Source organism: Suncus etruscus, chromosome 5, assembly GCF_024139225.1.
Source record: "Suncus etruscus isolate mSunEtr1 chromosome 5, mSunEtr1.pri.cur, whole genome shotgun sequence".
Taxonomy (NCBI): domain Eukaryota; kingdom Metazoa; phylum Chordata; class Mammalia; order Eulipotyphla; family Soricidae; genus Suncus; species Suncus etruscus.
This window is the reverse complement of record NC_064852.1, coordinates 94,084,875-94,229,053: the sequence shown is the minus strand read 5'-3', so window position 1 is coordinate 94,229,053 and position 144,179 is coordinate 94,084,875. Positions and strand designations below refer to the sequence as shown.

At 42.2% G+C, this 144,179-nt stretch overlaps 1 protein-coding gene across 1 annotated transcript; it reads left to right on the top strand.

Annotated features, from left to right (window-relative positions):
- The first annotated feature begins 40,163 nt into the window (after window positions 1-40,163).
- On the top strand, window positions 40,164-132,861 carry ITGA6 (integrin subunit alpha 6). Its single transcript, XM_049773532.1, has 25 exons — window positions 40,164-40,345; window positions 87,509-87,633; window positions 89,664-89,743; window positions 91,714-91,969; window positions 94,404-94,535; window positions 97,886-98,096; window positions 100,014-100,207; window positions 100,343-100,431; window positions 101,259-101,377; window positions 105,052-105,150; window positions 105,561-105,622; window positions 113,434-113,594; window positions 114,175-114,318; window positions 116,307-116,419; window positions 116,546-116,735; window positions 116,823-116,906; window positions 117,005-117,084; window positions 117,236-117,313; window positions 117,401-117,503; window positions 119,224-119,397; window positions 121,927-122,028; window positions 122,301-122,411; window positions 122,508-122,612; window positions 124,066-124,191; window positions 131,854-132,861. Exons 1-25 carry the CDS (start codon window positions 40,164-40,166, stop codon window positions 132,013-132,015), a joined length of 3,282 nt encoding a protein of 1,093 aa, XP_049629489.1. The 3' UTR covers window positions 132,016-132,861.
- The last annotated feature ends 11,318 nt before the right edge of the window (window positions 132,862-144,179 follow it).

Here is a 144,179-nt window from a genome sequence, read left to right as displayed (position 1 = left end):
TATATGATCTTTCAGGGCAGGGATGGTGTCTGAGGCCTCTTCTATTCTTTCCAAAGTAACAGCCACATTTCTAAATGGGCATTTGGGCTGTCCAAAAAATGTTCTAACAGCTTGGCGTTATCCTTTAAGCCCATGTCTTTCCACCTTCCTCAGATATTGTGAACAATATCCAAGGCTATTCACATGTCCTCAGCATGCGCCTTTGGAGGCAGTGAGCCTCCAAATCCAAGAATCTTAAATGCACTGAGACTGAGCTGAAGACTAAGAACAAACAATAAGTACTTATTTTATAACCCAGATGCACGTCTCTGTCCAGAATGGCCATCATGTACCAGAAGTTGGGAATCAAAGGGCTTGTGATCTCCTCTGCTACTGCAGCTTCAATAACTTGTTCTCTTAAAATATAAATATTTCCAGTACGGTTATTTCTGTGCCCCCAAACCCCAAGGTTAGGCCCTTTTCTCAGGAATGCAGTTTGTGGAAAACTGCCACTCCCTAACAAGTCCTGAGCAGCTGTAGCCCAACAGCAAGTCATTATTCTGCAGGCTTCTTACTGAATTCCAGGGACTGTCTCTGCCAGGGTTGGCAGCACATGCACACTAGCATTGGCATGGTCCTCTCCATCTCTCAGCAGGTCATGCCTGGCAGCTTCAGGGTGGACTTTGCTATAGCTGGTGTAAGGAGTTCAGGGAGGTCTTTGGTCCAGTATGCCAGTGTAAGAATCTTAAATTCACTAAAGTACTGAACTGAAGGCTAACTAAGAAGAGACACTGGATTTGCTAAGAAGGAAAAAGGACATAAAAACTTAGAGAGACAGCAGAGTGAGTAGGGTGTTTGCCTTCCATTGAGGCTGACCAGGGTTAAATCCCAGGCATCCCATAAGGTCTCCCGAGCCTGCTAGGAGCAATTTCTGAGGGCAGAGCCAGGAATAACCTCTGAGCGCAATTGGATATGGCCCCCAAACAAACAAAAGCTTCTTAGAATGGAGAAGGTCACTCACAAATGCAAACATAATCATTCTTTTTTGGATCATACCCAGCAGTGCTCAGGCCTTACTCATGACTGTGTCTTTAGGAATCACTCCTGACAGAACTCAGGAGACAACAAGGGGTTCCAGGGACCAAAGGCAGGTGGGCCAAGGCAAGTCAAGTACCTGACCCACTATACTATCCTTCTGGTCCTCTTTGATATTTGTCCTTGAGTGAAAGAATAACATACACAAATTTCCTTTATATATATATTTATATGTATATATAATACACATTTATATATTTGCATATATACATATGCAACATTAGTTCATAGTGGTTGTGACTAGGCTTCAGATGCACTTCATTACTTACTAGTGAGTATCTGATTTTACTTTCCTAGGGCACCACTGAGAAGAAAGCCCTCAGTTAGGAATCTGGAGTCATGTGGTCTTCTAGACTTTGTTCTGCCATTGACTTCCTGTGTGACAGTTCAGTTCATTTGTTTGAACCTTAACTTAGATAACTACCTTGGATTGGCTATGTACCTCTCTCTGTGGTAATGCACTTTTATAAACTGGCAAATTGTTTATCTAAGGATAGATAAACTCAGTGGTCAATGGCCTTTTTATAACATCTGTGGGAAACAAATGGCAATTATTAGTAAGGCTATGATTTGAGTCCACCCATGTATCAACTTCTCAATTTTCTGAAGACATGACCAAATTAAATGACAAATCCAAAGAAACCAAATTAAATGACAAATCCAGAAGGAATCATAGTTACCTAGTTGGAGTCTTGGAATATTTAGAATATTTGATGGATCTGCTTTGTCTTTTTTTTTTTTTTTTTTGGATCTGTCTTGTCTTAAGGAGAGAGAGAGTTTGTGTTTCTAAAAGGTATATAAAATCTTCTAGTATATTTTCTTTCTCTTTCCCTTCTCCATTCCCCAGATTCAATGACTCAGGGGTGTTTGCTACAAAACACCTGGAGAAGACATGGGCATGGGGGAGCCCCAGTTCCATCAGCTGTTTCTCATAGTACATACCAAAAAGGCTTGAAGCAACCAATCAGGGATGCCAATCCAGAATCCAGAGAACTGCCCCTCCCAGACCATTCCTTAGAGCGGAATCCAGCCTATTCTTTCCAGCTGGTCCAGAAACGAAATATCTGATGCCTCCATGATTGATTTTACCATCTGATTCCAGAAGACTTGCATGTTGGGATAATCTGTCTCTGTCTCTCTCTCTGTGTCTCTCTGTCTCTCTGTATCTCTCTCTTTCTCTCTCTGTCTCTCTCTCTCTCTCTCCTTTCTATCTATCTATGTACTTATCTACCTATCTAAATATGTACAATTCCTGAGAAGGATTCCAAAAAACACCATGTTTCACAGCCTTTTTCTCACTTTGTTATAGATCTTCCTCCTGATCATTTGAAAACACTGCTGGGTATTTCAATGAAGAGGCTTTGGGGGCCTTTGTTTTTCCACTGCCAAGACTCTCATGTGCCCACAGTTTGTAGTGCCTTTCTCTTTGTTGTCACTTCCCATGATGCATTGGGATTCTTAGAGTACTTTTTCTTCACTTAACAACCAATTCCAGAGAGAGTAACACGTCTTGATTATTCAGCAACTCATGGCACATAGTTCTCCACAGAATCAGTGTTAAATTAAATAGTATTTGGAGGATGACTTTATATGAATGATTTCAGGATATTTTGGTCATTTTTCCAGTAAAAAATAAGATCACTGAGATTCAAACTACAAAAGGCTTCATGGCTTTAAGGTACTAGGAGGGGTTCGTGTATGACTGTGAGTTCAGAGAGTAAGGTAACTTGATGTTAGTATTGGTTAGATTGACTTCCTGCCCTGTAAATAAGTCCCCTTAGCTAACATAAAATGATCCTGTGAAACCTCTAATATGAAAAAGGTTTATCTATTTATTTATTCCCTTTATCAAATTAATAGATAAATGAGAAATGTTAATTAGTAGAAACTATTTAATTCTCTTTCATTTTAGTTGACTTCATTATTTGAAAACACCTACCAGACTGGGGACATATCTTGAAGGACTGAAACACCTGCTTCACATGTGGGATCCCTGTGATCACAATATGGATTATGACCAAATATTGCTAGGTATGGCCAAATTAATAATCAATTGCCTAAAATCAATAAAAACTGTACCTTTAAATAACTTTACAAGTGTATATTATATAATATTTGTATGTGACATAGTATGAGATGCATAAATGTCAGCTTTTTTATTTTTATGATGTAGATAATAAGGTAGCATACTTCCTCTTTAAGAAAAATTATAGTTAGTGACACTCTTGGGAAGCATCCTTGCCAAAAGCATCCTTAGCAGTTGCACCCACAACCCACAATCACCACCGTAGAAATGGCTCAACTTCACTGCTATACTACTGATCTCTGCAGATTCCTAACTGATCAAAACTCCAGGTATGCTCAGCTGGACTGAGAGCTCCAAGACTTTGCTGCAGTGAGTGTGGACAAAGTGAAGTTGGATTCTTTGTTTGTTTGTTTGGTTTTTGGTTTTTGGGCCACACCCGGCGGTGCTCAGGGGTTACTCCTGGCTGTCTGCTCAGAAATAGCTCCTGGCAGGCACGGGGGACCATATGGGACACCAGGATTTGAACCAACCACCTTTCTTGGTCCTGGATCGGCTGCTTGCAAGGCAAACACCGCTGTGCTATCTCTTCGGGCCCTCTTTGTTTTTGCTTGTTTGGGGGGCACATGTGGAGATGCTCAGGGGTTACTCCTGACTCTGCACTCAGAAATCAGTCCAAGCAGTGCTTGGGGACCATATGGGATGCTGGGGTACAACCCAAGGTCAGTCACATGCAAGGCAAATGCCCTACCCATTCCACTGGATTATCACTCAGGCCCCTGAGAATCATGCATTCTTTTGGAAAGAATTTTCCTTTCCCTTCATTGTGATGACCAGGGCTTACCATACACATCAGTGGGGTGCAGTGTCTCCACCATGCCTTGTTGCTGGCATAGTCATTATATCCTGGGTCATTCTCCTTTAGTTGCAGTGCTCCCAGGATCTTGTAGCACTCACCAGGTTTTGCCTTTCCTGGTGGGGTGCCAGAAGTTTATGTGGGGGTAAAACATCTTTTTTTCAGTTGAGATGCAACTAGAAACAACAATAGCTTGATGTCTGGGGACCATAGGGCCTCCAGGCATAAATAGTAAGTTGAGTTACCAGGACCACTCTTACACCTGAAGCATCAGCAGGGGTCGAACCTATAGTGGCCTGATGATGGCAGGGCAGGTGTTCTAAGTTACCGAGCTCTTCCCAGGGTACCTCTAGTGAGTTTTGTTTGTTTGTTTGTTTGTTTGTTTGTTTTTGGAGGGGCCATCACACATAGTGTTGTTCAGGGACCACTCCTGACTCTGTATTCAGAGGAGCATATGTAGTGTTGGGAATCTTTTTTTTTTCTTTTTCTTTTCTTTTATTTTTTGGTATACCCGGCAGCACTCAGGGGTTACTCCTGGCTCTATGCTCAGAAATTACCCCTGGCAGGCACAAGGGACCATATGGGATGCTGAGATTTGAACCACCATCCTTCTGCATGAAAGGCAAATGCCTTACCTCCATGCTATTTCTCCGGCCCCAGAAATCTTTTTTCTTTATATGACTGAGTATCTGTAGTTTACAACTTTGTTAATAATTTGTTATTGGGTCAGAGAGATAGCACAGTGGCAGAGTGTTTGCCTTGCACGCAGCCAATCCAGGACGAATAATGGTTCAAATCTCGGCATCCCATATCGTCCCCCAAACCTGCCAGAAGCGATTTCTTAGCACAGTGCCAGGAGTAACCCCTGAGTACTGCCTGGTATGAACACCCAAAAAATATTTAAAAAATAATGGCTTCTTATGCATACAATGAAACACCATAACCATCATTAGTATTCCCATATCTCTGTTCTAAGCCCCCAACAGATCTTTCATATTGCTTTCCATAAAGACAAAACCAGACAACATTCCCACAAATAGTAGATGAGGGCTCCTTTCTCATCACAACCCTGCCAACACTGGCTGTTTCCAGACTTTTTGATATATGCCATTCTCACTGGCATGACATCTCATTGTTTTGACTCAGAATAATAGCTACCATAGCCTCATTCAAGGCATATGCCTTTGCTTCTGTAATATCTTTGGACTCCTCTATTGCTCTTTAATAATACGAAGTGGATGGCTTTCTTGATCTGGAGGCTAGCTCTAGCTGGCATGGGGTTTGGGGGGATCCCATGTCGTAGGCCTTCTTCCTAGCTTGGGGGTGCTGGGAGCCTTGATAGACCCCCAGCCGTCCCCTCTTCTGACCCAACCTCCAGTCCTTCCCTGGGTGCCAGCCCAGGCGACCAACAATGGTTGGTCCTAACTTGGGGTGTGCTGAGATTTGTTCAGTTGTCCTAAGGTAGTCACTGGCAATTTCTTACTAGTCTACATGTTCACTGTATATATTAATAGTATTCCCTATCCTCTAAGCTATGTTTTGTGTATGCAGAATGTCCATTTTGTATTCTGCCCTTTTGTACATCTCTATAAAGCTCATTTTTACTCCTTAACTCTCTCATCCCCAACCATCAGTACCCCACATTTACTCTTTTTAACTTCAGTACTGCACAGTCCTAATCACAGACCAAAGTGGTACATTGGATTTAACAACCCCTAACTATTTCAAAAGACATAAAATGGTCACATTTGTCTTTCTGAATATTTTCTGTGTATTTTCTTTCACAGCTATAACTCTTACTAAATATTCTCTTATACAGTGACGATTTTACTTACTTTTTATCTTTTCTTCTCTTTGTGAGCTGTCCAATAAGAAATTTTGGTGAAAGAGTCTCTCGGTTTAATGCTTATGATTGAATCATGTCGTGGGGATTGTTGGACTTGTTCTTGCGGCCCCCATATGTACCGATAACGCCATGTGGCATTGTTCCTTGTTTGTATAGGCACATTAAAAAGGAAAAAATACTATAATACAAATAAGTTCTTATCTAATAGAGATTGGAACACACAAATCTTGTAGTGCAATGCAACCTTACACCCTGAACATTGACATAATGACCTGGCACAGGCCTAGAAGAATGGGCATTCTCCATTCACCCCTGAACCAGGGAAGCTATCTACGAAACATCCAAGGTTGTTTATAGCATCACCTGGAAGCAATCCTCTACCAGGGAAGACCCTACCACTGCTCTGACATTGACCTACTCAAAAGAGACTTCCCTTAACATTAAGAAGACTTGACAACAACAATGACCCGCTTACAGGACAGGGCTCTCTGCATTGCCCTTTAATTATGAGGTGAAATGAGAGGACACTCCCCATCCTGACTTCAATGTAGAATATGCAGATTCCAGGATGTTTAATACAGAAACATGATACCAACAACAGAGACCGTGTGAAAATAAAAGTGTATTGGCACTACAGACAATGACTTGGATTGGGCAAACTAGTTTGCCTGGAGCCTACAGTTGGTCTTATGACAGGAAACTTCAGGGGTAGGGTCTCTTTGTATTTAGGCCAAGGTTTTTCCTTTCCATGTCCCTCATATTTTGGTGGGCCTATGCAAACAATTATTGCCACTTTAACACCATTTTTACTGTGCTCCTTTGACTCTAATCCTTAAAAAAAAAGCCCACTTAAACTTTTGAGGTTAACTTAAACTAATATGTATATACATGAAAAGGTAGAAAAATACTATGCCTTCAATATTTAAGGAGTTACATAAATTTTATGGCTTTAGATTGCTTTCTCTGCTGCTAAGAAATATTATAATGTATTACAATCTGGGGACTTGAGGGACAAAGTTATTGTACATAGATTCTGTTTTATTTATCTTAATGTTCTTTGGCTGAAAGTTCAAAGTTAAGATATCAGCAAGGGGATTTCTGAGAATTATGTTACGGGTGATTGTCCTTCCACTGTAACTTTACTTTGTCCTCTTTCTTTGCATCTTTGTTCTCATAATTAAAAATAAAAAATTAAAATAATAATAATAATAATAATATGAGGTGGATGGGAGCACAGTAGGGAAGGTGTTTGCCTTGCATGCAGCTGACCCGGGCTTGATCTTCGGCATCCCATACGATCCCCTGAGCATGGCCAGGAGAATTCCTGAGCAAAGAGTCAAGAGTAATCCCTGAGCACTGCCGGGTGTGGCCCCAAAACAAAACAAAAATGGAGAAAAAGTTGTATAGAACTTATTGTGCTTTACCTCTTCCCAACCCTTGCCCTGTCTGCTAGCTCTCCACTTTCACTGGGAAGAATGTGTCCCCCTTTTTTCCTCTCCACAGGAACATACTGTGTTTAGGGGACAATTTCTGATTTTACATTACTTTGCTGTCCCTGAATATGGACATCTGAGACAAACACACACTTGGAGGATTGTCAGTTGTTTGGACAGGAAGCTGAATAAGAGATGACGAACCTCCTGAGGTGCATAGTACCTCTGTCTTGGGAGCAAACAGGAATGAGAGTGAGGCAGCCAAGAGTGAGTCATCACAGGCAGGGTCTGACTCCCTCTTTAATAAAAATGCTGATATTTTGCTTTTTTCAAATAGGGCGTGGCATTATTTATCATCCTGATTATTCACTGCTTTGATGTCTACTTACAAGCTGGCTAATACCAATAGCACTTGAGTTATACCATCTATGAGGTGAACAGTTGACAGCAAACTGCTTGCCTGGTGGTTTCCGAGGCTTTGGAAGCCATGGGACACCATAATGTCCTGGGTACTCACTCTTCTACACTAACATAAAATGACTCTGACTGGCATAGGACAGGACCTCAGGCCAGCAGAGGGTTCCTTGTTTCCACTTGCATATGGAAACTTCTAGGAGTGGGAGGGAGTCCCCACTGTGAATAGAGGTGCTCAGGGGATCAAATGGGATGCTGGAGATCAAACCCAGGTCAGCTGAATGCAAGGCAAATACTTTTCCTGTTGTGCTATCACTCTACCTCATTTTTTAAATTATTATTATTATTACTTTTAGTTTTGGGGTCACACCCGGTGGTGATCAGGGATTACTACTGGTTCTGTGCTCAGAAATCGCTCCTGGCAGGCACGAGGGACCATGTACAATGCTGGGATCCGAACCACCATTAGTCCTGGGTCTCCTGCTTGCAAGGCAAATGCCCTACTGCTGCGCTATTTCTCCGGGCCCCTCTACCTCATATTATTAATATTACCTCATATTATTAACCTCTGAGGTCAGTATAAGGAGTGAGCGAGCTTGTTTGCTACCTGCAACCAAGCACTTTTTGCCTCATCTGGCTATGCTCAGGGTTATTCCTGGAAGGATTAAGGGGACCCTGTGAGGTTCCAGGGATCAAACACAGGTAAGCCACATGGAAGGCAATTGCCTTACTCACTGTACTGTATCTGTCTATCCTGGAAAGATGGCTTTCATTTTGAAGTCAGAAAAACTGAAGGCCATTTCTCCTGACACACTCTTCTATGCTTGCGTTTGCACATCTGTATCCCCAGGACTGTGGGTCCCTGTAGGCAGGACAGTAGTTACATTCTGCTTCACCTTTGTACCAAGCACAGTGCCTGGCACCTGACCTGCTCCAAAAGAATTTCTAGAGCAAAGGAACAAACAAAGCAATTTCTGACCTATATGAAATATTTGAGGAAAACCCCTCATAAAAGTACTTTTTAACCAGTTGGACAAGGAATTCTTTTGTTTGTTTCTTTTTTTTTGAAATCACACCTGGCAGTGCTCAGGGGTTATTCCTGACTCTGTGCTCAAATGCAGTGTCAGAGATCAAACAGGGATTGTTACATGCAAGGCAAGTTAGTGCCTTAATTCCTGTACTATCTCTCTGGCCCCTTGTACCAGAAACTCCTTAATAAATACACATCAAGTGCTTCCAGAAACATCACCAGCTTCACCTCCAAGAGTTCCTTTTGTGAGATTCTGTGTAAGAAGGGAAGACGTTGGTTGCCGGTCAGAGGCCTGTCACTGGAAACCATTGTTTTAGTTTCTGGACATTTTCTTACAGTTATCCTGACTTTTGAAGGTTGCAAGTGACAGACTCCAACTCACAATCGTTCCAATGAATATGGCAATTAGCTCGGGGCTAGAGAGATAGCATGGAGGTAGTGCATTTGCCTTGCATGCAAAAGGTCAGTGGTTCAAATCCCGGCATCCCATATGGTCCCCCGAGCCTGCCAGGAACGATTTCTGAGTGTAGAGCAAGGAGGAACCCCTGAGCACTGCCCGGTTTGACTGAAAAACCAAAAACCAAAACAAAGCAAACAAAAACAAACACAAACAAAAAAAGAAAATGGCAATTAGCTCAAGTTACAAGAGCAAGCCCTGGGTTGGAAATGAGCCCAAAGAACTGAAGCGAAGTCATGATCATCCCATCTCTCACCCCTGGTGGAATCAGCCTCCAGTACTCCAAGATCTACCTGCCAGCCACTTCCACTTCCACTGAAAGCAGTTCTTCATGTGAACCTTATTGGGGAGTCTGGTAGAGACAGCCAGGGAAGCCTATGCCACAGGAATTCCTGTGAATCCTTCCTTGGAGATGAATGGATCGGGGTATTCAGAGCCTATAGTAGAGAGTGGACTAGTCAGGTCCACCTTAAAAGCATGGTCTGGGGCCCTCAGAGAGAGGAGGGCATTCCAGGGCCCTGTGAATGGTTGAGGTAGAGCACATGCTTTGCATGTGTGAAGCCCTGGGCTCAATCATTGGCACCTCATGATGTTTCCTCCCACTTCACCCCCTCCCCCAAAACAACTGGGTGTGACCCCTGAGCTCACCATGACAGCAATAACAACAAATTTTAAAAGAAGTGCAAGAGAGCTTCATTATGGAAGAAAAGGGAAAGGGTATGAAGCAATAGTACAGTGGCCTTGTTCATGTTTTCCTTGTACATGGCCAACTGGGGTTTGCTCCCAATAACCCCATGTGGTCACCCAAGCACTTCCAGGTGTGATACTTGAGTGCAGAGTCAGGAGTAATCCCCAAGTACTTCTGGGTGTAGGCATCCCTCCTAAAACAAGAATGGGGTTGGGGTAGGCAGCAGAAACTACAGATGCCTGAGTCACAGACTAGATCAGGCTTGCTCTTTTCCATTCACCTCACTGTTTGCTCCTCTCAAGCCCATCTTTCCTGGAATCACTAGATTAGTTTCCAAGTGAGATTATTAGTAGAACAGGGCTATGGTTTAATTTTTATTATTTTTTCCCCTCTTTGGGAAATCTCCTGGGGTAGATTGCCTTGTTTTCCAGCCTCTACCTTTGGTTTGCTTTTTCATTTATTTGTTGACTTATCGGGCTCTTGACTTTCTTTTCCTTTTTCCTTCTTTTTTGGATTTCTGGTTATACCCAACGATGCTTTGGGCTTACTTCTAATTCAGTGCTCAAGTAGCTTACCTGGCAATGTTCACAGGACCATATGCAGTGCCAAGGGTCGAACCCAGGTTGCCTCATGCTCATGCTAAGCAAGTGCCTTTACTCCTGCCCTATCTCTCCAGACCTCTCTTGCTTTTCATCCCTCATTGGATATCATCCCACATATCTTGGGGCTTCTGGTTAGTAATAGTGGTATGTATTTGTGTGTGTATATGTGTGTGTTGTTTCCATTCTTTGCTGACTTTTGCATCACTTACGATATCTTCTAGATGGTTTCAACAAACAGCCTGCCTCACTTCACAAGGCCTCCTCTGATAAATCATACCAGGTATACATGTCTGGGAGTGTTATGTGAAGGCAAGCCAAGCCAGTTCTTCTGGGTATGCATTCCATTAGGCATTGGATGGTCCTGTTATCTCTATTTGAATTGTCCCTGCCTGGCCAAATTCTACTTGTCCATCAAGTGTCTAATCTGGCTCCACTTCCTGCAGATGCTCCCTGTCATTCCGGACTTAGCTAGGAACAGGGCTCTCTCCTAATCAGTCAGTATTGCTATTTATGGAGCCAATTGTTTACTGCTGGAGACAGTTCTGATTGGCCAGCTATACATTCTGTGCATCATCTGAGGTTAGAGTTCACTGCCTCCCATGCACCTTCCTATAGATCCTGGATCTCATTGTTTGGTCTTTACCTATTTGCTTATACTAGTCATTAAAAATAGGCACTGTCCTAAAACTCTGTTCCTTCTACATGGAACCCAGCAGAGCTTTGATTAATGTTTGGAGCATGATACATCATTCTACAAACCTCTCTTAATCTCTGTTTAATGTTCCTATGTCCCAGGAGTGCACACGTTTCTGAGAATGCTATTTTCCCGGTCTGGGTCTGGTTCCCATTCCACTCTATAATTGCCTATGGTGTGGTGTCTTTTTTATGGGGGGGGCGGGTTCACACCTGGTGGTGCTCAGAAGTCACTCCTGACTCAGGGAACCATATTGAATGCCAGGAATCGAATGGGAGTCCATCCGGATTGGCTGTTTGCAAGGCAAATGCCCTACAGCTGTGCTGTCGTTCTGGCCCCACTGCTGTGTCTTTATACAGACATGAATCTGTATCTTGGCACCTTGTCCAATGCCTACTATGTAGAGTTAACTAGTTAAGTACAGAAAAATATATAAAACTTACATCTTTTTTTTCATTGTTGTTTTTGGTTTCAAGGCCCTAGCTTGAATGATTGGAGCTTCCTCCTAGCTTTATGCTCAGGGATAACTCAACTCCTGGCAGGGCCCAGGGAATTATATATGGTGACAGGAATGAAACCAGGATGATCCATAGGCAAAACAAGCACCTTACCCACTTTGCTTACTCAACCCTGAAAAAATGTGCATCTTTCTTTATATAAATTACTCTATAACTGCTTATAATACATTTGTCCCAAGACCAGTATCACCACCAATGTAAAATTCCTTCCATCATTGTCCTCAGATTTTCACCCACTCCCAAGCCTTGGCCAGCACAAGATATTATACTTTATATTGCTTGTTTGCAGCTAAGCTAGGTGCTAATGAAATAAATTAAAAAATAAAGAAATAAGAAAATGTTTTAAAAATTAATGTATCTAGCAATGATGCCATTTTATTACTTTCAGAAGGTTTGTCAGGTGATTTGTTGCTAGTTTTCTTTCTGAGCATTAGGTTGCTTCTAATCCATGTTGAGGTGTAAATTGGTGTGTTCCTACTGGGATGACAATGTTGAAAAAAATTTGGAGATGACTTGCAGTCATATAAGCAGCCATACATTCCAGGAATTCCAAACCCTGGCTGATATTGTGGCTTTTGTGGGGAGTAAGTTTGGTTGCCAGGGCTTCTAGAAGTATGAGAATGGGGAAGGAGGAAGGTGTCTGCACTCACTACAAAAAAGTCCTGGATATCTCAGCCCAAGAACCAACTTACCAGGAGTTTTGGTCGAGTTGGCATTGCTAGAGAGCTCTGTGGTTGAGTGGTGAATCTGGGCTATTGGCAAAGAGACAGTTGTGGGTGCAGCTGGCGTGGCTTCAACTGGGTGTGGACTTGGCTTGCTTTTTCCTCCTAAGATTGCTGTTTTCAGTTGCATGGCTGGTGTACCCATGATTTTTTCACAGCATGATATACATCTGTTTCAAGAATAGAGTGAGTGAGTTTATGAAGCTGGCCAAATGCAAATATGGTGACTCTGAAATCTGTTAAATTAAATTACATCTTTTATTTTATTATTTATTTTTGGCTTTTGGGGTCACACCCGGTGATGCTCAGGGGTTATTCCTGGCTATGCATTCAGAAATCACTCTTGGCTTGGGGAACATATGGGATGCTGAAGGATCAAACCACGGTCCGTCATAGGTCAGCCGTGTGCAAGGCAAATGCCCTACAGCTGTGCCACCACTTCGGCCCCAAATTACATCTTTTAAATAAGAAAAAAATTCAAATCCACTGGACTGTTACGTAGACTTTTGCTTATATATACTGAAGTTCCTGGATAGTCTAATATAAGATAAAGCACCTGCCATTTGTCAATACTTAGTTTATATGTTCTTTACATAGCCTTAGGTCCCAGGCCATTGAGTAGTAGGACTCAGTTGTTTTTGAGAATAAGATGGGAACAAACTCTGAATGCCTATGAGATGGACATTATGCCTGTCCCCTTCCTGATTATCTCTATCCTGGGATGCACTGGTATTAGACACCATGCAGCCTTTGTCAAGGCTGAGGTCATTGCAATGTGGCAGACTGCTAAGGAAAGGGAATGCGGTGATAGTATGTGGTTGCATGGTGAGTGCTGATTGTCATCTGTCCTGGAGGTGGAGACTATAAATGGAAAAATAAGTAGAGATTTTAGCAGAGAGTAAAAGGTGGAGAGAGCCCTGAAGAGGGAACTGGTGGGAATTCTGAATGCAGTACACTGAGCAAGACAGAGGTTAAAGTCTGTGCTCTCACTAGTGAGCTGGTGGGTTACCACACATGCCTCAAGCAGGCATTAGAGAACTTAGTGAGGAAACTCCAATAGAACATAGTTTCCTATGTTCTGCTTTTTGGGAGAGATCAGGTGGGTTCCTAAGTAAGGCCCTGGCATTTGACTGATGATTTTCAGCAACTCTGCATAATAGGGCTTGAGCGGGCTGCTCTAGCCCTATAGTGTTGGGTGTTATTCAGATCACCCTGTAGTTCTGAGTACCTCCAGAATCACAGCTAGAGATGCATGGGGAACTACCTACTATCAGAAATTGAACCTCAGTGATGCAGGCATGCACCCTAACTGTTGTCCTATCTCTGGCCTCTGTCGCGCTTTTTGGTCTTTCAAACAGTCCAGATTCTGATAGCAAATGTTCCTTCTGCAACCAAAGCAAGGAGGAATTCATTGAAATAAATAGGATTGATCATGTGTCAGAAGCAAAGCTGATAATGGAGCACAGAGCTTGCCTGATAGCAGGCTCATGCCCAACACTTGGTAAGTGAGGGAACGTAGGAGAGAGAAAATGGGAAATCTGGCTTCTGCTTTTGTCTAGCTCTAGTCTCATATGCTCAAATATGAAGAAAACAGACTCTCCACTTTGTTCTTGGAAGGAGGCACTTTCTTTCCTAGCCAGTTTACGTCAGAGTAAAAGATGAGGGTTTGATAAAATAAAAAACAATGTATTTCCTATGTATATTGCTTTGTTCCAAAAAACTCACTAATGTGTTTTCATGTTGGGTTCAAAGAAGAATTTGTCCTGGAAAATCCCAACTCCTTTGGAAGAGCAAGTGAAACCTGAAAGACCTACTACTAAATCTTCATCCTGCTAAATTGAAAACTTTGTTTCCTGAGCCAAAGGGAGCATTCTGGATCAAGTGGTTTTTAATTAAAGCAATTTATATTCAGAGTGTGTGCTCATATGTGTAGGCTCACATAAAAATCAATGAAGTCAGGAGGAAATAGAAGAGGGAATAAAAAAAATAACCTAACCAAGAAACACTGAGTGCAAAAACACCAAAATGAAATGTTCTATTCAATCTGTTTAAATTATTTGTAGGCACAGTCACATTTCAGCCAAGCTATGAAATATGGTACATACTGTGTACCATTTCCCCTCCCCACAGCTCTCTCGCCATAAACTAAAGCCCCGTTGAATCCTAGAATAGGCTCTGCTCCTTGTTTCCCCCATATTTAAACAAGCACACAGTTTGAGTGACTAACAGAATATGTGAAATAAGTCAGTTTGCTCCTACCAATGCAGTGGACAAAGGATCTTAGAGAGAGAGCCTCTTAAATAAGCTGTACCATCTTATCATCTCCATGAAGTTTGCCCCCATATAAATATAACCCGCATTCTTTTATGAAACTCATTAAGTGCAATAAAATAGTTGCTTTGGTTCTTTTCTGGAGGCAGAGGGAGAAAAATGTCAAACTCTCATTGTGCAGTGTTTCTGACTCTTTGTAACAGATCCCCTTTGTATACCCGCAATGGCTTTCTAGCAGCAAGTTCCAAACTGCAGATAATAGCTTAAAAGGCTATCTGAACCCATTCTGTTATGTAGATGAAAGGAACTCTTTAAAATTAATCTATGGCATCTCTGAATAAAAAAGGAGGGCACTCGTCCAACTAATTTCCGCAGGCCAAAGCAGTGAGCAAACAGCAAAAAAATGCCCAAATTCCTCTGTTCAGAAAAAAAGAGTTTGATATAGCACAAGCACAGCTGATGGACACCAGTTTTTTTTGCTTCTGGCTTGTCACTCTTTGGAACTATGAAACAGTGTGTTGTTATTATTCAATGTTATCTCTATAGCAAACGTTCACGTAAGACATCTAATGAAATAATAAGTACCCTAAGATATTAAGAACATGCAACATTCCTCCTCTACAACAATTATTTTTACTGGGAATACATATTAAATGAAGATGAAATAATCTCTATGTAAACTGAGAAGACTGTCAAAATCTAGACAAGCAACTATAAAACTATTTAACAAACGGACTGAACATATAGGGAAAAGTGAATGGAACATCATCCTAGCATCCCATTTTATTAGTAAAAAGTGAAGTGCTAGGGTTGAAGACAAAAATAATACAGTGTAGGGGCTGGCATGACTGTACAGTTGGTAGAGCATTTACCTTTCACATGGACAACCCGGGTTTGACCCTGACATTCCATATGGTCCCCCATGAACTGTTAGAAATAATTTCTGGTGCCCGGAGAAATAGCACAATGGTGTTTGCCTTGCAAGCAGCCGATCCAGGACCTAAGGTGGTTGGTTCGAATCCCGGTGTCCCACATGGTCCCCCATGCCTGCCAGGAGCTATTTCTGAGCAGACAGCCAGGAGTAACCCCTGAGCACCGCCGGGTGTGGCCCCCCCCCAAAATAAAGAAGTAATTTCTGAATACATAGCCAGGACTATCACTCTAAGTACCACTGGATGTGTCTACCCATCAAATAATAATAATTAAAAGATAATAAAGTGTAGAGTAAAGGAAGAGAGACAGTACAGTGGGTAATGCTCTGGCTTGCATTTGGCCAATGCCGGTTTGATCCCCAGCATTTCACTGTGTGCACCACGAAGAGTGATTCCTGAGCACAGTCAGTAGTAACTCCTTACCATGCCATTTGAGAACCAAAAAAGCAAAACTATAGGAAAAATTATTAGGATCATAGAGATAGTAAAGGGTCAAGGTGATCGCCTTGTTTGCAGATGACACAGAGTCTAGTCCTGGTACCACATATGATCCCTGAGCACCACCAGGAGCATAGCCCAAAGATTAAACCATCAGTTCCTGTTTTATTCTAGAATAACAGGAGAAATTGGACACGGTATCTATCTTTCCAACACCCATGTTGGGTGTGAACCTCCTCTGGAGATAGGTACAGACAACTCCATTCTTCAGATGAAGAAATTGATGAAAAGAGCAACACTTCAGGCATTCTGAGAAAGTGATGGTGAAATGTAGATAAGAGATCAAAGTTGTGCCTACCTAGAAGAGGTGGGAGGTAATCATTCGACTTGGGCTGCCCAGTCTTGCTCTGACACTTATTTAGACTTCACTTTTCTTCTTCTGGCAAAACAAGACTCAGGTATTTCAGACCAGAGAATAAAGAGCTTGGAGGCCTTTATTTGTGCTAAATCCCACCCCTTGCATTTGTCCTACTCAGTTTCCAGGGACTAAATGGAGTCTGGTGGCTTGTCTAAGGCTGGTGAGCCAGCAGTCTGCTTGCAGGGTATTATCAGCTCCTAATTAGAGACCTGCAGTGGCTGAACTGACCAGAAGGAGCCATTGTTCTTTCCCAAGTAGGGGTGTCCCTTTTTCTGGAGTGGCTGCCAGGTGCTGGACTGCATAGGAGCCTTCAGATAAACAGCACCTGAGGTTACGTTGCTGAGGCTGGCTTCGGCATGTGTGGGCACAACCCTCAGGTATTTAGGTGTGTACTTGCCTTAGTCAGAGTGAGACCGGAGAGAATCTCTGGTCAAATCAGACGAAGTTACAAACACCTCTCCAGATATCAGGGGCTTTGCCACTGTCACTGACAGAGCAAAATAAATCAGCCAAGAGCACATAGAACAGCACAGCAACTGAGCCAAGAAGATTCCTAATTCATATTCAGTAAGATTACATTTAGTATGACATGAGCTTCACTGTGCCTGAGACCTTCCTCCAACTCAGCAGAAGAGCAGTGAACTATAATTGCAGTTTCATGATTCTTATTATTAACTCTTGTAAGATCTAGAGTTTTTTTATTTTATTGTTTGTTTGTTTTTGACTTTTGGGTCACACCCAAAAATTATACCCAGTAATGCTCAGGGATTACTCCTGGCTCTACACTCAGGACACTCTAAGGGGTACAAGGGATCAGACTTAAGGCAGCTATCTGAAAGCAAGTGCCCTAGCACTGTATTATCACTGTGACCCTTGGGCTTTTATTTTTTTAAATGACCATATTAAACTCATTTGCATGTCTTGGGATAACCTACCTAGATTAACCACAGCAAGCTGATTGCCATCATTTGTATTTAACTAATCTATTTTGTTTGCATGTCTTTTAGGTTCTCCAAAGTAGGACTTAAAACAGTAAGAGGAAATTTGACCAATGGGCTTTAATAAAGAGCTTCTTAACCTTAGACAAGGTTCAAGAGCCAAATATTTATAAACATGTTCTTACATGTATAAAAGGAAGGATGTGAGTCCAACAGTTAACAATGATTATCTCCAGGGAGTGGTATCAAACCAGAGTGGAAAATATCACTTTCTGTTTTATGCACTCCTATTGTCTAAGTTTCATTGTTTAATAAAGAACATATGATTCATGTTTTAACTTTTAAGGATATTGTTTTTATATACACTATTTCCCTTTAGTTGAGAGCAATTTAACTGAATTCACACTCAGGTCAGAGCAATTATGTTTCAAGGCATATTCAGATTCTTGGATCTGAAATGACGTTAGAAGGAACTGATGTTCAGAGACCTGTGCAATTCATAGCTGAATCTCTCTGTCAAACAAGAGCTATACTTTCTCTTTCTCTTGTTGTTTTCTTTAACACACACACACAAACACACACACACACACACAATGAAAAAGCGTGTCTTGACATGGAATGTGGGTAATAGTGACTGGTGATAGTCTTGGTGGAAGCCTGCAGCTAAAACTATGGTTCTAAATACACTTCAGCCCCTGCCAAGTGTTTTGTCTACAACTCTGAATTTTGAGCAAATGTACATTCCATGGTGGTGTTCTACTTTAGGGCTCTGTGGAATTCTAGTGGGTAGTTTTGTTGCTGAGAAAAGTAACATGCCCACTCTGTTCTCATGTGATTTTTCTGAGAAGATTGGGAAGATTAGAGAAATTAGAAACCCCATCTAGATCCTGCCCCAGTCTTTGATGGGCCAGCAAAGCCTTCCAGGTGCTTCCTCAACTGTTTCTTAAACAGCTTTAGAACAAGGCAGTCTTTGGCCTTCTTCCCTGGCCTGTCTTTAGACTACATATTTGACAGAAAAGCTTTTCCTTTACTTTTTTCTTTTGAGTTTTGGCACACACCTGATAATGCTCAGGCTTAAGGATCTCTCCTGACAAGGCTTAGAGGATCATATGTGGTGCCAGGGATCAAACCTAGGTCAATTGTGACTGAAGCAATAGTACAGTGGAAAGGCATTTGCCTTACACACAGATGTTCCAAATGGTCCCCTGAGACCATCTGTAGTAATTCCTGAGTGCAAAGACAGAAGTAACTCTGAGCAACACCGGGCATGGCCCAAAAACTAAGCCAAACTGAAACCAACCAAACAAACAAACAAACATAAAAGAAAAACCCTCAGGCCAATCATCTACAGTGCAAGTGTCCTATTAGCTGTACTATATCTTTCCAACCTGACAGAAAAGCTTTGTCTGAAGCTCTTTCCTGCCACTGAAAATATTGATGACTTTCCATGTGCATAAAAATAAATTTTGGGAGGTTTTGGGCTAGACTCAGCAGCACTCAGGACTTACTCCTGGCTCTGTGCTTAATAATCACTCTTGGTAGGCTCAGGGGACAAATATAAAATGTCAGGGATCAAACCTGTGCATTACCCATTGATCTATTGCTCTGGCCCCATAAAAATAATTTAAAAAACATAATGGGTTTCTTTTTTGAATGGCCCTCAATTCCTTCTAACTTACTTGCAATCCATAATTTAATTTTTTATCTTATTTTATTATTCAATATTAAGGCCATACCTTGCTGTGCAGAGGCCTTATTCCTGGCTCTGCACTTAAGGACTACTTCTGGAAAGTTCAGGGGACCATATGTGGTGAGGGGAATTGAATCCATGCCTGCCCTGTGCAAGGCAAGCGCCCTATCACTCCAGTACATATGTCAATATTTTTTCATTATTCTTGGACTACTTGGAGGAAGCTCTGTATCTTATTTTTAAAAGAGTAACAAAAATGGCATGTATGTTAACTATTTGGATTAAAGTAGAGCAGAAAAATATATAAAGCCCAACTGTTTAAAAAAAATCACAATTTATAGAACTTAGTCTTATACTAAGTTCCTCCCTAGCTGGGGAGTTTCTTTCTATTCTACTTTCCAATAAACTTTTCTATTTTATAAAAAAAAATTACAATTTATATAATGCATTCCTTTCCTTATAGGTCAGTGTTTCTCAAAGAAAGCAATTTCACCCTAGGGAGTTCTGTAGTCATCCAGGTTTGGGGAAAATAGTAGCCTGTAGTGCAATTGGGGAGGGGGGAGTCTCAGTTTATTTGATTAAAGAAGGTAGCTGCTGAATTTATTTGTTTGTTTATTTGTTATATTTATTTGTTTATTTATTTGGGTTTTTTTCTGAAAAGGAAACAACAAGCCAGAATAAGTTTGGGAACCTCTGAATAGGCCAACACTGCACTGACTTTATATATGTAATTTTTATTGAGACCAATGTGAATTACAAGTCTTTGACAGTTACATTTAAGGTACATAGTGACAGTAAATTAAGGCCATTCCCACCACCAGTGTTGACCTCCATCTGCCACTGTTCCCAGCATGCATCCCATACCTCCACCCTTAGTCCCCTGGACGGCTATGCGCTGACTTTTTTTGTTAACAGAAAGATTTTACATAGGTAAATAATTCTTGATTTGTTATTCTTTTTGCACATTATTTCCCTAACTTACTTTGGAGCATAGACACTTGATCTAAAATTTTTTTCCTCTAATATTTTCATTCATCTGATTTTCATTTAGTCTTTTCTGTCTGAAAGAAGCAAAGACCCTCCGAAGCTGTCTAATCAGCTAGGTAGTGAGGCATGGTATAGGAGTCCGTATTCAAGGGTCCTTGTTCACTGTGAGCCACAGAGGAACCTGAGAATCCCCAGACATAGCATCAGATCATAGCCAACCTGATATCTTTTGTTGATTGGTTCATGGATATTTCCTTTTACTGTCTCTTTCACTCTTTTTTCTGCCTCCTTCCTCTTCTCTAAATTTACATTACCAACTCAAAGTTTTCCTCATAGCTTTGGTTGCAGATGCACAGATGCCTTGCCTTGCCTTCCCTCCCCCCATTCCTTTCCCTCTACTCCTCTCCTACTCTCCTGACTCCTTGTCTTCCATCTCCCTTCCTTACCCCTCTCTAAACCCCTCCCCTCCCCTTCCATTCCTTTCCCTTCCCCCCTTGCCTTCCATACCTTCCCTTCTCTTCTTCCTCCCCCTTCCCTTCCTTCCCTTTGTTTCAGGCTTTAAATGTTCAAACACCAATCCACCACCACTATGACCTACCTTCACCAGTGTCCCCAATCTGCCACCAATTTAGGTTGCTTCCTTGCAGGCACAAACAAATCTACTCCACATTGCTTGTTACAACACAAAAGCAAATAAAATGATCAAAACTTAGATCCGGGGCTGGAGTGATAGCACAGCAGTAGGGTGTTTGCCTTGTACAGGGCCAATCTGGGAGGAAAGCAGGTTTGATCCAGGCATCCCATATGATCCCCCAAGCCTGCCAGAAGTGATTTCTGACCACAGAGTCAGGAGTAACCCCTGAACACTGCTGGGTATGGCTCAAAACCAACCAAACAACAACAACAACAAAAACCCAACTTAGATCAACACAGATCAATTAAAATGAGTGTTATATTCTTCCATGGTGTTACTAAAGTCAGAGTCCAAGGATTTACTGGGCTGTGGTTACTAATAGTTGAGCCTTCTGCATTACTACTGTTCAGACTCACTAAGATTGTTAGATTACTGTCAGAAACCTTTTCATGAGATGTCTTGTGTTACTACTGGGCTGAAACTACTATAAAATATTGAAGTGTTGTGCGGCCACATGCAATCCAGTATTTATAAATCTGAAACAAAGTTGGTGGCTTGGAAGTTTGATAAGGTTAAATCTCAGAGCTGGGCCGTTTCTGATGAAGGGTGGCATTTGGCTGCTACAGTTCATGCAGAAAGAGAAATCTGTCCCACACCCTTGTCTGAGAATGCCACAGAGTTAATAGTCAGAATGGGATTACCTGGGAGTATCTGTGGTCGTTATTTTCTTTTAGAGCTTGATGGAGAAGTGACGTAATTTTTATTATTATTGTTATTCATTTCTCATAAAAACCTATGTCAGAACATCAGTTTCTTCTCACAGAAACCTGGAGTCTGACAGTGAAAGGGACTCTGCTTCATTTCTTGAGAGTTTGAATTTTCACTGTATTCTGGAATAGTAATAATTTTACCAAAGTAATTATCATTTTATAATTGAGGGCATAAATTCTAACTATTTTAATCTACATATTGAGTTATGCTGTTGAATGAGAGACTGTAAGAATACCCATCAGGGCCAGAGCGGTGGCACAAGCAGTAAGGCATCTGCCTTGTGTGTGCTAGCGTAGGACGGACTGCAGTTTGATCCCCCGCCGTCTCCCAAATTAGGAGCAATTTCTGAGCACATAGCCAGGAGTAACCCCTGAACATCACCAGGTATGGCAAAAAAAAAACAACAACTAACTAACTAAATAAATAAATAAAATGAACCCATTGGACTTTTTCAGAACATCATGATGGACTCTGTCCCATTAAACACTATTTTTGTCTATTTTTGGTGTTTCATCCTGCCATGCTCAGAGGTCATTTCTGGTTCTACACTCAGGAAAAACTCCAGTGATTTTCTTGGTTGGAAAAGAGGGGTATATAGGATACTGGGAAGTGAACATGGGTTCACAAGCGTCACACCTTCTGTACTAGAGTTCTACTCCCAAACATGATTGCTTTTAAGTTCTATTGGTAAGCCATGATTCCAACTCATACAAAAGAAAATAAAATGATAGTTTTTCTTTTTTTTTTTTAAATAATATCTTTGGGGCCGGAGAGATAGCATGGAGGTAGGGCATTTATTTGCCTTGCATGCAGAAGGACAGTGATTCAAATCCTGGCATCCCATATGGTCCCCCAAGCTTGCCAGGAGCAATTTCTGAGTGCAGAGCCAGGAGTAACCCCTGAGCGCTGCCAGGTGTAACCCAAAAACCAAAATAAAAAAAAATAATATCTCTATTTAAGCGCCATGATTACAAGCATGATTGTAGTTGGGTTTTAGTCATAACCAGAACACCCCTCTTCACTAGTGTAACATTCTCACCACTAATGACCCCATCTTCCTCCACCCACTCATGCTTGTATTTGAGACAGGCATTCTACTTCTCTCACTCATTAACATTGTCTTGATAGTTGTCAGTGTAGTTATTTCTCTAACTGCACTCACCACTCTTTGTGGTGAGTATCCACCTGTTTTGGGTTTAATCCTGCTTTCTATACTCTGATATTCATATATTGAAGGCCTCATGTGAGCCTATAGCTCTTTACTGGTGTCTAAAGTAGGACCACAAAGAATGTTTTTGATACAGGTTATTGTGTGTAGGACATGAATTAATCAATGTGAATGAAATATTTGCCTACTATGGAATAAACATCCCATAAATATTTGTTTAATCATCATAATTAATTTTATAATCACTGTTGAATACCAAGTAGCTTAAGCTCAATTCAGAAGAATTCTGTAAATTTTATAACTATAGTTTTCTTCAGAATATTGAAGTAGATTTCCTGTCACTCTGTAATAGTCTCCAAGGCAATAATTTTTTATAGAAAGAAATTTAGACTGGTACAGCTTGCCAATTTCTTTTACCAAATCACACAGTATTTTCTGTCATTCGTATATATATCATTTTATAAATTCCTGTCATGAATAGCTTCAACCACCAGAGATAAATTTGAGAGCAATTGCATGATTTTTGTTGTATCCTAGAATATTTGAAATGTATTTAATGTATTAAATTGTCTTTAATTTAATTACTTTTTTAGGAAGCTCATCATTTTTATCTTACAGTGATTGTTCTTTATGCTTATTTTATATTAAATATTCTTTTTTTTGGTCACACCCAGCAGCGCTCAGGGGTTACTCCTAGCTCTATGCTCATAATTGCTCCTGGCAGGCTCGGGGGACCATACGAGATGCCAGAATTCGAACCACTGACCTTCTGCCTGCAAGGCAAACACCTTACCTCCATACTATCTCTCCGGCCCCTATATTATATATTCTTTATATTACCAACATACATAGGGACTTAAAGCTGTGTGTGTATTGATATAAAAATGTGCACAGAAATAGACATAAGAAACATTCTTGAATTTAAGTTCATGGACTGCCAGGAGCCTAACCCACAAAGAAACATGGTGTTGTTAGCATCATCTTAAACTAAGGTATAAAAGTTCTACTCCAGGGTTCCATCATATTAATACACTTGTCTTATTAAATATCCATATCAGGTTCACTGCCTCTACACAGGCAGCCACTTGTAGCACAGTGGTAAACATTTTGATTAGTGAGAAGTGTTTTTGCATCTGCTTTTTTCTTCGAACATAAGTGCTTTCCTCCTTCTCACAGAAAAATTGGGATAAGCCAAATATTATCATCCCCATTCATTGCCATTTGCGATCTCAGCTACTATGTAATGCAAGGCTCAGAGGACCAGAAAATACCTTCACTGAAGAGCATTATAATGGCATTGCCCAATGCTCAAGGCTGATGGGAAATTGGCATTCCCAAGTGGAACTGTGGTGAATATTCGTTTTTCCATCTGGAAACTAAGCATATACGATTTAGGAGACTGAAAACTAATGTGACTTCAACACTAACTACATAAACTTTACAGTCCTTAGAGTGTAATTCACATTTAAAAATGAATATGTTGTTGTAAAAATAAGAAATGGAACTGAATTAGCTGCTGAAACTGATGAAGTCCATTTTCCAGAACTAGCCTGAGGCACAACTAACGTGGAAAAAAATTCATTGGTGGAGATTCAGGATTATAGTTTGATCACTAATATAAAGGGCAGTAAGAACTGGGAGAGACTCTGTTCATTTCTCCACAGGATTCCAATTTCAACAAGAATTTCCAGGATCTCCTTGGAAATGCAGAATATTTAGGAAATGAAAGGAAATTGAGTACCTCAAAGACACAACTTATTCCATAAATAAAACTGTAGTGAGAGCTTGGATTGAAAACCTCCTGGGGACAGACAGTTCATTTCTCTGTCAGAATTGCTCTCTGGAAATTAATGGGCTTGGCTTTGTCCCTCTAACTGTTCTGCACAAATGAACCAAACTAGGAATCAGTTGGAGTCACTGAAGCTTAACACAACTCCAGCTATTATTTACACAACTCCCATGAAACCCTGGTGCCAAACTGATTAGATTTACAGTTCATTCGATAAGCTTGTCTGCTCATGACACATAAGGCAATGGACCTTTTCACCAAATGAAACCAGAGCTGGAGAGAGAGAGAAAACTCACAAAGCTTTTAGTGAGGAGGGAGGCTGAGAGACATTGGTGGGGAGTCTTAAGTTTGAGAAAGTCTCCCTTATACCAAGATTCTTAAGCTCAGTATTGGACTGACACTTAGGGATCTGCCTCCTGCATACCAGAAACGATGGTGCTGTTTTTAAATTCCTTGTGATAATGGAGCTATTTGATGCTAATGGCAACTAGGGACTATAAAAGGCTCTTGAAAGTAAAGAGGCACTGGGTCAGAGAGCATCATGGGGATCAGTGGCAACTATGACCAAACACAAAATGCCACACAGAGTTGGTTTTTGTTCCTTCCCTAACCCTAGGCTAGAGGTGAGGAGAAATGGTACAAAGCCTACTCCATATTTACACACTTTGGAGCCTATTATTGAGTTATGGGGTTTAGTCATGGAGCCATGAATTATCACCTCCCCCAACTCTTCCCCATCACCTTTAGGCAAGTATAACTGATCTCTTTTCTCAAAAAGAAAACACATGACTCAATAACTGCCCAACCATGGCTGTGTTCCCACTGAGAAAGATGGCAGAAGACGAGCCAAGTTAACAGAAGCTGCAGTGCACCATCAGTGGGCTCACAGCACATCTGTTTTTATAATCGATTGCTTCATCACACACTGCCCTAAAGCTTAATGGCTTGAACTAACAATTAATATTTCATAATTTTGTGGGTCTGGAATCAGAAAACACTTGGCTGGGTGGTTCTTTTGCTGCAGAGAGTATCAACTAGTGGTTAGGTGGATGTGTAGGGTTGGTTCAAGATAGCATCATTCCATACCCAGCACTGTGGCACTGTGACTTGAAAGCTAGACTTGGCTAGATATCCTCCCTCTCCCACATCTCCCTCTCCTTCTTCTCTCCCCCTTCCTCTCCATTTCACACCCTATCACCTTCTCCTTCTTTTTCAGACAGTCAGACTTCTCACAAAAGTAGTCCTTCTTAGATGGCAACTTAGGGCCCAAGAATGATTGAGTCTCTACAATCCCTTAATTAAGCTATAAGGTATTTAATAATTTAGATTAGAAAGTCCTGGAATATCAGGTCTGCTCTCTCTCACTGGTCAAGAAAATAAAAAAGAACCATTCAGATTCAATGAGATGAAAGTCAGAACGAACTCTGGTCATCCTGAATCTGCCTAAAATGCTTCATGCTACTCTAGAGAAATTATCTAGTATTATAGGGCATTTTTCAAATCTCTTACGGAATAATAGAAAGAAAGTATAAAACAAATAACTAACAAATGCTGAGTGTTTAATAATATCTGATAACATTTGGTAGATTTGTTAAAAATATATGATTATGATTGTGGGGCTGAAGCTGTGGCGCTACAGGTAAGGCTTCTGCCTTGCAAGCGCTAGCCTAGGATGGACTGCAGTACGAACTCCTGGCATCCCATAAGGTCCCCCAAGCCAGGAGCGATTTCTGAGTGCATAGCCAGGAGTAACCTCTGAGTGTCACCGGATGTGGCCCAAAAAAACAAACAAACAAACTATAGATAGATAGATAGATAGATAGATAGATAGATAGATAGATAGATAGATAGATAGATAGATGGAGAATAACTACTGGCTTCAATGGGTAGCCTTTGCCAACAATTTTACTATCAGCTTTGAATAAATTAGAGAGAGAACTGATGTTTATGTAAAACAATGTAGCCTAGGGGATGGAGAGATAAGGTGCTTGCCTTGTACATAGTTGACTCAGGCTCAATCTCCAACACCTCACATGGTCCAAAAGATCCATTAGGAGTTATCCCTAAGCACAAGCTGGAAGTTAGTCCTGAGCACAGCTGGGTTGATCCAATAACCCAACATAAGCTAGAGAGTGTTAGCCTATAAATACTAAACTCTGAGACTCACACATTGGGTGTCTTTTCCCATTATTGGCCTTAAGAGCTTTTTGTCCTCTTTAAGCAGGAAGAACAAGTAGCTCATGTTTATGTACAAACCACCCTGTTCAATGAATAAAATGTTGCTGCTGGTTCTTTCCTGCCAGAGGATGCCTTTGCTCAAGATCACATGTAGAGAACAGCCTTAATTCCTTATTTGGAGACAGGAAACCAGCTCTCTAGAGACTATCTGCAAAGGCTTAAGAAGGATATGTCCATAGCACAGTTAGTACAGAGGTTCAGGTATTGCCTTGCACACAACAGATGCTGGTTTGATCTCTGGTACCACATATGGTCCCCTGAGTTCTGCCAGGAGAAAACCATGAGCACCACTGGATATAGCTTCAAGATAAAACAAAAAATAAAAGAGAGTGAAGAAATCACTGGACATTCTTTTTTATTTTTGACCACACCCGGAGGTGCTCGGGAGTTACTCCAGGCTCTGTACTCAGAAACCGCTCCTGGCAGGCACGAGGGACCTTATGGGATGCCAGGATTCAAACCAAATTCGTCCTGGGTCAGCTGTATGTAAGGCAAATGCCCTACCGCTGTGCCACCACTCCAGCCCGACGTCACTGGGCTTTCTGACTTTTCATTTGTTCACTTTAACCGCATGCTAGGAAAGTACCTTAACCTTTGTACTATCTCTTTTGGCCCAGAATTTTCATTTCACCTGGGATGTTAACATTCTTTCCGAAGAAAGGTGCATGCAGAGTCAGGGTGGTAGCTCAAGTGGCAGAACACAAGCTTAGCATCTACAAGGCCCCGAGTTCATCACCAGCTTCTCATGTTCCCCCTGTTCTCTCCAGCACTGAAAATGTGGTAAAAGTATCAATGATCCTTTTTATTTTTAAATTTTCATTACTGCAGGAATACCCAGTATATACATTGTACAGTCCAGAAGCATTTGGCCTTTCTCTTTGGGTCATGTGATCAGGGACAGCAAAGCCATTATTAAAGGAGCATTCTTAGCTTTTAGGTGGTCCACATTTCTGCATGCTTCTTCTTTCTTTGTTGTTTGTTTTAGTTAGTATATGTTCACAGAGCAGATTTTGTTATACTGCCTTCAAATGTCTTGTAAGCTCCTCAATAGAGTGACTTGGTAGGTGTAGCAAATACTTCATTATTTGTATGCTGATAGTTTGCTTTCAGATTCAAAAATTTGAAGTTCAAGGTCTGATTTCCTTATCAGTAGCATATTTTCCTCATTTCCCTGCTTGCATATTTTAAGTCCTGTGAGCTGCTTTAATATTAGCATCAAGAGGTGTTCAATAAAGATAAAACTTTAAACAAAATAACATTGAGGTTTTAGTTGGAATATCTTCATTCTAACTCTCCACTGACTGAACAAATGGTGTGAAGAGGAAGATAAGAATGTGTCTGGAGATACCTCTTAGCTTTGTCTGACCAGGCAGGCTTCATCAGCGAGCTCTCTGAACAGGTTTTCTGTTCTGAACTTCAGATATCTAGTTTCGGTTCATTTTTGCTTTCCCAAGTAGTTTGATGCAATGCTTCAATTTGCTCTCACGTATGACAGGCATTTTTTTTTGCCCAGGCAGAGTAACAAGAAGGAATGGTTTACTTGACCCTTTGCTTGAGAAAGAGGTGACCTCATTTCCATACTCCTTCCACCCCCTATATTTAACTTCCAGTACCTGAAGTCTTTTTTTGGTTTATTTTTTAGGTCTTATATTTTTGTTTTATATTTTGTTTGTTTGCTTGTTTGTTTTTGGGTCACACCCGGCAGCGCTCAGGGGTTAATCCTGACTCTGCACTCAGAAATTGCTCCTGGCAGGCTCGACCATATGGGATACCGGGATTCGAACCACCGGTCGGTTGCTTGCAAGGCAAACGCCCTACCACTGTGCTATCTCTTCCACCCCAATTTTTTAGCTTTTTGTGTGGGTTGTTTTTCTTTGTTTGTTTTGGGCCACACCTGGTGATGCTCAGGGGTTACTCTTGGCTATGTGCTCAGAAATCGCTCCAGGCTTGGAGGACCATATGGGACGCCAGGGGATTGAACCGAGGTCCGTCCTAGGCTAGCACGCACAAGGCAGGTGCCTTACTGCTAGCTCCACCGTTCCACCCTAATTTTTTTTAGTATTTTTTAATGTTATTTTCACAGCTACTATCTTATTTCACATGTTTAATAATAGACATTGTGGTCAACACCTCATTAGCTAATCTTATCTAATCCTAACCCACAACCTGCTGAGATAAGAATTCAGGAGGTCATTTATTTAGAAGGTCCTCCCGCTCCTCTTCTGACCAATTCTGGGCTTCTTTTCTCCTTGTTCATCTCTTCGGAAAGTCTCCCAACAGTATTTGAGTATTCAAGGAGATAAAATTTAACCAGAGTCTTCAGAAAAATAGTGCAGAAGCATTTAGGGACACCACTCCAGAAACAAACTCACAACAAGTTACCTCATTGTCTGAGGTGTAAAGAATCTGGAGAAAAGGATGTATTTGCTGGGACTGCCTGTATGAGGGCATTTCTCTGTAAGTTAAAAGGTCACTTAACTAATAGCGCTTAGACTTGAAAGTCCTCCAGCTAGTCAGTGCCTCGTCAGTGATTAACAGCTGATCATCCCTTTGGAATGATGCATGAACTAAGGCCCTACGAGGCAGCTTCTAAATTTGGGGATCATAACATTAGACCAAGACCAAACAGTCATATGAACATTGAGTAGAAATAAAAAATGATCAGAATTGAAAACCAAATCCAAAGCCAACTACAACAGAATCGATACCCAATCTACAACAGGCAAGACACAGAAGGGACTACATATACTAGCAGCCTGAGGGGCAAAGGAGGGGCAATATGGGATGCATGCTGGAAACAGGGGTGGAGGAAGGACAACATTGGTGGTGGGAATGCCTGTGATTCAATGTCACTATGTACCTGGAATACTACTGTGAATGATTTGTAATCCACTTTGGTCAAAATAAAAATTATTAATATAAAATAAATAAATTTCCTATGACTATTTTAGAAGATGTTTTATCTTCATACCTATTGTATATACCTATATACCTGGGTTCATGTGAAAATTCTCTGGTGGTGAGAAAAGCAAGTGGAAAATTCTAAGAAGCCCTGTTATGAGAGAATAAATTTGGGTTCTTTTATCTGACCCTAGACTCATATTTCTGTTTCTCAGTGAAATAGAATCTCCTAGAAATCATGATGGAACACAAGGCTCTCAGTCCTTGCTCTGATCCTTTATAGATGCCCACAGGTTATATATGAAAAAATATTTGCTTAAAAACAGTTGAAAGCTAAAAGATAGCAGAGGGGTAAGGTACTTTTCAATGGTTTGATTCCAAGCATTGAATATGGTTCCGGGCCCTACATATGGTTCCTGGAGCACAGCCAGTTGTGGTTCCCACAACCCACCTCCATAAAAATAGTAAGAATAAATAAGCTTATCTTTTAAAAATAAAAAGCAAGGGCTAGAGAGATATAGTACAGCAAATCAGACGCTACTTTCACATGGCATCCATGTGGTTTCTCAAGCCAGTCAGGAGAAATTCCTGAGTGTAGAGCTAGGAGTAACCCTTGAGCACCACTGGGTGTGGCTCAAAAACAAACAATAAACAAACTGAAACAACTCAGGCCACATTACAGATTTGTGTCTTAGAGTAGTGGAGAAATTTGCTCCAGTCCCTTGGCTGAGAAGGGAGCTAGCACATTCCCTGTGGGCTTGCCTGGACTTGAACTAAAACTCTCCTGAAATCACTGGCTTAAGTCTTTGCTCAGTTTGTCTTTTAGTGTTTCTCACTAATTATATATGTATATATGTATACATGTATATATTTTTTGGTTTTGGGGTCACACTCGGCAGCGCTCAGGAGTTACTCCTGGCTCTATGCTCAGAAATCGCTCCTGGCAGGCTGGGGGACCATATGGGATGCTGGGATTCTGTGTCTAAGGAAACATCCTAGCCCTACTGCTGTGCTATCTCTCCGGCCCCACTAATTATATTTTTTTATGAAAATCAAGAAAAATATTCCTTAAATAAAATACACTTTTAAGTTTGTTTGTTTGTTTTTGTTTTTTGGGTCACACCCGGTGGCGCTCAGGAGTTACTCCTGGCTCTGAGCTCAGAAGCCACTCCTGGCAAGCTCGGGGGACCATATGGGATGCCGGGATTCGAACCAGGGTTCATCCTGTGTTGGCCACATGCAAGGCAAATGCCTTACTGCTGTGCTCTTGCTCCAGCCTCAAATAAAATAATTTTTAAGAAGTTCAGGTTTGGTCTTTCTGGACTACACTGCTCAAGGCATGAGAGACACAGAGCTTCATGTTCTTCTGGAAGTGGTTGGGGTTGGAATGGGGGCAGAGGAGAGAGCTATGTGGGAAACCAAATATTCCCAGTGCAGGTTTTTACCTTGGCCTTTGGAGCTCAGTTTTCAATTTAACTTGATTCATTTAAGATTTGAATTTATCTTTGGCTGGCTAAGAAAATGTGATTTTTCTGGCATAATTTTTTCTTAAAACAGGGGACTGGAGAAATTGTGCAGAGGATAAGATACTAGGTTTGCACATGCTGACTGGGCTTTGCTCCCAGCAGCCCCATATAATCCCTTGAGCCCGACCAGAAATGATTTGGCTCTTAAGTATAGAGTCAGGAATAAGCCTTGAGCACTGTCAGTAGTGGTCACATATCCCCAATTAATTTTTTTTCCTTAAAACAAACTTAGAAAAAAAGAATCTAACCTAACATGGCAACTGAATGTACACTACTATCTTTTCACAAGTTCATTATAACTGACTTAGAAACATTTAAATTAAATTTACTGGATAAAATAAAATATAAAAAAGAGATTTGGGTGCATGATCTAAGTATCCTAAGCATTAATGAATAATTAATTAATAAAAATGATATACACAAGGCATATTATTCACTTATTAAGAAAGAAGATATCTTGAGACAGAGATAGTACAGTGGGTAGTCACTTACCTTGCATGGATCTGATCCTAATTTTATTCCTGGCAACACAGATGGTCCCCCAAGCATCACCAGAAATGATCTGTGAGTAAGGAGCCCAGACTAAGTGCTGAGCATCACTAAATGTAACCCAACCACTTAAAATTGCCAAATAAAAAAAGGCACTTCTATTTTTGACAACATAATTGGAAATAAGGGTATTTCTAATAAAAGTCATAAGTGATAAAAGTCATACAGATAGAGACATTAGTGTGACCGCATTTAAATTGGAATCTATACCAAAACTGAAGTCATAGAAACAAATTGTGAGGGGCAGGCAAGATAGTACAGAGGGCAGTATGCTTTCCTTGCCCCAGTCGTACCTGAATTAGATCCCTGGTACTCCCTGTGGTCCCCCCATCCCTGCCAGGAGTGATCCCTAGCACAACCCTGAGTGTGCCAGGTATAACCCCAAAAACAAAAAAGAATAAGAGAAGTAATAAATTGGTGATTTCAGGAATGAAGCATGGAGAGTTTAGGAAATGGTGCAGGTGGTCAAAATTACAGTTACAAGAAAAATAAATTCTAAGAATTTAATATACAGCATTGTGACTATATAGTTTAAAATATTGTAAGTTTGGAAGTTGCTAATTTAGTAGTTGTAAAAAGTTTGTATCAAAAAATGTAGCTAGAGGGCCCGGAGAGATAGCACAGCGGTGTTTGTCTTGCAAGCAGCCGATCCAGGACCTAAGGTGGTTGCTTTGAATCCTGGTGTCCCATATGGTCCCCTGTGCCTGCCAGGAGCTATTTCTGAGCAGACAGCCAGGAGTAACCCCTGAGCACCGCTGGGTGTGGCCCAAAAGCAAACAAAAAAATAATGTAGCTAGATAAGGTAATGGATTTTTATTTATTAACAATTTACATGGTAGCCTTTCACAATATATACACATATAAGATTATTGTATTGAATACCTTAAGCTTATCCCATGTTAAATGTCAATTATGTCTCAATAAAAATAAAAATAAAAAAGTAGACAGACTATTTCCATTTCTGAAACAAAAACTACATCAGTCATTGGCTACTAAAATCTCTATAATAGTTTAATATATCTTTAGAGAGTTAATACTTAGATTATAAAAGCCTAATTCTGCTTTTTCATACTTCTCAAAGTCCTGGCAGCTAGAACCTAGCCCACAAACACAGTCACTATGTCTGCATTTGGCCAGCTACATAGATTCACTCTTCTTAAAATGTATTCCAAGCCATAAAGAGTCATAGATATACCTTTGATATTGTTGAAAACAGCAGTAATCAGGAAGACAGAGTAGGGAAATTCCCCACCCTGCTTAAGTCATGCCTGCTGCACCCACCATCCACAACTGCAGCTTTCACAATGGCCCAGCTTCACCACTCATTTATGGCTCTCTGCAGAGACCAATGTGACCAAAACTCCAGGTATTTGGAATCACATCACCAGTTTTGAACAGTGGGTTGTGCGTTACAAAATCCCCAGAGAGGGGAAGGGATTCCCATACCCTCTGTCTGGGTAAGAGAAGAGACGCAGGCTCTCCGGGCAGCAACTCCGATGCAAGACATAATCTACACACAGCTGGGAAGGTATAGCACGCCAGAAAACTAACTGCAAGCTGTTCACCCACAAGCCAGTCACTCCACTATGTGGAACTAAGAGCCAAAATGTCAACCACACCTTATGGCCGCCTGAGTAGCTTTTACTGGGAAAAAAAGAAAGCCCACACCCAAGGGGAGGTGGAAAAGCCAGATGAGGAGGCAATGGGGGGAAATATCCTTTTAACAGGAAGACCAAAGGAACCAATTGAGAGACATCTAATTAGAAGGCAATATGAAGACCGATCCAAAGTCCTCTACCAACAACCAGGATTTTGTTGGAGTGTGGATACCTTCCCCATCCACCTTCTCATACTTTAGGAAGAGCTGCTAACCAAAAACATGCCCCACAAAACCTGTAGTATCAGCAATAATGCTTGAAATCATTAGACTAACCAGCCGAGAATGTGTCAATGCTACAACTTCAGTTTTTGTTTGTTTTTGGTTTTGGTTTTGGGTCACACCCGGCAGCGCTCAGGGGTTTCTCCTGGCTTTACGATCAGAAATCACTCCTGGAAGGCTCAGGGGACCATATGCGATGCTGGGATTCGAACCACTGTCCTGCATGCTAGGCAAATGACTTACCTCCATGCTATCTCTCCGACCCCAACTTCAATTTTCTTGATACTGTCATCCCTATAGGAAAACACCAATTAAGATGCTAATGTGTATTTGAAACTACCTAATGTTTAGAAACAAAAGAAGCAACAGAATGATCAACCTGCAACAAGAGCATACTAAACCTTCTGACAATGACTAAATGAGCTCATTGTGAAATACAATATTCTCACACATTGTCTTGCTACTGTTCTCTTTCTTCTTTAATTTTTTCTTTTTTAGAAAACAAAAGACAAAAAATTTTTTTCTTTTTTAATATTTTCCTCCCACTTACCTGGAAACAAATGTATTATGATCAACTATGTCAACCATGTAATACATTGTCTTTAAATAAAGGAATTCATATTAAATAATTAAAATTATTTTAATATTTTAATAAAATTAATTTTTAATATAGTCTAATTCTGGAGAGTGAGTACAGCAGGTAAGGCACTTGCCTTAGATATGGTTGACTTGGATTTGATCCTTTTTACTCCATATGATCCCCCAGGCTACCTGTGTGCATACGCCTGAAATAAGCCTGGATTCTTGTGTGCAAAGCCAGGAGTAAGCCCTGAGTACCTCCTAGTGTGGTCCAAAAAACAAAAATGAAAAAGTTCAAATTCTGGGACCGGTGAGGTGGCGCTAGAGGTAAGGTGTCTGCCTTGCAAGCGCTAGCCAAGGATGTACCACAGTTCGATCCCCCGGTGTTCCATATGGTCCCCCCAAGCCAGGGGCAATTTCTGAGCACTTAGCCAGGAGTAACCCCTGAGCATCAAATGGGTGTGGCCCCAAAAACAAAAAAACAAAACAAAACAAACAAAAAAGAAAAAGGCCAAAATTCTGAAATCCACCTATATACAGGTAGCTATTCTGAATTTAACACAATGTATGAGCTTGATCACATTAATTTTTTTCACATTTTAGCCCAGGCTTTTACTTTTTACTTAGACACTCATGATTCCCTCTTTATAACTGGGACACAGAGGTCTACAGAGAGTAAAGGATTCAAGGATATTTGGCTAGTAAGTATTGAAAAGAGGATTTGAAGCACAAACTTGGCTTCCACAGACTGTGAACATTCTTGATGTATGACTTTGCATAAAAGAGCTCCAGGAATACTTTAATCTTTTAATATCTTCCAACCATGGCGACTAAAAAGTTTTCAGTAGCTAGTGTTTATGTTACCTAAAAGGACCATATAGGCATTCTTTATTGTTAGTGATGATGAGGTCATATAATAGTGAACCTGAGAGCAAAATGATTAAAGTGGTTTGAGGCGGGGTAGACAATAGCTCAGGCATGCCATAAGTACCTCAGACTTCTCCTAGGTGACCAATATTTTTAAATGATTTAAAAGTTTCCCTACTAACGAAAGGTGGGATGTAAAATTTAATTTCCCTTGAAAACAGTCTTTAAACAACTTAAGTTGGCTTTGTCAGGTGATTCCTATGTCATAGCAGAGTCCTTCAGCTATATTAAGCTTGTTTTTACACACATGTGCACATCCTTGAGATGTATATATGTATGTGTGTGCGACTGTGTGTACAGTCGCACTGTGTACAGTCACACAGATAAACACACCTTTTTTCCCTATATGGTCATTCTTGGGTTCTAGAACAATATCCTTTTGTCCCAAAATTTTCCCATTAAAATGATACCTCTCTCCTTTCAGTCTTTCTTAAATTAATTGTTAAAAATATTTTTTTGTCAAGACACAGTGATTTACAAAGTTGTTCATAATAACGTTTCAGTAATGCAAACTAATCCTACCACGGGTGTGCCCTTACCTCTCCATCAGTTTCCTCATCCTTTTGGCCCTGAAGACAGACATTGTCTTTAGCAGATCCTGAAGGACCTTTAAATCTTCCTTTTCTGAGACAGTTTTCTCTTACGTTGGCCCAATTCTATTTACCACGGAAATAAAAACTGATTCATAAAACTTGCTATAATTAATCAGTCAGGAAGAGCTGACAATCTTCAAAGAGATCATTGATAAGAGTCTTTGTTTGGGGGTCAGGGATATGACTCCAGAGTAAAGTTTATGCCTTGCATGCATGAGGCTTTGAGTTTGATCCTCAAATAAATAAAGTCTCTGTGTTTGACTTTTCTTCAAGTATCTTCGGTAGGAGAGAGGTGGAAGGGAGGAATGTAAGTGCTAATTTTTTCATCTCTGATGGGCACTAGCTACAACCTTGAATGTCTCCAATCTTTTTTCTTCCTTATCCCATGTAAGTACTCTTTAAGTCAATTAGACTGTAGACTAGTTGCCATATTTAAAAGTAGCATGATTTTAAGTTTTTATGCTCATGCCACAATATATCATTTTTGGGATTGAGGAGATACCTCTGGCCATTCAATCATCACTAAATCTATCTTGTGAAGGGAGAAATGAACATGTCCAAAATTTTCTGGGAAGAGGGGGTGATTATCAGAATAATTAATAGCTTGCGGAAGCACAGACATACCCCACCAGAAGAAAGCTCTGCAGTTTTTCTTAGTTTAAGGACTTACTTTTAGTTGCTAAATTTCAAGGAAGTTGGTAGGACCTAAGAAAGTGACTGGGTTGTGTGTGTTTATGTGTGAAGATGAACTTGGGGAGATCCAGCAGACCTATTTATCAACCAGATCAGAAGTAATTCTGCAGTCATTCCAGGCACATCTGTGGTGCTCACTGAGCATCAGTTCATTGAGGCTCACAGCTCTAACTCTAATAGTTTAGAGATGGATCTTTCTAGAATAGTGTTTAACCTGAAAAGAATATAACTTACAAGAAAAAAAATCCTTTGGCAGAGATTTCCTGGGTTACTTACTATGTTACTGGATTATAAACTTCAAAAGTTTCTCAACCTTACCAAGATTACCATGCATTTATTAAAGAATGTGAGCTTAGGTCTAACTAGGGCCCACATAATTAGCAAGTGAAAGGCAGAGATGAATGCCTGATCCCATATGTATCCTGTACCCCAGCACTACCACCACCACCACCACCACCACCACCATCACCAACACCACCAGGTATTGCCATGGCAACTCCTGAGTTCCTCTGGGTGTAGTCCTCAAGGATCCTGGCTGGCTGATGGTGCTTAGGGTTTATTAGGTCTTGCTTCTCATGATCCTTACTTAATTTAAAAAAAGCGAGGGTCTGTGAAAATAGGCCAAGAGTAAGGCACTTGCTTTGAAATCAGCTGACCCTGTTTTAATCCCCAGCACTGCACTTGATCCTCAGGAGCTCAAGAGCGACTCTTGAGCATAAAACCAGGAGTAGCCCTTGAGTCATTGTGTGATCCAAACGACTACAAAAGAGTGAGACACAATAGGTTCGTTTTCAGAGTTGCTTTAGAAATTATACTTTTGTGTGCTTGTGTGTGCCTAGTGGTTCTCAGGGCTTCCTCCTGGCTCTGTGCTCAGGGTTTATTCCTGGCTTTGTGCTTAGGGATCATTCATGGTGAAAACTGGGGGACCATATGTGCTGGGGATTGAACCAACTTCATTCTTCTTAACCCCTGTACTATATTTCCAGTCTTGTGCCCTACTTAACTATATTTAACTGTAGTTGCTGACTGGCAGAGGAGAAATACTGTAAAACTCTCAGACTAGTTTAACCTCTATGGATCCCTCGTGTTCAAAGGGCTCCTCTGTGTGGAAGGAGCTGCTTCCTTGCTATAAAGACTAAAAACTATTGGGGGGGTGGGGCTGTAGCCAGGGCTTACTCCTGGCTCTGAGCTCAGGGATCACGAGGCAGGCTCCCTACCTCACCTTGTACTCTCTGGCCCTTGAAAACTTCCTGAAGTGAAGAGGCAAAACTATTCTGTGCCTGCCTAAAGCTACTGCTTTTCCTTCTATTTCCAAGGCAGATGACTCAAGGTAAACTCCCCAGGGCATTCTAGGAACCTCAGGCTAGCATTTTTTTTTCTTTAAAAAAATGTATTGGATATCACAACAATCTTTTTTTTTTTTTTTTGGTTTTTGGTTTTTGGGCCACACCCGGCATTGCTCAGGGGTTACTCCTGGCTGTCTGCTCAGAAATAGCTCCTGGCAGGCATGGGGGACCATATGGGACACCGGGATTTGAACCAACCACCTTTGGTCCTGGATCGGCTGCTTGCAAGGTGAACACCACTGTACTATCTCTCTGGGCCCTATCACAACAATCTTAATGAGGGAGAGAAGTAGAATGCCTGTCTCAAATATAGGCAAGGATTGGAAAGGGGGGGGGAGCATTGGTGGTGGGAATGTTGCACTGGTGAGTGGGGGTGTTCTGTTTATGACTGAAACACAACTACAGTGATGCTTGTAATCATGGTGCTTAAATAAAGATTTTATATATTTAAAAAAATGTATTGGAGGGACCGGAATGATAGCACAACGGTAGGGCTTTGCCTTGCACATGGCCGACCTAGGTATTTATTTATCCCCGGTATCTCATATGGTCATCCCATTTGGTCCCCAGAGCCTGCCAGGAGCAATTACTGAGCGCACAGCTAGGAATAACCCCTGAGTGCTGCCAGGTATGACCCCAAAACTAAACCAAATCAAACCAAACCAAAACCAAAACCAAAACGAAAGTATTGGAAGCATCTTTTGCAGGCTCTAGGTAAAATCTAGATCGATGGGCCTCATTCCAGTTTTTGGGGAGAAGGTTGTTTTTGTTTTGGGGTCACACCCACTTGTGCTCAGGGTTTACACCTGCTCTGCAGTTAGGAATTACTCCTAGCAGAGCTCTGGAAGCCATTTGGAGTGCTGGGGATTGAACTGGGATCAGTCTCTTGCAAGGCAAATGCCTTTACCCTTTATACTATTGCTTCAATCCCAAGAACAAAATATAATTCCAGAATAGGGATTATATAGAGATTCAGCTAATACATAGTTAATTGTTTTGTGTAAGACCATCTATACATTTACTTTTAACAGACACATGGCATAGAAAGAGGCTCTGTTTAATAATTACTGTCAGATAAGTTACTTGCAACAACTGAGATATGGCGTAAACCCTGTGAGTTCCACTGGAGAGAGGTCTACAGACATTATCCTGTTGTCACTGTGGTGTGTTCACTGGGCATAAAGGAAGGAAATGCTAACTGTCATTTAAAGGTTAGTGATAATTTTAAAAAGTAAAACACCTTTGGTCATCCAAATCCTCAGTTAACCCTGAACTCTCTCAACCCAGGTTAAGGACCCAGCAGAATAAAGTTGTAAAGTTGCTCCAGGGACTTACACCCCACTGCAAACTCCACCCACACCCTGGAGGCAGGAACCATCCTCCTTTGGCACTAAATTCAGAACTGCCGAGAGAGCACGTTCTCTGCCCCGTTAATCTAGCAGTCTTAGGGAAGAGGGGGGGGATAAAGCTCCCGAGAACGTGGGTATTACTTTAAACTGCTTTTGCATCTGAAAAAGCAGGTCCTCTCTCCAAACTCCTGGAAAGCAATGACGTCTTCGGGAGGAAACTCTCCTTTCCCCCAGGCACAGATCCCCAGTGCCAATTTGGGACAAGATTGGAGTTAACTTATTTTCTTTTTCTCAACGGCAAAACAGAACAAAATAAACAAGCACACAAAAACACTTAAGAGGAGTGTCAGGAGGCTCATTCATATGAGATCATGGCTGCGAGCTGTAAATTATACAGTGCAATTAGAGTTTATGTATACTGGGCGGGGGGAGAGGGAGGAAGATTCGGCCCCTTTTGAGGACAGAGATCGACTAAAACCGTTCCGTCTCCACCACGGGTCTAGCGCTCCGTACACAACAACTTGTGGAATGAATGAATGCGTGCCTGCATGCATGGAATCTGCATTTGCACATGGGCCCCCCGCAGCGCGCGAGCAAGCCGCTTCGGGCCACGAGGGCACCCCCGCAGCACGTTCCTGCCCCAACAGGTTATCACTTAGCGCCTCCGGGGCTCGGGGCCCATCTAGTAGCCGCGGTCATTCCAGCGCTTCTTTCCGGGGAAGACGCCCCTACACCCACCCCCTCTCCAACTCCGCCTCGGGCTGGGACCTCACGGCCCAGGGGAGGTCTCCTCGGGGCGCTGCTGCAAAGCGGACCAGGTAGGCAGGCGGCGGCCGGGGAAGGCGAAGGGGCCGGCGGGCGCTCGAGGAGGGGCCAGCGGGGTGGGGAGAGGCGGAGCCGGCGCCCTCGTCACTTGATAAAACGCCTGCGAGTCTCCGGAGAGAACAACGGGCTCATTCAGCGATCCGGAGCTGCCTGCGAGGGGGAGCGGCCCGGCGGAGAGCGGAGAGCGGAGAGCGACTCGGCCCGGGGGTGGGACCGCGCGCACTGGCGAGTTGGAGGCGGAGGTGGCCGCGGCGGCTGCAACAGCCACTGCAACTGGCCGGGCGGCAGCAGCTGCAACAGCAGCAGAAGCAACAACAGCACCAGCAGCAGCGTCCGCCCCGCTCCCCCTGGCGATGCTCCGGCCCATGGCGGCCTTGGGGCAGCTGTGGCTGCTCTACCTGTCCGCGGGACTCTGGCCCGGACTCGGCACCGCTTTTAATCTGGACACGCGCGAGGACAATGTGATCCGGAAAAGAGGGGACCCTGGGAGCCTCTTCGGCTTCTCGCTCGCCATGCATAGGCAGTTGCAGCCCCAGGACAAGCGGCTGTGAGTGTCCCCCGACCCCCCCACCCCCACCGGGGCGCAGGGCGCGCGCCAAGCGGGGCGAGGGCGCGCCACGTTCCCGCCCGCCGGCCCTACCCACTGCGGCCGCCTCCCGCGGGAGGAGAAGCCAAAGGGGCCCCGCCGGCGGCCACCCCCATCCCTCGATCCCTCCCCGAAGTTTTTTATTTTTTTGAGGGGGGGAGGCTGAGCCCTGCGGAACGCGGCGCCGGTGCCAGGCGGTGCTAGCCCTCAGCCCCCCGGAGAGTTTTACTTTTTTGTATTTTTTCTTCCTCCTCTCTTGCAAACAAAGTGATTTCCCGCGGCCTCTCCCGCTGGGCGTGTTTGCTGGGAACCCGGCAGGTGGCACGCTGGGTCGGAGTTTGGGGATTCGGGAGGGGGCAACTCAGGGTGTTTGGTGGCTGTGCCACCCCCAACCCCCCACCCCCGGTTGGGAAGGCTCCTGCCTGCCCCCAACACTTGGGAACGCCCGCGCGCCCCACTGAAGTTGAAAACTTACTTTGCTGCGGGTAGTGCGCGCTGTTCCCTGCAGGGCGCGCGCGGTCGCGAGGAGGGGGAGAGACTTTCACACGCTTTTTAGGAGTTTTCCTTTGGAAATGATGGGACTGACTGAGCACCTGTTGGAGGACTAAGTCAGCTGAGATACCAAATCCTTGGGAACGGGGTGCATTCCTCTGCCCCGGGCAGGCCCCAAAACTGGTGGCACCCCCTACAACCCTCTGTGCCCGTTGTTTGAACTGGTCCACACTGAGGGTTAGAGCTAGACAATCCATCTGACTGACTAGCATTGAGAATGACAACCCGGCACCCGGACCAGAGACTCCATCTGGAGCTTTTGAATACACACTTCCCCACGACAGCAACCAGCTTTTTAGGAGGAGCTGGTATGGCATGGTGGGCGCTTGTAATCATAATACTGTGGAACTGTTTTTGATCTGTGTGAGCCCAAATAAACTTATCTGGGGCCTTTGATCGAACCCTTGTGTGGTGGTAGGGGGGATTCCATGGCCAATAGACCAGAGAAAGCAAAGTGCTGCGGCAGTAAAAGACTTAGAGTGAACAGATGGAGGAAACTTTGGAAACTCTGCACCAGACCTCTCTGGGGGTCTTGGATGTTAGATGATTCTGATAATACCTGCTTCTGCAGGAGAGAGATTAGTTGGAGATAAGGAGATTGTATTCAGATAACCTGCAGGCCTTACTGACTGCCTGATTCTGCTTTGCCTTGGGAGAAATAATGTTTAAGCTGCAAATCCGAAAGGCAGGGTGGGACCTGGAAACTGTTAATAGAAGACAGTCTGGTGTTTTAGTAGTGTGTCCACCCAGAGGGAGAAATGGAACTGGGAAGTGTAGTGTGTCCAGCAGAGGGATACATTGTCCTGGGCATTGTGCCTGCACCTTGCTGGGGTTTGGGGGCTTCCTTCATAGACTCTGTCAAGGTGAAGGAAATGGTCTTTAGATGGATGGTTTTAGTTGTGGCTGCTGTCAACTGCTGTTAGGAGGTCAACTGCATGCTTGCTAGAACTCCTTCCAGCTTCACTTGTCTAGTTTTACAGCTGCTGCAAACCCTTCTGAATGGGCGAGCCAGCCTGTATATGACTGATGCTTCCTAGAAATGCTCCTTTTTAGACACTGACAAGACAGGATGGATGAAGAGGCTCTTAAGTGGGAAGAGGCCCCCTTTAAGGAAGCCGTATCTGTCCCTGGAATCTAGAGTGACAGGAAGTCCACTCAAGGTGCAATGTTAAGTCCATTGTTTCTTTGGGTAAAGCAATCCAGCTTAGGTGCAGCTCTATTTCCCAGGAGAACTAGTATGCAGCAGATTTAGCAGGACCTTTGCTGACCTTTGTCAGCAAAGAATGGGGGTATAAATGGCAGTGAAATCAAGACACCCTCCTCCCCCAGCTTCTGATCCAGTTTCCTCAATACTACACTCAATGGAAAAACTTCAATACTCAATGGTATGTTGAAGGAACTGATGTGAGAGACCTATACTTCTTGAATTCCTTTTTCTTGTTTTTGGGCCACACCCAGTAGTGCTCAGGGGTTACTCCTGGCTCTGCGTAAAGGGTGGAGGGGAATCCTGTGGGATGCCAGCAATCTGAGTTGGGTTGGCCATATGCAAGACAAATGCCCTATCTGCTGTGCTATCACTCCAGTCCTACTCCTTGAATTTTTTCTTGGCCACTTAGTATGTACTAATTTACTCTGGGTTTTTGTTTCCTTATCTATAAAATGGATTATTGCTTAATAGTGTTGTTGTAAGAATTAAAAGAGAACTTGTGAAGTGGCGGGGTGCTTGCTGACTAAACTAGTAGCTTTTAAGGGTGTTTAGTTTAAAAGCGGTATTTTTTGTTGTGTGCCAATTACAAGCAGGTCTTTAAAATCCTTGATTCTAAAACCATGAAAGGCTGGAGAGATAGTACAGTTGGTAGGGAACTTGCTTTGCAAGAGGCCAAAACTTAGGTTCCATCACAGGCATCCCATGTGGTTCCCCAAGCACTGCCAAGAGTAATTTCTGATCTCAGAGCCAGGAGTAACCCCTGAGCATTTCAGAGTATGACCCCCCCCAATAAAGCCAATAGTATTGTTGTTTGGGTAGTTGCCATTTTAAACTCTTAGTCACATTTATGAAACCAGTGTTCAATGCAATTTAATATCAATCAATCTCCATTAGACTTCTGGTAAATTTGCTGAGTATGGACTTCACTGAGGCAGAGATAAATATCCCAACATGGGGCTATCAGATGATAAAAAACTGTCATATATTTTTTGTGGGTTAATGTCCTACAGTGCTATTGAAATATTTAATAATATCCAAACTCTAGTTAAGATTTTATAATAGAATAAAACTGGGACTGAGAGTCTTAAAACATGCTGGGTGTTCCTAAAACTTGGAAGACTATAAAACTGAACTAAAGACTGTAAAATGTCGCTTTGGTTTTAGGCTAAGTATTTAAGAAAAGAAAAATAAAGCTTCAGACAAGGAATGATTATGAGCTGGCTAGCTGCAGTTCCTGAGGTCAGGGTGTGAGTTCTCAGAGATGTTCTCTGAGGCAGTTAGGGATGCGTCACCACCACTCACAGGTAGAAAGAACTGGAGGCCTCAGGAACTGTTTATCCTGTGAGTAACAATTCAGCTCTCTTGGGAGATTGGCCAATCTACCTGTTTATCCTGTGAGTAACAATTCAGCTCTCTTGGGAGATTGGCCAGTCTACCTGATCACAGTGAAGACCCTGGGAGGAAGAGATCTGTGGTGAATAATTTTGTAATGTTCTCAAGGGGTTTCTCTCAGTTCCCATATTTTCTTTTTGGCAGCATAATGATCCCTCTTGGCTTCTAGACTCTCCCCAGGCTCACTATCACTCCTGTTGTGCGTCTGTCTACTTCACCACGTGTAAAATCCTGTTGTTGATACTCTAGCCCACCTGGCTTCCTTCGATGATGAAGAAACTGAAGCTGAAAGTTGGGAAATGCCTCAAGTTTCCTAAGGGCTTTAGAAGAATAATAACAGCAGCTGGATCTGTAACTTGTTTCTGCCTCATGCTCAGGCCATCTTGGAATGGGAAAATTGAAAATGTACTTCAGTCAGGAGTAGTTGGTCTGTTCTGGAGTTTGGGAAACATACTCTATCAAGTCCATGTATTAAATTGCTCCCTAGTATGGGCCAGGGCTCTCTATTTAAATTTCTGTGCCTAGACTCTTTTCCTATTGACCCTTATTCCAACTGGCCTTGGATCAACTTCTGGGTTTTTCCTTCTTTGCCTGACTCACCATAACGACACTCAGCTTCTAAAAAAGTGCAGCGAAGGGTGACTGGAGCCAGCCAGGATCAGAGCAGTGTCCAGGATGTGTATCTAAACGCATGCTTCCTTGCATTCATTCTGAGTGCCAGGTGGCACAGGGCCATCATCCAAGGACTGTGCTTCGTCACCTTGAGTCCCAAGAGTGGAAAAAATCACCAAACTGGACAGAGAGAGCTTGGACTGTGCAAGAAAGCACAAAGGAACAAGTTTAATGTTAAACTGGTTCGAGAGTAATAAACTGGGTTTGAAAACAAAAGGGTAAGAGTATTTAGAGTGAATAATCTACTATGAAAAATAATCTCCACAATCTCCAATGTTACAGTTTTTCTGTGTGCCTAGTTGTATACTACTCTGTTTTAGCCAGCCAATGTTCCCATTTCATCTATGCTTTGGGGAGAAACACTACCAGAACTGTGGTAGCCTCGTTTCTAGTTCCCCTCGAACTTTGGCTTGGAGGGTGCAGAAACTATTAGTGTATGCTTAGATGTCAGGTTTAGTTTTACTCAGAACCTGGATTAGTTAGATTGGGTTGGACTGCTGGTGAGTCAGCCCCCAATAACGAACCCAAGAGCTCCAGAGACAGATTCAATTTATCTTGAAAGTCTTCTGACTACTGCCACCACTACAGCAATCTCTTATTTCCAGTGTCTGTACCATTTAGTGTCAGGGGCCTTGACAGTTGGAATGGTTTTGTATATAACTGTTACTCCCCTGAAGGATGATCTAATTTCTCCCAACTGGATTATCAGTTATGCGAGGGCTGAGGTCTGGTGCTTGTTTCTTTGCTTGATAGCACCTGGCTTGGGTCTTTCAAGTATAATGGACTCATCTCATACACTCAATTTAACTTGTAAAATCCACTATACCAGTTCAGGGTTGAGAGAGACAGAAATTCCTTTACTTAACCCCTTTGCCCTTCTCTGGTCTAAGTGGGTCCCCAAGGGAAGAAGGAGGCTTTAACCTTACTGCAGACACACACAAGATGTTAATACTTGGTTTTCAAGTTTTCAAGAGCCTAACCCCCGACAAGGATTTTCATGAGTGATTTTTAATTATACTTGACTTTTGCCTTAAAAGACAAACCTTGAACTTAACCCCAGAAATGTAGGCCTCCCTGTAGTGGGTACTCAGACTTTGGTGGTGGTTATAATAATACATGCAGAGCGAGAAGGATGACTGTACAATGCAGACACTGAAAGAACTTAAGAAGGGTGGCAGTCAAACCAGAGTAAGTGTGTAAGGACACTTTTGAATTACTCTTTGAACCTTTGGCTCTTTAAGGACAGTAAAAGGATCTTAAAGAAATGAAGTTTTCAGGAGTCTTGGGGACACCATTGACCAGCTCCTAAAGGTCAGTAGAATGCTGGAGAGCTGGTGAATGGTCTTCTGGTTGGACCCTGTGTGCACCTGAATTCTGAGGGCCTTGTGGGAAACCATAAAGATTGAGTACTGAGTAATGGGTACTGCTAGTCTTTGCTTTCTAGGGATGGGTAAAGATTTGTCTGGATGAACCTCAGGACTTCCTAAACCTGACTGGCCATCACAGTAATTTAGGGAATGCCTACTTATGAATATAATCCCTGGGGCTGGAGTGATATTGCAGCGGTAGGGCAGACCTGGGTTGGATCCCCCCGTGTCCCATATGGTTCCCCAAGCTAGAAGTGGTTTTTAAGCACATAGCCAGGAGTAACCCCTGAGTATCACCGGGTATGGCCCCAAAACCAAAAAGAATAAAAATAAATTAAAATAAATTTTAAAAAAAGGAATATAATCCAAGGGGGTTGGGGTGATAATGATAGTGTAAGCAAGTAGGACCTTTCTTTGCCTTGTATGTAGTTGACCCAATTTTGATCCCTGGATCAATTTCTATGGAGAGCCAGAAGTAACCCTTGATCTTTGCAAGGTTAGGCCTAGTTCCCCCCCCCCCCCCAAGAATATAATCCCATTCTCGTTTCAACTCTCCAGCACCCGTTTTGTTGATACAATTCAATCATCTGTTCTTAGAATTAACTGGTCTTGAGCTAGATAAGCTTTCCTTTTCTTGCATAGGTACACGGAAGGGAAAACAGTTTGTATAGTGGACCAGAGCAGACTCTAGAGTTTTCTGGGAAAGATTTTGCTCTGCGGTACAGTGTGTGGGGTTTAGACAACTAAACCCAAATTGCACCTAATTCCAATATGTGTAGTGTTGGAGGAGGTTTGTGGATGTAGGAAACTACCCACCGTTAAACATTTCCTACGGTTTAACACAATTCTAACTCTGCTACCCAGAGATATTCATTGAGCTCACCAGACTACTTGCCTCCATTTAAGATACCAGCCACTCCAGATTGTTACTGGTAAACAGCCTGCCTAATCCACTGCTACAGATGGAAGGTTTTATGATTCCCTCTTTGGGTTGATTAGTTTCCTAGAGCAACTCAGGGAAGTCAGTCACAGTTTATGTAGTAGATTGCAGGTTATTCTGAATGGCTATGACTCAGGGTCAGCCAGGTGGAAAAGATGCAGAAGGCAGAGTGTACAAAAGAGTTCAGAGCTCCCATGCCTTTGCCCCAAGTCTACTTGCTCACCAACTGGAAGTGCTTCAGATCCTTGTTGTATTTTAATTACACAGGCATGATGGTTGAACTCATTGATTCTTATTGATTGCATTCAACGTCTAGCCCCTCTCACCACCCTGAGGTTGGGGAGTGAGAGCTGGGATCTGAGAGGTCTAGTCCTTTCAATAAGTGGTAGGGTTTCTACCTGGCAGCAGCTAGCTGTGTCATTTAATGGGGTCCAAAACTCACCCATTAACATAACATGATGCTTTACCATTCTTAACTTTTTATATTCCCAAGATTTTAGTAGATCTACTAGGAATAGTGAGTGAGGACCAAATAAATATATACATGTTCTTAAAAATCACAATGACTGACCTCCTTAGCCTTATCTTCAGCTAAAGAGCATGGAGAGCCCTACTTTAGACTTGGTTGGACCAGACTGAACATGTTGCATTTGTTAAATGTGCCAACTGAGGCTGGAAGAGTTGAGGGCTGGCCTGTGGAGCAAATTGGCTCTAGCTCTTCATTGCCTGTCTCCAGCCCTGAGCAATGCGCCAACCACTCAAGCTTGCTGATTCCTTTCTTCCCCTTTTTTGTCCACTTTTTTTTTTTTTATCTGACTTAGTATATGTCTCTGCCATGGGAACCTAAGCAGGGATTTTATACTACTTGCTGTTGTATCTCTAGCATTAGACCTGGTCCAGTTGTGAATGTTTAGTAGATGTCTTTTCTTTCTTTCTTTTTTTTTTTTAATATTTGTTTTTATTATCTAAACAGTATAGTTCTGGCATTAAACTTACATATAGGTCCATGGTACACAATAGAAATCCCAGATATATTGTCATGCAACTAATTTATGATAATTTAGTTAATTAATATACTATTAAAATTAATATACAATGGGAAAAGAATAGTATCTTCAATAAATACTATTAAGAAACTGGATTTCCATATGCAAAAGAATAAAATTGCTCCTCCTAATAACAAAGAAAAATTCACTCAATATTAATTAAACACTTAAAACTAAGATCTATAAGCATAAACAAAATAACAAAACAACAGCATAGAAGATTAGCCTCTTGACATCAGTTGTGGCAATGTTCTCAAGCTGCCACCAAAAATAAAGGCAACAAAGCAAACAACAAATAAGTGGCTATACATCAAACTAAAGGACTATAAGGGAAACCACAAAGAAAATGAAAAGGCAATATATGGAATTGGAGAAAAAAAATTTTTTTATTTTTTTTAATATTTTATTTAAACACCTTGATTACATACATGATTGTGTTTGGGTTTCAGTCATGTAAAGAACACCACCCATCACCAGTGCAACGTTCCCATCACCAATCTCCCAAATCTCCCTCCTCCCCACCCGACCCCCGCCTGTATTCTAGACAGGTTTTCCATTTCCCTCATACATTCTCATTATTAGGACAGTTCAAAATGTAGTTATTTCTCTAACTAAACTCATCACTCTTTGTGGTGAGCTTCCTGAGGTGAGCTGTAACTTCCAGCTCTTTTCTCTTTTGTGTCTGAAAATTATTATTGCAAGAATGTCTTTCATTTTTCTTAAAACCCATAGATGAGTGAGACCATTCTGCGTTCTTCTCTCTCTCTCTGACTTATTTCACTCAGCATAATAGATTCCGTGTACATCCATGTATAGGAAAATTTCATGACTTCATCTCTCCTGACAGCTACATAATTTCCATTGTGTATATGTACCACAGTTTCTTTAGCCATTCGTCTGTTGAAGGGCATCTTGGTTGTTTCCAGAGTCTTGCTACGGTAAATAGTGCTGCAATGAATATAGGTGTAAGGAAGGGGTTTTTGTATTGTATTTTTGTGTTCCTAGGGTATATTCCTAGGATTGGTATAGCTGGATCGTATGGGAGCTCGATTTCCAGTTTTTGGGGGAATCTCCATATCGCTTTCCATAAAGGTTGAACTAGATGGCATTCCCACCAGCAGTGGATAAGAGTTCCTTTCTCCCCACATCCCCGCCAGCACTGTTTATTCTCATTCTTTGTGATGTGTGCCAGTCTCTGTGGTGTGAGGTGGTACCTCATAGTTGTTTTGATTTGCATATCCCTGATGATTAGTGATATGGAGCATTTTTTCATGTGTCTTTTGGCCATTTGTATTTCTTCTTTGTCAAAGTGTCTGTCCATTTCTTCTCCCCATTTTTTGATGGAATTAGATGTTTTTTCCTTGTAAATTTCTGTCAGTGCCTTGTATATTTTGGAGATTAGCCCCTTATCTGATGGGTATTGGGTGAATAGTTTCTCCCACTCAGTGGGTGGCTCTTGTATCCTGAGCGCTATTTCCTTTGAGGTGCAGAAGCTTCTCAGCTTAATATATTCCCATTTGTTAATCTCTGCTTTCACTTGCTTGGAGAGTGCAGTAGGAATTCCTCCTTGAATATTCCTGTAGTCTCAATGTCCTGGAGTGTTTTGCCTATGTGTTGTTCTATATATCTTATGGTTTCGGTTCTGATATCGAGGTCTTTAATCCATTTGGATTTTACCTTCGTACATGATGTTAGCTGGGGGTCTAAATTCAATTGTTTTGCAAGTGGCTAGCCAGTTGTGCCAACACCACTTGTTGAAGAGGCTTTCTTTGCTCCATTTAGGATTTCTTGCTCCTTTATAAAAAATTAGGTGATTGTATGTCTGGGGAACATTCTCTGAGTATTCAAGCCTATTCCACTGATCTGAGGGCCTGTCCTTATTCCAATACCATGCTGTTTTGATAACTGTCGCTTTGTAGTACAGTTTAAAGTTGGGGAAAGTAATTCCTCCCATATTCTTTTTCCCAATGACTGCTACAGATGTCCACTCAGATAGGTTTCATCCTGAACTAGCAGATGTCTTTTCTAACAGATACAAATTCTACAGGACTCTGCGCAAAAGGCAAGGACCACAATCCATTGTTTCCCATGGTAAAGTAAGTCTAGCAAGTCTCTCTGCTTTGGGTCTGTTGTTGGTGGTGAATGAAGTTTCAGAGTATGTCTCTTTTTCTGCACTCCTCTTCTATGTCTACCTGTCTGGAAAGCATGTTTCAGAAGAGCTGTGCTCAGTGGCCTTTTGGTTGCCACTTAGAGTAGGTGAATTCCCATGAAGTTTCAGTGTGCAGAGGTAAAGCATGGGTTGACAGGTTCAGGAACATCTTGGTCCTGTGCAGAGAGAGAGTGTAGGCCATCCACAGATTGATTGTAAAGTCCAGATGTGTGGTTTCTAGACTTTTCCCGGACCTCTAACTTCTGAGTATCCCTTGATTTCTGCTGGATAATCTCAGTGTAGTTAATGTTTTACTTTTCTTTCTTTTTCTTTTCTTTATGGTTTTTGGGCCACACACAGTGTGCTTAGAAATCGCTCCTGGCAGGCTCAGGGGACCATATGGGATATTGGGGATCGAACCCAGGTCCATCATGGCTCAGCCACATGCAAGGCAAATGCCCTGCCACTGTGTTACTGCTCCAGCCCCTTTATATTTCTTTATGTTTGGGCTTTTTATATATGACAGGAAAATCATATGCAAAGCTGCATTTATGGTGAAAGGGGTGTGTGGCAGCAGAATTTAGACTCTTCATTTTGACCCATCAATGCCGATCTCTTGCAACTATGTTAGCAAGCTAAAAATTAATTCACCTGGAATTGGTGTTGGTAGACTAGCTCCTCACCAGTGCCTATCCCTGTTAGCCTCGTAACAGGGCAGTAGGCATCTGATCTGCTCTTGGACTATTCTGTCTAGAAGAAACCCAGCAACTGCAGATCTGCAAATCATATCACCTCTTCTATGGTTGTCCATTTTCTGGGGATTACTGGATATCAAATAGACTTTCCCCATGTCTCTTACACACAGAGAGATACACACAGACACACAAACACACACTGGTGGTCACCAAATGTCAAACTTTCCCCATGTCTCTTACACGCGCGCGTGCACACACACACACACACACACACACACACACACAACTACTGCTTTCAGTGTCAGATACTGCTATCCCTTTATCTAATCTCAAATTGGCAAAAATACTTGAGAAAGCTTTACTGTCTCAAAAACCAATTAAGTGGGAAAAGGAGACTGTTCTGAGTTAGGAGGTTGGGGTGGGGCAGGGTGGAGAGTGCCACTAAGGAAGCAAAAATAAGGAACATGCCGGATAGGATATGTGTGCACATGTTTATTTGCCCACAGTTAGATATATTTGGCACATCATACAATCGAGGATTATTTTTTTTTGAAAAGTCATTTTGATTTAGTATAAGAAAACATTTTAGAAACTCCCAGGTTTCTATGCCTGGGAGTATAGAAATAAAAACAAACATGGGATAATTTGAAACGGGCCTGTTGGTTAGTGACATGAAGAATAAACTAAGTACATGGTAATGTTCTTTACCTGAGCTCTGATTTGCTCGAATGGTGATAAAATGTCAAGGGAATTTCTTCATTTGAAAGCGACATTTATTTGTATTTTGGTTTTTGTTAGGGGGTGGGGTTGATTTGATCACTCCCAGTGATTATCAAGGCGTACTCTTGGCTGTGTGCAGGGATCATTCCTGGTGGGCCCAGTAGACTTTAGGGGTGTTGGGGATTGAAACCAAGTCTACTGTTGGAACACAAGTAACCTACCCATTGTACTATTTCTCCAGCCCTGTATTTAGGTTTTTATTGGTGTGTGTGCTTTTTGGAAGGGGGTGAGAGGAGTAGGGCTACACCTAGTTGTGCTCAGGGCCTACTGTTAACAGTAATTTGGAGACCATATTTGGTACTATGGATCAAACCAGGGGCAGTTGCATACAATGCAAGTGTTTTGCCTTTTATCCCACCATCTTCTGTATCCTATTCCTTTCTTTTTATTGTTGCTCTAATGATCAGGGGCCACACACTTGGTAATGATGCTTGCTGGGAGTCCCATGTCCAGTTGCAGGGCAGTATGTTTGGCCACAGTTCTCAAAAGGTTGCATATATTAAGGTCATTGCTAATGCCTATCTAGATATAATGCTCACTGTGAATCTCTTGGACATGCAGTGCTCATATATACTCTGGGTGTAGTGCACTAGGGGGAGCACTAGGGACCCCACACAGCAGTGCCACTAGTGAAGTGGCACTACCAACAATGAACCATCCCTGAGCCTCACAAGAGAGGACTTTAATTATAAACCACATAAACATTAAACATTTCAGACCCAGGTTAGTCAACTTTGAGTTTCCTGGGCCATGTGACCTCTTTGTCCCTGTAGGATGGACATAGTCCTCTTTGGGCTATTTGGCTGTGTGTGGATAGAGCATCTGCACTGGTTCTGATGTGAAGGTCATACACAAAGCCAGCAGTACTGGTGATCAGATCTGCTGTCATCCACCCTCATTGGCCAGCAGAGGAAAGAACCCTCTCCCTTCCATTCCTGCTGGTGTATTTGTCCAATCACGGCTTGACCTTCTTCTACCAGTAGTGGAGTTTTTCTGTTTCTTGTGAGCACAAGTATGTTCAGGTAGTGATAGGGAAACATTTAGAATTCTACAAGGCTTAGAGATAGAAAAAATCAGACAGAAAAGGTACTTAAGGCATCTTTTAATACTTAAGGCATTAAAAGTGTATTGATTGGGCATTAAAAATGTACTGATTGTATGTAAGGCATTAAAGAACATATTGATTTAGGGAGCTAGGGCAATAACTCATGTTGAGATCCTGAATATGATCCCAAATACATCATGACCACCCTCCAGCCTCAGCTGGTTTGATCCTGGTGGTCCCTGAATACCAGTATTAAGAGCATTGAGCTCTCCAGTCTGTTTGCCCAGGTGTCACTAATTGAGTCAATTGCCCCACCCCCCCACAGCACTTAGAACCTTCTTCCCCTGAAATTTATAAAAGGGGGGGCTGATGTGACAGTAGTTAGGAATTTGCCTTGCATGCAGCCAACTAGATTCAATCCCCAGCATCCCATATGGTCTCCAGGGCCTGCCAGGAGTAATTTTTGAACACAGAGCCAGGAGTAAACCCTGAGTGCCACCAAGTCTTCCCCCCAGAATGAAAAGAAAATTAACCAACTTACTGGGCAGGCTTAAAAAAATTCAGCTTTGGAGGTTGGATGTTAGTACAGAGGGTGGGGGTTTTGCCTTGCATGAGGCTGAACTGGGTTCAATCCCTGGCATTCCATATTGTTCTCTAAAACCTGCCAGGAATAATTTCTAAGGGTAGGGTCAGGAGCAAACCCTGTGCATTGCTGGAAATGGCCCAGTAAAACAAACATAAAGAATCCAACTTTGCTGTGATATAAACTTAGGAGTTTTCAAATAAGGAAAAGCTTTAAGAGGCTCATATGTGTTCTGGTGAAGCTATTCCAGGACAATGGTATTTGCTACTGAGACCTTCTGGTTCCTGTGTCACTAGGCCCACAACCAAGTAAGCAATTTGGGGTAGGGGTGAGGAATTGGGAGATTGGTTTGGGCTACATCCTGCAAAGCTTAAGAGTCTGGCTCAGAGATCAACTCCCAGAAGGGCTCAGAGGAATATATGTGGTGCTAGGAATCAAACAGGGTTAGCTGCATGCAGGGCAGATACCTTTCTCTCTGGATTCAAGAACAGATTAGGAAATTCTCAGTAAAAGCTCAGCTGACTTAGGATCTTGGTGATGAAGAGGCTCCTGTGAATGCACTAGGGCATGAAGAGATGAGCCTTGGTTCTTCTAGAACTTAAGGGTTGAGGACTTGAGAAAAGCTGATGGCAAGATCTGCTGAAGGACATGATCCAATCCACAACTGAAGGAAGGACTTTGGGGCAGCTGCAAGAGTGTTTGAAAGCCCAAAATGTGGTAAAACTACCAGATCAACCCATTTAGAAAGAAAGGCGCTTTTCAAGTTTTTTTTTTTTTTTTTTTTTTTTTAGACAGGCCTGAAGACCACTAAAGAATGGGGGAATTGTGGGATATACCTAGGGAACCTTCTTGGAATGATCCCAACAGCTAAATCCCCATGCTGAGCAGCACCACCAATCAGAAGCCATCTGAATAGGTTTGCATGATCACAAGGTTTCTTTTCTACGCATGCTCATTTCTCTGTGAAAGCTTTTTTCCCATATGCAGCCCAAGAGGAATGCAGATTTCAATCCTTCCTTGACCATAAGCAACAAGGAAGACTTAGAGGGAAATATGCTTGGATTCTCTAAGAAAACTAGTGTGTGTGTGTGTGTGTGTGTGTGTGTGTGTGTGTGTGTGTGTGTGTGTTCTCTAAGAAAACTAGTGTGTGTGTGTGTTCTCTAAGAAAACGTGTGTGTGTGTGTGTGTGTGTGTGTGTGTGTGTGTGTGTGTGTGTGTGTTAGGTGTCCTACAGATACTCACCAAGTACTTAAGGAGCATTTACTATCTAAGCCACATTTTTATTTTTGTTTTTTGGGCCACATGGTTGTATTCAGGGATTATTCTTGTCTCTGTGCTCAGAAATCGCTCCTGGCAAGCTCGGGGAACCATATGGGATGCTGGGAATTCAACCCAGGTCTGTCCTGGGTCAGCAAATGTCCTACCCCTGTGCAATATCTTTGGCTCCTCTAAGAAACATTGAGCTGTCTGATGCTGGATATATATCTGCAAGCCAGAGAGGTAAAACCCCAACTTAAGTTCTGATGGAGGAGACAGTAAATTAATGTATATGGTAGGTGGTATTAAGTGGTATAGAAAAAATACCAGTGGAGAAAGGGAGTTGGGTCTAGGGTGAGTAAGAGGCAATAGTGGGTTATAGGTCAGCCTGGGACTTCTCTGAAGGGGAGGACAAGCCCAATCTCTGTTGGGGCTGGGACTGAAAAGAGCATGCTGGCCCAAGAACAGTGAGTGCAAATGCCCCAAGGCAAAAGCATGCCTGGCATATTCAGGAGGAGGAGGGAAACCGGTAGACTTTTTGAAGCACATTGTCACTTAAAGACTTTATGTGTTTTTCTAAAAGGAACTGAGGAGCCATTTAGAGTTTCGAGAAGAATATGAGCTGTTCTATTTTGAATTCTATTAATTTAGTTTAATTTATTTATTTTGGCTACAAAAACATACCTTCCACTGCTCAGAAACGACCTACTCCCAGTTTGGTGTTCCAAGATTGCTCCTGGGGGTGATCAGGGGAGCCTTCAGTGCCAGATATCAAGCCCTTAGAGCCTTTTCCCTGGATCCTGACATGGATTCCAGATGAGAATGGGGAAAGAAGGAGGGTATAGTAATTAGGAAGCTTATATCAGAATAGATAAGAGGTGGCAGTAGTTTGGATCAGAGCGTGAGTAAAGTTCTTGAGAAGAGGCTAGATCTTGGGTATATTTTGAAATCAGAGTCGACAGATTTTCTATGGACTAGGTATGAGATGTGAGACAGAGCAGGAAAGAATGTTTCCTGGGTTTGGGCCTAAACCGCTGAAAGGATTGTTGTTGTGTAATGGTTGAGAAAGACTCAAAGAAGAATAGATATGGGAGCAAGAACAGGATTTGACTTTAGATTGGTTGGAGATGCCGACAGCCATGTGGGTTCACTGAGCAGGTATTTGACAGAAGTTGAGTTTGGTTTGGAGATGCAAAGGGTAGAGAGTCATGGGCAGCAAGGTGGAATTTAGTGGGTGGACTGTAATGCTCCACCAAGAGGATGAGGACGAGACTATGGCTGCCCCCACTTAGGGGTTCAGGAGTAAGAAACCCCAACACTGGACACCCAGAAGATGGGGATGTTCTGGAAGCACATAATGAAAGGTTTTAGAGAGGGAGCAAAGGGTTGGCTATATGGAATGAAAACTGACTCTAGAGAAGCCATGTGTGTGCCATCATCTGTGTATCAGAGTGTGGTGGGAGAGAGAATGTCTGCCAGAGCAGGTTGGTGGTGATATAGAAAAGGAACAGGAATCATATAGTAGGAACTCATGAGTTTTGATGAGGAGAGCCAAGAGTGAAAGGGCGAGAGCTGAAGGGGAAACCAAAATTGAGGAAAATATTGTTTTAGAGATGCAATAAAATGAGAGTGCGCTGATAGCTGGTAGCTGATAGCTGATAGACGTTTTAATAGGAAAGGAAAGGAAAGGTGGCCAAGGGGAGGTCTGGTGGGGTGTCTATAAGAGACCTGGTGGGAAAGAGTTAGCCTTGTTCTTGGAGCTTGGATGGTTCTTCACAGGACAAAGGGGCTCTGATGGAGGAAAGTAGTAGATTTGGGGGGAAAAGGGAGAGGATATTGGAAGTTTTTTCCCCTGGTTACTTCTAATTTTCCAACAAGTAAAAGTAGATCATGAGCCCCAAGTCACTCATCAAGAGGTTTGTCGTGGCTGGATTCCATTCTTGTTCCAGAGTTGGAGGAATGTGAGCTTGGAATCCCAGTTTCTTAACATTCTATTGATCTGACCTTATGGAATTCACTGATAAAAGTGGCCGTAAGGTTAAGAAGGTGAGATGTGGATCATAGAAGACAATATGCTTGGTACCAGATTTCACAGATTTATCAGCCTTTAGGTGAGTACTCTAAAATTTCAATTACTTTATGGGATGGTCTTTGAAGCTACCTTTTATTTTTTGGAGTCTGGGGGATTATAGATAGTACAATTTGAGGGACAGCTCTAAGATGAAAGTGCCCACTGGCAGGGGCTCAGCCAGCTGGAAGGGGGATTAGAGGCAGTTGGAAACTCTCACATGATGTCTAAGAAATAGGCTTGCAAGAGGAAGAGAAAATGTCAGCATCTCAGAATTATTTAACAACCTCTGGTTTCTTGTGCTGTGTTTGGGCTGCAGAACCGTGGTCTTTTATTCGATTAGATTTTGACAAGGATCCTTTTTTGGTGCTGAGGGAACATCTTCCTGTATAAAGGTATCTTCTGGATGGCACAGAACCTTTGTGGCCCCTAGACTGGGCTGACACTAGTAGTGGATAGGTGGGATGTGCTCCCAAGAAGTAAGGCAGGTGTATGATAGGAGTCCCCAGGCCTTGCTTCCTACTTTTAACTTGGCTCATGGACTTTCTTTTCTTCATCAGCTTGTTGAGCACAGATTGAATAAAAACAGGACATGGTCTGATGAATTGTCAGGAATGTAGAAAATGAGCATTTTGTGTTCTAAGACATTTTCAGTTTTGGAGCATAGGGAGCCCACAAAGTGGTGCAGGTACTTATGGGTTACTCTCAGCTCAGTGCCTTGGAAGTACTTCTGGTAGAGCTTTGGGGACCTAAGGTGACAGGGATGGGACAAACCTAAAGCATGTGCTTCACCTGTTGAGCCATCTCCATGGCCCACCGGCTCAATTTTTAGCCTCTTTTTTGAAGTTGCAAATGTGGTAGGCTAAAGAGGTGCTTAAAGTAAGTCTGAACAGGAAATAAAATAGCCTATCTTTGAAATGATACAAGAGTATCAGCCTCAGCATCCATAGTTCTAAAATGTTCTGCAAACTACAATACTATAATGCATCTTTCTTGAGGTAGCACAATAGTGAGGGTTTTGGAGAAACCACTCATTTGTCTAACTTGACTAACTGCCTGTTAGTCAAGAATCACCAGTGGTTCTCTGTTGGTAGAGGCCTTTGTATTGGTCCTCATATTGCCTTTTAATTAGATACCTCTCAATCGGTTCTGTTGGTTTTCTTTTTAAAAAGATGTTTCCTCATTGCCTCCTCATCTGGCTTTTCCCCCTCTCCTTGGGAATGGATTTTTGTTTATTCCCAATAAAGGCTACACAGGAGGCCTGGAGGAAGAGCTGCCATCTAGGTTCATGGTTCCACTTGGTGGAGCGACTGGCTTGTGGGTGAACAGCTTGCGGTATGAGTTTCTGGCCTGCTCTACCTTCCCAACTGTGTGTATTATTTCCTGCATCGGAATTGCTGCCAGACCTGCGTCTCTTGTCCTACCAGGACAGAGGACATGGGAATCCCTCTCCCTCTCTGGGGATTGTGGAACATACAACTCACCATTTCACAGTTCTCTCTTGAGAGCTGTGCCTCCTCCAATAAACTGAAAACATATGAAGTTGTACATTGTGTACAGGTTGAAAGCGAAGATTAATACAACAACGGTGTATTTACAGGTCAAAGTACAAAGTGTGTATCCATTTAGAAAATACCAGATTACACTTAACAGCTGTCCCTGGTCATCTGGCCAGCTTTAGCCTTCCTGCCACATACTTATTCCCACCACCTCTTAACCCAGCTCCCTGACTATCCTGTCTTCCTGTGATATGTGGGCAGATCTGTTTTATTCTTCTGTTCCTTGCCCCCTTTGACTTTTTAATGACTGATTTCTCTGTTGCCCAGACCCTGTGGCATCTAGTTTTAGTTTTTCTTTATTTCTACTGATAGCTTTATACAAAATTTCTAATGAGTTATTGGGAAGTTTCCAGATCATAAAATTAGTCTGATGTTTCTGAACTGTGGGCTTTTTTTTTTTTTTTTTTTTGGTTTTTGGTTTTTGGATCACACCCGGCAGTGCTCAGGGGTTACTCCTGGCTCTATGCTCAGAAATTGCTCCTGTCAGGCTTGGGGGATCATATGGGACACTGGGATTTGAACCACCGGCCTTCTGCATGTGAGGCAAACACACTACCTCCATGCTCTCTCTTCGGCCCCTGTGGGCTTTTTGAAGGCAGGGCTGGGACAGGTTTATCTGTATTTGCCCAGAGCAGTACATTGTTCCTCTAACAGAAATGAAGCAGAAGAGGGACCAGAGCAATAGTACAGTGTGTGGGGCACTTGCCTTACTAGCTACTGACTCAAGTTTGATCTCTGCTATCCTGACCCTGCCAGAAGTAACTCCTGAGTGGAGAATCAGGAGTAGGCCCAGAACATAAAAAGAAAGGGGAGGAGGGAGGAGGGAGGAGGGAGGGAGGGAGGGAGGGAGGGAGGGAGGGAGGGAGGGAGGGAGGGAGGGAGGGAGGGAGGGAGGGAGAGAGAGAGAGAGAGAGAGAGAGAGAGAGAGAGAGAGAGAGAAGAAAAATAGAAAAGAGAAGAGAGAAAAAGAGAGAGATCTGTCTATTATAGAATAGAGGCAGGCAGGGGGAGGGTGGAAAGCAAACTGCCAAAGGCAAGGTCCCACATTCACTCCCAGCACTCCAGGTTTGGCCCCTATTTAAAAACAAACCAAGCAAAAACTTAAAGCCTGCGTTCAAGTCTGAGGTGCTTTTACCTGTACAAAGGTAAGAGGCATGATCTAGGAGTTTATTATCCAATAGTACTTTTGTGGATTTCTTTACCATTGAAACCATTTACCGCCTGCAGGAGTGAGACTGGAACCTAGGACGTGCTCTAGAAAGGTAGACCATCAGCCTCCTTATTTTATAGGAATGAAGTCCTGGGTCCAGTAGCCTGCCACTGACAGTTTGTGCCCCACTTCTTCTCACTGAGATCCAAAGCTCTTTTCACTTTCTTTCCCACTTACAGCCCTGCTGTTGACCTTCGACTTCCTCCCCAGTAGAGATGCAGTCAACCAATGCAACTGTGCTTAGGAACAACCAACAGGAGCCTGGGCAGAGCAGCCCTAAATGCCACAGCATGGCCTGGAAATTTTTTCTCATCAAGGAGTGCTACTACCCCAAGTTCTGAACATCCATTTCTCTGTTAGGAAACTGGGCCAGGCTTTCCCAGGCAGAGACTTGCCCCTCTGCTATGTTTTTAACAAGGAGACCCACTTGGCTTCGTAATTCCTGTAACAGTCCTTGCTTTGTTAGGTACCCAAACTGCTTTGGTCCATTCCTTCCTTTACAGATCACTCAACATCACTCCAGCCCTTTGAAATATTCCAATCTTGACAACAATTGCACCTCCAGTTGCCCCAAAGCCACTCCTGCTTCTCACTAGGAGATCACAGTGCCCTCTTAGGGATGGTGGTATACAGCCCCCTCTGGGAACAGGCTTGATAAAGGGCCAAGCCTGAGCTGTGACTCACTCTGCTCCTCCCTGAGTAAGCTGTTGGCTGGGGCCATGCCCGCCACATCCAGGACTGAAGACATAGAACCCTGCAAACTTGAGTCAGTAGCTAGTAAGGCAAGTGCCCTACACAGCTGCACATTGGAATGCCCTTGACCTAGATAGACCAAGTCATTGCCCTGAAAAGGAGGGAAGACTTTCTGTTGCTGTCTTTCTATCTTTTAGACATTCCTCTGAAAACTGTTAGTGCCATGAACATTGTCTTGTGTGTGTATGTGGTGGAGTGAGGCGAGTGCTGGACAACACCCGGCGATACTCAGGACTTCTCACTCTGTGTTCAGGAATCACTCTTGGTGATACTCAGGGACCATATGTGATGCTGGGAATCAGACTAGAGTCGGCCACATACATGCAAGGAAAGTTCCTGAACCCTGTACTGTCTGTCTCTCAGGTCCAGTGCCATCGGCTTTTGCAGTTAGGCAGCACTCTTGTCTTGAACCTCCCCACTTTTTATTCTGCTCCCCATTTTACCATTGCAATCAATGTGGAAGCTTCTCTTCCCTCTCAACTCTTTGGATTCCTTCTTAGTCTCCACTTCTACATAGTATTCAGTGCACAGTAGGGATTATTTATACATTTTTTTTCCATGGAGCTATCCCACCTCTAAAATATATGTAAAGCCATTTCTTTGCCTCTTGCATGATGACTGTGCCCACAACAAAGAGCCAAAAAATATGCATGAACTTGTCTGCTCAGTCCTGTGACTTGGGCTGTGTTCCTGGTTCCTGGTGTAGGAACCCCACCCCTGGCGCTCTCGGTCGTGTTCTCTGTGAGGCTTCCTATGCCCCAGTGTCTACTGATAGACACTGTGGAAATTCAGTTCACAGAGGAAATTCATTTTTGAATGGGAAACACAGTCATAGAGTACAAAGATTAAAAACTAAGCAGTTGCAAGTCTTCCCTTTCCTATCCAGCCTTGAGGATTTGTTTCTTCCTGGAGGCAATCATTACTCTGTGTTTTTTGAATGCTTTCAAGGTCTGCTATTTGCTTTTTGTACATATGTGGTCACATGTCATATGAATTCTCTGTTTTGTCCCCTCACCTTTGGTGTTGTAATAAAGTGCTTCCTTAAGATTTCTAACTATATTGACATTATATTGCATTATATTGACACCAAAAGGTATATCTTGATTTATATGACCAGTTTGGCAATTCAGGTCATTTCTAACTCTCTGCTCTTGAAAGTAGGAAAGATTTCTTTTATTCCTCTCTTTCAATTTTCCCTTCCTATTGTGGTGGATTGGTTGGGTTATTATTTTATTTCTTGATAGACCTTAAACTATATTTTTATTTCTTGAATTTGCTCCATTAGTGAACAGAGGGGGAGAATATCTGTGCGACAAGAGAGTTATTTTATTTTTCCTTTTGAGTCTCCAATGTGGTGCCTAGGAGGCCTGGTAATTCTCAGCAGGCTGGGTTGGTTAGTCAATGCAAGAGTGTAAGTATGAGATGCCACTTGGGTCCCAAAATACCTGTCCCATTCTGATGGTATTGAGGGCCTCCTGGGCTCCATCTTATTATACTTGGAGTTGGGAGGGGGGCAATGTGGACTTAGGGACCAAACCCAGATGTGGTGTATGCTACACATGTAACCTAATCACACCATGCTATCTCTTGGCCCCAGATTTTTCTTATTTTTAATTTTATTTAATTGGGGTGTTATTATTTTGCAAAAGTGTAAATGCTTTGTGTTTTAGAGGTACAAGTATCCCATCCCACACTGAAGTGTCAGCAGCCCACAAGCACAGCCCACTGGAAACCTTGTAGCCATAGCACCTTCTTCTCAATCTTACTGCCTTCCTGCAGATATCTTCACAGGATACTCTCCCACTGGGGTTGCTCAAATCTAACATTGAGTTGTTAGATTCAGGGAATTCTATACTTGTTCAGTTTTCTTAGAATTAGAATAGAGTGTTGGAATGTGTCCCCCCGAATACTGATAAGAGTATATGTAGTGCTTCATTGCTGCCTAAATGTTTACAAATGTGAGTTGTGTTGTTGTTACTTGTAACACAGAATGAGAAATCTGAAATAGAATCATAGTATAGATAAACTATCTCAGATGATATTCACCACCAGAAAACCTACCAGGTCTTCTTATGACTCCCTTATTGACTTGCAGGTAAAAAGGTGTGAATTCTGGGTTCTCAAAAAGTAGTACTGCAGGAAGAGTACTTACTTTGCATGCAGCTGACCCGGGTTCTATCCCCAGCATCCTTTATAGTTAAATCTGCCAGGAGTGATCCCTGAATACAGAGTAAGCTCTGAGCACCACTGGGTGTGACTCAAAAAAAGATATTACTCTCTAGAGGTGGTAGTAGCTGCTATAATCAGATACCAAAATATCCCAGCTACAACAGGCCCAAGCAGGACTACTGAGCAGTGAGTGTATCCTGGTGAGGTAGTCATTAGACTAGAAATGCTGTTCTGACTGGTAAATCCTAATCCCCCTGGGGTGTCCCTTAACAATTCCTTGGACATTCTTCTGTAGGACAATCCCCTGCCCCACCTCACCACACCCTCCTTAATCTAACAGATGTGAAGGAAAAACCCTAAGAGAACAGGGCATGTGGAACATCTGCTATGTGATAGCCACTGTCTTTAGGATCCTTGATTCCTAAACCATCTTGGTTGCCTTATCTTATTTTCTCTAAATGCAGAACGTAGTGTAGTGAATATTGCAAGTATTTAGCAATACAACTTTTGTAAATATTGACATGTATATTTATACATCCACTTAAAAATTATATATTTGCTATGTTAGTGTTAATTTTTACTACCTCTAAATCTATTTCCACAAAGTGGAAACACCTTTTGGCTTTCTTTGATTTTCACATTTTTGTGTTTAAATGTTCTGAGTCTGGGTAGACTGGTGTGAGGTGTTGGACCAAGAGTTTATTTTCCTTGTTCCACTGTGTGGAGCTTTAGTCACAGAGAATCCCAGGTGGCAGCATTGACTCTCTCGGAGGAAGAAAGAGACAAAGGGTTAGAAAGATAGCTAAGGAGTAAGATGCTTGCCTTGCATGTGGCCCACCCTGATTTGATGCCTGGCATTCCATATGTTTCCCCAAGAACTTCAGGAGTGATTCCTGAGTATAGAGCCAGGAGAAACCCCTTAAGCTCTCCAGGTATACCCCAGAAATTAAAGGGAAAAAAGGGACAAAGTGCAGAGAGTATAAAGGACCTATAAATCCTCTTTTCAGACTCTTGTGCATTCCACCGTGACACGTGTTGCTCAGTCAGCTAAACCAAGTTACATAGCATGTCCCATAGAAAAGGCTGAGAGGTAAAGTCTTTATTTTGGGTAATCTTACACCCAGTTAAAAATTCTTTTACTTTGGAAATAGAGGACAACCAACTACTGGGCAATATCAAACCATGCCTGGCAGTTACTGAACTGTTGTTTCAGTTGACATTTAGAAAACAAAGTAGAAGATCAGATTAATTTCTGTTTCCAAACAGTGGAATATTTTAAACTTCCTATGCTATTGTAGTGGTAAAAGAGATGTGGTATGTTAGCCAGGTGTGAATTCATTCAGTAGAAATTTCTCCTTGTCTTTTGTCAAAAATATGTTACTGAAAATGACTTGAGAAGTCAGGGCTTTTGTTTGGTTGGAGTTTAGGTATTTTGCAAGCGACCTATTTTAAGAAATGCTGGCACAATGGGCTGAGCACATGTTTTGCAAGTTGTGCTGCGAGGAACCCCCAAGCACAGAACTGGGTGTGGCCTAAAAACCAAAAAGAAAGAAAAATTTTAGCACAGATACTAGTGATATTTAATACATTCAGCATATAAAACTGGCTTATTGGGCTGAAGTAATAGCACTATGGGTAGGGCGCTTGCCTTGCATGCTGCCAACCCAGGTCCGTTCCCCAGCATCTCATATTGTCCCCTGAATACAACCACGAGTAATTCCTGAGTGCAGAACCAGAAGTAACCTTGAACACTGCTGGGTATAATACTAAACAAAGCAGAACAAAACATAACAAAAATAAAGACTAAACAAGACTGCTTGGTGACTGCATACTCAAATTTCAAAATATTAAATGTGAGGATAAACGTAGATACTAAACATCACTTAACCAAGATTGGCCCAGTCCTCTGCTCTGGGCCAGGTCCTGTGTGAAGGTCAAGGATGTGTGCCTGAATTTTTTTGAGTTGGTTCCATGAAAGAACAGTTGATTAGAAAGACAAACAGGGGCCCGGAGAGATAGCACAGCGGCGTTTGTCTTGCAAGCAGCCAATCCAGGACCTAAGGTGGTTGGTTCGAATCCCGGTGTTCCATATGGTCCCCTGTGACTGCCAGGAGCTGTTTCTGAGCAGACAGCCAGGAGTAACCCCTGAGCAATGCCGGGTGTGGCCCAAAAACCAAAAAAAAAAGGCAGGACAACTGGACGCTGAGGTATTGGGTTGGTCAAGCCCAGGATGTCATCAGGAGTCACATTAAACAAAGTCTGGCAACTGCTTTGTAAAACAAAGAACAGGGTTTCTTGGAAACTTATTTCTTTTTCGTTTTCTCACTGGAGTAAATAACAGCACTTTTTATTATAACTGAGTAATGAGTTGTATATACTGATATGAGTGTTATGTATTGCATACTGATAAGAGTATTATAAATACAAGAGTTGTTTGATCAGTTGAAATGTCCTTTATAAAAGTCTGATAAATTTATTTGAAAACGAACTGGTTAGATATTCACTAACTATATCAAAGTTTTTTGAATTAGAGTAGAATTCTTGGCCATTTTATTTTATTTTGGTGAGGAGGTCATATGCGGCATTGCTCTGGAGTTACTCTTGGCTCTGCTGCACTCAGGAATCACTCTTGGCGCAGTGCTCAGGAGACCATATGGGATACCAGGGATCGAACTCTGAGCATGCAAGGCAGTGCTCGAGTTGCTGTACTGTATCACTCTGGCCCCCCGGCCATTTTAAATGTAGGTCAGCATCTAGCTGATTTTCCCTTGCAGTTATTTAAATCTTTATTCCTAGAAGCATAGTAACAGGCAGCTAAAGAAATATTGCTCCAAACAGTTGACACCCCAAAGTCCTCCCTTACTCTCTTCATTTCACTGATTTGACCAGTCTTGTCAGCATTACTTATGCAGTTGAAATGGATACCATGGTGTTACAGCTTTATTTCTGGTAGACAGTGGCATTTTCTGAGCTGAAGCAGGAATTGGATGTTGTGATGCTTTGGGTGTATCCCTTATTGCGTGAACTGTGTTCTTGGTTTGAGACACACCTACAGTAAAAAGTACCAAGTCAGGTAAGAACTCGAAGGCTCAATGTCCACATCACTGGAGCCTCAGAATCCCTGGAGGCTGGATTTTGTCCTGGCATGTTTCTTGAAGGAGACATGGGGAAAGTCTCTTGTGAAATCCTGAGCGGGCCAGGATGAATAATTGCTTTTCTCATCTACATAAAGGCAACAGATATTCTTTGGGCCTCTGTGACTTGGATCTCACAGCCTTTCTGGATCTAATTAAAACTGACCACGCTTTCTTTTTCAAAATAGTAGATAGTTTAGTAGGTGATTTAAGTGCTTTGGTGATGAGACTTTCATCCCATCCTGTATAGAGGAACTTACGGGTGTTGTGAGCAGGACCAGGCAGAGCTCTGATTCCATCACTTAGCAGCTCTATCATCTCTGTCCATGCACAATTACTAAACCATCTCTTTTTTAATAGGGACCACCCTCTAGCAGTGCTTTGTGGGGCCTGGGCCAATTCTGATTATGCTCATCCAGCCAAGTGGGTCTGACAGCACTCGAGCCTAGTGCTGGTGTGGGACCACATGATGGGGCCTTGTACTTGCTTCATGGCCCAAGCCGTGAAGCCTCTGTGGCTCATCTACTATTTCTAAGTGTTTATGTTTATGTTTCTTTATGTTGCCCATTTGGAGGGCTTATAAGTGAGAGAATACAGGAGAGACACCTTATTCCTCTCTATAGGGTCACCATTGGGAGCTGTTCCTGTCAGTTACAGTTGCCTGTCCTCTGTCCCTTCCCCCTTTGAACCCCTACCTGAACTGTAACCAGACTGGGCAATCTTGGTCCTTTCCAAACTCTTCGTTCCTTTCCAAACTCTCTGTAAATGTTCATTCTGAAGCATGCCTGTTCCCTGCCTTCTCATTTGCCACTTATCCTGAGCATCTTTGCCATCAGAGCACTGGCCCTTTCCTGCCTCCACAGTGGTTGTCTTGTGCTAAAACTGAGCACTCCTGGCTTTTTGGTCATACCTGTTGCCCATAGACATGGATATCCCGGAGAACCCCAAGAATTCCAGGGAAATTATCTGAGTCCCTAAGCTGAGTAAAACAAAGAATGGTGGTTCAAGGAAGACTCCTCCAGGTTAGTAAAAAGCCCGCTTTAAAGACCTTAGCTATGAAGACAAACTGTCTGAAAAAGGGATAGAAAGTGGAGTGAATATGAACCAGGAAACCATCCACATTCTCCTCCTTCTGAACAAATTCAAAGAACCACACATTTCATGACATCATTTGCGAGGAATTCCCAGAATGTCAAATTTCTCTATCATTTCATCAGTGAGATTAAATACCATGGTACCTCTTTACTCTTGATGTTTTTAAGATAATTCTAGTTTCATGTGGACAGCCCTTGCTAAATAACGTTTTCCTATTTAGCAAATTGTTACCTGTAAATTCAAGGTTAGGAACTTCACTGGTCTCATTCCTACCTTGCTGCTTAAGAGGAGCTTTCTATGGTGGGCTCACATGCCTTGCTTAGAGTGAGCCCTGGAACTTGACTCCCAAGCCTTGATCCAGTTTTTTTGTTTTGTTTTGTTTTGTGTTTTTTGTTTTAGGTTTGGGGTCACACCCATTGTGCTCAGGAGTTATTCCTGGCCCTGCACTCAGGACTCACTCTTAGTAGTTTGGGGGACCTTATAGGATGTCAGGGGTCAAACCCAGGTCATCTGCTTGCAAAGCAAATGCCCTACCTTTGATGCTGTCTCTCTGGCCCTGTTTTGCTCTATTGACTCTGATCTGCACAGTCAGACCTCCCAGCTAAGCACCACCCTCGGACACCTCAGACACATCCTTAGCACTTAATATGTGCAGAACAGAATTTTGCTTTCAGTCATGCCCTCCATAAACCTTACTGTAGACCCTTGAACAGGATTGGCAGTTAGAATCTCCCATCCCACACACTGGACATTCTCCAGTATCACATAAATACCAGGTTTTCCTCATAGGCAGGATCTACAGCACAGGTAAGTTGGATCTGTGAATGTTGAACCCTCAAAAGAAAAGCAGTTCTCTGTGAATAGACCTGTGGTGTCCAAGGCTAATTGTTTTATTCAGAACCTCAGAAACCAGACACCCAGGAGGCCTCTGTGGTGCCCCTCCTTCCTCCTATCCCACCTGCTCTTGACTCTGCCTCCACATTTTATTTTGAATCTGACCACTTCCTTCACTCAGTCAGTTCAGGCCATACCACACAGATATGCCTGCACCATCATAGTTACCTTCTAACTGGTCCATGTACTTTTCTGCTCCTGAGCCAATCCAGCCCATTCCCTACAGAGCAGCCATGGTACTTTCTACATGTGCTGTCATGGCACATCACTCTGCTGCCCACAGCCCACCAGTGGGCAGCTGTGACCCCTCAAACGAAAATTGCCTTTCTGCCATGCTCTATATGACCCCCAGAGCTTTCCTTTAGCAGCCTTACCTCCTTAGCTGTGCACCATTATGCCATGAAATCTGGCTTCTGACTCTGGAACACTGAACTGGATCCATCTGAATATCTCTAGGAGAGTTCTTTGTATAGTCTTGAGACTTTGCCATTTACTTTCATAGCATCCTTCAGGAAGCATAATTCAATCATCCTTAACAGCTGTAGTATCTTCTTTGCTCATCTAAGCTGTCTCCTTAAACCAGTCACTTTATTTCTCTCTCTCTGTTAAGAGAATATCCTGTTTCTCAATTTATAACATTTGGATTTGTTTTTTGTATATCAACGGCTCATTTCCTCTCCATCTCTAGCACCTTGGATGTCCAGGCTGCCCCCCCTGTTTCCTGAGTAAATCTACAGTGGTACTTGACATATCCTTGGTGTTTGGTACATGGGCCTAATGTCACCTTAGACACATCCTTTATTTCCCTTGGCAAAAGAGACACAAACCCACATATTAGTAAAATAAAGCATATTTATAGGACACTAATTACAAAGTCCTCTGCAAGCTTTCCACTATACCTCAGCAGTTGAGAGATGGAGAAAGAGGTAGATAGGGCTGGGGATTTTAACCCAATTTTTCCCCCCAGGTGCCAAACCTTTCCTGCAACTTCTAGGAGCCCTCCCTCTGTCATTTGGCCACATACTACACTCCCAGATCCGTTCATCATTAATTGCATCACTCATTTTGGGGGGGGGGGGGATAGAGGGCACACCTGTTCAAGGGTTACTCCTGACTGCAATCAGGGATCACTCCTAGCAGTGTTTGGGGGATCATGTGATGCTGGAGAACAATTCAGGCCAGTTCCGTGCAAGGCAAGTGCTCTATGCACTGTACTATCTCTCCAAACCCTCACCCTATTCTCTCTCACTCCCCAAACACACACAGACCTTGGTACACTTGCTGAGTCGTTTTTCATAAACACGAAAGTTTTTCTTGTCAGTTCTAACCTCCAGCTCAGGCTTCACGTGTAAATTTCAAGACCTCAAATTTCCAAAGGTAGATTTCAATGGTCTAAATCTAGAATATCTCCCAAATGCAATTTCATTTGGGCTATCAACTCCTTGAGGGCAGGAATCTGGTTCCCTCTGATTTTATATTTTGGTGACCTTAAGCATAGTTGGACAGGAAAATCTGAAAACCTGCTCAACTCTACCAGCAAGCTGATCCGGTTAGGCCAGTAGGAGCTCAGCTTCTGTTCCCCATTTTTCCTGTTCTGTTTACAAAGAAAGGTGATTTGAGGAGGTGGAAGCCTCACTATATAACTGTATTGCAGTCTCATCTTCCCAAGATGAGCTTTTTATAATCTTCAAAAAATTTTATAAGCCCTAAGACTTGAGCCAACAAGCTATTATAGCAATTATTTACTAACTGACTTTTACTGTGAATTAGAAACATGGTTCACGCTTCATTTGACAAGTTTCTGTTGGAACCCACCATTTACATTTTGGGCTCATTTTGAATTTCACCATTTCCACTGAAGGTACTGAAAGCTATGTTGAAGCCTGGAATCTGCTTTAGTTTTATAGACTCGAGGGAAGCAGTGGTTCAGTTTTGAAAGAAGAGTTTTCCTTTCCATGTCACACAAACACACTGACCTTTAGGAGTCGCTAGAAATCGACGTCATCAACTCCACTTAATGGCCTACCGCAGACAGGCAGTTAGTTTCTGGGGAAGTATTTGCAGAAAGAACGAACGGAATGAGTGAAAGTCTGTGCTTTCACACAAGACTGGCTGCCAGAATTTTACTGGTATTTTTGGAAAGATTTTTTTGACAGTTTTTTTTTTTGTTTGCTTAAAACAATGCCATACTATTAACTATAATCTTTCACATACTTAAAAATTAAAAGCCAGCCCAGCACAAGCAGAGCAAACATTTTGCTCAAAAATTTCTGAGAAACGCTTGAGAAGTACGACATTCCTATAAAGGAATACTTGTACAGAAAGTGGCATGTAGCTTAGAATAAATCTAATATGTTGAAATGATTAAAAGTGAATAATTCCTCTGGGCTTTTTGGAGGGGAGGGGTCATACCTGGTGGCACTCAGGGTGTTACTCCTGACTCTGTGCTCAGAAATCACTCCTGACAGGCACAGCAGACCATATGGGATGCCGGGATTTGAATCACCATCTGTCCTGGATAGGCTGCATGCAAGACAAATGCCCTACTGTTGTGCCATCTCTCTGGCCCCTTCCTCTGTTGTTTTTGTTTGTTTGTTTTTGTTTGTGAGCCAATCTTACCAGTGCTCAGGGCTACCTTCTAGCTCTGTTCTTAGGAACCATTCTTGGTGTGCTTGGGGGAGCAGATGCAGTGCCTGGAATGATACCGGAATCAAGTGCATACAAGGCAAGTCCCCACCTGCTGTATTGTCTTTCAGGATCTCTCCCTTTAAAAAAACACACACAAAACAAAACTAGGGGCTGAAGCGGTGGCACAAGCAGTAGGGTGTTTATCTTGCACGTGCTAACCTAGGATGAACTGCGATTCGATCCCCCAGTGTCCCATATAGTCCCCTAAGCCAGGAGTGATTTCTAAGTGCATAGCGAGGTGTAACCCCTGAGTGTCTCCTGGTGTGGCCCAAAAAAGCAAAAATAAATAAATAAATAAATAACAGCTTTGTCAGCAGTATTGGGGTGCCAGGCTGTTCCCAGGCTCATTCCTGTGCTCAGACTCAACAGATTGAGTACTGCTTGGTTTGGAGACACTAGGGGCCATTAGGCCACTTCCATTGATGTTTGGAACAATGCAGTGCTAGGAACTCAGGCCTGTGTGAGCTGACTCCCCTGCCCTCCCCAAAGTGAATATCGCCTTTATACTGTTTAAATTTCTTGTTGTTTTTTGTTTTGTTTTGTTTTTTGGGCCACACCTGGCATTGCTCAGGGGTTACTCCTGGCTGTCTGCTCAGAAATAGGTCCTGGCAGGCACGGGGGACCATATGGGACACTGGGATTCGAACCAACCACCTTTGGTCCTGGATCGGCTGCTTGCAAGGCAAACGCCGTTGTGCTGTCTCTCCGGGCCCTATACTGTTTAAATTTCTACAAGAAATTTGATTTTTTTCAGAGCCAGAGAATTAAGCAGGTAGGGTGCTTGCCTTGCAGGTGGGTGATCCAGGTTCCATCTCCAGCACTCCACAGAGCTCTACGGGGACTAATCCTTGAAATTAGTCCTAGTGGACAGCCAGGAGTGAGTACTAGTGCAGGCCCCAAACCAAACATAAATGAATCATTAAGTGAAAAATAATTGTTCTGCAGCCTTGCAGCACTGAGTTGGGCACTAGGGAACAACGTAGTGGGAAAAACAGGTTTAGCCTTTGCCCTGCTGTGGGGCTGTGTGAAGAAGATGGGCAATTTACCAGTGCTGCCCATGGTGTGTGAGGTGTGCCTCAACCTCTGGAAGGAAGGCACAGAGGAGGTGACCGCAGGGAAGAACTAGCCTGGTGGGGAGGCTGTGACTTTTGTCTTCAGGAAGCCACACTCTAAGATGATGTTGCTGAGGTTCCATGCATGTTGAAGTCCTAGGTTTCTGACATATCGACATTTAGATCTCTGACTATCTTATCTGTACTTGTACTTCTCAACTTTCCCCCACCTCGTTACCTTCCTGCAGACCCTTAGTTCTCCCACTTGCTTCCTAGCTTTGTGATCTGGTCCAACATGTACACAATTTTTTACCTGGGGCTCCTTTAACTATCTCTTATAGAGATTATTAATCTACTGGGTCCTAAGTACACAAACCTGCAGGGCAGTGGGTGATGTGCCAAAGGTGCATTAAAGCTGCATCATTGGTTTTCCCTGGGGGAATAGTGTTCTGGGTTTTCCAGAGAGCCTTGGGTCTTCACCGGGATTCTGACAACTGCTAAAGGGCCCGAGAAAGGTGGTTGCTGCCAGCCTGGCATCTGAGAAGACACAGGAAACACTTTGGAGTCTTCAGAAAAGAATGGAAGGCAGCTTTAGTTTGGAGCCCAGTGGATCCTCTGAAGTCCAGAACTCTGGAATTACACATTTGAGTTGTTTTAAATCAGAGTTTGCCACTGCAGAAATCTAGATGCTGAAAGCTGGGACTCAGACACTGCAAGAATGGGGTTTTTGCCTTCAAGTCAAGGGTAGCTTTTACACCTGCTCTTGAGAACATTGAAGTGTGTTTGCTTTTTTGTGAATATTCATTGAGGACTTGCCCTGCTTCCTGAGCTTGCTCTGGAAGCCTGGTATGTCTGGAGGCAAAAAGGCAGGATACAGGCACCCATGGAACTTCATTCAAGGTGCCTCACAGCCATGCCCTAGGGTGTGGATGGGAGTTGGTCAGCCAGACTTCTGAGAACAATTAGATGGTCAGAATAGTGGGGATTGCAAGAGAAGTTCCTTCCTGAAACTGGAAGCATAAGGGAAATAAATGGGACTTTGCATGCTGGAGATCCAGGTTTAATCCTGACAGTGCATAGTTTCCTGCATGCCATCCAGCACTGATGGGCTCCACCTCTGAGCACCACAGTATATGGTAAGCCCTTCCCACCCCCAATTCCCTGTCTACATTCCCTGTGGGAAAGTTAGAGTTTCATCAACTGTATTTATACGCAGCCTTCCTTTGAGTTGTTAGGGGTGATAAAAGAGGACACATTAAATATAGGGATATTTGGGAATACCGACTCCAGTGTTGCTGAGTCTACATTTTAGTGAATGCAGAGTTTTCAGAAAGATGTGTTTGTTTGTTTATTGGGGGAAGGGGAGCCTCATAAGTGTGTGTAGGTAGCCTGGAAGCCTCTTCTGGCTATTCTAGGTCAAATAGGCCCACCGTTTCATGCAAGGGCCTGAGATGTGAGGATGTCCTGCTGTTCAGGCACTGTAGTAAGTGTGGTGCTGGGGCTTTCCTGGACCACCTCAGCAGTACCCTGTGGTACTCAAGACTGATCTGGGGTCTATTGTGAATGATACACTTATCTCTAATTCCTGTATTCTCTCTCCAGCCCCTCAGGTACATATTCATTTCTCCAAATAAAGCAGTCACTGAGAGAAGGAAAACATTGATGAATTTTTTAAGCAATCTTAAAAGGGTGCTGATGCCTGATGATTTCAAGGCAGGAGAAGCAGATCCTTCCTCCGTGGAGGACTGGGCCTTGGACAGGCTGGCTTGCAGCAAGTCATACAAGCTTGTCTGGCCCTTCATCTGTTCCTTGCAGGTGGAGCAAGCAGAGGGAAGGACTGCTGCCTGCCTGCCTGCCTGCCTGTCTCTTTCTCGTTTGCCACACCTGGCAGTACTCACTCAGGGGTAATTCCTTGCTCTGCACTTGGGAATCACTCCTGGCTTAGCTCGAGAAACCATTAGACATCTCCGATCAAACCCAGGTTGGCCCTGTGCAAGGCAAGCACCCTATCCACTGTACACTCTGGCCCCAGGGAGGATCTTTAAAGAAGAGGGAGTAAAGGGCAGCTGGCAGGTGTGCTGAGAGAGGCCGGAAGCAGCAGTGGGGATTTCCCTCCGGGCTTTGGAAAGCCGCCACTTCCCCCACCAGCCTGGAGTCCATCCAGCAGGAGGGCTTTGGGGACCAGATTAGTGGCCCTCAGGGATTCTGGCATTGAAGATTGACTGTCTGTCTTTGGGGCCCCAAAGGGCTCGGTTCGCCTGTGCCCTGGAAACCTCAGCAGACCTACTAAACGGTTGAATTTCAAACCTGGCATTATCCAGTTTGTTAAGTCCTTTTATCAGCTTTCTTATGTTTTTCCTCAAGAATATTTACATACATAATCACAGAGAAATGCAGATGTGTTAACTTGTTTCAACATCTGTACCCCTTTCCTTTATAAGATAAATTTAAGCCCTGTAATTTCCAAAGCTTTTAATAACAAGTTTCCAGTGTTCAGTGTTCCAACTCCAAACCCATCTCCAGTGTGTGAGTCCCTCCAGCAATGACCCTCCCTCTCCTCACCCCACCTTCTTAGCAAACTTACTATTGAGTCTTATGTTTACTTACTAAGTTTGGATCACACACACACACACACACACACACACACACACACACACACACACACGTGTTGACTCTTACGGCTCAGATACACATAGTAACTCACCCTCTAACCAATAAAATTTCCAAGACCCTTATGTTCCCTTCAGTTCACCTTCTTACAGCATTCCCCCACCCCTTCTCCGTCCTTGGTTTTCTCATTTCTATAATCTACCCCTTTTCCTTCCTTGGCTTTCTCATTTCTATAATCTACCCCTTTTCCTTCCTTGGCTTTCTCATTTCTATAATCCAAGGCCAAAGGATTATTGTCATTTACTGCCATCCATTCCCATGTCTATTTCTCTGTAGTGGAGTGAGGCCACCAAGCATATGTCCTGCCCCAGACCTTCTCTGATTAGCATGATGCCTTCCCATCTATCCCAGTAGCTGCACTCTGTATGATTTCAGCATTTCTCATGGCTGCATAGAATGGTAGTGTGGATAGATACCACAACTTTTCTATCCATTTGTCTGTCTTTGGGCATTAGGATGGTTTTCATCTGCCCCATTTCCAGCTTTGTACCTGAGACTGGGATGATCATATAATCTGTTTTCCAAACTGGGGCATTTGCTGAGTGAAAGGAGGCCTAGCATAACTAGTTATGAACTATGCTGGGGAAACCTGGGCCTATGGTCAGACTCATGAAGGACTGGAAGTTCTGACCACTCTGGTGAGTCTGATGAGGCCCCAGAGACAGTCTCTGGTGACCTTTGTGTGTAAGGGTTGATCCTTCCTGGAGGAGGGTGATGTCCACACCTGTCCTAGCAGGGAGGACTCTCCCACTTGGGAGTTTCCAGCTGTGGTCTATGTGTGCCCTTGAAGGCAAGATATTTTTTCACCCTCTTTCTATTTAAGCCCTATAAAACCTATTTTCCTATGAGAACTACCCTCTTGGTGATAGTATTTTGAAAACAAAGTTCTTTCTTTTATAAACACATTAGCTTAAAAGGACTTCAGTCAGTCTTAATTGTAGATGCTAATAGAGGTTAAATTGTGTTTTACAAAATTTAACTACTATACATTGATGTAAAGAACAAAGCAAGGAAATTTAGTTCACATTTAGTAATCATGCCTTAGGATTTGACATTTTAATTGCAAGTTTTGGGTGTTGTTTTAAACTTTAAAATGTCCTGGAAATGTTCTAGAAAAGCAGAAGGAAGAAATGTCTTTCAGAAAGCACTGACAAAACAGGGCCAAGAGATAGTACAGTGGGTAGGGTGTTTCCCTTGCACGCATCTGGCATGGGTTTGATCTGTGGCTCCACATATAATCGATCAAGCTTACCAGGAGTAAACCCTGAGCACCTCTGAATGTGCTAAATTAGTGTCCCCTAAATCTAAAATATAAATATTGTCCCAAAAGACTATGTAATCTTAAGTAAGGCATTTCATGAAAGATGAGAAAAAATACTACTTTTAAATGAATGTTTATTGTCTTAAATGTTTGCTGATTGTTTAATAGTCTTTTTGTCTGTACCACAGAACTAAAATATACAAATTAGCTTTGGAGACATGGTTTATATGTAGGTACTTGTGGTAGTTATGGATCAGAAGTCATGCTAACAAGAGGTAGTAACAGTGGGGATATTCATCTTCAAGATGTAGGACAGTAGAGGGTGAAGATAAGATTCCTCCCAGAAACTGTTGCCTTTTGACTAGTGGTTACAGTGATAGAATTGGTCAGGCTGTAGTGTAGAGGAGTTACTGAAGGCAGAAAAGGCTCTGGTCTGACCTTAGTAAGGGAAGGCACCACCCCACAAGGCCATCAGATGGGGCCTGGGAGGGTGTCAGGGATGCTCTGCCCCGTGGCACACTAGGAATAACTAGGCAAGATCAGGAATGAGGCAAGACTTTTGAGGATGAGGAATGCCAGGCCACACTATTATCTCCTAGCTTTGCAGCATTCTAAGCAAAAGCAAAACACCCACTTTTTGGAGGGGAGAAGGAGGAAGGACATGTTAACTTGCTATTTACAGGGGTTGAGTGAATTACAACTTAATTAAAATGGTAAAAGGAGTGTTTTTCAAATTGGAGAGAGAATACAACAGCTAAGGAACTTGCCTTGCACACAGTTGACCCAGGGTTGATTCCAAGAAGTACCAGAGTTCAGAGCTAGGAATAAGCCCAGAGAACTGCTAGAGGTGGCCCAATAACAAGATAATAATAATAATAATAATAATAATAATAATAATAATAATAATAGTTTAATAATATGCTCCTATAAAGGTAGGTAAGGCATTCATGACAATTTAAAGCAATTCTCACCATTTAAAAATAATTTTTGTTTATTTGTGGGCCACACCTTGTATTGCTCAAAGGTTACTTCTGGCTTTATAGGTGTTATTCCTGGCAGTGCTCAGGAGATTTATATAGGATGCTGGGGATCAAACCCAGGCTAGCAGCAGCATCAAGGCAAGCACCCTACTATTTATTGTTCTGGCCCATTAAAATTTAATTAAATGTAGTGTTTAGGGTTTTTTTTGTTTTGTTTTGACTTTCTTTTTTGGCTGGGGGGGGGCGCTGAAGACCACCCAGAGCCGGACACTATTCGGCACTACTCCCAGTTCTGTGCTTGGTAACGCTCAAGGGACTGTGCAAAAATAGGGTTTCTGGTGTGAACATTGGCACCCCAAGAATAAAGCCTTTCTTCTTTCTGACATTTCAAAAATAATTTTCAGTCTGACAACTCCCCACCCAGCAGGCCCCACCCAGGACTCCCTTCAGAATTCCTGACCAGGGTATGACCGAGCCAGAAATGCACTCTTTTAGACAGCAGCAAAAGCAGAAGACCAAGGATGGTCGGGCATGTGGTAAGAGCAAGAGTGGGTGTGTAATAGGGATGGGCCATACCAAACCAAAGGAAATGCTGGAAGAAACCGATAATCTAGCGCAGAACACTAGGGTAATGGGCTCAAAATCCTGAGAACACATTAATTCTACAGAGTAAGAATTGATTGCTTACTTAAATAAAAGGCATGGTCAAGACAAAATTTCTAGAGATGCTAACTATAATTGCAAAAGTTTTGGGATTTGGGGGGATTGGGTCACATCTCGCAGTGCTTGGGACTTACTCCCTTACTCCTGGCTCTGTATTCAGGGATTACTCCTGATGGGTTCAGGAAACCAAATGGGATGTCAGGGATCGAAACTGGGTCAGTCACATGCAAGACAAGAATCCTACCTGATGTACTGTATCTCCGGAACTGCATAAACTTTAAAATGTGTATAGAAGTATGGGCGCGGGGGGGGGGGGGGAGTATGTGTGTGAAAATCTAGAGTCATCGAGGAGAAAGGAAAGTGAGAGCAAAGAGATAAGAATCCAAAAGAGAAAGAGAAAGAGAACAGAAAAGGTAGCAAGTGATCGATGTTCATTAGGTTTTCTGGAGGTCAATGTTTCTAAGTTTATAAAATGAAAGATTTTTTACAGAGCACAATAAAAATAAAGGTTCTCACACAGATACACACTATTCCTCAGCTTAGAAGAAAATGCCCTCAAAGAAAGCAAATTTTAGGGCCAGAGACATAGCATAGGGGTCTGGGATTGCACACACCTAATCCCAGTTTGATCCTCAGCACCACATTTTGTTCCCTGAATGCCAATAAGAATGATCCCTGGGCACAATCAAGTGTAAGCCCTGAGTATAACCTGGTGTGGCCCAGACTTCATACTTCCCAATTCCCACAAATAAATGGCTCAACTAGCTCAGTGTATGCTTCGTGTGTTTGATGCCTGGGTTTGGTTCTCCAAGAACTGCCAGGAGCAAACCTGAGTGCAGAGCAAGGAGTAGCCCTGAGCACTGTCAGGTGTGGTTCCTGAAACAAAACAACTATTGAGAAAGGAAAATTGAGTTTAGGCTTTTGTTTGTTTGCTATCAAGCAGTGCTCGGGGATTATTATTACAAACTCCAAAAGCCCCTAAAAGCTCCAAGTGCTTTAGGATTTCTACCAGCCATGCTTTGGTGTAAGGAATGAAATCAGGGCTTTTGCGTGCAAAACATTTGTTCCAGTCCTTTTGGTACCTCCTAAGAAAAGGCTTTTAAATATTGAGTCCTTTATACAAACTCTACCAATCAAGAGTGAGAGCAGGGATGCTGCTTTAGATACTTGGGGACTCACTTTAGCTGCCAGGTACTATTCCTTTGCATAACATTTAGGAAAAATCAAGTACAGGGAAACATGGGCTCCTGGGTAAAAGGAGATGGATCCTGAAAAGGAACTGTGAGAAAGTTCGCAGATTGCTATTGAGCAGGAGCCATTGGGCCGGAGGGAGAAACTAGAGCAAAAAAAGAGATCCTAATTTCATATGAAGTGTAATTGGGAGCTCAGGAAAGATTGAGTATGGATTAATAACTGCAGAAAAATAAAGACAATGAGAAATGCCAAGAAAAGCACAAGTCATAGCCAAGTGACTTAAGCAATTGATCCAATGTAAGAAAAGCTAGTTTGTTTGACCTTGAGACTAGGTACAGTTTCCTTTAAGGCAGGGGTCTCAAACTCAATTTACCTGGGGGCCACAGGAGGCAAAGTCGGGGTGATCCTTGAGTGCAAAGTCAGTTAAGTCTGGAACATTGGGGGTGTGACCCAAACAACTAAAACAAAACAAAACAAAAAAAGATTCCTCTAGGGCAGGGCCACAAAATGTTGTATGGAGGGCCACAAACGGCCCTCGGGCCACGAGTTAGAGACCCCTGCTTTTAGGTAATGGAAATGGATCTGATATTGGTCCTGACAAGGGATAGTTACCAGGTAATTTTCATGCTATTCACCTGTTACGTAAAGGAAATGATGATGGAATTGTGTTTGTTTATAAGACAGAATGTCATTGGTGAGAACTGGTATTCTATAATTGGTATTCTTATACTGGTAAATAAGGTTTGGATGGGAAGATTTGAGAAAGCAAGAGAAAGTTGAGAAAGAAGCAGGCTAAGTAATGGAAATGACATCTGACCAGCTGGGGAATAGAGATTTTGTTGAACATTAAAAAAAGGAAAATAACATTGGTGGAAGGAGGCTGACACTAGTGGTGGGATTGGTGCTGAAACATTGTATGTCTAAAATTAACTATAAATAACTTTATAAATCATAATGCTTTAAATGAAAAAAAATTTTAAAAGAAAATAGAGGCCAAAATATTTAAAAAATGAAAAGGCCAGCAGATGGGAAAACCCAAAGAAATATGGTTATTAAACAGGAGGAAAATATTCAGTAGTTTTAAGTACTTCCCTTTTCAAGTTGTGGTATCAACAATTACCTCGATAAGTCAAGAAATAAATGTATAAGTACAGTATCTAAAGTTATCATATAGCAGATTCCTAGTGTAAAAAGATGTGTCCAGGGGCCGGAGGGAGAGCACATCAGTAAGGTGTTTGCCTTGTATGCAGGTGATTCAAAACAAAAGGTGGTTCTAATCCTGGCATCTCATATGGTCTCCCATGCCTTCCAGGAACGATTTCTGAGTGTAGAGCCAGGAGTAACTCCTGTGACCCAAAAAACAAAAACAAACAGAAAAGATGTGTCCAAAAAATAGGCTTATTTGTGGGCTTGATATTTGGACATCTGTTGATTCCTACCATAAATTCCTTTATACTCTTTGATTTTTTTTTTTTTTTTTTTTTTGGTTTTTGGGCCACACCCGGCAGTGCTCAGAGGTTACTCCTGGCTATCTGCTCAGAAATAGCTCCTGGCAGGCACGGGTGACCATATGGGACGCCGGGATTCGAACCAACCACCTTAGGTTCTGGGTCGGCTGCTTGCAAGGCAAACACCGCTGTGCTATCTCTCCGGCCCCATACTCTTTGATTTTTCTAAGTATTTATTACTTTAACAAAAAATTAAATTGAATTTGAAGATAGGCAGATGCAGAGGCTCCAAATTACAATGGCATCTTCTAGTTTTTAAGGCCTAATTTGGAAAAACTAAGGGTGTATTTTAAATGAAGCAATAATAGTGTCCTTGTTCTAATTAAGCAATATTTAGCATTTCCTGGGACAGAGTTGTATAGCTAAAGGCAGAACCTTTAATCCTCGAGGAAATGAATTATTGCCAAAAACAATGAAGCAAAGCTATTGTCTTTAAAGTTCTAAAAGTGTTCCAGTGTTTAGAACTTTTGCTTGAAGTTGTTATTGCAAAAGTACACCAGGGAACCTTGGGAGAAATCTTACATATTTGAAATGGAAGTGTGATCCATTGGACTGGAGAGGTAGCACAACAGGTAGGATGCTTGCTTTGCATATAGCCAACCTGGGTTTGAGCCCCTGCATCCCTTGATGGATGTAATTCCTGAGTGTAGAGCCAGGAGTATTGCCAGACTTGGCCCCCTTGGTGTTTGAAATAACTGGAGGCATGATAGTGGATCCTGAATCTTTTTGCCAAGAATTTTACCTACTTTATTGACCTGAATTTCTGTCAGTATCAGTTAACTGTCACACTTCTGTAGTTTGCCTTTTATGTGGAATTTTAGTATTTGAAATTTCATTTCTTGCCTTTAAAGTTGTGATGATGTGGGAGTTAGATAGTACAGGGTTAAGATACTTGCCTTGCATACAGCTGATCCTGGTTCCATCTCCAGCACTGCACTTGTTCCCAAACACCCCGGGAGGGTCACTCCTGAGCACAGAGCTTCAAATATACCCTTAGGATCATGGGATGTGACCCTCAAATTCAGAAATGCTATTGTGGTTTTGTAAGTTTTTGAACTTTGTCTCTTTTTTTTTTTTTTTTTTTTTTTTTTGGTTTTTGGGCCACACCCGGCAGTGCTCAGGGGTCACTGCTGGCTGTCTGCTCAGAAATAGCTCCTGGCAGGCACGGGGGACCATATGGGACACCGGGATTCGAACCAACCACCTTTGGTCCTGGATCGGCTGCTTGCAAGGCAAACACCGCTGTGCTACCTCTCCGGGCCCTGAACTTTGTCTCTTAAGTGGGCTCCAATATGTCAGAATCTCAAAGTATCCTTACTCATGAAATTTCAAAAACTATGTAGTACCTGTTATTCTGCTAATTTTTTTTTTTCTGTTCCTTTGGGTGTCTCCATCATTGTTTGAATCTATTGTATATGTAAACATTTTAATGGGATTATTAAGTTACTGACACTACCCTGATAGGTGATTGTGCCCTACCCTAGGGTGTGACCTGGCATTCTGCTCCCACCCTAGGGTGGTACCTGATTCTGCTCCCACCATTGAGTGGTACCTGATCCCACCATTGGGTGGTGCCTGATTCTGGGAGATAAAAGCAAGGGTCTGTGGAAGGCCAGGGGCTTGTTGGCTGGAACGGATGCTGAGGCTTTGGGCTTCAGTCTTGTCCTTCGAATAAAGCTAGTATTTTCACAAGCCTGACTGCTAGCCTTTACCCGCCATTTCACCTCAGAACCGACGACCGAACAGGCTAACAGACGTGTGGTCCGAGCTTGTGTCCCTCCTTGTTTCCATTTTCCTTCTTTTGACCTGGTAATTGTGAATCTACTGAGATTCTCTATGCTGTTAATTCCCGCCCCTGAAAGGCTTCAATTTATAGTCCTTATTCCCTGTTCGTCCTAATGGTGAGTTGTGGCTAGCTCGGAATTCTTGGCTACCTGCTGGGAAATCAGCCATAACAACAGCTGTCGCTGTTTTGGTGCTCAGGAAAATGTGGATTGAGCAGTCGGACAAGCTGCCATCTAAGTCCTCTGTTGGTGTGGGCATCTGGGAGAGGCCCTTGTTGCCCACCTGGATCCCAGCAGCAGAGGACCTGGAAGTTAAAGAGGAAAGTTTAGGGGGAAAAGAGGGCTTTAGATGGCGATTGAATTTCGGTATGGCATGAAGGTTCTGTTCTTCTTAGGGCTCACCTGCTCCTCTAGGAGCTAGCTGGGCTCTGAAAACACAGGAGGCCACACAAGACCACTTAAACAGAGCCTCCACTTAGGGCCTCTGTCCTCCTGTGATCAAGGCAGCTTCCACGCAGAATTATGAGTCTACTTTTCCTAAGCCAGAGAGTAGTTATATTTGAGGAGACCGTCACTTTGGTGGGGTTGATTATTAGTAGTAGTATTGAATCACTAAATTACAAGGTTACAAAGTTATTCATGATTGAGTTTCAGATACTCATGTTCCAACATTAATCCCTTCACCAGTGTCCAGTTCTCTCTACCAATGTCTCCAGTTTCCCTCCTACACCCCAGCCTGCCTCTGGGTAGACACTTTTTTATCTCCTTTCAGCACCCCATCCTCCTCCAGAGTGACATTTCCCTTCGCCATTTTCATAATGTTCCCTGACCTGTTCTTCCTTCCCCCTCTCCAGTGGAAAGCTTCCCACTGAAACATTTTTTGGGGGAGGGTGTTAAGATACAGACTAATTGCTTTTTCTACTGAAAAACATTTCTCATGCCCTTTGTTTTGAGCCTTATTATTCTGCTACTATGTTTCCTTATATTCCATTTAGAAGAGACAATTCTGTGTCTGCCCCTCTAAGACTAACTTTATTCAGAACGATGCTCTTCAGATCCATCCACATAGCAGCAAATTGCATGATTTCTTTCAGCGTAGTATCCCAGTTGCCTATAAGTACCAGTTTCTTGAGTCACTGTATGTAGGCAAGCTGAAGTCTTTTCTGCATGTGTCTGTGACTGATTCTACTGTCTTAACTCCACATACCTCCCAAGATTGCTTTCCTGGGTTTGTCTGTAAGCAAGATCTGAGAGAACAAGAAAACCTAAAGCAGGGTTACCCCTCTTTCCATTTCTGCTTTCTCTGGCTGAGAGAGGGCCTACAGTACCCCTGCTTTTGCTAGCTTTTGAGGGAGCTGGGCAGGGAGGAAGGACATTTAGAGTGTTTGTGGAATGAGTGTGTGAATGAATGAGCTGTTATAGTAAACTGGACAGTGTCCTCCTGCAGAGCTTGAGCTTGGAACCATTCACTTCCTTCAGAGGTGTTGTGTGTGTGTGTGTGTGTGTGTGTGTGTGTGTGTGTGTGTGTGTCTTAGCTCAGATCCCTTTTCCTAAGATTGGTTCCACCCCCAGAACAAATTGCTATTGCTACTCTCTCTCTCTCTTTTTTTTTTTTTTTTGGTTTTTGGGCCACACCCGGCGACGCTCAGGGGTTACTCCTGGCTGTCTGCTCAGAAATAGCTCATATGGGACACCAGGATTCAAACCAACCACCTTTGGTCCTGGATCGGCTGCTTGCAAGGCAAACATCTCTGCGCTATCTCTCCGGGCCCGCTATTGCTACTCACCCTTCCCTATGATCCACCTGGCTCGGGCACATTTCGCAGTGGTGCTGCACCTCAGCCAGCTGCACCCCTACAGGACACTGAGTTAAATACCTCCTATGTCAAGGCTGTGGAAGAACAAGGGGGATACGGGGTACTGAGGGACAGCCTTGCAGACAGCCTGGAGGAAGCAGCCCACTGAAGAAGGGCCATGCTTGCAAATTTTAAGTGTTTGCAGCTTTTGTAAATAACAGGAAGCACCGCCCCCTGCAGGGCACTCGGGTCAGAGGAAGCCCTAATGGGGTGGGGGTGTCCCGGGTCTTCACACGGGAATGGAATCTGGGGGAGGACCAGCTGCTCACCCCCCAGCTCTTTGGCCAAATCGTCTGGGGCATGCACCTATTTCATTTCCTTTCCTGGAGGTCCGGGCCCCTTGGAGACACCCTCCCGTGGTTGGGGCACCCTGTTCTGCACCCACACAGACTTGCCTCCGTGTTGAGAGCTCCCTGGTGGGTGCCCAGGGTGAGCATGTTCCTAGAGGAGTGCCACCATCCTCCTTCATCTGCAATGTTTGTGGAATGAATGAGTGAACGAATGAGCCAGTATAGTAAACAGGAAACCACGAATCCGCCCAGCTCCAGCCTTACCAACCAGCCTCCTGGGTGTGGACGAGCCTGGGAGTGGTTAGAGAAGACAGTAATAAACTGGGGGACTCACCCCCTTTCCTCTGAAGTAGGTTACTTTTACAGGAAATCCCTGGACCCCACCCAGCCCCACCTTCCCTCCACCTTCGCTGCCTTCCAACCTCAGGCCAGAGTCTATGTCTGTTCCCTCAGTGTTTTCACCCCTGCAAATGCCTTTTAAGTCCTGGTGCTTCTTTTCTCCTGGAAAGGCTGGAGAAAACATTGCTCCGAGGTTACTTTGGCCCTGGCTGCCGCATCGCTGTGAATTTACTGGAGCAGCAGAGTCCCCACTCGGCACCCATCCCCGGGACAGGCATTCATCCTTGTCCCCCAGGTGACTGACCTTGTTCCTTACTCTGTGTTGATGCTCATGGAATCTGGCCAGAGCAAGGCAGTGCCTTGCGGGCAGGGACAGACCTGGGTGACTCTGTGTCCTTTGCCTTGGATTTGATCCTTGTCTAGAAGTTGGAAGCACACAAGTCCCTGCCCGAGGGAAATCCTGTGTGGTCTCCATCCCAGCCACCGGCTATGGTGAGGGCTGCTTCCTCCCATCAACTGGACTGGAGGATAAGTTGGGATCTAGTGGTCCCCAGAGCCAGCCAACCCTTGTTGTGTAGCACCCAGCTGTTCAGTGTGAGTGTCTTTGTTTGCAAAGCGCAATGGTTAAAAAAAAATGTAAATGAGGATAGGCATTATATTTTACAGGCTTTATTTAGGTTAAAAAACCTTATAGCAGTCAGTCATGAACTGACAATGATTTGTTTTCCAATAATTCCATTTGCCATTATTTTTTTGTTGGAGCAAGCAACATGAAATAAATTTCCTATATGCCTGCTGGGGGATAGGCTAGGGAGTTGGGGAGGAATTGGGAGGGGAGGAGACACTGGTGATGGGACACTGTGCCTGAGACAACCCTGTTATGAATAGCTTCATAAATCACGGTATCTTAATAAAAATATTTTTTTTTGTTTTTTGGGCCACACCCTGTGACACTCGGGTTACTCCTGGCTATGCGCTCAGAAATTGCTCCTGGCTTGGGGGGCCATATGGGACACCAGGATTCGAACCACCGTCCTGCATACAAGGCAAATACCCTACCTCCAATGCTGTCTCTCCTGCCTCAATAAAAAGAATTTTTTTAAAAAAAGAATGTGAAATTGGAACCAGACCGATTGTATAGTTACTAAGGCATTTACTTACTTTGCTTGTGGCCACCTGACACACCTGATACCTGTTCGATTCCTGACATCCATATGTTCCCCCAGGTACTGCCAGGGGTAATTTGGGTGCAGAACCCTTGAGCATTATCAGGGGTGGCCCCAAAGCCAAACAAACAAAGATGTGAAGTTGTTTATGGAGTCCCAGTAGGGACAGCTGTGGGGAATGTGTCTGGAGGGGGGGAGGCTTGTTTGTTTCATACCTTTGTACTTAAATGGCTCATCCTGGGGACACCCAGTGACCTATTTTCTGTCAGGGGATTAAGTATATAATACCAACTTTATGTCCCTGTCCTCCAGCTCTGGCCTTTGCTTTCTCTGTCTATGCAGGTGTGTGGACTCTTTTCTCTTTATTTCTGTTTTGAATAATTTTCCTCAGCCTGTAAAAAATATTATTAGTGGGCCCGGAGAGATAGCACAGCGGTGTTTGCCTTGCAAGCAGCCGATCCAGGACCAAAGGTAGTTGGTTCGAATCCCGGTGTCCCATATGGTCCCCCGTGCCTGCCAGGAGCTATTTCTAAGCAGACAGCCAGGAGTAACCCCTGAGCACTGCCGGGTGTGGCCCAAAAACCAATATATATATAATTAGTAAGAGGAACCCAGAAGAAAGGCAGCAGTTCCTACCATTCCTCTGGGAACCACAGATAGTCCAACATTCAAAGCTAGAGACTTTGTCTATAGCACTGAACTTGTGGGGTGCTGGGGGATTGCAGCTGTGGGGCTAAGGGGTTCCTTGGGGCACTGGTGAAAGGAAGTGGGCTCCCTGGTGATGGGTGTGGTATTGGAATGATGTATACATGAAAAAAATGTGATTAAAAGTATTGTAAGTGAGGCTGGAGTGATAGCACAGTGGATAGGGTGTTGGCCTTACATGTGACTGACCTGGGTTCGATCCCCAGCATCCCACATGGTCCTCTAAGCCTGCCAGGAGGGATTTCTGAGTGCCTGAGTCCTACCAGGTGTGGCCCCAACCCTCCCCCCCCAAATAGAATTGTAACTCCCAGTAATTCATAAAATAGTTTTGTTTTGTTTTGTTTTTTACAAACTCCTTTCTGACTATAATAGGCTAAAATGAGAAAGTGTGTTTCTCTTATAGTGGATAACAACTTCATAGGGGGAAGGACTATGATAGTGGCTGGCATGTAAAGGGTTCCCATCCAAGCCCTCCCCTGCCCCCATCCTCCCTGAAGTTTTGGAAGGGTGGGGTTGGGAGATCATATCTGATGTTGAGGTTCGATCTGAGATTGGCCAGATGCAAAGCAAGTGCCTTAATCCCTGAACTGTCTCCCTCATCTGAATCCTTAGGGAGAATCCGGTTGGTTGATAGTGGAAGAGCTGTTGGAGAGAAGCGTGTTCAGAGGTTAAGAATCAGTTGGAAAAAGAAGGCATGGTTGCAACTGGTGATTGAGTCAGATTATCTTGGCAAACATTCCATTCTAAGACAGTACTGTTAAAAGATTTCCAAGTTGGGGCCTGAGTGATAGCACAGCATGTAGGTAGGGTTTTTGCCTTGCATGCAGCGGACTCAGGTTCAATTTCTCGTATCCCAGATGGTCCCCCTGAGCACAGAGCCAGAAGTAACCCCTGGGCACCACCAGGTGTGGCTTCCTAAAAAACAAAATGATTTTCTGGGTTATATTATTAAAAATTGTAGGAGTTCATTTGGAAAACGAACAAAAATGGAGTCAAAACTGGCAGCACCAGACCAGGAGCAGTTAGGATCCCCGTGCAGACTGGAGCCAGGAGAGAGGCTTAGGGAGAAAGTGCCTGAGAATGGAGCCCCCCACCACCACCACCCCTCCGCCCTTGGTTGCCTGGCACTTAGAGCCTGCATTGTTGGCATTGCTTCTCTTTAGGGGTTGATGCTGTGACCTTGAGACATTTACAGGCATAGAGGCATAGACTTGAGTCTGCTTTCTTGGGCCACTGTGGCATTCCAGTCACCCAGCTAATGATTTCCTTGTTTAATTAACAGTATGTAACTGGAAAATCTAAGATATAGACTGTTTGAAACTACCTCCTTCCTTTTAGGAAAAATAAAAAGCAACAACAACAACAACAAAACAAAAGAAAAACATTGAGACACACTACCCACCCACTCCCTCAGTCCATAGCTCCACTTTTCAGAAATTTATTTTCTTTTAAACAAAACAAAACGACAGACACCACCCCCATCCCAGGGCATGGAGGAAGGCATTTTTGTCTGCCTTGGAAAGTTTTGATCTTAGGAAGGTACTGTAAAAGCCTAAGTGCCTCTTAGCACTTTCTAAGTTCCAAGTATCCATTTTCTCTTCTCTGATGTGAGTATTTCATTGTTGCATTTTGTTGGATGACCTTGGCTGGGATGCCTGGGTCACATTCTGCTAAAAAGTGGTTTTCCTCATGCCCCACTAGAGCAGTGCTTCTCAATTATTTTCTGTCATGCCCCCCTAGGAAGAAGAAAACATTATTCGCACACCCCCTACGCGACTGTAAATAGTATCTTTATTTAAAAAACTTTAACCTGTAAAACAAAATTATATAAAATAATTTGAGCTGATATTTAATCAGAGGTGATGTCTGGATTAATGGCTACAATGAGCACATTTTGCAATGCATAGCTTTTTGAAGCCGGGTTTGAAGCAGGACACAGCGACTCTTGGCTTCAGAGACATACAGAGACATAAACACGGTGCTTAGCTTGTTATGACAGTGTTTGCCGAGGTCAAACTTACCCCCCTTAATGGAGCCTTGCTATTTGAGAACCACTGCACTTGGGTGACCAGGACTTGAGCAACATTGAATCCTTAGGCACTTGCATTGAACTGTTAGATTAGTTGACAGAATCTCTGGTGAGCCCTTCCAAATTGGAGGGTGTTGGATAATAAAGCTGAGATGACCTATTTTTTCACTTAGCTTCCATGACTTCCTATCTTGACTTAAGTATTTGTGTGTTAAGTGAACCAGTCACAGTCCTCTCCTTTGTTTTCCCTTCTCACTTAGGTTAAAAGAATCAGCCTGGTCTTTGACGGAGTTCTCTCTTGGTTCTAATTAAGTGGACAGTTAAATAAATGCCCACTAACCTCAAATTTTCAAATTCTCTGTTTCATCACAGGTTGCTGGTGGGGGCCCCCCGGGCTGTGGCCCTTCCATTGCAGAGGGCAAACAGGACTGGCGGCCTATACAGCTGCGACATCACCTCACAGGGACCTTGCATACGAGTTGAATTTGATAATGATGGTATGTTACATTTTTTTTTCTGCTTTCTATAGCCAACCAAAGCTGCTGTCCTCTTTCTGATTTTTCCTTTGGAAAAGACAGCAGAGAGCACTCATTCTTAGAGAGAATACTATTATTCTCTGTTGACTCTTACTGTGTTGCTTGCCTCTACAAACATTCACTCTCTAAATCACATTGACTCAGCTATGCAGTCTAAACCTTCTGGCTAGTCTAAGCCGATTTAATGTTTACATGCTGCCACCTAGTGCTGAAACGAGGTTCTGCAGGCGAGTCTGTTGAAAATCTGAATTGAAAGCAGTAAAGAAAATGTACTTCTGTTTGAATGTGCTTAGCCAGCAGACAAAACTTCTGGCTTAGTGTTAAGGAATGTGGCAAAGAGATTCTTTTAAATGTCACATATTCCCAGCCGGCCAACATAGACGAAACTTGCCTTTCTGCTTTAGAGGCCTATTGTACAAGGAGTATATGTTGGACAGAACAATTTATCTCTTCAGCAACTTCAGGCAAACCTAGTTTGACATGCTTGGTCTGATTAGATCTTCCGATTTATCTTTATGTTCATCTCCTGCTTTTCCATCTTTTAGAGATAACATTTTTGTTGTTGTTGCTGAATAGAAAAATCACACTTTAATTTTAAGGAAATGTCTAAACCACATAAACCTACAAAGAACTAACCAAAACCCCATTGTTTATTTGGACATAAACAGTCTTGAGCATTCTGATGGTTTTCTTTGTTTGCTTAAAATGTTTTCTTTGCTTTATGTTTATAATTTTATAAACCAGAAAGCCATGCCTGCCTTTGCAGTGAGGAAGGCTGACATTTAGATAAAGGATCAGACAGTGCATTTAGTTTGATGCTGAAATATGACGAGCACAGGAACTTTCCTTTTGAGCATCCACTAATATTGTCAGCTATCATACTTGAAAGCACATCCAAGGTCTTGCCTTCCAGATTTAGTAAAGGAAGGGACAATTTCTGCTATTATGTAACACATTTGGGAGTATGACCACTTCATTCATTTGATTGGCAGTGTATTTTGAGAACTGGATTTTACATGGTTGCACATTGCGAGACTTACCTTTAGTCTTCTAGGTTCGAAATTTCTCTTTGCTCAGGACCGTGGCAACAGGGTAAAGCCAGCCACACAGTAGATATTTGAATTTTCAGTGAAGATGTCAATGAAAAGGTCCTGGCAAAAGCTCCTGCTACGTAAATCTAAGACTGAGGGACCCAACAATAGTACAGTGAGTAGGGTGCTTGTCTTATACACAGGTGCAAGGTGCTTGTCTTGGTTTTGATCCCCAGTGTCCCAGAGGTTCCCAGGAGTATGCCCTAGCACTGCTAGGTGTGACCCAGAAAATAAAATGAATAATAGTTTTAAATCTGAGGCTGAGACTTTAAATGCCAGCATTGCCCCATGTGCCCAAGTGCATTCCCAGAGACTTACCCAATGAGATCTGTATAAGCCCACTAACTTACTCAACCCTCAAGTGAGCTTTGCAGCCAAAATGTGCAAGAACACCACAGACACAGCCTCCCATTGACCACATATGCAAGCACCATGGCCACAGCAATGAAGAGAGGGGAAGATAAGGATAAGGAGAGGTACAGGAGAGAAGAGAGGAACAAATCTTTTTAAAAATTCATGAAGTGGGGCTGGAGCAATAGCACAGCGGTAAGGTGTTTGCCTTGCATGCGGCCAATATAAGTTCGAATCCCGGCACCCCCTATGGTTCCCCGAGCCTGCCAGGAGTGACCTCTGAGCGCAGAGCCAGGAGTAACCCCTGAGAGCTGCTGGGTGTGACCCCCAAACAAATTCATGAAGCATTTTATGGATAATTCAATGACCTGTTTTATTAGATGAAAAATAAATTGGGGGGGGGATCAAATAACTGCATTTACTTTGTCATTAGACTTTTAGAGTCAGTCATCTAAAAAATGTTTTTTGTATATTTTTGTAAATCTGTTGGTTCATACCCTGTTCAGTCATTTCAACTTCTGTGTTTGTGTTTGGTGTTCTCTTCCACAGCTGATCCTTCGTTGGAAAGCAAAGAGGACCAATGGATGGGGGTCACTGTCCAGAGCCAAGGCCCAGGGGGTAAAGTGGTGGTGAGTAGAGAGAAAAGAAACATGTTTATGCCACAGTGTCTGGGTGTCATTATGGTGTCAGCTCAAAGAAACAACCAATGAGGTAGAGCCTTTACCCATTCTAAGGGGTAACATTTTGCTTTAAAGCTGGAATCGATGTCAGGATGAAATCAAAACATTCTTTTCTGCCTGTGATTCCTGATAAAATTTGAAACAGTTATACAGTCTGTTTCTATTTTGAACTTTCAGATTCAAATAACTTATTGATAAACCTTCTTTAAGACCATTCCTTAAGCTCTTGATGATCTTTAAAAAATTGGGTGGAAAGAAGGCATAATGAAAAAAAAATAATCAAAAAAAGTCTGGATTTCCCAGTAACTCTATGTTTTATAGAAGAGAATGCCCATGGCTAGTAGTAAGATCAGGTCATTTTAAACCCTCATTATTACTTCTGTGCAACTAATAGAAGTGAAGAAAAGACAAAGACAAAGAAAAGACTTAATAATTGAATTATGAAAGATGGCTGTGTTAGTAACTTTAAGGCTACACTTCGATGTTCTTTTTGTCACTTTTAAAATCTGATTACTGTTAACAAGTGTATATAGAAAATTTACATAGAAAATGAGTTTTGTTCAACATTACTTTTTTGGGAGGGGGTCACACCCGGCAGCGCTCAGGCGTTACTCCTGGCTCTATGCTCAGAAATCGCTCCTGGCAGGCTCGGGGGACCATATGAGATACCGGGATTCGAACCACCATCCTTCTGCATGCAAGGCAAACATCCAACCTCCATGCTATCTTTCTGGCCCCCTCAACATTACATTTTTTATATTTAAGGGACGCATTCTGAGGTTGACTTGTCTAAGTATTTATAAAGTATTTTTAGCTTGTGTTACAAGGAGAGTAACCATGAGTATCCATAAAATTATAGAAATTTTTTTTTATTTAATTTGTGATTCTCTTTACCCCTTAAAAGTAAGCATACTGGACCAGAGTGATAGCACAGCAGGAAGGCCATTTGCCTTGCATGCAGCCAGCCTGGTTTGAGTACTTTCAGATCTTAGAGGACCAGTTAAGTTCAGACTTACCAGTTTAAAAATGGTAACTGGTAATTACAAGGACTTGATCTGTATAAAGGAAAGTATCTGTTTTAGTTGTGTTTGTCTGATCTTTATGAAAATAATTTCATGATGTCTCCCATTTGGAACATAATCACTTTTCACATACGTACTTGCTTTCATACAAAGCCAATTAAGAAAACAAATTCTTTCCTGTGGTTTGCATGGCAGGTGAATTTATAGGTTAGCTGCCTGTAATTTACAGATTGGTGTTCATTATTCTTAATGCTGTTGCTTTCCTGGGTGGAAATCAGGCAAAATTCTAGTTTCCATGTGATTTCTTTAGTGGCACTTGGGAAGATTTACTAGTTTTAGGTATGGTTCCAGATAAAGATAAAGATGTAATAATGGGCCCGGAGAGATAGCACAGCGGTGTTTGCCTTGCAAGCAGCCGATCCAGGACCAAAGGTGGTTGGTTCGAATCCCGGTGTCCCATTTGGTCCCCCGTGCCTGCCAGGAGCTATTTCTGAGCCTGGAGCCAGGAGTAACCCCTGAGCACCGCTGGGTGTGGCCCAAAAACCAAAAACAAAACAAAAAACAAACAAACAAACAAACAAAAAAGATGTAATTGTACTATTTAAAAAGAGCCTCTTTTTTCTTTTTATTTTCTGTTTGTTTTGTTTGGGGATTTTCGGGGGGAGGATAGGAGGACTACACCTGGCAGTGCTCAGGACTGAATCCTACCTCTATGCTCAGGGATCACTCCTGGCAGGACTCTGGGAACCACAAGTTGTGCTGGAGTTGAACTCAGGTTGATTTTGTGCAAGGCAAGCTGTACTATCCCTCTGCCCCAGAGAACCCTTTGTAATGGATAGTCAATCTGTTTATTATCAGATATAAAGCAATGGGTTGCTTTATTCCATCTGCTTACAGACATGTGCTCATCGATATGAAAAGAGACAACATGTTAACACAAAGCAAGAATCCCGAGACATCTTTGGAAGGTGCTATGTCCTTAGTCAGGACCTCACGATTGAAGATGAAATGGACGGAGGGCACTGGAGTTTTTGTGATGGTCGATTGCGTGGCCATGAAAAATTTGGTTCTTGCCAGCAAGGGGTAGCAGCTACTTTCACTAAAGACTTTCATTACATTGTGTTTGGAGCTCCGGGCACTTACAATTGGAAAGGTATGACTTGTATATTTATAGGAATAGAGATTAGAAAGACTACATGAATTCTGTGTATGTAAATACCATGATTTACTATATTTTATAAAGTTAAAATAAATGTGTTGTTGGTATTTATATACAAAAATATTGGATACTTGTTCATTATACAAGTGGAGTGGGACATGGAAATCTCAAAATTAAACAATTTTAAAAAGTAAATATTAGTGGGAAATATACTTTAAGATTCCCCCCTGTTCCAGTAATTTACATTCATCCAGTAGTTAACTTTATTGTCTAAGACAATGGATAATATTTGCTCTTTTGTATCTACCTACTTCATGATTCTAGCATGTATTTTTGATCTTTTTGTTCAGAGCAGAGAGTGGTTTCATTTTTGATGCTGGGGTTCAAGTATATATTCTGACCTGCATCTTTGACCCCTGAAGGTTTTTATTTTAACAGTGATCTGAGAACAACTAGGTGGTGTACAAAAATAATAGTGTGATAATAGACATTTATTGTATGTCTATATGTCTTTGGGGTTAAGGTTTCCCAAGCAGTGCTCAGGAGGCTCAGGGACCCTTCTGGTGATTCTCAACCTACTTGGCCAGTGGTTCTATAGTGAGGGCCTAAGGATGTGGCACAGCTTGGGCCTTGCAGTGCTGGGCTATCCAGGCTACCCTAGCAGTGCTTAGTGGCTCCCAGAGCTACACCCAGCTGTTCTCAGGTCAGCCACATGCAGGCCCACATCTTAGCTCTTGTGCTATTTCTCTGACCATGTATAGGTGTATATATGAAAAGGGCCATGTTTTGCTAATAAAGCAGTAAAGGTAGAAGGGCAGATGACAAAGTGATTTTGGGATGATCATTTCAGATAGTTTCTTTGATATTGTGATATAGGTGAAAGGGGACAGTGGGAGGAGGGAGGGTGGGGATTTGCCTGGTTTTTTTTTTTGACTGGGTGAACCTGACTGGTTCTTTAATAAAGCTATTATCTTAAGAAATTAAAAAGGTATAGAAAGCCACTACATGCTACAGGGCAATCTAACTCATCTTCAATGATGAGATATCAGACTTTTGGGGGAATTTTTATTTAAATGCATTTAAATGCAAAGTCTGGAAATCGTAGGGAAATTTTCCCTGTTCTATTAAAATATTCCATATTTATTGCCTATTAAAATTTTTATTCTTTAGAACAGTTTTTTCCATATGTCAACCATAGTACTGGGGGTAACTTTCCTTACATCTCATCACTTTGTACTTACCAATGTTTGCAAGTTATTTTTGCTGAATTGAAATAATACATTGCATTAATTTTTTTTAACATTTTTACTTTTTGAGATAACATTGTATAATTACATATTTCAGGAGCTCAGCATTGAAAATCGTCATGTGTTCATAACTACACTAAACTACATTAAAGCTCATCTTCACTGTATCCCTGCTCTCTTTTACCTGGGCTTTCCAATCCCTCTATCCCTTTTTTTCTCCTTACTATTTTTGTTTTATTTAGTGCTCTCTTTTGTCATCTCTGTATGCCATATGAGTTAATTCATGTGTGCTTATCTTTCTCCATTTGATTTATTCTGCTAACATAACACCTCTAGGCCCAACCATGCACATAGTAGAATTTCTTCTTTATAGTTGAAATCATTCATAGCATACTGAGTTGAACACAACTTCATTTCTTTTATTTTATTTTTGGTGAGGGGAGCACTTGGAGCAACACTTATCAGTGCTCAGGGGCTACTTCTGGCTCTGTATTCTGGAATCATTCCTGGTAGTTCTTGGGAAACCATAGCAGTGACAGGGAACAAATCCAGTTGGTCAAATGCAAGGCAGTTACCTTAAAACATAAACTATCTTACCCACAACTGGTTTTATTTTAACCAGAATATAGCCATATTTACTAAAAGAAAACCATCAAAACACTCAATTTTATATATTATATGTTAATGTTAACTGTGCATTATCTGCTTTATAAATCCTGATTTTCAGTGTTACCATACAAAAGCCACACAGTGATTTGGCTTACTATAAACTTTTGTCTCTTTTAATGATTGAAAATTACTAAATAAGCTTACAGTGATTTGAAGAAAAGATTCATTTTCTAATCCATAGTAAGGAAGGAAAATTGATTAGTTTGCAGAGAATGTAAGAGATAACAGGCTATGTTATTTTTCATTGTTTGGTGTGGATTTCATGAATTAAACCAACATTCTATTTTTTCCATCTAAAGTGACAAATATAACTTAAAGTACATAAATCATTTTTGAATTATCAGAACAAATTTTTTGGATGTGAAATTTGTATGAACAAGCGTTCGCACAAGATCATCCTTTAACTCTGCCTTTTCTTGTACTGAGTGATAACAGAAGGAATGTTTCTTAGGACGCATCTGTTTTGATCATCTGCATTTTTTTCATCAATTTTTACCATTTTATTTCTTTAGGGATTGTACGTGTAGAGCAGAGGAATAATACTTTTTTTGACATGGACATCTTTGAAGATGGGCCTTATGAAGTTGGTGGCGAAACTGACCGTGATGAAAGTCTAGTTCCTGTTCCTGCTAACAGTTACTTAGGTAGGAATGAGTGCAGATGGCTTGCTTGTCTGTGTCTACTTTTCCAGCTGCTTCTTGGGACACTAGACCATTGGAGCCAGTGCCTGTGGCTACATTCCCTGGAATCTGATGTCAGCATTGATGAACCATGGGGACCCCGGGTTGATCCCTGGGATCCTTCCTTCTGACCTGGACTTCCTCAAGTGGGGAGGAAACCTATTGTCTCCTAAAATAATCTGTCTCCCTGCTGGGAAGCCTGTCTCCTGAGCTCATGTTAGTCTCCAAAGCTGAAACAGGCCATTCATGCAGCTTGTGAGAAAATGCCAGGACATGAGCAGTAAGTTGAGCTGCTTCCTCTCCTTCAGTGCTGCTTCCTAGAGGGACTCAAAGAGCCACATTCATGAATTTGCTCCTTCAGAGGCAGGGCAAGACCTCTAGGACCTTCCTCTGTGATTGCAGATCTCCAAAGGTTGGCCCTGCTTCTAGATGGGGGCCTTCAGGTCACAGGGCCCCTGGAGGGTAGCCCAGGGGCTTTCTGACTGAGGCCAAGCAGGACTGCAAAAGCAGCTTTGAGGACCCCCAGCTTGTGTCTAAGTGACAATTCCCTAACTCCTGAGCCTTGTTTGCATTCCTAATGGGTGTCCTAAATTATTCATGTGCATTATGGTAATTACACAAAGGCTTTTAAAAGCTTTAATTCTTGGTATGAATTGACATAAAGAATAATTACTGAGCATTTCTTGGAGAAAATGTAAAATATCTCCTAAACCTAAATAGTAACCTTTTAAAAAAAATAAGGAGAAAAGTACCCACAGGCAAAAGATATTACTAGAACAATGGAAGATAGCAAATTAAAGAAGAGGTCTGGGCAAATGATTCACTCTCTAAATCCTGTGTTAGTAAACATAGTCTACATAATTTCATAATATAAATGTATATGGACAGCTCTATTCATTTTTTACCAAGAGTTGACATTAGGCTAGTATGGAAGATCATGGGCACTTTGGAGGTGGAGGGGTGCAGTAACTTTGTGTATCAATACTTTAACACCATGGTATATATTACCGAAATTACACTTAAAATGAATAAAATACACTTCAAACTTTCTTTCATCCGCCACCCCCTGCCAAATACAAAGATTTATATGAAAGCACAGAAGAGGGAATGTTCCATGGATTTCTCGTGAGCATCTTCCATTTGCTGTAAGTCAGGTAAACTTCCTAAGTGTACCCTTTCACAGCATTATTTGACCTTCCCAGTAATTGTACAAAATAAGTATGTTGACCCCTTTGGATGATGAGAAAAACTGCTTCAGTAAGATTGACTTCCCAGTTCAAGGGATAAAGTAGGATCTACCAGCTGAGGAAAGAAATTGGGAGAGGGGAACTTCACAGCAAGGCACCATTGGGTGGGATGTGATATTAGTGTCCAGGCCAAGGGAAGACAGGAGCCAACCATTTACAGTCTCTGTTATTACACATGGTCTTTCAAGGTAAATATCATTAAGCCAGTATTTTAATTGAGTATACTTAAAGCAACAACTTACCTTCAAATATATTATTTAGGGATTCATTGTGATGAGAAGTATTTTCTTTTGATCTCTCTGCTCTGGTCAAGGAATCAATACTTGGTGTGTGTTTAAGTGCGTGGGTTTTATAAAACAAGTGGTTACTGGAACATTCAAATATACAGAACATTTTTTATTAATTACACAAATTTGAGAGCAGATTTACTCAAAAGTAGGTGACAGAAAAAAATCAAGTTGTTACTGTTTTGATCATCCATGCTGTTTGTGAATCTGTTCCCCAAAATCAGTGGCTTTGGAGGATATAATGATTTTGAATCTTTCCCTCCGAATCTGTGGCTTTGGTGAATAAAATGTTTGTGAATTTTTCCCTCCAAATAAGTGGCTTTGGGGAATAAAATGTTTGTGAATATCTCTATCCAAGTCGGTGGCTTTGGGGAATAATATTATTGTGATTATCTCCAAATCAGTGACTTTGGGGAATAACATTATTTGCACATGGTTTGGAAGCTGGTGCGGAGAGTTGCTGGACAAGGAGGCAGCCTCCATCAACCAACAGCCGCGACCATGGCCCATTGCCTCTTACCAAACATAATTGTTTTTTCTTCCATCACTTCTGCTCTGTGCCTGTGTACAGGCCTGCTGTTTCTCACCAATGTTTCCTATACAGATCCTGATCAGTTTGTTTATAAAACACGGCCTCCCAGAGAGCAGCCCCACACCTCCCCTGATGTGATGATGAATAGCTACCTAGGTTTGTGACCTCTGAGATGACAAATAAATTGTCTTGGTCATGGTCATTTTAAAAAAATTTTGGATCCATACAGAGCATAAATCTTTTCATTTTCTATTTCATTTCAACTGAAGCACACATAAAAAGCATGCCATCGTGGAGGCCCTGCCGCCAGATGGTTTTTAGAGCTGGATTCGATTATATCAGCCCATTCTAAATTTGCAGCTCATCGTATTTTTCCACTCACTTCACAATTTGAGAACTGCAGCAATAGTGGAGAAGCTCTTCATAAATAAAGCCCAGTAAAAAGGGGGAGTTTCTACTTGACTCCATCCTACTCACCTTGTGATAGATTTGCTTAATTTGACTGGTTTTGTGATGTCTGCTCATCACTAAGTCTGAGCATTTGAAATCCGATATCCTGCCTAATTTTTCATAACTCAAATGTCCTAATCATTTTCTGCCCTTGGCCCTAGTATGTAATTGATAGCCAGCCATAAATGCTTACTGCCATGGTTTCTGCAAGGTTCTCAAATACTGTCTCATCAATCTGTATTCTGTTTGCATGCTTGTCTCTGACAACTAAGTTAGTCAAAAATAATGAAATGTTGTCTGTGGCATATGAATGATGTTAGCATTTTGTTCTTGATTACCAAAAACACTGATGGATATGGAGGTATTACATTATAGCAGAACCCTGTGACATGGACTCAGTTGAGCTCTGTCAGCTTGTATCTCTATATATGATCTGACTGTTTCATAATTGAGCCCCATCTCCTAATACAGTTCCCGTATTCAGACCAGGTTTAAACTGAGTCTTCAGATAACAGGAAATAGAATACTTGGGATTGAAGCTACACGGTACTGAAGGGCATGGAAGCCTCTCTTTAAAAGTCAGTATTTATAGAAAGCTGTGAAAGACCCCACTGCTTCATGCTTCTATCAAATCTCTTAGTTCTGAAACTTTCCTCTTCTAAGTATAGTGGCTGGTGGGGAGGGTCAGAGCAAGAGTGCTTAGAAGTTAAAGGACAGCGATTTTCAGTGAGTTTCAGTGTTAGATACCTCCTAAACTACAAAGCTGATGGATATAAATTCTTTTATTCCCCCCTCTAGGCTTTTCTTTGGACTCAGGGAAAGGTATCATTTCTAAAGATGAGATCACTTTTGTGTCTGGGGCCCCGAGAGCTAATCACAGTGGAGCTGTTGTTTTGCTAAAAAGAAATCTGAAGTCAACGCATCTTGTCTCTGAGCATATATTTGAAGGGGAAGGTCTGGCTTCTTCCTTTGGCTACGATGTGGCAGTGGTGGACCTTAACAAAGATGGGTGAGCATCTTGGGTTATTTGATATTTAAAGTCACTGCTGCTTCAGCTTGTGTAGGTCTGGAAAAGCCATAGGTTAGCTGACTGAAGAATATTTCCATTGTAACTTGCACTAGCCCAGTGCTTCTTTATGCCTTGTATTTCAACAGCAGTGGTCATTGCCTTTCCAGGGTACAGGATTACATTTTCAGGTTTTATTTTATTTATTTATTTTGGTTTTTGTGTTACACTTGACAATGCTTAGGAATTACTCCTGGGTGGCTCAGGATTATATGGGATTCTGGGGATAAAATTTAGGTCAGCTATGTGCAAGATAAATGCACTACCTGTTATCACTCTGGCCCCTACATTTTCCATTTTTAGTTTTTTTAATATAATTTTTATTTTAATTATAGTGGCTTACATATCGTTGACAGTAATATTTTAGGTACATGTTAACATAAAATAGGGAATTCCCATCTCTGAATTGTCCTCCCTCCACCTCCGTTCCCATCCTTCCCATATCCTCTTCCCTTACCCCCGGGGCTGCTAGAATAAGTGGTCCCCTCTGTGCCTAGCTTACTACTTAGTGGTCTTACACCTATTTGGTCTTGGTACCTCCCTTATTCCCCCCCCCCATTGGGAGGCGGGACTAGATAGTTCAAGTTATGCGGTTTTGTTTGAAGAAAAGTAATAACCTGGAGAAAAAAAGAGAAAAAAAGAATCAGATACTCCGGAAATGGGCGGTTGGTTCCTTCTAGAGGCTTCCATCCTTGGTTTGAGAGACGAAGGGGAAAAAGAAGGTGAAACACCACAACAGTACATAAAGAACTGTCAAATAAAATATCCAGTGAGCATTCCAAAAAAAACATTTTTAGTTTTTATTCATTTTTGGGATCATAGTTTTATATGAATTTTAAGTTTGAGTCAAATATTAATTTAATCTTTTAATAATAATGTATCTGCATGGTCTGCTCTGTGGGTTTGGAGTGGGGTGTCTGAACTATGCCTGGCAGTACTTAGGGGGATTGTGAGGTGTGAGAGATCAAAACTGAGTTGCTCCAGTAGGGACCAGTACAGTGGGTAGGGCATCTGCCTTGCACACAATTGACCCTAATTCATTCTACAATATCCCATGTGTTTCTCCCATCACTGCCAAGAGTGATCCTTGAGCAGAGTCAGGAGTAAGCCCTGAGCACTGCCTAGTATTGCCTCAAACAAAAATAAGACAAAACTGGATTCCCCTATACTAATTCTCCGGTCCATGTTCTGTGGTTTCTAAGGGGCTATTGGAGCCCTCAGACTATTCAGTTGAATGTGGACTTAGAGACAAGCTAATGCACTGTCACAAACTTTCGGGAAGGGGCATAGGGTCCCTTTTGAAAGTCTCTGTTATAGTTTTGGAAAACTAGGAAACTGGCTTCAAGAATCTTTCTTATTTCAATTTTTATCAATTTTTCTCTGGGCATTTATTATAAGCTACTTTGATTCTTTTATTTTTTGGTTTTTGGGCCACATCAGGGGTTACTCCTGGCTATGCACTCAGAAATCGCTCCCGGCTTGGAGGACCATATGGGATGCCAGAAATTGAATCAAGGTCCTTCCTGGGTCAGCTGCGTGCAAGGCAAACACCCTACTAATGAGCTATCGCTCCGGCCCCTACTTTGATTCTTTTTAAAAATACTGTTTTAGTTGAGGACCTGAAAAATGATTTGGTGTTTTAAAGTACTTATCCAGTAGACATAAGGCTGAAACTCTAAACTCCAATGTTAGTCCATAGCCCCACTGTATGGGAAGAGAGAAAAATATGTTTAATGACAGGGTATGAGTTCCAGACTTGAGGTCCTTTTTTTGTGGCCTTAGTATCAAGGCAAATGGTATTTCTCCAGAGATGCTGATATTTTAGTTGACGACTTATGTTGCTGTCTTTCCTTTTTTCAGGTGGCAAGATATAGTTATTGGAGCTCCACAGTATTTTGATAGAAATGGAGGAGTTGGAGGTGCAGTATATGTCTACATTAACCAGCAAGGCAGGTGGAATAATGTCCAACCAATTCGTCTTAATGGAACCAAAGATTCTATGTTTGGCATTGCAGTCAAAAACATTGGAGATATTAATCAAGATGGCTACCCAGGTAGGTAATGGATTTAGAAAAGCCTTTAATAGATTATTTGATTGTCTTCAGTACTGTATACTTCTGTATCTTAAAAACATTATGTTGAAAGTTTTTAAAATTTTAATGTTTGTTAACATATGGTATTGTCAACAGATATTGCAGTTGGAGCTCCCTATGATGACCTGGGAAAGGTTTTTATCTATCATGGATCTGCCAAGGGAATAAATACCAAACCAGCACAGGTAAACAAACCATCCAGCTTTTCACAATAAGGATCTCAGTGTTTTTACATATAATAAGGTGTTTAGGTCTATATTTATATACCTTATATTTTTCATGAGTCTGATAATAGTAATTTTTGGTTTTTAAATGTATAGATATAGTTTGAAAAATATCTCTAAATGCAACGAATTGCTAGTTGTAACTGAAAACTTTTTTAGATAACTTAGGAATCGAAAGGAATCCAAGGAAAAGATATTTTTGACCCCGAGAGCATAAGTAGGTGGAAATATGATAGATTCTCTTTGGTGACTTATTAAAATAGGGATTAAACTGGGTGAGAGAGATCATTACAATTGCATGGAGAATTCTGATCATTTTAAATTGCTAAGATATTTGGAAGGCAGGTTAGGGGTATTTGTTTTAAATGACCTGAGTGACCATTATAATAAACAAGCTCATCAAACATGTACTTTTTAGGCCTTTGAGATATAATGCAGACTATAGGGCTCTTTTGGTATGAAATATTGTATCCTATGGATACTTATTTATAATATCATATGAACCTATAAATTACAAAATTTAAGTTCAAAAAGAACATATAGGGGCTGTAGCGATAACAGAATGGGCAGAGGATTGCTTTGCATGTAGCTGACCCAGAATCGACCTCCAGCATCTCATATGATTCACCAAACCTGACAGGAGTGATTTCTGAGTGAAGAGCCAAGAGAAACCCCTGAGCATAGCTGGGTGTGGCAGAAAAACAAACAAACAAAAGAACATGTGTCTTTTCTATAGCATAGGTAAGCTCATTGTTGTGGTTCCATGTCTGAGATTATGTTTATTTCAGGTTCTTGAGGGTGAATCACCTTCTTTTGGATATTCAATTGCTGGAAATATGGATCTTGATAAAAACTCCTACCCTGATATTGCAGTTGGCTCTCTCTCCGATTCAGTGACTGTTTTCAGGTGTGTTGTGTCTGTCACTAGTTAAGTTTCTTCAACTGGAAGGTGGAACTAAACTGTTGACCTTTTGTTTGTTTGAGGAATTATACCTGGTGGTCTTTGGGGACCATATGGACTGCTAGGGATTGAACCTGGGTGCAAGGCAAATACCCTACCCACTGTACTATCTCTCCTTTTGAATTGAAATTTCTAAATGCACTCCTTCATAGGCAAAGGTTTCTATTAATTTCAAAGGATTTTAGGGGTAAGGGGAGATTTGGAGGCACACCTGGTGATACTCAATAAGTTTACTCCTGGCTCTATTCCCTGTTCTTACTCCTTGTGGTTGTATTTGGAGATTAAGCCAGGGTCTACATTCAAGGCAAGTGCTTTTCCCACAGTACTATCTCTCTGCCTCAAATATTAAAGATATTTTCTTGAATATAGATTCACAGCATAATAAAACCAATCAAAGGGGACCAGAGTCAGTACAGTGGCTAAGGTGCTTGTCTTGCATACATCCCACCTAGGTTCCACGGTCCTTCAAATCCTGCTAGGAGTAAGCCAGCACAGCTGGCTGTGGCCAAAGAAAATAAAAACTATTAGAATGTAAAATCATGTCAAGTTGGAACATGGTATCCAGCATCCTATGTGATCCCCACATACATACCAGGTGTGTCCCCAAAACAAAAACAAAACAAACATTTGTGCCTCCTGTCCCTGTTGCCTGCTTTTGGCAGTTGGTATCACCTTGTGGAGTGTTTTCATGTAAGGGAATTTGTGATAGATAGCCTGTGGGGTTTTCTCTTGTGTGTGCTCTAACACTGTTCTGAAAGAAAGTTAGAGCCTTTTGAAGCATCACTAATTGGGATGGCTGGATCATTTACCTTGTGTTTGATTATGCTGGACGTTGTCAGTCTGCTTCAGAAATATTTCTGTTCATTTTTTGATAAAGCTTGTGAATATTTTTGGTTGAATTTGTGAATTTATATACTTTGAGTATTAATCTTTATCTGACATGTTATAAGAAAAATTCCTAGAAATAGAATTCCTGGGATAAAAGTTATCCTATTTTTGTAGTAATACAAAAAAGTAGTAATTTTGTACTAATGCCCTCGGAAAAGTGTCAATTTATGCTCTTGGCAACAGCTTACGAAACGACAATTTCATAATTATCATTGACCATGATGTGTATTTAATTTTACCAGTGTCATATGGTTTATCTTTTAATTGAATATGTATTTTGGCTTTATAGCTATTTTTATCTCAAAGAATATCTTTAATAGGCAATAGATACAGTGAGATCCTATGTGGAAAATAAAGTTTATATATAGATATAGCCTAACACAGTCCTAGATAAAACCCTAGGGGGATGATAAACTGCTACCAGATGCTTTTAAAGAGGCCACTATAGGGACCGATGCAATAATAGAGCAGCTCAGGTTTTTGCCTTGCTTGCACCAACCTAGGTTTGATCCCTGGCACTCTGTGTGATTCCCTAAAGCCACTAGGAGCAATTTCTGAGCACAAACTTGGGAGTAAATCTTGAGCACTGCTGGGCACAGCCCCAAATACCATAAAAGAAAGAAAGAAAGAGGGGGGTGAGGGGAAAGAAGGAAGGAATCACTATAAAGAAGAAAAGTATAATCTGTACATTGTTAAAGAAAAATGAAAAATCCCTTTCTGGTTGATGGCAAGATTTGCAAAATCTTTTTCTTATAAAAATTAGAAAAAGTGGGCCCGGAGAGATAGCACAGCGGCGTTTGCCTTGAAAGCAGCCGATCCAAGGACCAAAGGTGGTTGGTTCGAATCCCGGTGTCCCATATGGTCCCCCGTGCCTGCCAGGAGCTATTTCTGAGCAGACAGCCAGGAGTAACTCCTGAGCACCGCCGGGTGTGGCCCAAAAACCAAAAACCAAAAAAAAAAAAAAAAATTAGAAAAAGTGGGGCCTGAGAGATAACATGAAGGTAAGGCGTTTGCCTTGCATGCAGAAGGACGGTGGTGTGAATCCCGGCATCACGTATGGTCCCCTGAGCCTGCCAGGAGTGATTTCTGAGCATAGAGCCAGGAGTAATCCCTGAGCGCTGTCAGGTGTGACCCAAAACCCAAAAAAAAAAAAAAAATTAAAAAAATGTTATACATCTGGAAATAGATAAGAATGGATCTGAGATATTAGTGAGATTAAACAAAGAAAGTAGAGCTACATTAACTTGTGTGTGTGTGTATGTGGCTAGAAAGAGCGTGGGAAACTTAGGTAAACCAGTAGTCCTTTGTGTTGGTGCTTGGTCACTGGTCTTTGGTCCAGAAACTTCCTGATCTGCTGAGCTGCCACTTGGTTAATTCTGTCACTCATGTACTGTGTGAGGTTGACGGATTGCCCTGAGATCTGTCAGGGTTTTCAAACACTGCCTTTATATGTCGTTCCTCTCTATTCATTGACTTTAAAATACCATTTTAAATTTGTAAAAGAAAAACGTATTGCTGAACTTTTTTTTTTCTTTCTTTTTGGTTTTTGGGTCACACCTGGCATAGCTCAGGGGGTATTCCTGGATCTGTGCTCAGAAATCGATCCTGGCAGGCATGGGGGTGGGGTTGAGGGTGGGGGGGCCATATGAGATGCTGGGATTCGAACCACTGCCTGTCATGGGTCAGCTGCGTTAGTTTTCATCAAAAAGCAATTTTTAACTTATGGGTCTAGTTTGAGATAAGAAAAAATGTACCAAAATTTGGTTACTAAGTTTTCTCTGGCAGCTCAACCATCCTTTATCAGTTAGATATTTGTATGTATATTGTTGGTATTTTAATACTTTTTCTTTTCTATCCTCATAAGTGGGTTAGTTGTGAACTCTGTAAATTATTTCTTCTTTTCTCATGGATCCTTTCATACCAGGATAACCAGCTTTCATTTTCAAGGCTGCTCAATTCTTGAATATTTAAGACTAGATTAAGGGCAGAGACATATTGTTTACCTGGAAACTCTGGAGCATTTCATTCATTGCAGATATTATTCTCTGAAAGTCACATATTTATTCCCTAATATTAAAACTGTGACACACTTATAATTCTTTTTTTGTTTGTTTGGGGTTTTTTTGGCCACACCCATTTGATGCTCAGGGGTTACTCCTGGCTAAGCGCTCAGAAATTGCCCCTGGCTTGGGGGCACCATATGGGACGCCAGGGGATCGAACCGCAGTCCTTCCTTGGCTAGCGCTTGCAAGGCAGACAACTTACTTCTAGCGCCACCTCTCTGGCCCCCACACTTATAATTCTTAATAAATGTGATATTTTAAATACTTCCTGAGTACTATCAAGTTTTCCCTAGAAACTATGAAATGAATGCTGTCCACAGTAACAGTTGTTCTCTATAGCATTGTGGGATGGAGAGAATCATATATGGGAAAGATTCTTTCTTGCTGGTTTTTGTTTTGTTTTGGGTTTTTCCCTATTCCTGGCATTTCTCAAAGGTGTCTTCAAGCTCTGTGCTTAGCAGTTACTCCTTGCAGAATTAAGGGGTCAAGCAGTGCCAAGGATTGAACCTGAATTTCCTGCATGCAAAATATGTGCTTCGGCCATTTTGAACTATTGCTTCAGCCTTGTCCCTCTAGTATTTTTAATTCATAGGAGGCCAATAATGCCATCTTGTATTTGATTTTATCTGACATGTAGGGTGTTCATTATAAATTTGTCTTTGTCTTCAGATCCCGGCCTGTTATCAACATTGAGAAAACCCTCACGGTCACACCTAACAGAATCGATCTCCTCCAGAAACCCTTCTGCAACGCTCCGAGTGGGATATGGTAAGCTCTTGCATCGTCTCACATCAGCATCAGATCCACTCCTCTGCTCTATGACTGCCCTGGGGAATCCCAGAAAAGCTCAAGAAAGAAATCCCTGGGAGAGAATTCTATTAGATTAATCTGAACCCTCTAACTCCCATCCCACTCTCACCCCTCCAACTACACAGTTAGGACTCTGGGATTAGAAAATTGGGAAATGTGGGGTGTGTGTGTGTGTGTGTGTGTGTGTGTGTGAGAGAGAGAGAGAGAGAGAGAGAGAAAGAGGGAGGGAGGGAGGGAGGGAGGGAAGGAGAGAGGGAGGGAGGGAAGGAGAGGGGGAGGGAGAGAGAGAGAGGGAGAGGGAGGGAGGGAGGGAGAGAGAGAATTATAATAATAAATCTTTTAAGAAATAATTGTTTGATTTTACACAGCCTCAAGGTCAAGGCCTGTTTTGAATATACTGCTAAACCCACTAGTTATAATCCTTCAATAAGTAAGTACCTTTTACCGGGGGGGGGGGGGGAGCCAACAATTATTTTCTTTTTGCCCAGTTGAAAGTTCTGCATAAATAACAAAATTCCAATGGCAAGGGCCAAAATGGCCATCCTCACTTAAAGAATTACATGTATCTGGTGACTTTTCTTTAATCAGGAGGATATAGCCTGTGAAGGGAAAACTCTGCATTTGGTCCTTATTTGAATTTTTCCAGAACAGATGATTTGGGACAGGATGCCTTGGAAAAGTACTCATTTGTTACCACAAACAGTTTCCTCTCTTCTGTCTTTGAACAGCAGTGTGGAAAATTGGTTTTGTGGTTGTGAGGCAGTGGGTGGTGTTTGGAGTAGGCTGCCTGCAGGAGCCAGGGCGGTATACAGAATAATTGCCACCTTGTGCCGTCTCCACTTGTGGGTCTATCCCAGAGGTACCAGGGTGGCCCAGAACACCCAGGCTGTGTTCTCCAAGACAGACACCCCACTGCCGGTGTGCATTCGAGCCACGGCATATCAGAGTTGGGATGCTCTTATTTCCGGCTGTGGCACTAACTTGTTTTAAAGGAATCCTCTACACATTGGAAGTTTTGATTCTCCTATCAGCTTAAACAGTTGAAAAATTGTCATTGCTAGGTAGTTGAGTTTAAATGAGACAATGGGAAGGTAATTGATCATTGTACTCTGGCTTTGTTCTTTTATGAGGAAATGTCTGTTTGTTTGAGCCATTGTAAAATTGGACAGAACTGGGATTCTCACATATTCTCATTTCACATTATGCAGATTTAGAATTTGCAAATCATGTTCATAAAACAGTAATCATTTAATTAATTAAATAATATTAAGGATAAAGTACAATCGAATATTAAAATAGATGCTAAGAAATAAAATTAAGGGCACTATTTTTTAACTACAGCATAAACTCCTTGAAGCTTATGTAGTTTATTATAATTTACACAATGAAAAATTAAGACCACTTAAGTAAGGAAAAATAAGCACTATTGAAGCTGTGAATGCATAAAAAATGTTTTCCTTTTTTTTTTTTAATAAGATAGTATTCTGCTCTCCTTTTTAAATATATCCTAAACAGAATTTTGCCATAAAATTTGCAGGGTTGAGTCCCACTATCTCTATTTTTTTTTGTTTTGTTTTGTTTTCTTTGGGTCACAACTAGTGGTCATCAGGGTTACTCCTTGCTCTTCACTCAGAATTTACTTTTGGCAGGGTTGGAGGACCATATGGGATTCCAGGGATCAAATTCAGGTCGGTCATATGCAAGGCAAACACCCTACTCATTGTGCTATCACTCTGGCCCCACTATTTCTACCCTTAAAAGTGGAAACAGTACAGTGGTGAGTGTCCTTACTTTGGACATTGTCAACCCCAGATCGTGGTACTGTATATAGCCACTTACACACCACTTTATGTAAACCTTGAGCACAGCTGAGTGTGGCCCACACACTATTAAAAATTAAGATTCTTGCATGAATCCTAGTAGTGGAGATATGTGTGGAGATAGCATATGGAAATTTCAAGAAAAAGGGAGAATTGCAAACTGCAAAGAGGAACAGTACTTTTTCTGTGGGGTTAGTTCCAGCCACCCTGCAGCTGCTTTGGGGGTATAAGATGCTCATCCCCCAGGGAAGCTTTTTAGTGTGCAGGGGTATAAGATGCTCATCCCCCAGGGAAGCTTTTTAGTGTGCAAGGCAGCCTATCTTATAACATTCTTAGGAGTGTGTTCTTCTTTGAGGTTATAAGTTCTCTTAAGGCTTCAGCCCTTGCCAGTCTGAAGCAGTGGGTTTAGCTGCTGGCTCACAATTGGTGCTACAGGTGTTAAAAGGTTAAAACCCACACTTGTCATTATTTAAAAATATGATGTCCTTTGCCGGAGCAATAATACAGTGGGAAGGGTACTTGCTTTGCACTCAATTGATCCTGGTTCCAACCCTGGCATCCTATGTGATCCCCCAAGCCCACCCCGAGTGATTCCTAAGTGCAAAGCCAGGAGTAACCCTTGAGCACCACCAGGTGTGACACCAGAACAAAGCAAAGCCAGACAAAAAGATGTTCTTTTCAGTATGGTGGGCAAAGAAGACAGCTTCTCCATGGCATGTCCTTGACATATGCATAACACCTAAGAGGCAGCAGATTTTAAATAGCTGCATCTTCAGTTCGTGGATCTTGTCTAGCGCTCCCTGTGGGGCTGGTCCTACCACGTGTCCCCTCAGGCAAGTTTTGTGCATCTGTTTTGACCCTGTGCCCCAGGCAGCAGGCATATTCTGAGTCCAGAAAACAGTTCTTTGTGTAGCTGTCAATGACAAGAAAAGGACTGCTGTGATTTATTGGGATCTGTCTTCCTTTCAGTGTTGTGTTATTTTTACCCAAATACCTTATTTTTGCCTGCTTTTTACCGCTGTGTTTGGAAATGACTGGAGAGACACCAAGGAACAGTAATTCTAGGACAAAATAAAGATGGGGAAGGAGGGAGGGCATTTAATATTCCACTGGTCTGTCATCAGTAACCACTGTCAGTATGACAGCTAGAAATTCATCGGAACATGCCTGCTTCCCAGCCTGAATTCAATTCATATGTGAATTCAATGACAAGCTTTCTTGCCATGTTCTTAATCTTACATTATATAACCACTCTGCTTTAGACAGATGCCTATTAAGTATTCCATTCACCAAATGCTTTCTGGCAGTCTATCCTAGATAAAACTTTTCTGCTCTGAAGACTTTTGGAGAGGCTTGTTTTCATCGACTTCTGTCTATTGAGAAATTTTCAGTCAGATCAGATAACTTCCATAGAGCTGCCCAAGTTTGAATCATCTAAAAACCTGTTCCTAGAAGCCAAGGAAAGAGCTCAGAAATAAGAGAGTGTACAGTGCGTGTAGAGGCCCCAAATTCAAGCGTTTCACCACATCCCTCTCACCACCACCCCCAAGCCCCAATTGGGTCTATTCCTAGAGGCCCAAGCACCCCAACACCAGGCCCCAGCATTAAAACATGCAGATCATTTGGCCCAGCATCACCAGGAGTGGCCCCTCAGGCCCCTCTTAAGCATTGTTTGGGAGTCTCCCTATTCTCCGAATAGAAATGAACTTGTTTCCCAGTGCCTGAGAACATGAGCTCATTGTTTAGCCAGTGTAACTCAGCCGTCCTCCTAGAGTGGTGCTCCACACGTAGATCTTGATAATGGAGGCTTAATGAGTATTCTACATGGCTTGCCCCTCAGAAAGGTCAGCAAAAGCGACCTGCTGGGATTTTATGATGATGTGAACTGTGGGGAGGGCATGGGAAGGTCAGAATGGGTTTGGTAGATGAGCGGTTTTCATGCCCCCACAGCCTCACCCCCTTGCACTGGGAGGGGCATTCAGCGTGTGAGCCTTCGCCTGGTCCGTGATGAAGTTTTCAGGTCACCACTAAGTGGATGGTGTCAGGGCTACTGAGAGCCTTTGGGGGAGGAGCAATGTTCTATTTGGCAGCTGTGGCATTTAAGATTTCTTCAGATGGACGCAGAAATGACCATTGAAACTGTCAGTGTTTCTAAATTTTGGTCTAGCACGTCAGCCTTGCTCTCACTGTGTATGCACTCACTGGTGCAGATGTGGGGTCCGCTTTGTCAACTTTGTTGATCTGTGCTACGCTATTGGGGGTAGGAGGTATTAGGCCACACCTGGTGATGCTCTGAGATTATTCCTGATAGCGCTTAGGGAACGATATGCAGTGCTGGGGATTAGAATCAGGATCACAGCCACCACAGCCATGAGCAAGGCCCATGCCTCACCTATTGTACTATCTCTCTGACCCTATCCTACACCTTTTACTGTTCCCAGGTGTTATGCTGTGGCTGGTAAATTCCAGGGTGAGTAGCCCAGCAAGGACTCTGTCTCCACAGCTTTGCCCGGAAGTGACATACAGTGAGTTAAGTTTAGTGATTGGAGAAATAGATTTCTGTGGGATCCTGCTGGGCAGTTTCCAGAAGAAAACCCTGTCAAGGGGGAGAATTGAGACTTGCAGCCATCAGATAAACATGAAAAAAAGAACAGTTATGTTGGCTAAGGAGGCTGAGGCTATAAGGCAAATAGACATGGACATGGAAGAAGCATTATCTTTTGTGTCTGTGATTAGAGCTGGGAATCTGCCTCTGTCCCTCAGCCTCAGGTCCAGCCAGTCACCTACATCCACCCTGTACACCTCCTCTGTTTCATCTGCAAGAAGAGGGTGTGTGTGCACAGAGATGGTCTCAGATTACTTCCAGACTCTCCTGTGAATATATCAACCTGGGTCATTTCTTTTCTGTGTTTTCTTGAGCAAATATTTTTCCCTCTGTATTTCAAAAAGCCCAAGAGTGCGTAGGGGTACTCTTGGCAGTGGTGGGGATCATTCCCAGCAGTGCCTGGAATCGAACCTGAGCCTCCCACTGCAAAACATGTGCTCAGCCCTTTGAGGTATGTCCCTGACCTCCAGTCTCCTTCCTTGAGCCTGCATTCTCTGCCTGGCTGCACACTTGAGTCTATTTTTTCTCTGGTTAGTGAGTGATAAATGAGTGTAAGTCATTTACTGTAAGTATTGGCCCATGACAAATAAAGTTAACTGTTGTACCCAGTGAACAAGGTAAAAATGCTATGTGGAGTCTTCTGGAGTGAGAAATTTTGGCCATCCAGAACTTGGCTGTCTTCCCAGATCTCTTAGATAGTGAAGGACTGTGTGTGCCCTCTGAACCTTGGTGGGTTGGAAACTGGTTGTATGAGCATTGTTAGCCGACTATCTGTCCTCTGCCAGTTGGAAGGAAAATTCTGTTCTTCCCCATCCCCAAGTGTTTATAAGTCTCCCTATTGTCAAGTAGCTTCTCCATCTCTAATACTTAGTCCTTTTCTTTTAGATGTCTTCTTTAACAGTGCTGCTTAACCTAGACTAAGTGTCTCAGGATCATCTGTAGATCCTCTTAATATGTATTTTTTACATATTACATTTTACATGGAGCCTGATATTCTTTATTTGTCTTTAAGGTGCCAGGGATCAAACCCCATGTGAGTGAGGCATGCACACGAGGCACACACACTACCACTGAACCACATCCCCACCCCTTTTCTGCATTCCTTTTGGATCCTCTTCTTTCCTTTATAGCTATTGTTGTCATCACTAGGGTTACACACACTTGTTTGTGGACCTTGCCAGGACCATGCATGTGAATGGCAAAGCTTACACATATGCTCACCAGGAATGTAGTCCTGGCTGCTACACATCCATTTATTTTATTTTTTACAAGTTTTTTATCGAGGCATTGAAATTTTTAGAAATCTTCATAACTGGGCCCAGAGAGATAGCACAGCAGTGTTTGCCTTGCAAGCAGCCGATCCAGGACCTAAGGTGGTTGGTTCGAATCCCGGTGTCCCATATGGTCCCCCTGCCTGCCAGGAGCTATTTCTGAGCAGACAGCCAGGAGTAACCCCTGAGCACCGCCGGGTGTGACCCAAAAAACAAAAAACAAAAAATAAATAAAAAAATAAATAAAAAGAAATCTTCATAACTGAGTTTCAGGCACGCAATGTTCCAATGTCAATCCCAGCTTTAGTGTCAAGATGTCAACTTCTCTCCATCAATGTCACAAGGTTCCTTTCCAGCACCTTTCTCCACCAGCGTGTCTCCTTGACAGGCACATCATTTTTTTCTACACTATAGTTACAATACTGTTAAAGGTAGGGTTTTATGAATAAACCAATCCAGCACCACTCCCTTGCCCATAGTGTCTACTTCTGTCCATCAATGCCCCAATGTGTCCATATCCCTCCTACCTGAGGCTGGCTTTCTACTACTGAAATCTCATTTGTTCTCAGTACTTGTTGCTTTGAGGCATTTGTTATTCCCCACTTTGGCCTTTATACTCCACATCTAAGAGAGATCATCCTGTGGCAACTGTCTCTCTCCCTCTAGTATTCCAAAATGTATATGTACCATAGTTAATGTTGATGTAATGCAGTTGGACTTGGACACACCCTTTAGGTACCCCCACCGTAATGACAGTTGAATCTGGACATGGCCCTTGAGCACACCCCCTTGTCATCTGGGTATAAAAGGAATAACTAGGCCCTTTGCAAGGGGGCCCATGATAGTGACCAGAGCAGTGCCTGGTAGCACTTGGTGGCAGAGGGAAGATAAAGCATCAGCGAGATGCTGCCTACTTTGTATCTATCCCTTTTTCTTTCTTATACCAGGGCTTCCCCCAGCCACATCTGGCTGGTGAATTTTCATTTATCTCCCCCTCTCTCAAAAATCCCCAAGTGGTAATGGCAGGCCTCAGACACCAGGAGGAATAAAAAGTATACTTGCTTTCTCATCCGCTCTTCTCTCACTCTCTCACTCTCAGTCCCAGGTGGGTGGTAGCTACATGTTGGCCTCTGCAGCATGTAGTCCTGCAGCCCAGGCAGTCTTGGGCCTTTGCAGTTACTTTCTCCAGTTATCTGTTCTTGAATGTACTTAAGTTGTTTCCGGGTTTGGGCACTTGTGAATTTCACTTGCCCATCTGTAATTTGTTGCTTGCATGCACCCAACTCTTTACAGAGATATCCCATCCACTGTGGTTCTGGGTGTCCAAACAGAGCTGCTAGGACCTCACTCACTGCATACGGATGGCACTGGGGATTCATGGCAGGTGCTTTTTAGCCACTGAATTATACCTGGGGCTCTGTTGTGCATTCTGAACAGACTTCAAGAGCTGCTGCTGTGGCTGGATTGGAGATCTTTTTCTTTTCTTTTCTTTTTTTTCTTTTTCTTTCTCTTTCGCTCTTTCTTCTCTTTCTTTCTTTCTTTCTTTCTTTCTTTCTTTCTTTCTTTCTTTCTTTCTTTCTTTCTTTCTTTCTTTCTTTCTTTCTTTCTTTCTTTCTTTCTCTGTCTTTCTGTCTTTCTTTCTCTCTTTCTTTCTCGCTCTTTCTTTCTCTCTTTCTCGCTCTTTCTTTCTTTCTTTCTTTCTTTCTTTCTTTCTTTCTTTCTTTCTTTCTTTCTTTCTCTCTCTTTCTGTCTTTCTTTCTCTCTTTCTTTCTCTCTCTCTCTTTCTTTCTTTCTTTCTTTCTTTCTTTCTTCTCTTTCTTTCTTTCTTTTCTTTTCTTTCTTTCTTTCTTTCTTTCTTTCTTTCTTTCTTTCTTTCTTTCTTTCTTTTTCTTTCTCTCTCTCCCCCCTTCCCTCCCTCCCTCCCTCCTTCCCTTCCTTCCCTCCTTCCTTCCTTTCTCTTTTCTTTCTTGGGCCACACCCAGCAGTTCTCAGGGGTTACTCCTGGCTCTGGACTCAGAAATCACTCCTGGAGGCTTGGGGGACCATATGTGATATTGGGGATCGAACTCTAGTTTGTCCCAAGTCAACTACATGCAAGGCAAATGCTCTACCACTGTGCTGCCACTTCGGCCCTGGAGATCTTTTTCTAATCTCAAGGCATGAAGCCAGTGAAGCATCTAACTTTGGCGGGGGGGGGTGGAAAGAGAAAATGAGTCTGGGTCTGGAAATAGTGTTGACTTACTCCCTTGTAATTCTTAAGAACCTATGTCTTAATTCCTGGAAACAATTCTTAGCTGCTGTTCAGTGATTTTTAACTTATTCTGGAGCTCCCCCAGGTGGTTCAGTGAAAATTTAACTTGAAAACACTATTTCTAAGATTTAGGAAATGTCACAATGCACATTTCTGAAGATTGTGAATTCTGAAGATAAAGAATAGCAGTGAGGTGTAGAGCACTGGCTGGTCTACAAAGAATCAAGCTATTTTAAAAAGGAGATCAACATATGTACCGCAGAACTGTCTGTAATCCTCTCTTCTTTTCCCTAGCCATTGTGGGCACACTGGAGGCTGAGAAAGTAAGAAGAAAATCTGGGCTGTCATCACGAGTTCAGTTTCGGAACCAAGCCTCGGAGCCCAAGTACTCTCAGGAGCTGACTCTGAATCGGCAGAAGCAGAAAGTGTGCATGGAGGAGAGCCTCTGGCTGCAGGTGAGGGCTGCAGTCTTCTGGGCTGCTCGGGCAGCACAAGCACACATCACGGGTTTACACCAGCAATCAGTTACTGAGCTCTATCGTGGCAAATGTATTGTGCTAATACCTCCCTCCCTCTCTCTCTCTCTCTCTCTCTCTCTCTCTCTCTCTCTCTCTCTCTCTCTCTCCTCTCTTCTCTCTCTCTCCCTCTCTCCTCTTCCTTCCTTCCCTCTCTCCTCTTCCTTCCTTCCCTCTCTCTCCTCTTCCTTCCTTCTCTCTTCTTTCTCTTTCTTTCTTTTTCTTTCTTTCTTTCTTTCTTTCTTTCTTTCTTTCTTTCTTTCTTTCTTTCTTTCTTTCTTTCTTTCTTTCTTTCTTTCTTTCTGTCTTTCTTTCTTTCTTTCTTTCTTTCTGTCTTTCTTTCTTTCTTTCTTTCTTTCTTTCTTTCTTTCCCTCCCTCCTTCCTTCCTTCCCTCCTTCCTTCCTTCCTTCCTTCCTTCCTTCCTTCCTTCCTTCCTTCCTTCCTTCCTTCCTTCCTTCCTTCCTTCCTTCCTTCCTTCCTTCCTTCCTTCCTTCCTTCCCCCACCCCCATCCTCTATAGGATAATATCAGAGATAAGTTGCGGCCTATCCCCATCACTGCATCAGTGGAGATTCGAGAGCCCAGCCCTCGAAGGCGCCTGAATTCACTTCTGGAAGTACCTCCAATTCTAAATTCCAAGGAGCCCACGACTGTGCATACAGATGTAAGCCTTTTTGTTCTGCCAGTGTTCTAGCTGACTTACTGGGCCAAACCAGATGTCCTTGAGGGCAGTCTTTGTCATTCCTTTCTATTTAATAAGCTTTTCAACCCACAGTTTGTCAGGGAAGGTTTGTTTCACAAATGAGGAGTGAACATGAAAACATTAAGAATACAATTTAAGGCCAGAGTCTATTTTTCTGCATAACTGTTAGCCACAATAAGGGTACTTGGCAGAACTTCTTATTTTCACATCGAATTGCTTATCTAGCTGTGTGTGAAGGAAGTGCATGGCATTTTACCATTAAGAACATTGAAATGTGGATAACAAATGCTAAGACTATTTTTTTGCCTTGTTGAACATTAAAAATAATCAAAGAGTATCAAAGTTCAGCGACGCAAAAAAGCATGTTAGCGATAAAATCACCACATTGTGAAGGGAGACCTTCATAAGCTGGCATGCATACTGTGGTGTGGGACATACAGCTATTTCTCAGAGCACCTCCTGGAGTGACCTGGAGTACCATCACATGTGGCTCCACCACCTCCCCTAAATCATTTAGTGGCTAAAGTCGCCCTGGTAATGGTAGTAAGAAACACAGAACTTGCTGTATGCCTCCTATGACGTGGGGTCTGTTTGCTAGGGTTTTGGGTGCTGGAAATGAAAGATTCAGCTACATAGCTGCACCCTCATGATTTGACACTTCCTGTCCAAGTCCAGCTGGTGTGGGTATGTCTAGTCCTGAGCTCCTCATTCTGCTGGCCCTTTCAAAGGGGAGACTTGCTGCATTAGGCTGAAAACTACATTATTGTGACTTTAGATCACCAAGAATAATTCTATTTTTATATACTTTCTGCTGAGGAAGATGGGGCATGCATACCTAACTGTACTCAAGGGTTAGTTCTGGCTCTATGCTCAGGAGTGACTCCTGGCAGTACTCAGGGAACTATATGTGGTTTTGGGAATTTAAAGCAAAGCCAGTACATGCAAGGCCAGTACCTTAACCCCCTGTACTATCTTTCCAGTTTTTACTTTTTTTTTGGCTGGGGCCACACCTGGCAATGCTCAGGGGTTACTCCTCCTTCTGTGCTCAGAAATTATTCCTGGCAGGTGTTGGAGACCATATGGATGCCCGGGATCGAATCCAGATTTGCCATGTGTAAGGCAAATGCCCTACCTACTGTACTATCATTCCAGTACCTCCAGTCCCACTATTGTAAATTTTTAAAATACACCTCTGATGTAATTGATTCCTTATGCAGATCCAGATTTCTTATGCATATTCCCTGCTTCATAGCTATGGGAAACTTGACAAGGAGACGTTTCTCCTAATCATCACAAATCTGGGAAGACCTCACTCTCCGCTACACCACACCACTTCCTGGCCCAAGTCAGGGTGTTCTCAAAGGACAGAGTGGGGTTAGATGAGGATTAAAGAGGATTAGAACACTGACAAGTGTAATATATATGTATTTTTTATTTAATTTTAATTTTTTTTGTTTGTTTGTTTTGGTTTTTGGGTCACACCCGGCATTGCTCAGGGGTTATTCCTGGCTGTCTGCTCAGAAATGGCTCCTGGCAGGCACGGGGGACCATATGGGACACCGGGATTCGAACCAACCACCTTTGGTCCTGGATCGGCTGCTTGCAAGGCAAACGCTGCTGTGCTATCTCTCCGGGCCCTTTAATTTTAATTTAATGCTATTGCTGTAGTGCTTGAGGATCATAGGGACCACACTAGATCCTTACGGTTTAGTGCTAAATTCAGCAGTGCTAGTGGTGCTGGGGGTGGTACAGTACTGGGAATCAATTTGAGTCCTCTGTACCCAAGGCCTGGGCTCCAGCCCTTTGAACCAGCTCTCCAGCTTAGGCCAAGTAGATTGAAAGCTTGTACTTGTCACACAGGGAAATGAATGGTAGGCCAGCAGACATCTATTTAGATGACGTTCAGAGTCCTCAATGGCATAAATGATCATGGTTTCATTTTCTCATAGGTGCACTTTTTAAAAGAGGGATGTGGAGCCGACAACATATGCAACAGCAACCTTAAACTAGAGTATAAATTCTGTACCCGAGAAGGAAGTCAAGACTTTTATTATTTACCCATGTAAGATTTGCTCTCTAGTGCTGCTTGTACAAACGACTGGCTTTGCCCAGGTATTTGTTAAGTTACTGAATATTGATTGCAGACTTTTTTACTTTCTCTTTTTGTCTGTTTTGTTTGTTTTTATAGTCATAAAGGTGTGCCAGAGCTCGTTCTGAAAGATCAAAAGGACATTGCTTTGGAAATTACCATCACCAATTTTCCTTCTGGTGCCACAGAGCCCTTCAGAGCCGGGGATGATGCCCATGAAGCTAAGCTCATCGCCACATTTCCTAATGCACTGACATACTCTGCATACAGGGAACTGAGGGCTTTCCCGGTCAGTGTCTGAGAGACCTTGCAAGAGGGAAAACCAGCTCTTCTGTTGAGGGAACACAAGGTGACCCAGTGTGCTCTTCTCTTCCAGGAGAAGCAGCTGAGCTGTGTTGCCAACCAGAACGGCTCGCAAGCCAACTGTGAACTCGGAAACCCTTTTAAAAGAAATTCCAGTGTAGGTGATGCACTCCCAGACCATTTTTTTGCTGTCTTGAATAGCATCACTGCGTTGAGGTACTTGGCCCATATTAAAGACTGTTTCTATCTTTTTAGGTTACTTTTTATTTGATTTTAAGTACAACTGAAGTCACCTTCGACACCCCGGATCTGGCTATTAATCTGAAGTTGGAAACGTGAGTTGTATCAATCTTTCCATTCAGAGTTATTGCCTGAAAACACTGGCATTCTGTGAATTGGCCCTGATCTAACTCATAAAAGAAGTGTAATTGTAATGAGAATACTGACTGTTAAAATAAAACCCTATTGTTTCCTCTTCATTTTCAGAACAAGCAATCAAGATAATTTGGCTTCAATTACAGCTACTGCAAAAGTGGTTGTTGAACTGCTTTTATCGGTCTCAGGGTAAGTGTTTGTGTTTAGCATAACAAATCAGTGTTTGAAAGAACCATTTACACTCCATACTAAAACTGGTGTTTTTTAATTTAACAGAGCTGCCACGCCTTCCCAGGTGTACTTTGGAGGTACAGTTGTGGGGGAGCAAGCTATGAAATCAGAAGATGAAGTGGGAAGTTTAATAGAGTATGAATTCAGGGTAAGTTGGAACAGTTGCCCACATGCTCTTGAATATGGGATTATAATTATAATAATGACATCAGTCAGTGAAGCGGTCAGTAGTGAGTTTATGGGTTTTTAAATGACAGACTTGGTGCAGTCTCTCCCCACAGATGACAACATTGTCTTTAAATGCAGCACTTGATACAAAATTTAGTATAGGTCACAAAAGATTGGTTCTGGCAGTGGGGTCTCAGGATGGAGGGCCAAGTGCCAAGGACAAGAGCTCAGGTTGATAGTGACACCGGGCACTAGAACTTTGGTGATGCATGTGGTGTTCATATCTCCATAAAGAAACCAATCAGACAGCAGGAGAATTCAGTTATGTTCTTTGCCTTTTCCTTATTGAAGAATTTCACTAGAGACATGGTTTGGAGACTAAGGAACCTCGATCTCCTTCCCCTAATCCCTTACCCACTCCCAAGTCAGTTAACCAACCATACAAACTCAGGGTAATTTTTTAAGTGTGTGTGGGGGGGCATACACAGCAGTACCCAGGGCTTACACCTGATTCTGCACTCAGGGATCATTCCTGGTGGCTCAAGGCATGATATGGGGTTGTTGAGGATTGAAACTGGGTCTGCCACAAGTGTCTAACTTAGCTGTACTATCTCTGGTCCCTCAAAGTGATTTTTATTTGGCTTTAGAATATATTGTGGGTTTATTTCTTCCTCTTTTATAAGATCATACTGTCTTGGTGTTTGTGGTAACATTCACACCCTTTCAAAGGCTCGTTTTTTTTGTGTTGGAGAGTGTTGGTGAGTGCCTGTCAGTTAAGAAGGCGATTAATCAGAAAATCTTATCAGCAAGGTAGCCCCAGACAACCTAAGTCAGGCCAGCCCAGTAAACATACATGCAATGTGGAGGATTGGCCTTCATTTCAACCATGGATTCAGATTTGCCTGGCTCAAGCCATGTAGCTGGAAACATAGTGTTGTCAGGGTTTATGTCTGAAAAGGCCTAACATGGCTCCATTCCTGGCTCCTGAAGAACCAAAAAAGAGGCTGTAAACACCTCTGTTCTGCCAATCACAGCCATTTGGGGAAGTTGTAAGATGTCGGACCACTGCCCTGTGTATAAGAGCATAGCTGAAAAAGAATTGTGTGGGTTCTGGAGCATTCCTCCACCAAGACCAAGAGGGCCCTGAACTCTGTGCTTCTGCTATGTGGGAAATTGCTTCATTTGCAGCCTGGCCCTGTAAGTTCATGGCTGCCCTCATGGTTTTACTTGGTCTCCAGTCTTTGCTGGAGAGAGAGAGAATAGAGACAGCTTCAGTTTTGCAGTAAGATTTTCAGTCACTGGTCTTGCAGAAGCAAGTTGCTGAGGCCAGTGCCAGGGCAAGGGAATGCCACCTTCTCAGCAGGGTAGTTACATTGCACTTTGCAACTACACCAGGGACTTCCTTGGACATTTGGAAGCACAGCTGGTTGACACCATTAATTCAATTCTTGTTGCACACAGTAGTTGTTCCTGGATCAAGTGAACAAGTCATTCCTCTTGGACCTTTTGATTTCTTTCTAATTTCATGACTTATCCCCTTTAAGTACCCATGTCTTTTGAACACCCTTATCTTATACTTCATTTTTGGAGCTTTGAATAATGCTGTATACTTGAACATTTCTCTTTGTAGCAATAGTAGCTGCTTTGTTTTACCTCGGGAGAATTACTCTGAGATAATAATAATTATTATTTTTTAACAGGTAATTAACTTGGGCAAACCTCTTCGAAATCTTGGTACAGCAACTTTGAATATCCAGTGGCCAAAAGAAATTAGCAATGGCAAATGGTTGCTGTATTTGGTCAAAGTAGAGTCAGAAGGCTTGGAAAAAATTGCTTGTACACCACAAAGCGAGATCAACCTCTTGCACTTAAAGGTACGTGGTAGGCAGGTTCATTCATGGTCTCTCAGGATCTCATGAGAACTATTGCGGGGGGGAGGGGAGAGTACTTTGCTTTCCTTAGGAAACTCCCTTCTTGACTTGGTGAATTTCCTTTGGTGTCATAATTTCTTTCACTGTTGATTAACTAAATTAGCCGAAGATTTCTGATTATGGACCTTTGTGCACCTAAACCGGGGTTACTTGGCATTTGTGGAAGCAAATGACACATTCTGAAGTTTTAGTGACATGTGAAAAGGATATGGTCATGATGCCAGGGATGGCCCACCAATGTGAATTCTTAATAAACTAACTCTTTACAATAGATGCTGGCATCTAGTAGAGTGCCCTTGAGAATTTTCTTTTTCTTCTTCTTTTTTTTTAATGGTAAAATGGGATTACTAGCTTCTCACATGCAATGGTGAACACAGTTTTTTTTTTTTTTTTTTGCATTTTGCATATTCTCACTACATTTTTGTAATGGCCCTATGAGATATTAGTCTGTGGCCACAGATTTCAGATGAGGTAACAGAGACATGAACTTCAGCACCTCTGCCTGACTTCTCCCAAATCCTGTTTGTGCCTCTTTGCACATGAATTCATCCATTTCACTCCAGTTTCTTGAAGATTTGTTTTGTTAATGCAGATCTATTTCTTTTTATTAAAAATAAACTCGTATCCTTTTCTACTTACCAAATTTAGAACATTTGTCATATTAGCTGTTCATTATAGTTAACTCTAATTTTCTTTTCTTTCTTTTTTTTGTTTTTTTGGGCCACACTCAGTGGCACTTGGGTTACTTCTGACTATGCGCTCAGAAATCACTCTTGGCTTGGGGGACCATATGGGACACCAGGGATTGAACTCAGGTCCGTCCTGGGTAAGCTGCATGCAAGGCAAACGCGCTACCACTGCACTATAGCTCAGGCCCCGAGTTATCTCTAATTTTCTTTGAGTTTTGTTTAAATACATAGATCTTCAAAACATTAATTTTTGAACTCTTTACCCACTAGACCACCAGTACTAGAAGATAATTTTTTGAACACTTTAAATTATTTTCTGTATACTAATATGTTTTAATATAAATGTATTTATATAAATGTATCTTGGCAAACCTGTTGAAAATATGGCATAGAATCTGCTCCCCCAGGCACCATAGGATGTGGCCCTCTTGGCACCTCTAAACCTTCTTATGACTTAATTTTCCATTTTCTGTTTTAATGACTTAAGTGGCATGTTAGTTCTTTGCTTATTTTCTGATTTTCAGCATCATTCACTGTAGGTGTGCTAGGAAACGAGGACTGAGCTTGATCTCAGTCTCATCATGCTCAGTGTGGAGGGAAAATGGGAGCACGAAAAGCTTCCTTCTTTCTCTTTCTTTTAGTCCTAGGGTCAAAGTGGGAATTAACTTGTAGTGGGTAGGGGAAGAGCCTTTGATGAATTTACATTGAAATTATTTCTGCACTTTTGTTGACTAGAGAAAGGAGGATATGAGCTGTTGATGTGACTATGGAATGTGACTTTGGTATTGTTTAGGGGAGAGGAGTATGCGTAAGAGGTTGGTATAAAAGTGGAAAGGAAGGGACCAGAAAGATAGTATAGCAGTCAGGGCATTAACCTTGCACACAACCCAGATTTAATCCCCAACAACCCATATGGTCCCCCATGCCCTACTGGAGGTGATCCCTGAGTGCAGAGTCAGGAGCAAATCCTGAGCATTACTGGATGTACGTCCTAAAAACAAGAACAAAATAGAAATGGCAAAGAATTCTATGAAGACGAACTATTTGGGACCAAGAAAAGTGAGAAATGGAAGGAAGAAGCAGAAGTGGCGGTCCAGAAGTAATATAAGGGCAAGAACCTTGTGCCCTCCTGTGTTGTAGAGTTGAAGTATCTCTACATAATTAAACCACTCAATTCACTAGGAGGCCCAAGCTATAACTACTAAGCTTAAGAAATATAATTGTCTGGGGCTGGAGAGATAGCACAGCGGTAGGGCATTTGCATTGCATGCAGAAGGATGGTGGTTTGAATCCTGGCATCCAGGGGGCCGGGAAGGTGGCGCTAGAGGTAAGGTGTCTGCCTTGCAAGCGGACGGACCACGGTTCGATCCCCCGGTGTCCGGTCCCCCCAAGCCAGGGGCGAATTCTGAGCGCATAGCCAGGAGTAACCCCTGAGCGTCAAATGGGTGTGGCCAAAAAAAAAAAAAAGAATCCTGGCATCCCATATGGTCCCTCGAGCCTGTCAGGAGCAATTTCTGAGCATAGAGCCAGGAGTAAACCCTGAATGCTGCTGGGTGTGACCCAAAAGCCAAAATAATAATAATTATCAAGGGGTCAAGTTGGAGGTAGTGGGAACTGGGCGGGGTGGGGGTTCTTTAGTGGAAGTAGGAGGACATAGAGTAGTGGGATTGCAGGTGTGAGAATATTGTTTGCCTTAATTAAACCCATTGTAAACAACCACATAAGTCACAGTGTATAAATATTTTATTTTTACAAAGAGGAACTAAAATATAATTCTTTACAGGAGTCTCCTCAACACTCAAGGAAGAGGAGGGAAATTGCCGAAAAACAGATAAGCGATGGTAGCAAGTTCTCTTTATTCGCAGAAAGAAAGTACCAGACCCTGGTAAGTGTTTCCAGGAGCCAACACAGGCCAGAGGGCAGAAGGAAGAAGGGCTGCAAGCAGACTGTTGTAGTTGTTTTGTTAGGTTTGAATTTTTGTACGATTGAGATTGTGTGGCTTAAAATGTTGATGATGGTTTCTCATATATATATTTTCAGCACCATACCCTTCACCCTTCACCACCTCCCTCCCCCAAAGATCCCAAAATTCCTCCCTCTCAAAAATCCTCCTACCCACTCAGCTGTTCTTGATGCCTCCTCGTTCTCGTTTTCCAGAACTGCAGCGTGAACGTGAAATGCGTGAACATCAGTTGCCCGCTTCGAGGGCTGGACAGCAAAGCCTCAGTGTTTCTGCGCTCCCGGTTGTGGAACAGCACGTTTCTTGAGGTGTGCCCCATTGTTAGCCTTACCCTGGAAACCAGTGGCCTCCTTCCAGGCCACTGACCATTTCCTCTTGCCTTTACTAACTTTTTCTCCCAACAGGAATATTCTAAAATGAACTACTTGGATATTCTGGTCCGAGCTTCCATTGACATCATTGCCGCCACTGACAATATCAATATCAAGCTGCCAAATGCTGGTACCCAGGTGAGCTATCTCAGGACTTCATTCAGGTCCCTGCCCCGCCCCTTCCTAGCAGGCTCCTTTGGTGCTCAATTCCCCCAATTACACTGTTAAACCCTGAAGGAGAAATCACATCAGGTTCAGAGGTACAGATGTCCTGCCCCCCCCATACACTATATTTTAATACAGTCCCTGAAAAGAGACGTACCTCTAAGATCATCTTGTTTTGTGGTGTCCATGGTAGACCTGAGATCTAATGGCACCACTGTAGGAAGGGATAAAGATCCGAAAAGATGATATAGAGGGCATCATTGGGGTCAGTTTTCTTTGCCTCATTCTTGCAAGGCAGGTGTTGTTTGTTTTTTAGGTTTTGGGTTACATTCCACGGGGTTCAGGAGTTACTCCTGGCTCTGCATTCAGAAGTTGTTCCTGGCAGGCTTGGGGAACCATATGGGATGCTGGGATTCTAACCGGGGTTCGTTCTGTGTTGATTTGTTTCTTTATGGGCACCACCCAGCCTCACTCAGGTTTCTCCTGGCTCTGTGCTCAGAAACCACTCCTGGCAGGCTCGGGGACCTTACAGGATGCCGGGGATCGAACCCGTGTTGGCCACATGCAAGGCAGATACCCTACCTGCTGTGCTATCGCTCCAGCTCCAAATGTTAAAATTTTTGGAATTGTTGTTGTTGTTGTTGTTGTTGTTTTGCCAAGAAAGGAAACAGGCAGAGAGAAAGAACTTAATCTTGGGTCTGGATTGAAGTCCACAACTGTCTGACTTCAAGATCTCTGTTCTGAGGCATGTGCTACCCAGAAAGTCCTCAAATCTTACATTCATATGAGGAAACTGAGTCTGTGGAAGGTGGGCTCTACTTGGGGCAGTGTAGTCAGACCTGTGTCACACTCATCACCAGATGCACTTACGTCTTGCGAGATGATGGGGCTAGGGGACAATATCCAGTCTAGTGGATTCTGAGGTCATGAGAGGAAGTAAAGTGGTCTTGGACTCCTAAAAACACAGAAATCCATCTGGATTCTAAATCCACATTAACAAAATTGTTGGTATTTGCCAACTGTCACATAATTAGAACATAAAAACTCTCATAGGCTGTAATTTTACATTCCAATAAAGGCAATTTCTGTTTGGGTTTTATTGGTGTTATTTGTTTTGATGTTGGGGCCATATCCAGCAATACTCTGAGGGTTATTCCTGGCTCTATGGCTCAGGGTTCACTTCAGCTGTTCTTGGGGATTATGTGTGGTACCAGGGATCTAACCCTGGTTGGCTGAGAAGAAAATAAGCACTTTACCCCCTATACTATTTCTCTGGCAGCTTTAAGCATGAAACCAGGGCCAATTTCATGCATCAGGAAGTTTCCCATGGATATTATTGTAGGAGCTGACATCAAAGTCACCATAGGACACTCTACAATTCCTGGTGGTCACTTGCTCCCCTCCCCCTTATATTTTTGCCTCACAGCTTCGTGTGACCGTATTCCCCTCCAAGAGTGCAACCCAGTATTCAGGTGTGCCTTGGTGGATCATCCTAGTGGCGATTCTTGCTGGAATCTTGATGCTCGGTCTATTAGTGTTTCTACTATGGAAGGTAAGTCTTAGTCTCATTTGGAATTTTGTGATGTAAAGTTTATTTTATATTTTTAATGTAAATTAATATTACTAGCATGTTTTATTTTTTAATTGATTCTTATCCCTACTTTATTATGAAAATTTTCCAGCATAGAGCCAACTTGGAGATTTTACGATTAGCTTTATAGCCAACGGTTTATTACTTTGTACATAATCATTTCTCAATCATACAAAATTTGGTAGCTTTTACATATAATTTCAGCATGTCAGGCAAATAATTCTAATTCTTTCACTACATCAGTCTCTAAAAACAATAGCAATTTCTCCTGTAAGAAATTGAGTTGTTGGAGATTACATTAATCTGAATTGTGTCCTGAAATATTCAGGGCAGCTTCTGTGGTTCTTATAGTTGCAACTAATTTAGGAATAGAATAACCAGGAATGTCTGCTGTGCCTCAGTGGCAGAGCCCTTGTTTTGCATGTATGAGACCCCAGGCTTCCTCTCTTATCACTGCAAAATTAAAATAAGAAAACAAATTTAGATGATGACTTCTTCTTAAAGGATCAACATAGCCTGTATCAAATATGAGAATTGGTTTCAGCATTTTCTTCTGGGAGTGGGGGATTGCTCCACTGATAGAACACAGTTGGCTGCACCGAGGCTTTGAGCTGGCCCAGAAACGCCAAAGCACTACCAGGTGTGGGCTCTGCTCAAATGTAGACGTTAAGATATTGTCCTTTACAAATAAAATTGAATCCCTTCTGCTTGTAATACAAAGCAGTGTGAGAGATGAGTGCATATTTTAGTTGCCAAAGATTATTATGAACTATAAGTTCTAGATTCAAGTCATGGAGGTTCACAGTCCTCATCCTGCAATTAGAAAAATAATAATGTCTTTAATTACCACGACTTTATATATGCATGTAGCATACTGATATTCTAAAAAACCTGAATTTCAAACATGCAGGGTCAAGAGCTGTTCTGGATAAAATTTTATCAACAATCTTGGACTAGACTAACCTTATCCTTCCCTTGCATCCTATTGTATTCAGGGCAAGAATTTGGATATTCCTACTTTTAAATAGTTATTTGTTGGAAGAAACTTTCTTCTGTTCATCTAACATCATTTTCTGCAATCCTTTAAATTGTGTAGAGCCTGATTGTGCCAAAATTTCTCACCTGGGACATCGCCAATCTTACCTCTGAGGTCTATGGGAATTAGGAGCACAGTCAATATAGGAGCAAACATAGACAGCCAGTATAGGCAGAAACTTGAAAATCCTGTCCAAGGGGCTGGAACCATAGTATAGCAGGTAGGGCATTTGCCTTGTACCTTTAATCTCCAGCATCCCATATGGTTCCTCAAACTTGCCAGGGCAACATTCCTGTGAGTACAAAGTCAGGAGTAATGCCTGTTGTAGCCCCCAAACCAAACAAAATTAAACAAAACAAAACAAAACAAAAAAAAAGAAAAAGAATTACTTCCATATTTTAAAAAATGCATTAAAGGCTGACTGTTTTTGTGTGTGTGTGTGTGTGTGTGTGTGTGTGTGTGTGTGTGTGTGTGTAGGAGGGCAGGATCGAGAGTGTCTTGCCAAGTAGTACTCAGGGCCTTGGGTCATTCAGATGGCATGACAGTTATTGCTCAGGCCTAGCTACAGAGGTGTTGCTGTTTGTGTCCAGCAGTACTAGGGCCCACCAGATCTCCATGAGGCAGTTATGGGGAAAGGGACAACAATGGTGGCGGCTGAATGGTGATATTTGCCAATGATCTCATTGTGTTGTTGAGCTTTTGTCACAGCGGGTCTTCCTGGTAGTTTTTCCATCCAGATGAGACAGTAATAGCTTAAGCATGAAGAAGTTCAAGCTGTTTCATCTTAGACCAGGCATTTATAAATCCTCCAGGTTTGCCTCTGCTCTTTAACAAGTAGCTGGGGCTTGATCTCAATAGTATTTGTTTTGTTTTGCTCTGAAAACTCTAAAATATCTAGACTCTGGACTGGAATGAAAGTATAACAGGTAGAGCAACTTGCCTTGCATTAGGCCAACTGTGTTTGATCCCCAGCATCCCATGAGTCTCCCTAGGACTGCCAGGAGTAATAACCTGAGAATGGAGTCAGTTGTGCCCTCCCCCGCCAATAAAACAAACTAAAAAGCCCAAAAAAGTAAATTTAAAAAAAATTCCAGATTCTAAACTAATCACATGGAACCAGAGCAATAGGAAGGAATTAAGACACTTGGTCTTGCCTGCAGCAGATTGAAGTTCAGTTCCAGCTACCACACGGTCTCTTGAGTACAGAGATGGGAGTAGCCCCCATCTTCTAAGCATGTCTCCAAAAATTCCCCAATTTTATTTATTTATTTTTGTAGTTGTTGTTGTTTTTTTAAGGGGTGGGTCACCCGGCAGCAATCAGGAGTTATTCCTGGCTCTACGCTCAGAAATCACTCCTTGCAGGCTTGGGGGACTATATGGGATGCCAGGATTCGAACCACCGTCCTTCTGCTTACAAGGCAAATGTCCTGCCTCCATGTTATCTCTCAGACCCTAAACAGATTCCTTTTGTTTGTTTGTTTGTTTGTTTGGGTCACACCCAGTGACACCCAGAGATCACTCCTGGCTATGTGCTCAGAATCACCCCTGGCTTGGGGGAATCACATGGGACACTGGGAGATTGAATTGCGGTCCTTCCTAAGTTACTACATGCAAGGCAGATGCCTTACGCTTGTGCCACCACTCCGCTCCCCCCCCAATTTTATTTTGTAAACAATCACATGACTTCTATTATTGCGACTAGAAAATAAGTGCATTGCTTTATAAATTACTTCCTCTTTCTGAGACAGAATTATGTTTATTTTTTCTTAAAGTCAGAATTTTTTCATGTGTTAATAAGCTCAGAGAATTTTGGGGTTAGAAATGGCTTACCTTAGTGGCCCTGTAATGAATTTTGCCAAGACCAGGCCAAGGTCAGGTACTTGTATCCAGATATCTCCCTAACGAGATCTGTGTCAAATATTGGGACTCTGCTTTGAATTTTGTTTGAAGGTCAAAAAGCGAAGTCTTTCCAACTGGTTTAGTCACTTTCAACTGAATAGAGGTGCTCTGTGATAGAAAGTTTCTTTATAATTATAGGTACAATTGGGTTCTTGGTTCCATGTTCATTCTTTTCCTACCAGTTTTGCTAGAACACGTTATTGACAGCTGGCCACATATTAAATGTGTATTAAATTAAGAATCAAGAATACCAAGATAAGTAGTTTGAATTAATGCTGCCCAATAAGTCTTACAATAATATATATGGGAGATATTCTAAAGTTGCCTTGTCCAGTATAGAAATGACTGGTCATAGATAATCAATGAGTTCTTGGAATAAGTCTAGGATAACTCAAATTGAATCCTAAATCAAATTGAATGTTAAATCTGTGTTCACGGGGCCGGGCGGTGGCGCTAAAGGTAAGGTGCCTGCCTTGCCTGCGCTAACCTTGGACGGACCGCGGTTCGATCCCCCAGTGTCCCATATGGTCCCCCAAGCCAGGAGCAACTTCTGAGCACATAGCCAGGAGTAACCCCTGAGCGTTACTGGGTGTGGCCCAAAAACCAAAAAAAAAAAAAAAAAAAATCTGTGTTCACATGTAATTATTAGTTACCATATTCTACAAATAAAACCTGACTTATTACCTGCACCAGTTTGCAAAACCAGGGAGCAAAGTTTTTCTGGAAAGTAGAGATTTATTTGACTGAATTTTATTTCAAAGGAAAGTTCTATGACCTTATGAAGTAGATAAAATTAAACAGAAAAGCTTCTGCAACATTGATTGAAATTATAGTACAAAGTAGAATAAATCTCTTATACTTATTTAGAGTGATCTGATGGGACAATCATTGAAGTTATATAGTGGTTCAGAATTTGGGGAATTGGAACCAGAGTGATAGTACAGTGGATAGGGAGTTTACTTTGTATTTAGCGAATTCAGGCTTGGTCCAGCATCCCATATGGTCCCCCGAGCCTGTCAGGAATGATCCTTGAGTGCAGGGCCCAGTAAGCCCTGAACACTGCCAGGTCTGGCCTCAAAACAAAACAGAATTTGGGGAAATAGACAGAAGTCATTTTCTCATGACAATCTATGTTGTGATTCACCTCACAAATCCAAAGGTCTTAGGAGGTTGGTATTTGTTCCATAAAATTTCCTTAGAAACGCAGGATCGTTTTTCAAATTTGTGCTAAGCCTTAACAAAGAATTTATTCATTAACCTGTGTTAAACAATCTGTAGCATTTTTTTGATTTTTTTTTCAGTTCATGTTCTCTTATAAGAAGAAACGACCCAGAGCTCTACTCTGATGTATATAATTTTGGGCTCAGGGAGATAGTTCAAGGGCTAGCACATATGCTGAATAAGCAGGTCAGGGTTCTCTTTCTCTGAGCACCATACACAGTGATTCCTAAGTAAGGTGTCAGGAATAATTCCTAAGCACCAAAGCATGTAGTTAAAAAAAATAGATGTATAAGTTTTTTTCCTTGCATTGAATAACTTCTTTAGATGATTCTTGTTCTCGAGGTTTCTGTTAAAGATAGAAAAATAAATTAACAATGTCCATACAGATACGAAGCCAGAGGTATGCAATAACAGAGTTGAGTTGGTTGCAGGAACAAGGTAACACAGACATTGATCATTTACTCAGGTTCAGTCTATAGTGATCTCTGCAGAAAAGCTGTCAATAGATTAAAGCCCGAGACATTTTCTTTTGTTGGGTTTTTCTACACAAAACTATAAAACTGACCAAAATACCTTGCTTCCTTATAGTGTGGTTTCTTCAAGAGAAATAAGAAAGATCATTATGATGCCACATATCACAAGGCTGAGATCCATGCTCAGCCATCTGATAAAGAGAGGCTTACTTCCGATGCATAGTATTGATCTACTTCTGTCATTGGTAATTGATGGATGTTTTTTATTGCTAGCTGTGGGACCTGCTATGGTTGTGGTGGCTAACTTTAAGAGCAACCGCTTGCTGTGTGTGTCCCATTAACCGATGTTTTCAAATGTCCACACTGGCTTGCCTTGCTTGGATTTGTTTTATTTTATTTTATTTTACTTGAAAGTTCACAGATTTGTTTTTCAATGCACAAAGGATTTTTCCTTGCAGGTGAATTATTTTGTGGTGGTGTTTTAACATCACCCATAGCAGTGAGGAAAACTTCAGTCTACAGACACAACAGGAAGCTCTACTAGACCTTCACTGTAGCCCCATTTGCTATGTGTTGTCATTCTAGCCTGTAATTGCTCTCTGGGAATTTCAAACATGAATAAGAAATCGTTCCAGATTTCTTGTCCACTTTGGAATTTCTTAACTTTCTAATCAACCTGTTGCATGCTAGAAACTTTTCTCTTGGTGAGGAGATTTTCTTGCTGATTTTTTTTTTTTTTATCCTTTTGCTATTAGTGATGGGGGAAGGCTTGGAATGCTTTCACTGTTGGCATGCACAAGTAACATGCCAGCTAAGCATGTGACTTCCTTTTCCTGCACATCTATGACAGGTCAAAGATCATTACAACAAATGATGATTATTGGCATGATGAACATTATAGTTGATTTCAGAAGGTGATGCTTTGCCAAAATGGCATTGAAATATTTAAAAAATCTTGTACATTTTACTAATGCCCTGAACAATTTTCCATTTGTTGTTGTAATAGAGTTTGACCTGTTTCATGTGCTTAGAAACTATATCCTATCTTGGGTCTCTGTTGATTTAAGTTCATGATTTGCTTTTCTTATTTATAAAGCTGTGGAAACAGGCATTTGGCAATGATTTCATTTTCTATTTCTAAGGCATGAAAGGATTATTTCTATAATGCCTCATGGCACTGTTATCACTCTTGATTTGCTTCTTTGTTTAAATGAATTAAGAACCACATTTCATAGTTGATCGATGTTTTGGTCCTCTTTTTTGCACATAATAATAAATAAGTATGTAGAAATTGCCCAAGAACAAAATTTATTATTTCATTTTTCCTGGTTTTATTTTATCATTTTATTTTGTGCCATGACATTTTATTAACATAGTATCACTTAACTTAAATGTTATTCTTGTTTATATCAAACAATAAACACATTAATTGACCTATCTTTCTTACTCTTCTTACATCTGCATTTTTTGTTTGTTTTTGGGTCAGACCCAGCAAGTGCTCAGGAGTTACTCCTGACTCTGCACTCTGAAATCACTCCTGGTGGTGTTCAGGATGCCAGGGATTGAACCCAGTCAGACACATGCAAGGCAAGCTCCTTAACCACTGTAATATTGCTCTGGCCCTTTCCAACTGCATTTTTAAACTGAAAATCATCTTTTTTTGAAGGACATACATATTTTATTCATTAAACTAACTCAATATGATTTTTAGATTTCTTAATTTTTTCCATAAAAGTCTACTGTGCATCAGATGAAAAATTTACTAAGATAAAATATATATTCTTTAACAACTTAAATGTACATATAATATCTTTCTTCATGCAAAACAAAGATAAAAAAATAGAGGATGCTCTGCAGTAAAATCAAGTGACATGCCAAGAAGATATTCCAAATGGCTAGAGCACAATCCTGGATTTTATCTCCAGCACAACCTCACTCCAAAATATTTAGATACTTTTCTTAAATTCTATACAGTACATGATTGATTTTTATTATACAATAGAGTTACTATGTGCTTTATTGACAAAGCAGCTCAATTTGAAAGCACATCTGCAAATTCAGACAATGGGAGGGATCATAGGTACACTGGAGCCTCAGAAAGAGGATTCTCATATTATAATCCTTTGAATACTCAATGAGTATTCAAAGTATCCTTTGATACTCACATTCTCAAACAGTCATTTTTATTATATTTGTGACCTGATTTTCACTTTGTGGATGGGAGAAAGGAAAGCTTGTGACTTAAGGTTTCTGGCATTTAACTAAAGTTGTCTTTAAAATTAAAATGCTGAGCCAGAGAGATAGCACAGCAATAATAGAGTCTTTGTTTGCCTTGTGCGACTGACCCAGGACTGATGGTGGGTGGTTCAATTCCTGGCATCCCATATGGTTCTCCAAACCTGCCAGGAACAATTTCTGAGCACAGAGCCAGGAGTAACTCCTGAACACTGCCAGATGTGAGCCAAAAACCAAAATAAATAAATAGAATTAAAATGCTATTTTATACATCTAAAAAGGAAACCTTTTGATCTGGAGATGTAATACAGTGGATTAGATATGTGCTTAGCCCTGGGTCCATCCTCAGCACCACATAGGGTTTCTAGAGCATAGTCAGGAGTGATCTCAGAGTACAGCCAAGTGTGGCCCCAAAACTAAAAACAAAAAAAAAGAGACTTTTTTTTCATATATCACTATAGCTAAAAAAAATGAAGTCACATTTTCATTAACTCTTTAGCTATTAGAGGAACCTTGCAAAGACAAATGTAAATAGATTTTCTTTTAGTTTTACAGCTTTTCTTCTTTTCCTTTTATTTCCCCCTGGCTTTTACCATTTCTATTCAACCATTAGCACTTTCTAAGAAGAAAACAAAATCCTTTTCTCTTATTCTGAAAGTAGGCAGAGGTGAACAGAAAGTGAAGCCATTCCCATTGGCTGTCCTTGCTTGTCTTGAATTAACTGAATTTACCTGTTTCTCTCCCCCCCCTCCCCACCAGTGTGGATTCTTTAAACGCTCAAGGTACGATGATAGCGTTCCCCGGTACCATGCCGTCAGGATCCGCAAAGAAGAGCGAGAGATCAAAGATGAAAAGTACCATGACAACCTTGAAAAGAAACAGTGGATCACAAGGTGGAATGAAAATGAAAGCTACTCCTAGGGGTGGGGTGGGGGGCAAATCTCACAGGGCACCAAAACTGCTTTTCCCATTTTCCAACTCAAACATTCAAGTGGATTTAAAAGCCTGTTCAGTACCTGAATATTAATTTCAGATAGACGGCACCCTGTTTATACCTACAGTTTTTTTTAACTGTGGATACTATATAGCCGAAGACTCCTGTTTTGCACAACCAAATATAAACCCGTCAGAATGGATCTTCCTTCAACTGCCTTAATTTAACTTTTGGGGTGGCCTTTGTCTTTGTGGCTCTTGTCCATGAGCTGAGGAAGGGCCTGTCTCACCCACACATATTGTGTGGCAGCCCCACTCCCAGTGTGGCTGGAAGAAGGTACCCACTACTGCTGAGCACTGACTACCCCAAACTTGCGGCCACCTCCACAAACCTCCTTTCTAGAGGATTGGAGAACCTGCCATGGAATCATCTGGCATCACCAGACTGTGCCGTCGATTGCTGCATGTCCATTTGAAGTGCTATCTTAAGTGAAATGTGCAATAGGTGGTGAGGTCACCATCCGGCCGTCTTCCCCAGATGCAGGAAAATCTGCTCACACCAAATGAATCCAGATTCTATTCTTCCTTCTCCCTAAAATATACAGGAGCAACAGACTTGAATGCTAGTTAGACTTATTTGTATATGGTATTTATTTTTTCCTTTTTTTTTTACAAATCATTTTGATATCGACGAACAGGCCAAAGATTCTCTGGTTACTCTTCAGGTTGGATTAAACAATCAGAAATTAGAACACAGGAAGTCATTTACAAGACCTAAAGAAAGGATTGACTGCTAAGAAAGAAAATCTTTTTTAATAAATGTATCAGAGAATTGTGATCATTTACAGATAACCTTAAATGATTAAAAATGACTCCTTCTGGGGCTGGCACTATGGCGCAAGGGGTAAGGCCTTGCCCTTGCTAGCCTAGGACAATCCCTAGCGTCCCATATGGTCCCCCAAGCCAGGAGCGATTTCTGAGCGCATAGCCAGGAGTAGTAACTCCTGTGCGTCACCAGGGTGTGGCCCCCCAAAACAAAACAAAACAAAACAAAAAAATATCTCCTTTAATCATAGTCTTCATCCTCATCCATCCAAACTCCCAAAAAAAGTGTTGGGGTTGGAGAAATAATAATAGGGTGAAGGTGTTTGACTTACTGATCCTAGTTTGATTCACAACACCACTTATGGTTTCCCAGGCTCTGCCAGGAGAAATCCCTGAGCACAAAATCAGGGCACTGAACACTGCTGGGTATGTCCACCTCAATTTCCTATCCCCCCATAAAAAGAAATAGGATTGGCTATTGAGCTATGGAATTGTTATGGCACATGGGATGCTTTTCTGAGTTTAGAGCCTGTGATATTTCTGACTTTTGTGCTATAATTTGGAATTTTTTTTTCCATAGAAGTGGGCTTGTCTATTGGGTATTTGTCTGGGTTAGTGATTGGTGGGACTGTCTATTCAGGACTTGAAAGGCACAGCAGGGGCCTGTGTTGGCTCCAAACTGAGGCCATGTAAGACTACTGAGTGTCAGAGACCAAAGGTCAGAGAGATGAGCAGGGCTTGTAAGTGTTCTGTTATTGAAATATGTCAGCACTGTCCACGTCCATTGTTTTTTTCCCTTTTTTCCTCTCCCCTTTTTAGTATCAAAAATTACTGCTACTCTCACAAAGTCTTTACATTGGGTTTTAGTTGTAAAAATGGAAAGCGGGTATGGGGGGAGAAGGGGTTTGGAGAAAGACATCCTTTCTGGATATCCCATGAAAATCAAATAGTATGAAAGCTAGCTAAATTTTTCATTACAATGCTTCAGAACAGTAGGTTTTATGATGAGCAACAGCAAACTTGGTGCTAACTTGTTTGAATTCAGTGTAAACAGTGTCTCAGTCTTAAACCAAACAGTTGACAGTGCCATGGTGCCATTGTTATTTTGAGGTTTTTCATTGGTTTCTTTTCAGAAATCTGATGCCCTTTAAAAAGTAAAGCTGTCATTCTAATTGTACTTTGGAATTCTCATTCACAGTCATAGTTTTACAAATGATATATTGTTTACAGAAATTCCTCTAAAATAGATCGTACATGTTCAAAATTTCAAGTTTCTCACTGAGGCCACTTGGAACCTAATGCACTGGCTTTATTGGTTGCTAAGACACTGATGTCTTGAAAGTGTTTATGGACCTTTGTTATAAAAAGGAATATCCTGAAAAGGGAGGGGCAGGGCGGGTTAAAGTGGGGTTTAATAATAAAGCAAGAATGTAGAGGTGGTCGAATTAATAGTTGTTAAAATGTCATCTCAAGTCAAGTCACTGGTCTGTTTGCATTTGATACCTTTTTATACTAACTAGCATTGTAAAATTATTTCATGATTAGAAAATACCTGTGGATATTTGTATAAAAGTGTGAAATAAAAATTTTTTATGAAAGTGTTTGTTGGTTAATAAAGTAACAGTATTTGTGGAACAAAGCCTAAAATTTTAAGTAGCTCAATCAAACCAAACCAATGTGCTCAATGTTTTAATTTGTATCCAGTATATTCTCAGATCTACCAGAGATAATAATGATCAGAATAGTATATTAGTAACATATACATGTTTAAGGGTTTTCTTTTCCTTCCTTTGCTTTGTTGTCCATTTGAACCTTGAAAGAAAATGAACTAAAAAGACAGCTTGTGGACTGGAGAGACAGCTCAGCAGGCTGGGGCACAGGCTTTGCATGCAGGAGTCCAGGGTTCAACCCCAGATACTGCATGCTTACGCAGCACTCTCGGGAGAGACCATTGAGCAAAGAGCCAGGAGTAGCCCCTGAGCACTATTGGATATGACCCAAATAACAAAAATAAATAAAATATGCTTTGCTCAGGATACCTACATATTGTCTGTTGCAATTGCTTGTCTACTTTGAGGTGTATATCTGCAAAGGGTAGAGTAAATAGCAATGATAACATACACACACACACACACAAGGTTCTTATGGCTAAAATTTTTTTAGAACATATATTACGTAGGAGAGTGGCCCAGCTGTGTGGCATATATCATTTTTATGGAGTTCTAGGACTGACTTAGGAGGACTGAATAGCCAGAAAGTCATTTCATTACCATAGGCTTTTGTTTAGGTTAACCCATTTTATGAAACCTAGCTGACTTCTAATTAATGAGAGTGTGTATATATATATATATATATATATATATATATATATATATATATATATATATATATTACCCAAACAATGTAGCATGCTATTGCTGAATAAGTCTAGTTTAAAATGTATTATCTTCCCAATATGTCAGGTATTTCCCACTACATTTGGTATTATAGATTTTCTTATACTTTTGAAGACCAGTGATATATGTTACCACCCCAAGTAATGTTAGAGGCACTTATGGGCCACTGACTGAACTTTTGAAGGATATGAGACACCTGATAGCATTTAGGGGGGCCCTGCAGTACTGTAGACCAAGTCTGAGAACCCTGCATACAGCAGTCACTTCTGTCCCCCAAATTGTCTCCATAGCCCAGGCTAGTTTATGGCAGTGCTTTGAGTTCTGTGATATCACCTTTCCTTGAATCATGCAGGAATGTTCAGGAGTGGTAGTGTGAAGGAGTAAATTTGCAAACATTGCAACAACTTGATCATTGGTGGCGGACTACTTACTACCAAACTCATAATGGGTTGGCAAAATCACAGTATATGTGAGAAAACCATGACTTCATGATGAAGCTTGTTCTACAGGGTGAGCAGTGGTAGGTTAGTATTTAATGTCCACACCAAAAAAGTAAGACTAAGCCCAGGCCACTACCAAAAAAGGGTATGCCCTAATGAGAAACTAGATCTGACCCATGCAAGGTCAAGTGGAAAGGCACTTGGAATTAAAGGAAAGAAAAATGGGGTGGGGGGGTGGACAGAAAGAACAGCAGGTAGGGAGCTTGTCTTGCACACAAACTACCTGAGTTTAGTCCTCAGCATCATGTATGGTCCCCTGAGAACTACTAGGTGTACTCAGTGCAGATCCAGGAGTAAGCTCAGAGCACACCCTGGTGTGATCCTAAAATAAAATATTGAATTTTATTAGATATAAATAAAATCATATTTTCATATTGTGAATAGAGGATGAGGTTCAAAGAACTGAAGAAAGCTTCAGGGCCAGACAGCACAGGAATTAAAGCACTTGCTTAGCATGCAGCTGTGGCTGCAACCCTGATTCAAATCCCATCACATATTGTAAAAATCACTCCCTGCATATCTCCAAGCATAGGTGTCATAGAGTCAGAATCAGGGTCGCACAAGAAAAAATCCAGACCAGGCTGAGGGTGAAACACATGTAGTATGTCAGTCTTCTACCTAGAATGGAGCTCCTTTTGCCTGCCAGAACTACTGTTTTTATTGAGTACAGAGACCACTCCTGGGTGGGGCAGTAAACCCATTTTGGTTTACAAGTAAGACAATCTCTGTTTGGGGGTAAATCCAAGTTGTAAACAAACATACAAAGAAACCAGGGATGATCTTTGTTTTGGGTAAAATAAAATGTAACCCAATACTGCATATGGTCCCCTAAACACCACAAGCATGGCCCCTGAGCATGGCCAGGTGTGGTCCAAAAAAATCAGGGAAAATGAACGTTAGGATTGCAAAAGAAAACGATAGGCATCTGTTCTTTCAGTCATTGCAGATGACAAGTGTTTTTTCTCTTCTACCTTTTAAAACAGGTTTTACTGACTTAAAGGCACATGACCCAATGTGACCTGGCTGTTAAAAAGGGGAGTGCTGTGTGCAGTGGCTGAAGCCAGGTCTGCACAGAAGTAATCAAGAGCTCTAACAAGGAGCAATAAAGGGATTCATCCCACTTCTCTGAAGCTAAGCAAACTGTAAAATAAAGTTTGAAGTGCCATGAGGGCAAAACCAGAGAGATAATGACTGAAGCTTGGTCTCGGTGAGGACTTACGTGGGATTCTTCAGCAGGCAGTGGAGTGTGTGTACCTTGTTCTCTCTGACCTTGTCCTCGAGCCTTTCTCGAGCTGCCCATGCCAGGCTCCCCAGAAAAGCAGTCACACCTGTATCAACCTCAGAGACGTCTTCCTTCTAGAGATTCTGCCAAGTCTCAAGAAAATTCAGAGAGAGGGTGTTGCCCTGGCTACCTCAAAGCCTGGTAGATTTATATACAGTTCACTACCTCTAAGTAAATGCCAGTGAGCATTGCTGTAAGATCCTGTCTGTTACTAAGAAATGTCTAGAAATGGTGCTGGGCTCTGGATATACACATACAAAATGACAATAGTTCTTTTTTATTTTATTTTTTGTTGTTCTTTTTTGTAGGGTTGGGAGGTTGATGGTATTGCACAGCAAGAGACGCTTAGCAGCTGCTTCTGGCTCTGAGCTCAGTGACCCAAATGGGCCTCCTGCAGGCAGAGCATGTATTTCAACCTGGGAGCCATCTCTGCCCTATCTGAGAGAGAACTTTCATAAAAAGCTTAATCTTAAGTTTAAAGCAATAGATAGTACAGAAGGAGGTGAAGGACTGCTAGTATAAAATCATAATGATTTGGAAGGATATAGTACAGCAGGCAGGATGCTTGCTTGCCTTGCTGACAGCTAACTCGAGTTTGATCCCTGGATCTCCATAAGATCCCCTGAGTCACACCAGAACTGTGACTGATTAAGTACTACCTTACTACAGGAGTAAGTACTAAGCACAGCTGGAGGTGGCCCCAAAGCCAATAATAATAATAATAATAATAATAATAATAATAATAATAATAATGTGAATGGTATTGTAAGCAGTGATATTGTTATAAAAACAACCAGTGATACTTAATTTTCTATCAGAAGCAGAACTCACAGTCCTTTACTAAGGTGCTAAGGCATATAGGAAATTTAGTGTTCCGGGGCCAGCATGGTGGCGCTAGAGGTAAGATGTCTGCTTGTCAGCGCTAGCCTAGGACGGACTGTGGTTCAATTCCCCGGCGTCCCATATGGTCCCCCAAGCCAGGAACGACTTCTGAGCTCATAGCCAGGAGTGACCCCTGAGCGTCACCGGGTGTGGCCCCAAAACCAAAAGAAAAGAAAAGAAATTCAGTGTTCCTATCTATCTAGTTCCCTCTAGAACTAATATTACACCTAGAAAATGAAATAATTGTTTTTCATCTGAGCTTTATATTTGAATTCCTAAAGAGCATTGAGAAAAAATTAAATGCCCAAAGAGACTCAGTCCAAACCTCTGAGGATAAGGACTAGAACCAGGCAACAAAAACACTGAAACTCCCCAGCTTGTGAAAGGTAGATTAGAGTAGTGTTTTTCAGTCTTTTTTATGCAAAGGCAACTTTTTCCATGAAAAAAAAAATCACGAGACATACCACCATTAGAAAATGTTAAAAAAATTTAACTCTGTGCCTATATTGTCTATATATAATATAAAGTAATTCTCTTGAATAGGAGACAAATAAAAACAAAGAAATTATTTTATAATTATTTTATTGTGAAATAAAGTTTTATTCCTGTTCATATTTCTGTTTACTTACTCAGTGCGAAACCTGGGCCTGTTTGAGCAAACGCAAAGCTGATATTCTAGCAGAAATTGAAGAAAGACACACCACACACGTAGCTCTTGATCAACAGCTCTCAGTCTCTGTTTTTAGGGGTTTTGGGGGGGATTTTTTATTTGTTCGTTTTTAGGTTTTGGTTCACACCCTGAAGCACTCAGGGGTTATTCCTGGCTCTACGTTCAGCAATCTCTCCTGGCAGGCTGGGGGGGGGGGGCATATGGGACACCGGGATTCAAACTACCATCCTTCTGCATGCAAGGCAAACACCCTACCTCCATGCTATCTCTCCGGCCCCCTCTCTGTTTTTATAGTCCGTAACATGTGCTTCGGCTCACAAATAGACCAATAATGCCGAAGCTGCATGTTACAGATGAAATTGGAATTTTTTCCATGGCACACCTGACAACACTAGTGTGCCATGGCACAGTGGTTGAAAAACACTCGATTAGAGGTCTGAGTGGCCTGACTACTCACAAAAAAGGGCTCTTTTCTGCCTATGGTGATTCTACTGCACCAGTAACTAGGGCTGGGAAGCTGGAGACTATTTGCCATAAAGGAGGCAAGCAGGGCACATAAGAAGGTGGCTAAAGCCAGGTGGCTAAGGCATACATCTTGCTAACCCTAATTCAATCCTAATTTGAATAATCCTAATTCAAATCCATGGTACCATACAAGACCCCTGAACGCTGCAGCTGTTATTCCTAAGCACAGAGTCAGGAATAGCCCCTGAGTATAGCTGGGTAGAGTCCCAATATCAAAAATAAAAGTAAAAAATAAAATCTTTCTAGAGCAGGAATAGTATGGCTTGCTTTCGCTCTCAATCCCCAGAACCACTTATATAGTCATCTGAGCCTCACCAGGAGTGCAGACCCAGGAGAAAACCCAGAGCACTGCCAGATGTGACCTATCCCCCACCTCCCAAAAAGAACTTGCTGGGAAAAAATGTTACAAATAAGACACCAGCAGGAAATGCCTTCAGAGACATAGGTTCAAATTGCTATTCCCAATTTATTCAAGTCTGGGAACTCTTCCTGTCTATTTTTAGTCTCTCTCTCTCTCTCTCTCTCTCTCTCTCTCTCTCTCTCTCTCTCTCTCTCTCTCTCTCTCTCTCTCACTCACTCACTTTCTCTCTCACCCTCCTCTCTGTCTCTATCTTCTCTCTCTGTCTCTGTCTCTCCTCTTTCTGTCTCCCCCCCCCCCTACACACACACAACACACACACAACACACACACATACAACACACACACACACAATATCTGCATGCCACTCCCCCTGGAAGAAGTCAATGCACATGGAGGGAATTAATGCTTCAGGAGAGTGCAATGATTGAAGCACATCTTGAGAGTGCAATGATTCATGGTCTGTATGTTATTAACAAAATTGTAAATAACTGATAAGGCAAGTAATTCTTCTGGAATCCATGCAAGATCCAGATTTTCAACACACTAAAGATCTAACATATCCCCCATTTCTACGAGACAGAACCTCCTATCCATGATTGTGTTCCTTTGTTTTGAACTTCTCACTTGAATTTCCCCTATTCCTCTGGACTCTTCTTCAGCTAGCTAACTAAACTACTACTAGGTAGATTAGCAGGAGAAAAGAAGTTAATTTCTTATACAGAGGACATCTATACTGAGAGGGGAACACTCTTAGAACAGTGGGATGACAGGGACTAGACACCCTTTGCTGTGGAACTGGCTATGGGTCTGGGGCTTCAAGGAGAGGAGCTCAGGAAGAGAGGGTGCTCACAAGATGAAGGGCAGACTGCCTTGTAATAAAAATTATTAGGCACTAACCCTAATTCTTGGTTTATTAGTGCCCCCTCCCAATTTTTATTTTCCTAGGTAGGTGAGAGAGTGGCAAAAGTTTTTTTTTTTTTATGAGTCAACGGGTGATCTTAGTTTTAAATCTACATGCTGGGGGTTGGAGAGATAACACAGAAGTAGGGCATTTGCCTTGCATGCAGCCGACCCTGGAGGGACCTGGTTAGATTCCCAGCATCCTATATGGTCCCCCAGCCTGCCATGGGTGATTTCTGAGTGCAGAGCCAGTAGTGATCCCTGAGCACCTCTGGGTGTGGCCCAGAAACCAATTAGTCGGTCAATAAATAAATAAAGTTTAAAAAAAATCTATATACCGACGAAGTCACATTAACTGTTACCATAAAACAAAAAAGACTGCTGAGCTAGAGAGAGGCTCATAGGGCTGGAGTATTGGCTTCACATGTGGAAATCTCAGGTTCACAACCTGTATCACTGGGTGTGGCCCCCAAAGGCAAACAAAACAACCCTCTCAACTAATATTCTCTCCAGCATCAGACTCTAAATCTATGACCAAGAAACAAATTGGTTCTTTTTTATATGTACGTCATACCTATATATTGGGTGGAAACAAACACTTGAATGACAAACAGAAGTAATTGAACTTTTATAGGCTATGTGACTTCCTCTATGGGGCCACAGGTTTGATCCCTGACACTTTGAATAAAGAAAAAAATTAATTTTATTTGAACGTCAGTCACCTAAACTCAGACAATCTAACAGACAAAAAGGTACTCTGAGGATCTGTACAAAATGAAAGACAGAAGGGAGTGCCAGAGAGATAATACAAGCATTAGGGCATTTTTTCCTACACATAATTGACTCCTGTTCTATCCCTTGTACCACATTTTGTTTTCAGACTACCACTATGCATGATCCCTGAGCACAACCAGGAGTAAGCCCTAAGCTCTGCTGGGGATGAGTGAAAAGTCAAACTAGTCAAACAAACAGGCAGAAGGGATACACGGTTAAAAGGAAATGAGTAAAAAAAAAACCCATTTTATTATTGTGAAATTAATTCCATTTGGGGATGGCTAGGTAATAATCTTCAATTAGTATAGATCAGATAGTTACTGACTGGTGGAAAATTTCATTTCTAGAAGAGCTAAACTATAGTTAAATTTTCAGGCTAGACCAATAGTATAGTAGGTAGGATACTTGCCTTGCATACAGCAGATCTGGGTTCTATTCCTGACCCCCATATGGTCTCTCAAGCCCTCTAGGAGTGATTTCTGAGCACAGATTCAGGAGAAAACCCTGAAATCTGTTGGGTGTGCTTTTCCCCTATACAAATGTTTTTATTGGTGTTATGTGGCTTAGCATAAACAATTTTATTCACAGCTTATTGTCCTTTTATTTAATTCTTTGGGGATTTAAAAAGTTCATACATTTGATGAAACAATTCATTGGTTTCAAGAACCTATCTTGCTAAAATCAATCCAAGGCTTCTGCTGAACTTTTTACTTCCACACAAGTTAATGTTCAGCTAAGCAAACTAACATGGTCAGGGGGAAAGCAGCAGAATTAGGACTGAACAAGGTAATTAATACTGCATAGAATCCCAGGAGGAGAATTTGGAGCTCAGGGCATGGACAGGAAAGAGAAAAGAAAAGAGGCAGGTGATGTGAGGACAAGCTGAAGTTGTGGATGTGGCAAAAGGACTATTTTAAGGATAACCTTTCTTTGGTGAAGTTGTTTCAGATAATACACATGAGGGATTCTAATAAAATCTTAACAAGGAAATAATAAAATATGACAATGATGAAGGGCTGGGGAGAGATAGGGAGGAGATCAGAGTCAATGTCTGACACTGTATGATCCCCTAAACACTGTAGCAGGAAGCATCACCAGGTGTGGTTCCCATCCCTCCTAATACCTCCCCCTAATAGCAGTAAGGATTTGAGAGAAGCAGAAGCTACTGGATACATGTCTGCTTATGTCTCTCACACAGAGATTAACAATACCTAGGTTATAGTCACCCCATGATACAGATGATACCCCTTCTTTTTAGGTATGAGGGCTGAGACTCAGAGAGTTTAAGTCACTCATGAGTACAGAGCCAGTGCATTGGCAGAACCCAGGTTTTGAAACTAGTTCTCAGATTTTTATTTCACTAGAGTGCTTCATAATCCTAAAAATGATGCTTGGCTCTGACCACCAAGGACCAGAATCTCCCTCTCACTGCCAGAGGGTTGTAATCAGTACTGTATGAGGTCAGGCCTTTCTCCCTGGTTTCCATCCAACAGTCTACACTCTGCTGTGGGTAGAAACCTGATCCTTCTTCACGTAGCCTTCGAGTATATATTTAAAGACAGTATAAAGTACTTCCATGTTGAGCCTCATAGTATAGGCATAGAGCTGACTGTGAGAGTACAGGAGAAGAAATTTTATCTGCATGGAGCTTTATCCCCAACCACCTGGTATGTGTTCAAAGCCTTTGCCCCAGAAGGAAGGAGTGTTGGATGATTGGTGACAGCAACCATAAATGAGAAACCTAATACTCTCATTACTTCCCCTATACATCCAAAGTCTAATACTGCTTTCTCTGAGGCATACTCATTTGTGAGTCAGAGTGATAGTTCAGCTGCTAGAGTGCTTGTCTTGTACAAGACCTTACAAGTGTGATCCCTGGAACTCCCTCTGGTCCCCTGAGACAATCAGGAGTGATCGCTGAGTGCAGAGCTAGGAGTTAGCCCTGAGCACAGCAGAGGTGGCCCCAGAACAAACAAAAGAGATATATTCATTTTGGGGGTCACAGTAGTAGGAGCTCAGGGTCTATTTCAGCTAATTGCTCCAGGATAGTTCCTGCTGGAGCTCAAGACTGTTCGTACAATGCCAAGGATCTGGCATAGGCTCCTACGTGCAAAGCATGTGCTCAGCTCCTAAGGCTCTCTGTTCTTTTTAACAAGCGCTGGCTAACATGCCAGAAAGCAACATGAGAGGTACCTTTCCTGGAGAATATGTCTAAGTTTCACCCAACCACTTACATAATTGAAAGTCTAATATTCCTCTTCAAGATGAATGTGTGGGACTAATACATTCTAGGAAGCCACTAGTTTCCTCTCTCTGTCTCTGTCTCTCTCTGTCTCTGTCTCTCTCTGTCTCTCTGTCTCTGTCTCTCTGTCTCTCTCTCTCTCTCTCTCTCTCTCTCACACACACACACACACACACACACAATAGAGCAATGAACTGCTATTCTATACCAGTGGGTACAACTGCAATACGTGTGTGCCAGCAAGCTTTGCCCTTACCCTTTGTACTCTTAGGTTTGTGACTGCTTATCTAGCTTTACATTCATGATCCTGGAATAGCTTGAAGCAACTGAAAAGCTTGAAGCAACCAACCTGACTCAGATACCACAAGGGAAGAGAAGGCAAGTCAGAATAAAAGGGTTCGTTAAATTCACAGCAGCCATCCCCAGACAGCCTATTACTAGAGCTTAGTTGTGAGCCACCCATTGTCTTCTCCAGGGACACACAGACACACACACACACACACACGCACACACACACAGACACACACACAGTCGCTGTTATTATTTAGGGCCACCCTCCGTCTTCACTTTTTGTATGCAGGAGCCACTGTTGCAGCTGTTGGTGGCTGGTGGTGTGATGTGATGGTAAAATTTGCCCCTGCAGGGTCGGCTCCAGAAGCTGTGAATGTTGGGGTCTCAGTTACCCCTGGCAAACGCAGCGCTTGACACCAGAAGCGAGCTTTTGAAAGTCGGGGCTTGCACGTGGTCCTGGAACCTTTGGGGGAGGCGGGTGGCACTGGGTCTGCCAAAGGGCGC

Excerpts from the sequence above, each read along its gene's own strand:
- ITGA6 (XM_049773532.1), top strand. The coding sequence starts at position 40,164 with ATGGCGGCCTTGGGGCAGCTGTGGCTGCTCTACCTGTCCGCGGGACTC. Across the intron at positions 119,398-121,926 it reads TCAACCTCTTGCACTTAAAG|GAGTCTCCTCAACACTCAAG; the intron begins GTACGTGGTAGG and ends AATTCTTTACAG. Across the intron at positions 124,192-131,853 it reads TAGTGTTTCTACTATGGAAG|TGTGGATTCTTTAAACGCTC; the intron begins GTAAGTCTTAGT and ends CCTCCCCACCAG.